General features: G+C 43.4%; 14 protein-coding genes and 2 pseudogenes across 19 annotated transcripts; 10 read left to right on the top strand and 6 right to left on the bottom strand.

Annotated features, from left to right (window-relative positions):
* The first annotated feature begins 1,986 nt into the window (after positions 1 to 1,986).
* tmem178a (transmembrane protein 178a) lies at positions 1,987 to 10,556 on the top strand. Its single transcript, XM_047579702.1, has 4 exons — positions 1,987 to 2,835; positions 6,061 to 6,174; positions 6,630 to 6,767; positions 7,934 to 10,556. Exons 1-4 carry the CDS (start codon positions 2,328 to 2,330, stop codon positions 8,173 to 8,175), a joined length of 1,002 nt encoding a protein of 333 aa, XP_047435658.1. The 5' UTR covers positions 1,987 to 2,327; the 3' UTR covers positions 8,176 to 10,556.
* A 922-nt stretch (positions 10,557 to 11,478) lies between these two features.
* On the top strand, positions 11,479 to 30,126 carry LOC125003676 (son of sevenless homolog 1-like). Its single transcript, XM_047577749.1, is given in 24 exon segments — positions 11,479 to 12,493; positions 14,218 to 14,343; positions 15,028 to 15,159; positions 15,249 to 15,413; positions 15,498 to 15,707; positions 16,319 to 16,462; positions 16,744 to 16,854; positions 17,085 to 17,183; positions 18,835 to 18,962; positions 23,038 to 23,699; positions 24,093 to 24,174; positions 24,637 to 24,753; positions 24,884 to 24,987; positions 25,673 to 25,895; positions 25,974 to 26,093; positions 26,186 to 26,348; positions 26,579 to 26,696; positions 26,795 to 26,967; positions 27,225 to 27,341; positions 27,445 to 27,718; positions 28,625 to 28,669; positions 28,969 to 29,090; positions 29,252 to 29,696; positions 29,699 to 30,126. Coding segments are annotated over 24 exon segments (4,089 nt in total). The 5' UTR covers positions 11,479 to 12,406; the 3' UTR covers positions 29,821 to 30,126.
* Positions 30,127 to 30,437: 311 nt separating this feature from the next.
* Positions 30,438 to 32,290, bottom strand: gemin6 (gem (nuclear organelle) associated protein 6). Its single transcript, XM_047577756.1, has 2 exons — positions 32,107 to 32,290; positions 30,438 to 31,026 (listed from the first exon to the last, which is right to left on the bottom strand). The coding sequence occupies exons 1-2, from the start codon at positions 32,232 to 32,234 to the stop codon at positions 30,636 to 30,638; spliced, it is 519 nt and encodes a 172-aa protein (XP_047433712.1). The 5' UTR covers positions 32,235 to 32,290; the 3' UTR covers positions 30,438 to 30,635.
* Positions 32,291 to 33,114: 824 nt separating this feature from the next.
* Positions 33,115 to 37,758, top strand: LOC125003677 (serine/arginine-rich splicing factor 7-like). 4 transcript variants are annotated; one of them, XM_047577751.1, is made up of 8 exons: positions 33,115 to 33,209; positions 34,031 to 34,211; positions 34,492 to 34,671; positions 35,787 to 35,861; positions 37,137 to 37,208; positions 37,291 to 37,338; positions 37,404 to 37,448; positions 37,541 to 37,758. In XM_047577751.1, exons 1-8 carry the CDS (start codon positions 33,197 to 33,199, stop codon positions 37,575 to 37,577), a joined length of 651 nt encoding a protein of 216 aa, XP_047433707.1. In that variant the 5' UTR covers positions 33,115 to 33,196; the 3' UTR covers positions 37,578 to 37,758. The 4 variants fall into 4 exon arrangements, with proteins under 4 accessions (XP_047433707.1, XP_047433708.1, XP_047433706.1 ...); XM_047577752.1 differs by having other exon boundaries at positions 33,127 to 33,224; positions 37,687 to 37,758; XM_047577750.1 differs by having other exon boundaries at positions 33,127 to 33,224.
* A 94-nt stretch (positions 37,759 to 37,852) lies between these two features.
* Positions 37,853 to 42,416, top strand: LOC125003679 (reticulon-3-B-like). Its single transcript, XM_047577755.1, has 8 exons — positions 37,853 to 38,083; positions 39,724 to 39,874; positions 39,950 to 40,006; positions 40,082 to 40,220; positions 41,341 to 41,410; positions 41,496 to 41,542; positions 41,628 to 41,686; positions 42,286 to 42,416. Exons 1-8 carry the CDS (start codon positions 37,999 to 38,001, stop codon positions 42,332 to 42,334), a joined length of 657 nt encoding a protein of 218 aa, XP_047433711.1. The 5' UTR covers positions 37,853 to 37,998; the 3' UTR covers positions 42,335 to 42,416.
* Positions 42,417 to 43,399: 983 nt separating this feature from the next.
* LOC125000867 (signal-induced proliferation-associated 1-like protein 2) lies at positions 43,400 to 58,199 on the top strand. 2 transcript variants are annotated; one of them, XM_047576613.1, is made up of 19 exons: positions 43,400 to 43,526; positions 45,293 to 46,268; positions 47,475 to 47,602; positions 47,725 to 47,913; positions 49,241 to 49,361; positions 49,588 to 49,682; positions 50,631 to 50,785; positions 52,523 to 53,129; positions 53,347 to 53,621; positions 53,915 to 54,097; positions 54,207 to 54,277; positions 54,368 to 54,414; positions 55,615 to 55,841; positions 55,985 to 56,003; positions 56,675 to 56,816; positions 56,910 to 57,041; positions 57,114 to 57,165; positions 57,691 to 57,772; positions 57,866 to 58,199. In XM_047576613.1, the coding sequence occupies exons 2-19, from the start codon at positions 45,407 to 45,409 to the stop codon at positions 58,019 to 58,021; spliced, it is 3,543 nt and encodes a 1,180-aa protein (XP_047432569.1). In that variant the 5' UTR covers positions 43,400 to 43,526; positions 45,293 to 45,406; the 3' UTR covers positions 58,022 to 58,199. The 2 variants fall into 2 exon arrangements, with proteins under 2 accessions (XP_047432569.1, XP_047432560.1); XM_047576604.1 differs by having other exon boundaries at positions 56,907 to 57,041.
* Positions 58,200 to 58,518: 319 nt separating this feature from the next.
* On the bottom strand, positions 58,519 to 62,917 carry LOC125002504 (acylphosphatase-2-like). Its single transcript, XM_047577301.1, has 5 exons — positions 62,766 to 62,917; positions 62,644 to 62,660; positions 59,451 to 59,560; positions 59,193 to 59,366; positions 58,519 to 58,765 (listed from the first exon to the last, which is right to left on the bottom strand). Exons 1-4 carry the CDS (start codon positions 62,860 to 62,862, stop codon positions 59,252 to 59,254), a joined length of 339 nt encoding a protein of 112 aa, XP_047433257.1. The 5' UTR covers positions 62,863 to 62,917; the 3' UTR covers positions 58,519 to 58,765; positions 59,193 to 59,251.
* Positions 62,918 to 63,610: 693 nt separating this feature from the next.
* LOC125002035 (equilibrative nucleoside transporter 1-like) lies at positions 63,611 to 69,674 on the bottom strand. 2 transcript variants are annotated; one of them, XM_047577275.1, is made up of 13 exons: positions 69,372 to 69,674; positions 68,846 to 69,067; positions 68,376 to 68,457; positions 67,657 to 67,829; positions 67,384 to 67,523; positions 66,600 to 66,734; positions 66,378 to 66,475; positions 66,019 to 66,094; positions 65,827 to 65,894; positions 65,320 to 65,428; positions 64,381 to 64,466; positions 64,106 to 64,305; positions 63,611 to 63,997 (listed from the first exon to the last, which is right to left on the bottom strand). In XM_047577275.1, the coding sequence occupies exons 2-13, from the start codon at positions 68,869 to 68,871 to the stop codon at positions 63,886 to 63,888; spliced, it is 1,305 nt and encodes a 434-aa protein (XP_047433231.1). In that variant the 5' UTR covers positions 68,872 to 69,067; positions 69,372 to 69,674; the 3' UTR covers positions 63,611 to 63,885. The 2 variants fall into 2 exon arrangements, with proteins under 2 accessions (XP_047433231.1, XP_047433233.1); XM_047577277.1 differs by having other exon boundaries at positions 68,846 to 68,960.
* Positions 69,675 to 71,691: 2,017 nt separating this feature from the next.
* Positions 71,692 to 73,829, bottom strand: LOC125002295 (histone H3). The gene has a single exon (XM_047577291.1). It carries the CDS (start codon positions 73,719 to 73,721, stop codon positions 73,311 to 73,313), a length of 411 nt encoding a protein of 136 aa, XP_047433247.1. The 5' UTR covers positions 73,722 to 73,829; the 3' UTR covers positions 71,692 to 73,310.
* A 137-nt stretch (positions 73,830 to 73,966) lies between these two features.
* LOC125002375 (histone H2A-like) lies at positions 73,967 to 74,990 on the top strand. The gene has a single exon (XM_047577293.1). The coding sequence runs from the start codon at positions 74,101 to 74,103 to the stop codon at positions 74,482 to 74,484; it is 384 nt and encodes a 127-aa protein (XP_047433249.1). The 5' UTR covers positions 73,967 to 74,100; the 3' UTR covers positions 74,485 to 74,990.
* Positions 74,991 to 75,444: 454 nt separating this feature from the next.
* LOC125002520 (histone H4) lies at positions 75,445 to 76,089 on the top strand. The gene has a single exon (XM_047577302.1). The coding sequence runs from the start codon at positions 75,512 to 75,514 to the stop codon at positions 75,821 to 75,823; it is 312 nt and encodes a 103-aa protein (XP_047433258.1). The 5' UTR covers positions 75,445 to 75,511; the 3' UTR covers positions 75,824 to 76,089.
* A 3,207-nt stretch (positions 76,090 to 79,296) lies between these two features.
* LOC125003922 (histone H1-like) lies at positions 79,297 to 81,149 on the top strand. The gene is made up of 2 exons (XM_047578190.1): positions 79,297 to 80,160; positions 81,109 to 81,149. Exons 1-2 carry the CDS (start codon positions 79,557 to 79,559, stop codon positions 81,147 to 81,149), a joined length of 645 nt encoding a protein of 214 aa, XP_047434146.1. The 5' UTR covers positions 79,297 to 79,556.
* Positions 81,150 to 81,493: 344 nt separating this feature from the next.
* LOC125002440 (histone H2B 1/2-like) lies at positions 81,494 to 81,990 on the bottom strand. The gene has a single exon (XM_047577296.1). It carries the CDS (start codon positions 81,973 to 81,975, stop codon positions 81,604 to 81,606), a length of 372 nt encoding a protein of 123 aa, XP_047433252.1. The 5' UTR covers positions 81,976 to 81,990; the 3' UTR covers positions 81,494 to 81,603.
* Positions 81,991 to 85,033: 3,043 nt separating this feature from the next.
* LOC125001913 lies at positions 85,034 to 87,710 on the top strand (annotated as a pseudogene).
* A 10,712-nt stretch (positions 87,711 to 98,422) lies between these two features.
* On the bottom strand, positions 98,423 to 99,848 carry LOC125002184 (B-cell receptor CD22-like). The gene is made up of 3 exons (XM_047577285.1): positions 99,619 to 99,848; positions 99,301 to 99,528; positions 98,423 to 98,655 (listed from the first exon to the last, which is right to left on the bottom strand). Exons 1-3 carry the CDS (start codon positions 99,818 to 99,820, stop codon positions 98,438 to 98,440), a joined length of 648 nt encoding a protein of 215 aa, XP_047433241.1. The 5' UTR covers positions 99,821 to 99,848; the 3' UTR covers positions 98,423 to 98,437.
* Positions 99,849 to 105,807: 5,959 nt separating this feature from the next.
* LOC125002567 lies at positions 105,808 to 106,658 on the top strand (annotated as a pseudogene).
* Positions 106,659 to 115,604: the final 8,946 nt, after the last annotated feature.

Here is a 115,604-nt window from a genome sequence, read left to right as displayed (position 1 = left end):
TCAGAGCTGATTATTGATCAGCTGATTTATGACCACATTTACCACTAGTTATTTCCAGCTCTGTCCTCTCAGCCAATCGCAGATGTCAAAGTCAAGGTGGGGGACTCCAGGGGGAGGTGGTGTGGGGGGGTCGTGTTACAGGAAGCAGCAGAGTCCAGCAGGGACGCTGATGAATTATTGATCAACTAATGGACAAGTTTTTTTTTTTTCTCCGTCACGTTGAGTTTGTCTCTGAGAGGACGACAGGAGTCACCTGAGATTTCCCATGAGGCCTCAGTCACCAGGTCGCCACGGAAACACGACAACATCCTGACGAGTCAGCTGAGACCAACAGAGGGCGGGTAAAGTCACCTTCATCATCATCATCACGTTCATCATCATCATCATCATCATCATTTGTCATCACCTTCATCATCGTCACTTTCATCATCATCATCATCTTCATCATGGCCTCCATCACCACCTTCACTTGTTCTTATTAAATCTTCATCCTTGTCTTCATCGGTCAACGGTGACGTCACTAAACTTGGTCATGTGAAAGAGTCCTACATTATTTTTATTATTACTTCTGAGACAGTGACTCAGTCACTGCTGGTGTTTCTATGACAACGCTACCAGCATCCACACCACATGTTCATCATGTGTTCATCATATATTCATGTGTTCATCATGTGTTTATAATATGGTCATCATGTGTACATCATGTGTTCATCATATATTCAGGTGTTCATCATGTGTTCATCATGTGTTTATAATATGGTCATCATGTGTTCATCATGTGTTTATAATATGGTCATCATGTGTTCATCATGTGTTTATAATATGGTCATCATGTGTTCATCATGTGTTCATCATATATTCATGTGTTCATCATGTGTTCATCATGTGTTCATCATATATTCATGTGTTCATCATGTGTTCATCATGTGTTTATAATATGGTCATCATGTGTTCATCATGTGTTCGTCATGTGTACATCATGTGTTCATCATGTGTTTATAATATGGTCATCATGTGTTCATCATGTGTTCATCATGTGTTTATAATATGGTCATCATGTGTTCATCATGTGTTTATAATATGGTCATCATGTGTTTATAATATGGTCATCATGTGTTCATCATGTGTTTATAATATGGTCATCATGAGTTCATGTGTTCACCGTGTGTTCATCGTGTGTCATGTTCGTCATGTGTTGTATTCATCATGTGTTCATCTTGTGTTGTGTTCATTGTGTGTTCATCATGTGTTTTTAATATGTTCATCATGTGTTCACCGTGTGTTCATCGTGTGTCATGTGCGTCATGTGTTGTATTCATCATGTGTTCATTTTGTGTTGTCACTTGTTCATAATGAGTTCATCATGTGTTGTGTTCATTATGTCCTGTGTTCATCATGTGTTAATCATGTGATGAGTTCATTATGTGTTCATCACGTGTTCATCATGTGTTATGGTCATCATGGGTCCATAATGTGTTCATAATGTGTTCATGAGTTAATCATGTGTTCATCATTTGTTCATTGTGTGTTATAGTCATCATGTGTCCATAATGTGTTCATCATTTGTTCATCATGTGTTTATAATATGTTCATCATGTGTTCATGTGTTCATCATGTGTTGTGTTCTTCATGTGTTCATCGTGTCATGTACGTCGTGTGTTTTGTTCATCATGTGTTCATAATGTATTCATCATGTGTTCGTCACATGTTCATCATGTGTTAATCATGTGTTCGTCACGTGTTCATTGTGTGTTCATAAGTTAATCATGTGTTGTGTTCATGTGTGTTGTGTTCATCATCTGACCATAATGTGTTTATCATGTGTTCATCATTTGTTCGTCAAGTGTTCATCGTGTGATGAGTTCATCATGTGTTTATAATGAGCTCACCACGTTCATCGTGTGTTCATCTTGTGTTCATGTGTTCATGTTTATTGACCTCCTGCTGACACAATAGTCAGCTCCGCTCTCTACTTCCTGCCTGGACTTTAACAATAAAAGTGTCCATGTGACTGATACATTTATCTCAATTAGAACCGTGGAGACATTTTAGAGCTATAAAATAAACTCCGAGGTTGAAACTAAAGTAGCAAAAGAAGAACGTTTTATCCACAGAGACATTGCTGCTACTAATAATAATAACTGCCCCTCTGGTTGTGCCCGCTCCCGTTCTTGTGCGGTCCGCAGTTTATTTTGAAGGCGGAGGACCGGTTGCGCCGTGGTACCTGCGGTCACCTTGACGCAGCCTCCGTCAGTCGGCATGACAACGAGCTCTCGAGGGCAGGACGGACGGGGAACGGCTGACGGGCGCGAGGATGGCAGCAGAAGATGCCCAGTAACGGGAACAGCACCGGGACCTGCACCGGGACTTGCACCGGGACCGGCTCGGTCCATGTCCCGGCCATGGAGAGAGCCCGTCCGGCCACGGTGAAGGTGTCCGCGGTGAGCCTGTGCCTCAGCGTCCTGTCCCTGCTGCTGCTGGTCACCGCCATCTCCACCGACCACTGGTACGAGACCGACACCCGCCGACACAAGGACAACTGCGACCGCCACGGATCCGACTCCAACGACCAGAAGAACCGAGAGATGCCCATCTACCACCTGCCGCTGGTGGACACCGGCAGCGGTGCAGCGCGTCAGCGGGACGTGGCGCTGATGAAGCCCGTGCATGTGGGCAGCAGAGAGGAGGAGCTGCTGGAGAACTGGAGGGCCATCCTGGGGATGGGCATCCTGGAGACGGAGTGCGGCAGGCCGCTGTTCTCCACGCACTCCGGCCTGTGGAGGAAGTGTTACTTCAAGGGCCTGGACCCAGACATCGACAAGCTCATCGACCGGGGTCAGACGCACATCAGATATACGCATATACATTTTATGCACATTTATGTACATGTATATACTGTGCATGTTTATATGGACCCATATAACATATCTGAACACATCTGTCTTACGTAAACAGTATGTTCAGCATTATGCATGTGTTATGTAGAGTATACTGTACCTGCTGATGCAATATATATGTGCATCTATCTAACTAATCCTATTCTGTCCTAATAGCATAATTGCGTGCCTAAGTCATATTTAAACGTTTTTAGAAAACAAGAAAAATCACATTTTTTTACCCAGCAAATTGGTATTTTCTATTGATATTGTAACAGTAAACCAAAGATTACTTCTGGACACACCTTCTCCTTCAATTCAGTGAGAAAGTGTGTACAAACTTTTGACTGCTAGTGTATACTGTATTTATATTTATACTGTATCAGCCCGTGTGTAAATCTTATACTGTATACACTAGCTATATACACATGAATAAACAATGAGTGGGCCACACATAGATTCCTATAGATTGATATAGATGTATGTTATGGTAATAAACTACATATACAATCTGCATGTTTCTGTAACGCGTTGACACATCTGTCCTGAAACACCTGAGATTCATGTTGTGACAGGTGACTTATGGATTGCGGGATATGTTCTCCGTCAGCTGTCACTGTGAACACTCTTCACTGTGTGACAATATGAATTCAGGATGATCAGTAATACCGGTTTTACGCTGGGTTGAAGCTGACATGGACATGCTTTTAACAAGTCTGACTGAAGAAGTATGAGAACGAGTCTGAGGCTCAGACTGTGTCTCTAAAGACGGAATTAAACTGGTTTCACACTCCGATTTTAAATTTGTTTCACATTCTGTTTTTAAACCGGTTTCACTCTGGTTTTAAGTTCAGACTCACTTCCTGCAGCAGTGCTTCACATATCTGAGGAAGACAAGGAGAAGATTATTATTTATAGAAACTAGACCCATGTTGTTTTTAGAAACAGTGCTGTTACTACAGAGATAATACAAGATTGGTTTCAGATTGGTTCAGACTAGTTCAGTCCGGCCTAAACTGGTAACAGACTGGTATCTGACTGGACCAGACTGATTTAAGACTGGTATGAGATTTTTTTTTCGGACTAGTATCAGACTGGTCCAGACTGGTTCAGACTGATGTAGACGGGCTCACACTAGTTCAGTGTGGTCCAAACTAGTTCCAGACTGGTTTCACACTGGTATCCAGCTGGTCCAGACTAAATTAAGACTGGTATTGGACTGATTTCAGTAACTATCTGCTGTGGTTCAGATGGTGGCGCTGCAGAGCCTCGTCCAGACTAGTTCAGATCCGCTCAGACTGGTCCCAGACTGGTTCCAAACTGGTTCTGCTGCAGTTGCTGTAGTTAGACTCGTGCAGGATGAGAAGTAGTTGTTAACGGTGACGTCTGCAGTTTTTGTCGCTGCAGTCTCTGGCGAGCTGCCGACCTGAGAGCTGGAGGTCAGAGGGATGGTGAGCGGAGAGGAGCTGGACCCCGACAACACTCAGACCACACATCAGATTACAGCGCTTCAAATCACATTAGCTAACATTATGTTACATATCATTACACTGCATTAGGCTGGACCCTGAGCTCAGATCAGATTAGATCAATCGATCCCAGAGGAGATGATCAGAGGCAGCACAGAGCAAACACAGAGGAAGACTGGTTCTTTGTCTGCTGCTGTCTGAGGTCATATGATCACTGTCACTACTATCACCTGGTCACGTATTCACATAACACGTGAGGCTCCAACACCAGAATCTCTCATATGTGAAACTCAAATATGTGCAGCTCTGGCACATGAAGCTCTAACATATGAAGCACTATTATGTGAAGCTCGAAAATGTGAACCTGTAACACATGGAGCCTTAACATGTGATGCTCCAACATGTGAAGCCTTAACATGTATAGCTCTAACACGTGAAGCTCTATCAGGCTCTAACATGTGTGAGCTTCATGTTCCATGCCAGTTCCATATTGGTTTCCATGTGTACAAACATGGAACCAACATGGAAACCAATATGGAACTGGCATGGAACATGAAGCTCTGAAACATGAAGCTGTATTATCTTAAGCTCTAACATATGAAGCTATAACATTTGAAGGTCTAATATGTGAAGATATAACACATGAAGCTCTGACGCGTGAAACTCTGACACAGGAAGCTTCGACATGTGAAGCTCTTAATATGTGAAGCAAGAATATCTGGACCTTGATCACATGAAGCTCTAACATGTGAAGCTCTAACACCTAGAACTCTAGTATGTGAAGCTCTAACACATGTAGCTCTAACATGTGTAGTTCTAACATGTGAAGCTCTAACATGTGTAGTTCTAACATGTGAAGCTCTAACATGTGTAGTTCTAACATGTGAAACTCTAACACCTAGAACTCTAGTATGTAGAGCTCTAACACATGTAGCTCTAACATGTGTAGTTCTAACATGTGAAGCTCTAACATGTGTAGTTCTAACATGTGTAGTTCTAACATGTGAAGCTCTAACATGTGAAGCTCTAACACCTAGAACTCTAGTATGTAGAGCTCTAACACATGTAGCTCTAACATGTGAAGCTCTAACACATGTAGCTCTAACACATGTAGCTCTAACATGTGAAGCTCTAACACATGTAGCTCTAACATGTGAAGCTTTAACACATGTAGCTCTAACATGTGAAGCTCTAACACATGTAGCTCTAACATGTGTAGTTCTAACATGTGAAGCTTTAACACATGTAGCTCTAACATGTGTAGCTCTAACATGTGAAGCTCTATCACCTAGAACTCTAGTATGTAGAGCTCTAACACATGTAGCTCTAACATGTGAAGCTCTGACACATGTTGCTCTAACATGTGAAGCTCTAACATGTGAAGCTCTAACACATGTAGCTCTAACATGTGAAGCTCTAACACCTAGAACTCTAGTATGTAGAGCACTAACACATGTTGCTCTAACATGTGTAGTTCTAACATGTGTACGTCTAACATGTGAAGCTTTAACACATGTAGCTCTAACATGTGAAGCTCTAACATGTGAAGCTCTATCACTTAAACATCTAGCAGCTTCGGTCCAGAGATGATTTAATCCGAGCGGCAGAATGTTTTTCTCCAAGCGTCCCACATTTCCCATAGCGCACCAGGAGTCTGTCTGCCATGTTGTGTGGTGTATGTGGACGTTAACGCTGTCTACCCTGTGTTCCTGCAGGTATAGCCGACCGCTGCACTGCTGTGAAATATCACTTCTCTCAGCCAATCAGACTGAGGAACATCCCTCTGAACCTGACCCGGACCATCCAACAGGACGAGTGGCACCTGCTGCGTAAGTTCACCACCAGAGGGGACCAGGGACCGTGGACAGGGGCAATGGCCAATGGGACAGGGACATAGAGACAGAGGAAGGTGAACGTCCTGTCTTTGACTGGACGGTGACTAGAGTAAATGGTGTTCACCGAGACTCCATCACATGAATGTCCAATTTGTTGCAATAGGGTTTCCTGGTTGCCATGGAAACATGCCGTGACAGTCCTGTAAGTGTACAGAGGGACAGTGGGGGGGCAGTTACCACGGTTACAACTCTCTCTGTGCTTCTTCACGTACCACTCTCATTACTGGCAGCGCTGTGTGCGTGTCTTTCATTTCAAACATCTATCCACTGGTCGTTCCTTAAGCAGTGAAAACACACTGTCAGATTGTCGTCAATGTTTCTACAGGGGTCACAGCGAGATAACACAGGTCATGTGTGTAACATGTGTCCTCATGATTGTGTGTCCACAGACCTGCGGAGGATCACAGCTGGGTTTCTGGGTATGGCGGCGGCCGTACTTCTCTGTGGAAGCATCGTGGCGTCAGTGGGGTTTTTCTGGGAGGAAAGTCTGACACAGCACGTCTCTGGACTCCTCTTCCTCATGGCAGGTAACTCTTCATCATGCAGGCAACTCTTCATCATGGCATGTAACTCTTCATCATGACAGGTAGCGCTTCGTCATAACACTTCACTGCGGCAGGTAGCGCTTCATTTTAACTCTTCATCATGGCAAGTAGCTCTTCATCATGTAATACTCTTCATGATGGCAGGTAACTCTTCATCAGCATGACTTCATCAGCAGGTAGCGCTTCGTCATAACACTTCACTGCGGCAGGTAGCGCTTCATTTTAACTCTTCATCATGGCAAGTAGCTCTTCATCATGGTAGTTAACTCTTCATCTTGCAGGTAACTCTTCATCATGGCAAATAGCACTTCATTATAGTAGGTAACTGTTGATCTTGTCAGGCAACTCTTCATCATGCAGGTAACTCTTCATCATGGTAGATAACTCTTCATCTTGCAGGTAACTCTTCATCATGGCAGGTAACTCTTCATCATGGCAAGTAGCTCTTCATGATGGCAGGTAACTCTTCATCATGGCAAATAGCACTTCATTATAGTAGGTAACTGTTGATCTTGTCAGGCAACTCTTCATCATGCAGGTAACTCTTCATCATGGTAAGTAGCTCATCATAGTAGGTAACTGTTCATTGTGGCAGGTAACTCTCGATCATGCAGGTAGCTCTTCATCATGGCAGGTAAGTGTTCTCCATGGCAAGTATCTCTTCATCATAACTCGTCATCATAGTAGGTAATTGTTCATCATGTCAGGTAACTGTTCATTGTGACATTTAGCTCTTCATCATAACATGCAGGTAATTCTTCGTTGTGGTAGTTATTCATCTGTAGACCTGTGTCTCCCTCTGCTGGCGACTGCTGGAGCTTACAACAGGAATCCAGAGAGAGACGGGATCAGCACTTGTTTAGTTTTAGTCAGTAATTTGATGATTTACCCTCCAGAGCAGCTCTGAGGACAAACGTGATGAGAATGGACAAACTAGCGATTGTAATTGATTATAGATCGGCTCAGTGTGTTTACAGTCCCTGTTATACGCTAACTCTCAAAAGTTTGGATACATCTTTTCATTGAATTGAATGAGAAGATGTGTCCAAACCTTTGACCGCTGGTGTAAGAATGATCAAATTAGATCAAAGCCTCGGTTCTGATTGGAAGTAAGATTGGCTGATCGGTTTTATCTGGACCATTTCCAGGGATCTTCTGCACCATCTCCCTGTGTACGTATGCAGCCAGTGTGACCTACGACCTCTCCAGGAACCCGCCCTTCATCTACGGCCTGCCGGCAGACGTGGATCACGGCTATGGTTGGTCGATCTGCTGCGCCTGGGCCAGCCTGGGTCTCACTGTGGCATCCGGCTGCGTCGGTACCACCTTCCCCTTCCTGAGCCGGGCTGGAGCCCTGCGATCCAAAACCGCCCGGGAGTCTTCTGTCTGATCAGCTGGCTGAGGAGGAGGAGGAGGAAGAGGAAGAAAAGGAGGAGTAGTGGTTAATGACAGAAGTTTGGAGCAGATCCATTGAAGCCAGTTTTTGGGAGGAACTCCTCCAGTATTAGTCGTTTCTGATGTGGATGTTAATGAACCTTTAAAAACACTCAATCTAAAATCGAGGTGAATGTTTAGTTCATGAAATCTGTAAATCTAGTTGCTGCTGAGCTCCGGCTTGGACTCACCTGGTCCTCGTGTACAGGTGTGATCAGGATTTGTTTTCCGCTGATCATTAATCAGGTCCAGGTGAGTCCAGGTGCGTCAAGGCCACAGATCAGCTGGACTGAATGAGATTTGACTAGAACCAGAATCAGATATAAACAAAAACCACTGAACAGAACTGACAGCACTGAGATCAGTCCTCAGATTTGGTCCTAGTCCTCAGACCTGGTAGAAGTCCTGGTCCAGGTCTTTTGACATGATCCAAATCCTCAGACCTGCTCCATCTGTCCAGATTCTCCAGCTGATCATCTCTGCTGTCTGGTTTATCTCTGTGGTGGTGGTGGATCTGGTTCTGGTTTCAGCTGACTCTAAATCAATCACTGGGTCTAAAGGGTGAAGTGGTTCCTCAGTTCTCAGTTCATCTCTGGTATAACCTTTAATGTTCAGGAGCTGAAGCATCAGGGTGAAGACAATCATTAAGTTCTACTGATGGACAAGCTGTCCATCTCCTGTCCTCTAGTCCAGGTGTCAATAATTGTGTCAATCACAACCCACGGAGTCCGAGTTACTGTAGCTATGACGGAGGCTGAAATGTTGAGAAACCAGAGACAGAGATCAGACTGGACCAGAATCACTTGAATCTTCTGATCGTGATGTTTTATCTTCTGGTCCCAGAGGACGACCCACCTGACCACAGAACCGTGTCCTGGAGTCACTGGAAGTCTGGATCCCAGGGTTCTTCCTCCAGACAATTATATGTATATAAAATATTTATATGACTGAATAAACTCTACCGTCGCCTCCAGCTCCACCACAAACTGAATGAGGAACATCACCGACATACAACCACAGAACTCTTGGTCCAGAACCAGACCTTCACCCCCTTCCCCCTCAGACTCTGGGTCTGTCTCACACAGGAAGTGAGGGGAGGTCCAGGTGGACCAGGTGGTCCAGGTATATGACCCTGATAACAGAATGACTGTTGCTTGGTGCTGTGTTATTTACCATATCAAGGAGTCAGAGTCGGTGTCTATGCCCGCTCATGTAATCCTAATGCACTCCTTGATACCTACTACCCCTTGATACACCCTGATACCCTCTGATACCCGTACTACTCCCTGCTGCCCTCTGATACCCCCGATACTGTGATATCTCCCAAAACCCTTTGAGACTCTTCATGCCTACCTTCTGATACCCTCTGATACCTTCTGATACCCTCTGATACCTTCTCATACCCTCTGATACCTTGTCATACCCTCCGATACCCTCTGATACCCTCTGATACCCTCTCATATCCTCCGATACCCTCTGATACCTTCTGATACCTTCTGCTACCTTCTGCTACCTTCTGATACCCTCTCATTGCCTCTGATACCCTCTGATACCCTCTGCTACCTTCTGCTACCTTCTGATACCCTCTGATACCTTCTCATACCCTCCGGTACCCTCTGATATCTTCTGCTACCTTCTGCTACCTTTTGCTACCTTCTGATACCCTCTGATACCCTCTGATACCCTCTGATACCTTCTCATACCCTCTGATACCCTCTGATACCCTCTGCTACCTTCTGCTACCTTCTGATACCCTCTGATACCTTCTGATACCCTCTGATACCTTCTGCTACCTTCTGCTACCTTTTGCTACCTTCTGATACCCTCTGATACCCTCTGATACCCTCTGATACCTTCTCATACCCTCTGATACCCTCTGATACCCTCTGCTACCTTCTGCTACCTTCTGATACCCTCTGATACCTTCTCATACCCTCCGATACCCTCTGATACCCTCTGATACCTTCTGATACCTTCTGATACCCTCTGATACCCTCTGATACCCTCTGATACCTTCTCATACCCTCTGATACCCTCTGCTACCCTCTGCTACCTTCTGCTACCTTCTGATACCCTCTGATACCTTCTCATACCCTCCGATACCCTCTGATACCCTCTGATACCTTCTCATACCCTCCGATACCTTCTGATACCTTCTGATACCTTCTCATACCCTCCGATACCCTCTGCTACTCTGATACCCTCTGATACTTCTGGACGTTCTGGTGCCCTCTTGCGCCCCCTGCTGTAAATAAACATGAACAGACTGAAGTGTCTCCTGGTTTCTGGTGCAACTGGTTGATTGTATTTATTATGATTAAATATTTGTCCGGTGAACTAAGGCGACTCTGTGGTTCATCCCAGATAAACTCACATCGATCGGCATCATGTGAATTATTGATCAGAGGACGATAAACTTTTGAAGAGATGGTACCAGACAACACATGAAAGGGATTATTGATAAGACGTTATATGTTGACAGATTTCACTTTTATGTGTCCAACCTTCATCTCTAGAAGAAGCCGCTGATGATCAGATCTCACACTAATCAATAATCAGTAATTAATAGCCAGACTCATGGATGACGACGAGGTGTAGAGGTTTGTTGTGAATCTCCTCTGTGTTGGAATAAATTCATAGTTTCTGAGCACATTTGCTCCATTTGGGGTAAACAAAGCAACGCTGGCAATGTGGAGACATCTTGGTCCTCTTCTTCTACTCTAACAATTCAGGACTAGATACAAATACGAAGGAGAAACTACTTCTTTGTCTTTTCATGAAAAAAGAAATAGAAATGACATTTAAAGAATAGTTCAATTTAGTTTAGTCTTTTGATATGAACCTAAAAGTAACTATCATTTTTAAATAAACTCACGAGTGACGCGTTGACACAGTGGAGGAACAAGGGATCTATTTATTTATTTACTTATTTTAAGGATCCCCATTGAATGCTCGGGCAGTCAGCGGGTCTTCCTGGGGTCCCAGGGTAGATGCATGCAAAACGAAAAAAACAAAAAAGAAACCGAATCTCAGAAGATAGAGGAGACAGAGGACAGGAGCTCGGTGCATCATGGGACATCCCCTAGCAACCTAGACCTATGATCATGTATCATGCATACATACATAAAAACAATAACCAAAAAATAGCAATTCTTTATTCAGAAGGAATAAAGAATTACTGTTTTTATTTTTAAAATAAAAATAGCAACATTCTGTATATTGTGGGATGGTTAAAATGACTGAAATTGGTAATGCAAATTAATATAATTGGAAAAATGATTAAATATAGACAGGTAGGTAGTAGGTTGTGCAAGATAAGGCAGTATGAAAAAAGTGTACTTATTGTGTGTGTGTGTCTCTCCATCAGCAAGTCTAAAGTAGCGCATGCGCATCGTCGCGGTTGTGACACGCACCCTCCCACTCTGGAGCCCCGCCCATGTACGTCAGCACCTGTCCACCGCGCATGCGTAACCGCTCCACCGTCTACCGTACCTCACACCGGAGTCACAACAACCGCCCGCCGTTAGCTCGGTGACCGTCTGGGGCCCGGGACCGGAGCCGGTGTCTGTGGGAGTCCGGGGGATAGAGCTGGAAGAGCGGACACATTTCAGAGCATCTTGGGGGGGGGGACAGCGTTAGAGAGTCGCCTCGCCACAGCCGGTGTGTCGGTGTTAGCGGCGGAGCGGTGAGCACAGAGCAGCCGTTGATCCGCAGCAATCAGCCGGTAACCGTCAGACAGCGGCCGTTGATCGGACCGACCGTTGGTGACCTGTCAGCCCCCCCCCTACCCCCCCCACCCCCCCCTCCCCCCGGACCCTCCGCCGATGGAGGCTAGCCGCTGACCTTAGCAGCGGCTACATGCTAACAGGCTAACCACAGCTAACTGTCATCCCGGTCCTGGTGGTCCGGTACCGGCCACCCACCATGCTCTCATCCCGGTGAGCCGAGCTACACCCACCAGTTAGCCGCTAGCCGCGGAGCTAGCCCTTAGCCGATCTCCGCGTAGCGGCCGAGGATGGTCGCATTGACGGCAGCTGTTCCGGAGGATCGTCCTGGATGTTCTGAGGCTGCCCGCTTCACCCGCCCTACCGGACCCGGACAGCCCCTCACGGCGTTCATGTAAACCGCTGACCCGAGCCAGTGAGTCCGGCTGCTTCTTCTCCGACAGCGGAGACCCCGCCGCGGCCATGCAGGCGGCCCAGCAGCAGTACGACTTCTTCAGCGAGGATAACGCTCCGAAATGGAGAGGCCTGCTGGTGCCCTCCCTGGAAAAGGTACGTAGAGACACACAGAGACAGTCTGAGACATGTCAGAGACGGACTGAGACACTGGAAGACACGTTGCACGCATTAGAGGCTCATGGGGACACATTAGAGAACCAGAATGATACACAGAAACAGACAGAGACATTAGAGACGCAATAAAGACAGACTGGGGTCTTGTGAGCTTCAAGTGTCTCTGCAGGGTCAATCAGTATAGCTGTCCAGGTGTCCCTTGTCTCATTGGTGTGTTGTCCAGGTGTCCTCCTGTCTCATCGTTTCAGTGACGTGTAGCTGATGAAGTGTTGTGTTGTGTTGTTTGGAGGTCGGCTCAGTTGGACTGATCATCAGCGCAGGGGACACTGTCCTCCATGTCCTCGTCTAATGGACACACGTCGATCAGACACTATCGCATGTGTCCAGGTTGTTGTTGGTCAAACAGAAACGTTCCAGTCACTGTGTTCACACTAAACTCGACCTGCATACAGGTGACACACGTACACGAGTGTGTGATGTTGTGTCGTAAACAGCGCGAAGGTTGTTATTCTCCTGGTAGTTCGTACCGAGGTAGAGTCGACTCGCTGTGTTATTGTTTCAGTAAGAAACTTCCCCGATGTCCCAGGTTCGTTTCCATCCATTCATTTTTTTCTATAACATCTTGTGTCGATGATGTCAGAGTCTGACCCAAAGATTCTCTGTGGGGTTCAGGTCTGGACTGATCTGAATTGAATGATCTGGTCTCACGCTCCCTGATCATCTTTCACTATTTGAGTCCCGTGAATCCTGGAATATGGCATCAGGGGAGAAAACCTCCACGGATGGAATAACCTGGTCATTCAGTGTATTCAGGTATCAGCTGACCTCAGTCTTTGGGCAGAATGTTGCTGAACCTGGACCTGAGCTACTGCACCAACCCCAGATCATAGCGCTGCCCCCACAGGCTGGTACAGTGGACACTAGACATGATGGGGGGCATCGCTTCATCTGCATCTCTTCTTACCCTGATGCCCCATCACTCTGGAACAGGGTCGATCTGGACACATCAGACCACATGACCTTCTTCCATGTCTCCAGTCCAGTTTTTCTGCTCCCTAGCAAACTGAAGCCTTTTTCCCGGTTAGCCTCACTGACTAGTTCAGTTGCAATCCCTTGAGTTTCACTATTAAACATAGCACTGAGTTCTGCTGGTGGTTTTCTTCCATTTAATTTCACCAAATGTTTAAGTGATCGTTCATCACCATCAGTCAGGATTTTGTTTCCGACCACATTTCTTCCTGGAAGACGATGGTTCCTCACCATCCTTCCAGTTTTTAATAATGCAGCGTTGGACGGTTCTTAACCTAGTTTTAGTAGTTTCTGCTTCAGTCTCCTTAGATGTTTTCTCTGCTTGATGCGGCCAATGATTAGAAACTTCTCAAACAGACAAACATCTTCTCCATCACCACATGATGCGTCTTTCCACGTGGTTGTTTAAGAAATGAGAAGCTGCTCATTGCATCAGTTGAGGTTGAATAACTTGTTTCCAGCTGAAAGATAATCACTATTGGATAATTATCCAATAGGAGGCTCCAACGTATTTTAATTGGTTCCAGGTGGTGACTTCTTTCTGGCCAGTCACTGTAGATATAGGTGTTTTTTTTTTTTTGTCTGTCCACCTGGTGGTGACGCTGTCTCACTGATGGAGCAGTGCATGCTGGGAGCGTCCCGTGAGACGATGAAGGTGATGATTTATGTTTCAGGTACTGAACCAGGTGCATCCCAACCTGGTGTCCCAGCAGGAGGCGCTGCAGTACATCGAGGAGCTGATCCTCCTCCTGCTCAGTCTGCTGTGTCAGGCCCAGCCCCGCAGCGTGCAGGACGTGGAGGTATATACACACACTGTATACACACTATATACACTGTATACACACTATACACACACTATATACACCAGTTAACCACAACATTAAAACCACTGACAGGAGAAGTGACTAATATCAACCAGCATAATTCTCTGTTCTCCTGGCATTCATTCATGTGGATGTTACTTAGACATGTAGCCCCCACCTAGACCGGACCAGACCCACCCCCCACCCCATAGCAATGACACCAGCAGGATGCAGCCTGACACACACACACACACACACACACATAAAAACGCTTTAGGAACAACTCACAAAAACATGAATAACAGCACAAGAGAGACAAGAATCTGTGGGATGAGCCTTAGAGGACGTCCACAGTCGTCCCATGTCCTTTCTGTGATGAGTCACCAAAAGGGAGACCTACACAACATTAGGAAGCTGGTCATAATGTTATGCCTGATCAGTGTATACACACCATATACGCTAAACACAACACACCGATATGACATTTCTGCACAAAATTACCCAGAACATCAGTGGATTTCGGGCTTTTCTTGAAAGCAGACGAAGAGAACCCGGCGTGGTTAGTCCAGATGAGTGGACTCGGTTCAGTCCAGAGCTTTGTAGACTTGGGTCCGTCCAGATAACTGTAGACCCGTTGTGTCCGCGTCTCGTCCTCACCTGTCCTCCCGTCCGCGTTGCTAGGAGCGAGTTCAGAAGAGTTTCCCTCACCCGATCGATAAGTGGGCGATCGCCGACGCTCAGGCCGCCATCGAGAAGAGAAAGAGGAGGAACCCTCTGGCTCTGCCCGTCGATAAGATCCACCCTCTGCTGAAGGTACGTCTTCGTCGCCCTCGTCGACAAATGATTCCCGCGGGGGGGGGGGCCGCGCTCTGACTCCGTCTCCCATCATGCCTTGTGTTTAGGAGGTGCTGGGCTACAAGGTCGACCACCAGGTGTCGGTGTACATGGTGGCCGTGTTGGAGTACATCTCCGCCGACATCCTCAAACTGGCAGGAAACTACGTGAGGAACATCCGACACTATGAGATTTCCCAGCAGGACATCACCGTGGCCATGTGTGCCGACAAGGTCTGAACCCCGACCCCCTCTGTCCCCTGGTTTCCTTAAGTCCAAACCTCGACCACTAACCCACGAGCGCGTCGTTGTGTGCAGGTGTTGATGGACATGTTCCACCAGGACGAGGAGGACATCAGCGGGTTCCCCCTGATGGACGAGGAGCCGTCAGCCAGCGAGGAGCAGAGTTACTATGAGCTGGTGAGGAGCTTCATGGCGGACGGCCGGCAGTACCTGAGGCAACTCAACCTGCTCATCAAGGTGTTCAGAGAACCCTTCACCTCCAGCCACATGCTCTTCTCCCAGCACGTACGTACCTGGCGACTGAAACATACTTTAGGAAATTGTACAATCACCACACATAATCGTTTGAAAGCCTTATGGCTGCAGACAAAAACCACCTCCTTGGAGGGATGAGCCTCTTACTGTGCAAGCTCTTCCTGAAAACCTCCGAGGCTTTTAATGGAGTGAGGGACTTTTATTACTTGTTCATTTTCCTTAGCGTCCTTTCTCATTCAGCCTGTTCCTGTCAGTCACCTGAGAAACAAACACACCTCACCAAAAAACACAGCACCGGTCACAGCAGAGTTAAAAAAAAAAGGAGCACGGTAGTGGTTTACATCTGTTAAAAGAACACAGCCGTCTTAGAAAGTACAGTCTGTCCCTCAGTCCCTTTTTGTAAACAGCCTCCATCTGTTTACTCCAGTTCCAGTTTGTTGTCCAACTGCGGTCCCGGATATTTGTAGCAGGGGACCTGCTCAGTCTCAGTCCTCTGTATAAGAACTGGGTCCAGTTGTGGCCTCTTCCCTCTGGAGTCTCGGTAACGTCGTTTTAGCAGGAGGTGGTTATGTCGACTCCAATTCAGCTGAGTCGTCCAAAAATGGATCCTCTGATCGCTCTCGTTGATTCTCCATGTCCAGGACGTGGACAGCATCTTCAGTCGGATCGTGGATATCCACGAGGTGACCGTGAAGCTGATGGGTCTGATTGAGGACACGGTGGAGATGACTGATGAAGGAAGTCCTCATCCTCTGGTGGGGAGCTGTTTTGAGGACTTGGCTGAGGTCTGTACACCTCATTCATTCATTCATTGATTGTGTCATGTTCTGATAGTTGAAGCTGCAGTTCCTCTATTGTCCACTAGAGGTTCCACCAGCACCAGTCCTGTAGACCTCCATGTTATTAAAGAACAGTTCTGGTTCATGATGATTTTCATGGAACTCGTGTTTAGATAATATTAAGGCTTGAAACAGAATTAATGACATGTCTGCTTTTGATTGACGTTTGGACGTCCTTTCGTGTTGCTAGCTGTCTTAAGCTTCCTAATGTGCCCTTTGATCTGCAGGAGTTGGCCTTTGACCCCTATGAGACGTATGCTCAGGACATCCTACGCTCTGGGTTCCACGAACATTTCCTCAGCCAGGTGTCCAAACCCGGAGCTTCCTTTCACCTCCAGGTAAGACCTCAGAGATCATTCGGCCTTTTGATGGAGCTCCCATATGTGTAGACACAGTTCCTTCGGTTTAGCTCCTAGGCTACTGCTCAAAGATGGAAAAACTACGATACCCAGGGTGCATTTCACTAACAACCAGACATAGACAAGGGTTCCCTATCTTCAGTATGATGATGATGATGATGATGATGATGGTAAAGGCTGGAAGTGACTGTGTGCCTCTGTGTCTTCAGTCCATCTGTGAAGGCTTTAAAGAAGCTGTCCAGTACGTTCTCCCCAGACTGCTGCTCACTCCTGTTTACCACTGTCTCCACCTCTTCGAGATCCTCAAGGTGAGACGCCTCTCCAACCAACACCCACAGTGCTGTTTACAAGTATTTGCATCCTTCTTGATTTTCCATGTTTCTGCGTTAAAAAGACTGAAAACATCAATGGATTTTAACCCACGTCCTAAATGTAGACAACAACAACCCAATCAAACAAGTGAAAAAGCGATATTATCCTCGTGTATTTGTTGATTCAGGCGAATGGGACGATATCACATAACAGTGAGGTGCATTTCTAAAGTTACGAGTTGATTTCCAGGTCAAATCAGAGTCCGTCTGTTCTGAAGTGTTTTATGTTAATGTGATGTGACTCAGTTCTTGGTTATAGTTTAAATAAATCAGAGATTTGTCTCTGACACAAAGGCGCTTTGTGAGGAGCGTAGAAAAAGGGTTGTTGTTGCTCATCAGGCTGGAAAAGGTTCCACAACCGTCTCTGAAGAGTTTGGAAGCCACAAATAATCCACAGAGAATCAGACAGATTTAAGACGACTGTTCCCCTCCACAGCAGTGGTCCACCAACAAACATCACTCCATAATAATCTGAGAGGAACCCAGAGGAACTTCTAAGCAGCTAAAGGCCTCTCTCAATAACTATGGTGTGATGAAGTCACTGCTCTCTGTCCAAAAAGAACATTTCTACAAGACTATTGGGACAATGTTTAGTGGACAAATGAGACCGAAGTAGAATAGGTTGGTTTACAAGTTTCGGCATCGTCCAGTTTGGGAATGAACCGACTCTGCATTCCAGCATCAGTACCTCCATGAAACATGGGGGCGCTAATGTCCTGGTTTGGTCCTGTTCTGCTGCGTCTGCTCGTCATTGATGGACCAATGAAATCTGAATTATATTAGAACATATCATACTAAATTTCCTTCAAGCTGATGTAGACGACTGATCAGCACCTACCAGAAACATTTAGTTGTTGTTGCTTCACACGGAGGTCACGTTGTAGAAAATAAATAAATACGCAAGTATAATATGTCTGATTGGTGAGTCAACTTTGAGGATGTGTGTGAAAACCTGCTGATGTTTTGAATCATTTTTATGTAGAAATACGGAAATTTTTTGCTGCTGACTTCAGAACGATGCTGTATATCACATCTGTCCAACACCTGAATCACACCTGGTGTCTGGCTGATGTGGACAACATGAGAACACGTCAGCTAATCCCTCTTGAGCAGTTTGCTATCACAGCCAATACCAGAACCGTGTGTTCAGACCAGTACCCTACGGGTCTAGTCCTGATCCGGGACTTTCAACAGGGCAGCTCTAAGCTCCTTTGTCCCCACTGAGGTTAAATCTCTGAAATACCTCCAGTCATGTTTTGCAGATTATTTCCCAGCTGAAGGGGGGTTAGGAGGTTTATCCTCCAGTTCCAGATCCTGGACTCTTACAGGATGGCACAGTCCCTGCAGATGTTAAACGTGTCTGGTCCTGGTCCTGGTCCTGGTCCTGGTCCTGGTCCTGGTCCTGGTCCTGGTCCTTTTCTTGATTCAAAACCATAAATGTTTTTATGGTCTCCAGCCTGTCCACCTGTGTGGGACAATACCTCTTCCAGACTGGACCGACTGTTGATGTAGCTGCAGTATATTGGATAGCTACCTGTACAGGTGCCCCCAGTGACCACTCCCCCTCCCCTCCCTCTTGTTTCCGTAGCAACTGGAAGAGAAGAGCGAGGATGAGGAGGATAAAGAGTGTTTGAAACAAGCCATCACAGCTTTGCTGAACCTGCAGAGCAGCATGGAGAGGATCTGCTCCAGGAGTCTGGCCAAGCGGAGGCTCAGGTACATTAACCTGTACACATGTGTACACATCTGTATCTACCTGAACACACCTGTACACGTCTGTGGACTCCTCTAGACATCTGTACACACCTGTACACACATGTTTCTACCTGTACATACCTGTACACACCTGTACACACATGTTTCTACTTGTACATACCTGTACACATCTGTTTCTACCTGTATGTACCTGTTTCTATCTGTACACACTTGTGCACACCTGTACACACCTGTAGACACATGTTTTTACCCGTACACACCTGTACACACTTGTTTCTGTCTGTACACACCTATAAACACATGTTTCTACCTGCACACACCTGTACACACTTGTTTCTGTCTGTACACACCTATAAACACATGCTTCTACCTGCACACACCTGTAAACACTTGTTTCTACCTGTACACACATATACACACCTGTTTCTACCTGTGCACACCTGTAGACACATGTTTCTACCTGTACACACCTGTACACACATGTTTCTACCTGCACACACCTATAAACACATGTTTCTACCTGTACACACCTGTAGACACATGTTTTTACCTGTAGACACATGTTTTTACCTGTTCACACCTGTAGACACATCTTTCTACCTGTACACACCTGTACACACCTGTACACACCTGTTTCTACCTGTGCACACCTGTACACACATCTTTCTACCTGTACACACCTGTTTCTACCTGTGCACACCTGTACACACATTTTTCTACCTGTACACACCTATAAACACATGTTTCTACCTGCACACACCTGTACACACCTGTTTCTACCTGTACACACCTATAAACACATGTTTCTACCTGTACACACCTGTAGACACATGTTTTTACCTGTAGACACATGATTTTACCTGTTCACACCTGTAGACACATCTTTCTACCTGTACACACCTGTACACACCTGTTTCTACCTGTGCACACCTGTAGACACATGTTTTTACCTGTACACACCTGTACACACATGCGCTGACATTAGATTCAGGACCAGTCGATAACTGACAATCTTCCCCATTGGTCCAGACTAGATCACATGATGCACAAAAGAGCTGATAAAACACACAGGGACAAAGACTTTAAACTGAACAGAACCAAGCAGACATGGACCTTCAGAAACTACCGTCACAGACTATCCCGTCACATACAACAATGAGTACTAAACATTCTCAACAACACACACTCTGAACAACACACCCTCGATGGGACTCCTCCCATCCTGCGTTTCCCTTTTGGCCCAAAATAGAGCAGGACGGGAGGGAGGGTTGGCCAGGGTCGCAGGTTGGGGGTTGGAGGGTGATGGAGTTAGAAGGAAGCAGCGTCAGCACGGGGGCGGTGCTGCTCGGCTGCTTATTGTTCTCTGGTAGAAAGAAAAGAGCTCAGAGGAAAACGGCTGCAGGTTAATAAAGACTAAACTTTATTTCTCTGGACGAAGAGACGAGGACGACGAATGGTTGGATGACTGGAGGACATGAGGACGTAGGTGACCTTCTTCTTTGTGTCTCTACAGTAGGTAGAGGTAGACAGAGACTAATGAGGTAGACAGAGACTAATGAGGCAGACACAGACTAATGAGGTAGACAGAGACTAGTGGGGGCAGACACAGACTAATGGAGGTAGACAGAGACTAGTGGAGGTAGACAGAGACTAGTGGTGGTAGACAGAGACTAGTGGTGGCAGACAGAGACTAATGAGGTAGACAGAGACTAGTGGAGGTAGACAGAGACTAGTGGAGGTAGACAGAGACTAGTGGTGGCAGACAGAGACTAGTGGAGGTAGACAGAGACTAGTGGTGGCAGACAGAGACTAGTGGTGGCAGACAGAGACTAATGAGGTAGACAGAGACTAGTGGAGGTAGACAGAGACTAGTGGTGGCAGACAGAGACTAGTGGAGGTAGACAGAGACTAGTGGAGGTAGACAGAGACTAGTGGTGGCAGACAGAGACTAGTGGTGGCAGACAGAGACTAATGAGGTAGACAGAGACTAGTGGAGGTAGACAGAGACTAATGAGGTAGACAGAGACTAGTGGTGGCAGACAGAGACTAGTGGAGGTAGACAGAGACTAGTGGAGGTAGACAGAGACTAATGAGGTAGACAGAGACTAATGAGGTAGACAGACAGAGACTATGAGGTAGGTACAAGGATAAGAGTCATCAACAGATCTGAGGATAGGGTCAGGGTCCGTATCAGATCTAGGATTAGGGTCAGGACTGGGTCAGGCTTCAAACGCATAGCATGAATGTGACTGATCCCATCAGCCCTCAGTCACTGTCCTCGGATACCACTGCTATGGTTACTATGGTTACTACGGTCACTACTGACCCCACATCAGGCCTCAGTGTTCAGACCAGGTTTAACCTACTCCAGGTCACACCGCCTGTCCTCCACTTGTCCTCTTTATCCTCTTCTTGTCCTCTACTTGTCCTCTACTTGTCCTCTTCTTGTCCTCTTCTTGTCCTCTTATTGTTCTCTTCCCGTCCTTGTCCATTGTCCGTGTTGCTCAGCCTATTTGATCGATGACAGTTGGTGTAGCTGGTCAGCTTCCTGGCAGATGTGTCCTTGTCTCTGTTCACTATGAACACCTCAGGTCTCCAGAATAACTCTGATGGGTTGTTTCTCAGAGACTATAATCAGATCAGTCAACTAGTTATCAAAGCCTGAACTGTCTCTGGACAAAACCCCAGAAACATCTGAGTCAGTCAGTGGACAAACCACCTCCTTCATTAAACTCTGCAGAGACGAGGAGGTGGTAGTAAACCTTGTTTGATGTACAAGGTGTTACATGGACTCACTCCACCTCCCAAAAGGTTCTCCCAGCCTCTGGTCTCAGGACCAGGGCCTCCTCTGGAGGGGGCTGTGAAAAACAGGCGTCGGACAAAATGCTCTTTCTGTAAAGTCCAGCGTTCCACATTACAAACGTTCTAAACTCACCTCAACCACAGGCTGAAATCAAACCAGTCCTGTAACTATGGACTTTTAACTTCTTAGTAATGTCCTGTCTGGTGATGTCTCTTATTGGATCTATTGTCCTGTTCAATGTCTTGTCATGGTTTTGTGTTACCTGCCGAGAGACTCGGGATTCAAATTTGCATTGTTGCTCTAATCTGGTATATTTACGTGTATTGCTTTCTGAACAGATGTTCATTAATGTGCACTGCCCCTATCAAATAAATAAATAAATTCATGTCCATTGTGACGTAGGCCTAACACCGTCAGTCTTCAACAGTATCACGCTACAGCCCTATTTTAGTCAATGTTTTCTACACCTGACCTGAAGCGTGCCTGATAAAAAGCTGGTGGGGGCTGGTTGAGTCCTTGACGGAGCGTTGTGAAAACCTCCGTGTGGTGCATACCTCAGGGGTTTATGCTGTAAACTGATTAGTGAGCTGCTCTCTTTAACAACAGATTCAGATCAAGGACCGGTCCACTCACTCTCTGCTGTGTCTCTATGTCACAGTGCAGCTGTTTGTCCGGACTGAGGCTGGAGGTCTTCCTGCTGTGACCTCACTTCCTGTTGGACGTGTAGGTCGTCACAGTAGCCTCTCCGGTTTGTACAGAGCCCAACCAATCAAAACTCACCGACACGAAGAGAGAGTAGGAAATTAACCCAATGATGAAATGGAGGTGCAGTTCACAGATTGATGTCTATTACTGATGCACTAACTTCCAATCACATGTAGCTCAACTGACAGAGACTAGATGATATATTTGTGTTTTTTCAGTATTTCACAGCAGGAGGATATTAATTAATTTTGAATTGTTTTGAATTGACTGAATGATTTCAGTCGAGTTCTAAGAGAAGCTGTAAATACTTTTAACAAACATCGTAAAACAGAGTCGTCTTTCATCGTCGGCTGAGGAGACGCTCGTGAACTCGTGGTGAACTGTTCCTTTAATTAAAGTGAAGGCGCTGTAGATCAAGTTCAGGTCGTAGCACTAACACCCGTCTAAAATCAGACCAGAACCTCAGACCTCTCAGACCGGCCCTGAGACTACTCAGATCCTCCTGACGTACTGGCTAACCCTGTCTTCTTCCCCTCCTTTCCTTCACTCTTCTTCTATGGTGCTTAGCGAGTCAGCGTGTCGTTTCTACAGCCATCAGATGAAGGGGAAACATCTGGCCATCAAGAAGATGAATGAGATCCAAAAGAACATCGACGGTTGGGAGGGGAAGGACATTGGTCAGTGCTGCAACGAGTTCATCATGGAGGGCACGCTGACCCGCGTCGGCGCCAAACACGAGCGCCACATCTTCCTCTTCGACGGCCTGATGATCTGCTGTAAGTCCAACCACGGCCCGCCGCGGCTGCCCGGCGCCGGGTCCACGGCAGAATACCGACTCAAAGAAAAGTTCTTCATGCGTAAAGTCCAGATCAACGACAAGGACGACAAGGAGGGCGAGTACCGGCACGCCTTCGAGATCATCCTGAAGGACGGCAACAGCGTCGTGTTCGCCGCAAAGTCCGCAGAGGAGAAGAACGGATGGATGGCGGCGCTGATCTCGCTGCAGTACCGCAGCACGCTGGAGCGCATGCTTGACTCCGCCATGCTGCAGGAGGAGAAGGAGGAGCAGATGAGGCTGCCGGGGGCTGAGGAGTACCGCTTCGCAGAGCCCGACTCCGAGGAGAACGTGGTGTTTGAGGAGAACGTCCAGTCAAAGTCCGGGATCCCCATCATCAAGGCGGGGACGGTCCTGAAACTCATAGAGAGACTCACCTTCCACATGTATGCAGGTGAGACATGATGTCACACAGGTGATTCAACAGCAGGTGAGGACAGATTCGACGTCTGAAGCCGATTAATGAGGACGTCTTTTGTTTGTTGAGATATAACAGAAACTGTCCATTTGACACCTGGAGGGAGACCTCCACTCATTTATCAACATTTGTGTGAAGTAAAGAGGTTTGTAGTGTCCTTGTCTGATCAGAGGACAGTGTGGGGTTTAGACCAGACCGATGAACAATGTCCGCATCTGTAAAGCCCGGTCCAGGGGAGTCGGAGGGTAAAAAAATGTCTTCTGTCTCCATCTTGAAGTGTAACACATGGGAGTATCTTGTCCACCAGACTCACCGTACACCTCCACCTCCGGTCCTGACCTGATCAGTTGACTCTGTTCTGTCCTTCAGATCCAAACTTCGTCAGGACATTTCTCACCACCTACAGATCGTTCTGTAAACCTCAGGAGCTGCTGGACCTGCTCATAGAGAGGTGAGCTCACCTGGCGACTCTTAGGGACCAGTCAGGACAACTCAGGACCAGGGAAATGTCCAATCACCTCTCATCTAGACACAGAGAGAAAGACTTGCTGCTGCTCATGCAAACGTCCAAACGTCTAAGACATTTTTCATATCTTCTGATTTGAATTGAATCCTGAATATTTGATCTAAAAATTGAATCGGCTCATATTAGTGCAACACGATGTCCACGATTTTAGGAAACACTCAATGCATTGATGGACTAAAATCAGAGACTTGTGTTTGTAGAAAAGTAAAGACCGAAGACGTGGTTCATTTATTCCGTGTATGGGAAATTTCCTCATCACTGTAGCACAGAATTTGATAAGAATATATACAAAAAAAACATAATGAATTTGACAGGAATACTACACAAAATAAAGAAAAACAGAAATATAAAGACATTGGTAAATAAGGAATCTGTCGCCGTGCTCAGGTTTGACATCCCGGAGCCGAGGCCGACCGACTCGGATCAGATGGAGGGAGGAGAGCAGCTGCTCAGCGCTGAACTCAAACGCTTCCGCAAAGAGTTTGTTCAACCGGTTCAGCTCAGGTAAGGGATTATTTATCATCTCCGATCTCCTGTTTTAGACCAGGTACTAAGATCAGCTGAACTATTATCGACTTATTCTAATGAGCAAACATGGAAGAGTCTTCATGCGTGTGAGGTCCTCCTCCTACAGGGTGCTGAACGTCTGTCGTCACTGGGTGGAGCATCACTTCTACGACTTTGAGAGAGACGAACACCTGCTGAGCCGACTCCAGGAGTTCATCACCTCAGTCAGAGGTACGAGCTTCTCTCAACACCTGTCTAAACATCTGTCTGGACACCTGTCTAAACATCTGTTTAAACGTCTGCCTCAACACCTGTCTAAACATCTGTCTAGACATCAGACAGATGTCTCAACACCTGTCTAAACACCTGTCTGGACACCTGTCTGGACACCTGTCTGGACACCTGTCTAAACATCTGTTTAAACGTCTGCCTCAACACTTGTCTAGACATTAGACAGATGTCTCAACACCTGTCTGAACACCCGTCCGTTTAGACAGGTGTTGAGGCAGATGTTTAAACAGATGTTTAGACAGGTGGTCTAAACATCTGTCTAAACACCTTTCTGAACACCTGCACATCTGTCTGGACACCTGTCTAAACATCTGTTTAAACGTCTGCCTCAACACCTGTCTAGACATCAGACAGATGTCTCAACACCTGTCTAAACATCTCTCTGGACACCTGTCTAAACATCTGTTTAAACGTCTGTCTCAACACCTGTCTGAACACCCGTCCGTTTAGACAGGTGGTCTAAACATCTGTCTAAACACCTTTCTGAACACCTGCACATCTGTCTGGCCGTCTGTTTGAGCGCCTGAACATCCGTCTATACACCTGTCTGAAAGTTCTCTGCATCTGACCCGGGGTCTGTCCGCTCTTGCTGTCTCGAGAATCTGATGCCATGTTTTTTTTTCAGGTAAGGCGATGAGAAAGTGGGTGGAGTCCATCACTAAGATCATCCAGAGGAAGATGCAGGTTCAGGTGAGTGTTCCCAGTCACAGCATCACCTTCCAGAACTCGCCTCCCCCCATCGAGTGGCACATCTGTAAGCCAGGAAACACGGAGCCCTTTGACCTCATGACCCTGCACCCCATCGAGATCGCCCGTCAGCTCACGCTGCTCGAGTCCGACTTCTACAGGTAACACACTTGTCACTCACCTGTCTGCCGCGTCTCACCTGTCTGCCGCGTCTCACCTGTCTGTCATGTGACCCGTAGGGCGGTGCAGCCGTCCGAGCTGGTCGGCAGCGTTTGGACCAAAGAGGACAAAGAGATTCACTCCCCCAACCTCCTGAGAATGATCCGACACACCACCAACCTCACGCTGTGGTTCGAGAAGTAAGACCTGCATCACCCCACAGGTGGAGGTGCACCTGTAGCAGCCGCCAGGCGTGAATTTTGTCCTCCTGACCTGCCTTTTGTCTTTCCAGGTGCATCGTAGAGACCGAGAACCTCGAGGAACGAGTTGCTGTTGTTTCTCGGATCATTGAGATCCTGCAGGTTTTTCAGGAGCTCAACAACTTTAACGGAGTTCTGGAGGTCGTCAGCGCCATGAACTCGTCCCCCGTGTACAGACTGGACCACACCTTCGAGGTGACAACATCACAATCATCACCGCTCACAACAGACCAGAAATAAAACCGTCAGGAGCTTGTTTCACATATAAACAAAAAAATGGAAATAAATAAATAATAATAATGTATTGGGGCCTCCAAACACCAGGGGTCGCTGTTGCACACAGTAATTCATTCATTACTCAGCACATTCACATTCTTTCATTCAGATATTTACAAATGATCTTTATTCTTGTTTGTTGTTTGCAGCAAATTCCGAGTCGACAGAGAAAGATCCTGGAGGAGGCTCATGAGCTCAGCGAAGACCACTACAAGAAGTATCTGGCCAAACTGCGCTCCATCAACCCCCCCTGTGTTCCCTTCTTTGGTATGATCTGACTCTCTCTCTCTCTCTCTCTCGCCTGTAAAGCTGAGCCACGAAGGTGAAATGTCAAATAACCACCACCTGTGTTGGTGTGTGCACAGGCATTTACCTGACCAACATCCTGAAGACGGAGGAAGGAAACCCCGACTTCCTGCGCAGACACGGCAAAGACCTGATCAACTTCAGCAAACGGCGGAAAGTGGCCGAGATCACTGGAGAGATCCAACAGTACCAGAACCAGCCGTACTGCCTGAGGGTGGAGAACGACATCCGGGTCAGTCCAGGCTCCCTTCAGGATTACACTCGCACACAAATGCTCTGTCAGATCCCTGAAGCCTGGTTTACCTTGGTAGAGTCTGGTTTTACTAAAACCTGGTTTACATTGCTGGAGGGGAAACATTCCCCGCTACAACAAATAATACACTAAAGAAGCACTTTAATCATAACAAAGCATAGACAGCTGTGCTTCCCTCGCCTCTAAGAACATCATCAAAGATGTCTCAACATCTTGTTTTTCTTTTTGTTGAGCAGAAGTTCTTCGAGAACCTCAATCCCATGGAGGACCTGTCAGAGAAGGACTTTGCTGATCATCTCTTCAACAAATCTCTGGAGATTGAACCTCGCAACGCTCGGTCATTACCTCGGTTTGTAAGTATCCCAAACCCCCCCCCCGTCCTCCTCCTCCTCACGTTTAACGTCGCCATGTAGTTCTGTCTGTAACCTGCCCCCCCCGCCCCCCCTCCTCCTCCAGGTGAAGAAGTACACCTGTCCTCTGAAGTCTCCGGGGATCCGTCCCACCTCGGCGAGGCCCGGCACCATGCGACATCCGACGCCGCTGCAGAATGAGCCCAGGAAAATCAGCTATAGCCGCATCCCCGACAGCGAGGCCGAAGGGGGGGCAGTCTCCGCCCCCAATTCCCCCCGCACCCCTCTGACTCCGCCCCCTGCCTCCGCTGCCTCCAGCTCCACAGACGTCGGCAGCGTGTTCGACTCGCCGCAGGGTCCCAGCAGCCCCTTCCACTCCAGTAAGACCCGCCCACAGCCCGTAGTCCTGCCCACTGATAGTAGCCCCGCCCACGTACTGTAGCCCCACCCACTGACTGCAGCCCTACCCATATATGGTAGTCCTGCCCCATGACAGTAGTCCCACCCACTGGTGGTAGCCCTGCCCAATGACTGTAGACCCTCTCACTGACTGTAGCCCCGCCCACGTACTGTAGCCCCACCCACTGACTGCAGCCCTATCCATATATGGTAGTCCTGCCCCATTACAGTAGCCCCACCCACTAGCCGTAGCCCCTCCCAATGACTGTAGCCCCGCCCAATGACTGTAGCCCCACCCACTGGCTGTAGCCCCTCCCAATGACTGTAGCCCCTCTCACTGACTGTAGCCCCTCCCATTTACTGTAGCCCCGTCCATTGCCCGTAGCCCCTCCCATTACAGTAGTCCCACCCACTGGTCGTAGCCCCACCCACTGACTGTAGCCCCTGTCACTGACTGTAGCCCCACCCACTGACTGTAGCCCCTCTCACTGACTGTAGTCCATCCAACGACTGACCGTAGCTCCGCCCACTGCCTGTAGTCCAACCACTGTGTCTTCACCGGTCCGCTAACCAAGCTAGCACCCAGGAGGAAATTGTTGTCATGTCTGTATAAAAGTAATGAAGTAATAAAGTGTTATCAGTTCAGACACAGCTCACACTAACCTTCATCTCTACATCCTCAGCTGAGACAGAAGAAACTAACTCACAGTGTGAAAACAGCAGAGATCAAACAGTCACTGCTCTCCTTCCTCCTCTCCTTCCTCCTCCTCCTCCTCTCCTTCCTCCTCCTCTCCTTCCTTCTCTTCCTCCTCCTCTCTGTGATTCTCCTCCTCCTTCTTCTCCTCCTCCTCCTCCTCCTCACAGTGTTTCTCCTTTTCACTCTACAGCCTGCGACAGTATCTTTGCTGTGGTCTCTCTGCCTCACGGCCCACGTTAGTATGATTCTCCTGACTGTCCATTCACCTCTCGGAGACATCTGTCTCACCCTCTCTCCCCTGTCTCACACGTCCCACCTGTCTGAAGTGTCTCATCCGTCTCACACTTCTCACCCGTCTCGCCTGTCTGCTGCGGGTTTAATGGGTCATTGATTCAGTCTAATCACAGCTGATGTTGGTGCATCCCATCACCTCCATAGTAACTGTCTCCATGGAAACCGTCAGTGTTGTGTCTGAGTGTCATGTCGGCTGCTGGTTCTGGCTCTGACCGCGGTTCTCCCCCCGGTTCTCCCCAGGGTCGTCGTCCGTCTCCTCCATGGTGAGTTTCACCCGGGGGCCGGAGGACGTGGTGGTCCCGCCCCCGGTTCCCCCCCGCAGGCGACCAGAGTCGGCTCCAGCCGAGTCGTCCCCGTCCAAGGTACTGTTCTCATCTCCCACGAATTTACTTCAGGTCATTTTCGGCCACATTCAGCCCAAATTAATCTCGAAGGGGTTTTCATCTTTTCTCCATGACCTCATGTTACCTTTAACTGATCATGTGATGTCTCTATTTGCCCCCCCCCCCCCCCACCACTCTAGATGATGTCAAAGTTGGACAGCCCCCCCGCCGTCCCCCCTCGTCAGCCCACCTGTAAGCTCCTCCCACCTCGTTACTCCTCGTCGTTGTCGTCGTCGTCTCCCCCGGACAGCCCCCCCTCTCTGCCTCCGCGGGAGCCCCTCAACTCCCCACTGCACCTCCTGCCCCCTCCTCAGGGTCGCCCTCGCTGCGACCTGCTGCCTCAGGCCTTCTTCCCCCCCGCCTCCCCCGCCTCCCCCTCCATGTGCTCCACCCCCACTGCCTTGTCCGCCTCGCCGCCCCTCCCTCTCCCCACCCCCGTCACCACCACACCCACCTCCAGGAAGATGCCCCTCCCCTCCCCACCGCTGCCCCTCCTCCCCTTGGACGGACCCCCGGTGCCCCCGCGTCACAGCGTCCCCAAATTGCCCCCCAAGACCTATAAGAGGGAGTCCATGGGCCATGCCCCCTTGCTGGACACGCCTCCCGCACTTTGATTGGACAGCGTGCGGCGGAGGCGGAGCTAACACTACAGCTGGTCGGACCGGAACCAACCACAGACTGGATCCTGGGCGGTTCTGATCGGATCTGAACTGAGAAACAAAAACAAATCATGTGCTCTTATTCTAAAAGAACGTTCATCCGTGGTCGATTTTTTTCTTTTTCTGGTGTTGAGCAGGGACTTGTGGGTAATGTAGTTCCCCGCAGACTGAAGCGTGTCAGGAACCCTCAGGTACTGGTCCAGAACCAGAGGTACTGTAGAGGTTCTGGTTTGACCTGATCTTATTTGTCTCTGATTGTTAATGAAGATGTAAACAAATGTGATGATCGCCTTCTTTACAAAACAAGGGAATAAACATGTTGTTGCCATGGAGATGGAAGGACAACAGAAACCACGCGTCAGGCTTCACTTTTATTCACTCTCAGGTGAGTCTGTGGTGTTTCCATGGTGACTGTGTGTGTGTGTGTGTGTGTGTGTGTGTGGTGTGTGTGTGTGTGTGTGTGTGTGTGTGTGTGTGTGTGTGTGTGTGTGTGTGTGTGTGTGTGTGTGTGTGTGTGTGTGTGTGTGTGTGTGTGTGTGTGTGTGTGTGTGTGAGTGAGTGAGTGAGTGAGTGAGTGAGTGAGAGAGAGAGAGAGGGTGTAGCTGGCTATGCTAATGCTAATGCTAATGAATAAAAACTGTAACAAAGACATATATCAAACATTCAGTCAGCTGGAAATAAACATATAAATTTATTGGTCTAATGTAAACACTGGTGGAGCTGCACCCCCAGATCCAGAACCAGTTCAGGATGATTCATTTAAGACTGTGCTGGGACCACTCTACGGGTTCTGGCTGGATCTGGATCAGTCTCTGGTGGTTTTTTTGTTTGGTTCTGGGTCAGTCTAGAGGGTCCTGGCTGGATTTTAATCCGTCTCTGGAGGATCTGGATCAGTCTCTAGAGGTAATGGTTGGATCTGGATCAGTTTCTGGATGCGGTCCAGGATGATCTGGTTGGAGCTACAGCAGTCCTCGGGTCTGAACGGGGCCGTGATGGTCAGAACCCCCGCCACCCTCAGCTCGTCTCCGTCCTCCTCCACAGGGACCCGGTTCTGCTGCAGCCACCGGAGGACCGTCCCCCTCTTGGTCCTGACCTCATCCGGGTCCAGACTGGGGGAGTTCTGAGGAAGGAAAGCGGTTCTGAGCCGCTCCGCCGTCTCCTCGTCAGCCTCCTGCAGAACCTCCACCTCCTCCACAGCGTGACCCATCACCACCCGAACCGACGCACCGTCCTCCTTGAACGTCACCAGGACCATGCTGTGTGTGTGTGTGTGGGGGGGGGGGGACAGAACCAGAGACCGGGTCAGACGTTTGACACTGAGCCTCCAAAACCTGTTTCACTCTCCAGAAGAAGACTTGTTCAAAACTCTGTCTAAAAAAAATTAAAAATAAAAACTTCTCATCGACATCATGAAAATAGTAATAATAAATTTGACATTTTTAATAAAATATCAAAAAATCCAGACAACCCTACAAAATAAAAGAACTAGGAAATAAAAACAGTTTCCAAAAACAATGAAGGAGTCCAGCGACTGGAGATTAAGAACAGTTTGGAATTTTTTTTTTTTTTTTTTTTTTTTAAACAAACGTCTACGTTCACTTCACAATAACGATATTAAGACGGTATCAACAGAAATGTACATAATAGGGCTGTCACTGTATTAAAGAATGAAATTTCAACACCGTGTTAAAAATGTACATATGATAATATCGGTTCAGTTAATATCGTAGTTATTTTAGATGTTGCACCTTGTGGATCATCCGTTTATCAATTTTATTTTACTTGTAGTTGTACATAAATATTTTAAGTGTGATTCATCTCCCAAAAGAGACGAAATGACATTAAGACGAAGATACATTTCCCGGATCTTGCCATTATTATTTACATTTTCTTTTTGATGTTGTGATAATGTCATTATCGTGACATCTTTTCGTCCAAGATAATCGTGAAGGGAAAATCCGATATTGTGACAGCCCTATTAAAAATATCAGCAACTCTACTCTGCATACAATAAAACCGATAAACAGAGGATCCACAAGGTGCAACATGTAAAGTAACAACGATATTATCTGAAACGATATTATCATATGCACATTTTTAACGCGATGTTGAAATATACCGGTATACCGCATCCAAGATACTGATAAATAATAATGATCACAGTCAAGTAATAAATTGAAGTTTTACTAGTAAAGCTGCTTCAAACTGACTTTATTAATTTTTCTTTCTTTCTTTGAGGCTTTGACGCTTTAAATCTCAAAACAGCTATGAATATAGACATCACCCGTCCATCCCTCTCTACATGAAAACACCACCGCCACCTGTTCCCCACACACCTGGCGGACACCGGGTCCACGGTGAGTAACCAGCCGCGGAGCTCCTCGTCCAGCCCCGTCTTCACCTTCACCTGTTTGTGGACATACCGGAGCCACTGGAGCGGACCGAGCAGAGTCCAGCCGAGCATCACGTCCACATCAAAACGGAACTCTTCCTGTATGCGGTACGCGTGTTTCAGCCGTCCGGAAGAAACACGGAGACAAAAAGGTTCCGCTTTGTAGATTTAAAGATGGCCACTGCTGCCCTCTGCAGGAAATAGAGTAGAATAGAATAGAATAAAACAGAACAGAACAAAATAGACCAGAGTGGAATAAAAAAAGAATAAAAGAGAACAGAATAAAATAAAATAAAATAAAATTAAATTAAATAAAATTAAATAAAATGGAAACAAGAATAAAAGAGAGCAGAACAAAATATAATAGAAATAGAATAAACATAATAGAATAGAATAAAAAAAACAATCAACAAAATAGAATAAAACAAAACATAAAAAGTAAAACAAAATAAAATGGGAAAAAGGGAATTTCCCCATTGTGTGACGGATAAAATGGATAAATCTTATCTTATCTTATCTTATCTTATCTTATCTTATCTTATCTTATCTGAAAATAAAATAAAATAAAATAAAATAAAATAAAATAAAATAAAGTGGAAACAAGAATAAAAGAAAGCCGAACAAAATATAATAGAAATAGAATAAACATAATAGAATAGAATAAAAAAAATCAACAACATAGAATAAAACAAAACATAAAAAATAAAACAAAATAAAATGGGAAAAGGGGAATTTCCCCATTGTGGGACGGATAAAATGGATAAATCTTATCTTATCTTATCTTATCTTATAATAAAATAAAATAAAATAAAATAAAATAAAATAAAATAAAATAAAACAGAGAGCTCGGCGTATCTAATAGGGTCAATTAATTACAAAATATACAATTAAATAAATTGAATAAAAGATGAAACTCTAACCGGAAATAGTTTCAGTTGACTTCCGGTCCGTTGAGCAGCTAACGGCTAAGCTAGCGGCTAAGCTAACCTCCACACAGAGGTCGGACTGTGTGGAGCCGTGGACCCGGGGTGAGGATGTCCAGACACGGTCGGTATGGAGGAGGTAACCCGCTCTGTGTCCTCATGTGTCCCTCATGTGTCCCTCATGTGTCCCTCATGGGCGGACGGCAGCGGTCATTAGTCACAACACGACTTTAGTGTCATTTAATGTTTAATGAACAAAGACCCGAGTAGTTTAAACCTGATTATATCTTATACTTGTTGACGTCCCTCCTGACTTTTATAATGATACTTTATGACTTTTATAATCAGAATTTATGACTAAATCATATTGATATTTCATGTTATATAAATGCCACCATTATAATATTTGGCTTAATGAGGACTGGTTCAATTTAGTTCAACATTTAGTTAAATTCTGGCTCCTAGTGACATGAATAATTAAATTATGAATAATTATTGATCTGTGACATGTTGGGATTCAGTCCAATCGTCTTCTTCTCCTGTAAGAGATGATAATGATTATTAATTTGATAATAATAATAATAATAATAATAATAGCAATAATGTTAATAATTATTATTATTATTACAGAAAATCAGTTGTCAACACTCACCTGAACACTCAACTATATGATAATAATAATAATAATAATAATAGCAATAATGTTAATTATTATTATTATTATTATTATTATTATTATTATTATTATTGCGGAAAATCAGTTGTCAACACTCACCTGAACACTCAACTTTATGATACTAATAATAATAATCATTTTTCTTGTTCTTCTTCTCATTGCTGTTGTTGTTACTATCCCACTGATCACATGTCTCCATGTCTGTGACATAGCAGGCCTCTCTCTGATTGGCCGTTAACGGCTGGACTGTCCTCCTCTGTGTCCCCCAGAGACCAAAGTGTACGTGGGAAACCTGGGGACGGGGACAGGTAAAGGTGAGCTGGAGCGGGCCTTCGGGTTCTACGGACCCCTCAGAACCGTCTGGATCGCCAGGAACCCTCCGGGCTTCGCCTTCGTGGAGTTCGAAGACCCCCGAGACGCAGACGACGCCGTCAGAGGGTTGGATGGAAAGTCAGTGGTCATCACACACCTGGAAACACTCACGCCCTCTGCTATCACATTAAAATTATTTTAGAGTTAATTTATGGAGATTAAAATGGATTTTAATCACCTTCAATCGTTAAAGGTGAAAACTGATCTGATGGAGGTGTGTCTTTAGTTAATTAAAGTTTATTTTAGTACGTTAATTAAGGGTTAATTGGGGTTAATTGAGGTGAATTATTCTGTTGAATAAAAACTGTGTTGAGATGTAGTTAATTAAGGTTAATTGGGGTGAATCATCTGGTTGCAGGGTGATCTGCGGGAGCCGGGTCCGGGTTGAGAAGTCCACCGGGATGCCCCGGCGCTCTCGGCACGACCGGCCCCCGACACGTCGACCTTTCGACCCCGACGACAAATGCTACGAGTGTGGAGAGAGAGGCCACTACGCCTACGACTGTCACCGCTACAGCCGCCGGGGCCGGAGGAGCAGGTAACCACGACAACCACCGCCGCGACGTCACGTCTGATGAAAGGCCCGGTCGCTTAGCGACGATGATGAAACAGTATCACCAGCTGTTAACAGGACTAACAGAGTCCAGTCTCACATGAAATGTTTAATTAACTTTTATTATTTTAACTTCTGTTTGGTCTCAACTGTTTTTGTCTCTGATGTCTCAGAAATGTTTGTATGAAAGTGAAGCTGTCAGACCTGAGTCCAGCAGGACGTCCTGCAGAGTCCTGCTGGGATCTGCTGGGATCTGCTGGGTCCTGCTAGGTCCTGCTGGGTTCTGCTGGGTCTGCTGCTAGGTCCTCTGGCTTGCTGGGTCTGCTTGCTGGGTCCTGCTGCTGCGGTCCTACTGCTGGGATCTGCTGGTGCATGTCTGCTAGGTCCTGCTGGGTCCTGTGGTCCTGCTGGGATCGCTGGTCTCTACTGCTGGGTCTGCTAGGCTGTGATCTGCTGGGTCCTGCTGGGTCCTGCTGGGATCTACTAGGTCCTGCTAGGTCCTGCAGAGTCCTGCTGGGATCTGCTAGGTCCTGCTGGGTCCTGCTGGGTCCTGCTGGGATCTGCTGGGTCCTGCTGGGTCCTGCTGGGTCCTGCTGGGTCCTGCAGAGTCCTGCTGGGATCTACTGGGTCCTGCTGGGTCCAGGTCTGCTAGTGTCTCTAACGTGTTTCTTTCTGGCTGAATGTGAGGTCTTTAACTCCTGGTCCAAACCTTTCAGATCCAAAGCTCTTTCATGACTAGAGTGTTTTTCTGGCGAGCTGAGGCTGAACTGATCTCAGACCAGCGCCCCGTCCCCCTAATTTGGCCGTCAGTAATGTAACGAGGAAGAGACCCGCTGGACGGCGGTCCCTTCTAGAAAAACCCGCCTTGCTTCCATCAAGTCAAGCGATTTGGGTGTCAGTACGGTCGACGTTAGAAATCTTCTAGATCGTCTAGATCTGCTAGACCCGGTCCAAAGAGGGCCGACCTGGAAAAAGGTTTATCTCATCACCATTAAAGTCCAGTCTTACACCTGTTCTACCTGCATGAGTAACTATTCATCACTTTATTTCCGGCCCGGCTCGCTCCACCCCTCACTGCCGCTCTTTGGGTTCTGGTTCAGGTCCAGGTCTCGGTCCAGGTCCCGTAGGAGGCGGCACTCACGCAGCAGGAGTCGTAGCAGGAGCCGAGGGAGGAGGTGAGTCCCCGGTGGTAGGGCTGGGTATCCTTGAAAAAAGTCGATACCAGTTAACGATACCAACTGAGAACTTCAGTTCTTTCTTTATTTATTTTACTTCATTCAGTTTTAATCATGTGAATAGAAAACAACCAGTTGTTTAAATGAAGTGTTACTGAAGAAGAAGGTATTATCTGGGCTGTGTAACCTCCAGGTCTCAGCGATGAAGTCCATATGGGACTCCCAAAAACTGCAGTTCATCAAGTGGCCACTTGAGGCACCACTAGGGAGCAAATCCCCACAGACAACTTTACAGCATCATTAAACATGTTTAAAGCCTGGTACAAAAAAAACGATTTTAATCGCAATAGTTAATTCCATAATTCAAGAAAACTGTTCGAGGGGTGAATTAGTTTCTGACTAAAATTCAGCATATTTAAGGACATTAATGCTTTGATTGACGGGTGGTAGCCTGAGCTAACAGGTAGTTGGGTGGGCGGGTCTCAACGTCCAGGCTCCGCCCCCAATACGACTTCCATGTCCGTATTTGGAGTGTCTGAGTGTGGGCGGAGTAAAGCTCATCCAACATGGCTCCGCCCACTTCAGGCTTCATTTTCGCGGTTCAGAATCTGTCATGGTGGGTTTGTCCATATAAACGTGTGTAATTCATCAACATCACAACCATGAATCAATATTCTCTAACACGGTGACGCTCCTCATCAAACATTGAGGATCTATTAAGTTAGGTAACAGTTAGCAAGAAAGTTAGCGTTAGCACACACAACTGCTTACAACAAATGATTTACTCAGCAATAAATGTTTTAACTCACAGAGGATGAGTACAGTTAGCATAGTAGCTATTTAAACGCTCCGTGAAGGGATCGATGGTTGTAAACACAGTGCTGCCCTCCACCCTCAGGTGACTCCGTGTCTTTATGACGTTGCTCGTATTCCCAGTCTTCCTCGAAATCATCTTGTTGTATTTTATACATTTCCTGGAAACCAGCAGGTGTGTAGTTCAGCCGTACTTTGGAGCGTTTTGGTGGCTTCTCTGAACGCTGAGCAGCCAAATCCACCACAGAGGCAGCGTGAAAAGCTCCTGGTGTTGTAGTGATGGACCAATCACACGGTGCATCGAATCAAAGAACGCTCGCCGTGATTGGCTGCAGGCAAAACCATAGAAACCGACTGCAGGGATCATTTAGATTCAGTTCTGATGCCCCTCGGTACTGGCCCTGCCCGGTATGAGACTCTTAATCTGCTGGAGGTGTTCTCACCTGTTGATGGTGTCACCAGGTCCAGGTCCAGGTCCAGGTCTTTCTCTCCTCGTCGGTCCAGATCCAGATCCGTCTCCACGAGGAGGTCCAGGTCAGACCCTCTTTCTGTCGCCACGGTTGCAGCGGAGCTAGAACCAGCTTTAATACTGAAGCCTTCTGCTTGTGTTCTCCAGGTCCAGAACCGGGTCCAGAACCAGGTCCAGGTCTCGAGGCCGGAGCAGGTAGGTGTTACCACGGTGATCCGTCTGCCTCACAGGCGAATTATATTTCTGTTGTGTGTCTGCAGGTCCGGGTCGATGGGTCGCTCTCGTTCTGGATCTCCAACTAGAAGGTGAGTCCTGGTCCTGGTCCTGGTCCTGGTCCAGTTTGGTTTCTATCAACATGGAGACTGACGCTCTCTCTCTCTCTCTCTGTTTCTGATAGTCACTCGCCCTCAGGGAGCTCTGTTACAGACGACTGAAGTTTTTTTTTTTTGTTTTTTTGTTTGAAGTTTCTCCTGTGAATATCATTGATTCCTGGTTCTTGTTCTTCTCTGTCTCTTAAATCCGTTTACTTCCTGTTTGTCACAGTATGATCACATGACCAGTCAACACCAGCTTGTATTGCTGTCGACGCCATATGAATAAAGGGTTGAACAAAGACTTCTATCAGAGTCCGACTGTCTACAGGTGTAATGAGTCAGAACCAAGATGGACGCCACAGAAGGGGGGGTTGCTATGACAACAGATCCAGCTTGTGTTTTGAATGTTAATCCTGAACGGAGAACACACACACACACACACACACACACACACACACCCCGGGCCCCCTGAGATGACGCCATCGCCGCCTCCACCTCCAGCTCACTCTCAGACCGACACCTGCAGGAGAAGGAGCAGAAAATGGCCGACTCCACCAGCAGCAGCTTTGACTCTTCGTCGTCCTCCAACAACTCCTCGTCCTCCCTCAGAGACCTCACACACACAAGTAAGTGGACTCACCTGGTCTCCACCGGCTCATGAGCGTAATGGGTCAGCTGATGGCCGTCTGGTTGAAAGCAGCTGATTGTGTCTAAGATGTTTTAAAAATGTTTTTTTTTTTGTTTGTTTTTAATGTGGAAGAAAGAACCTGAAATATTAAAGACGTTTAACTAGTGACATGCTAACAATGCTAACGAATATAGCTTAGAGGTAACGACACAAAGCTCTATTGTCCCGGTCTTAGTAAATGGATCAGCTGATTGTTAATCAGGCCTCAGTGACGAACTCAGCACTGTTATAGGTGCACGCTGATCCAGCATAACATTATGACCACCTTCCTAATATTGTGTAGGTCTCCTTTGTGCCTCCAAAACTGTTGTGACTCATCAGAGAATGGATGGACATGGGTCTTTTGAGGGTGTCCTGTTGTTAGTGGGGGGGGGGGGGTCTTTGAGGGGAGGGGCCTCTGTGGATCATCCCACAGATACTTGATCCGTTTGGGATCTAGTGAATTTGGAGGCCAGATCAACATGCTGTTCTTCATGTTTTGTTTTTAGTTGCTCTTATAGCGTTTTTGTTTGTGTGTCTGTGTCTTCATCACGGAATTGTCATTGCTGTGGTCTGGTCTGGTCTGGTCTGGTCTGGGTGGGTGCATCCATATGAATGAATGCCAGGTCCTTACGTTTCCCAGCAGAACATTGAAGTGTCACAAAATGGTTTAAATGTTGTTTAATTCTCCTGTCAGTGGTCATAATGTTATGGCTGGCTTCAGTCTGTCTGACTCTCTGTGGATTATTTGTGGCTTCCAGACTCTTTAGAGACGGTTGTGGAACCTTTTCCAGCCTGACGAGCAACAACAACTCTTTATATCTGAGCTCCTCACAAAGCTCCTTTCATCTGTTTGTCATCATTCACTTCAACACAAACATGTGAAGATCAGACTGAGACAAATCCCTGATGCATTTAAACTAAACCAGGAACTGAACCTCATCACAGTGATGGACACATGGACTCTGACTGGACCTTGAAGTTAACCTAGAGGTGGACCTCACTGATATGTAACATTGGTTCATTTTCCCTGAATAAACAAATACACGAGCCTCATATTTGCGTTTCCTCTGTTTCACTGGATTCTCTTCGTCAACATTCAGCATTCAGGTCAAAACGTTTTTCTTTTGAACTGTAGAACATTTCTGCAGGAAGCAAATACGTTGAAGGGGCACAGTTGATACAAACATGTTTAGACCGAGTAACAAGGACCTTGTGAGAGGTTTACACTGGTCTCTGAGGAATGCAGGTCCACGTCCTTAATCAGATCCACATGACCTCCTGGATTATAGGAGGGAGGGGGTTGGGGGGGGTGACTCATGTGGTTATCTGAATGTTTACATGTGGTAGCTTCATTGTCTGTTACATATAAAGGAAAATATATTAAAAAAAACAGGATATTTATGTGCGTTTTTGTTTGTTTTTTATTGTTGTCAGGGACCGTTGACCCTCGGACACTTTCTCATTTTTTAAACCGGGCCCCACCCCCTGTCCTAAACTAAAGGTGGACTGTTTCTGTGACGCACCAGACTAGGACCTTTAGTTATTACCCATCATGCCCTGCGGGTAGGCGTGGCCTCAGTCTCTCTGTCTCTGCAGCCTTACAGCTCGTCCACTGGAAAGAACCCAAGAAGTCGGCGGCAGCGTTCGGCCTGTCGCTGCTGGTCCTCGTCTCCGTGGCGACGCTGTCAGTCATCAGCGTGGTGTCCTACCTGCTGCTGGCCTTCCTCTCCGTCACCATCACCTTCAGGTGGGCGGGGCTCCGGGGCAGACAGGTAAACGACTGGGAAGTGATGTCGTCTGAGCGTCTTCTTCCTCTGTGCAGGATTTACAAGTCAGTGATCCAGGCCGTGCAGAAGTCCGATGAAGGTCATCCGTTCAGGTAACACACAGTGAGACGCCCAACAACGACACACAGTGACACGCTGTAACGTCCTCGTCCGTCCTCTGTCCTCAGGTCTCTGCTGGAGAAGGACATCTCTGTGTCCTCGGAGTCTGTGCGGCAGATCGCTGATCAGAGTCTGATCCACCTGAACTGGTTCAGCTGTCAGGCCAGGAGGCTGCTGCTGGTTGAAGACCTGGTCGACTCTCTGAAGGTGCCTCACGAGTGTTAGCACGGTGCTAACGTTAGCACAGGTGTCTGGCAGACATAATAAACAGTCATGGTGGTGGACAGACAGACAGACAGACAGACAGACAGACAGACAGACAGACAGACAACTGTAGAGACGTCTCCACACAGACTGTGATTCAGGGTTCAGGGTCAGGATTAATCCGAGGTTTATACGAACATGAAAACATGTGTCATGTTTCATTTCTTTGTTGTCATGTTTCATTTCTTTGTTGTCATGTGTCATCTCTTTGTTGTCATGTGTCATCTCTTTGTTGTCATGTTTCATCTCTTTGTTGTTGTTTCATCTCTTTGTTGTTATGTTTCATCTCTTTGTTGTTGTTTCATCTCTTTGTTGTCATGTTTCATCTCTTTGTTGTCATTTTTTGTCATGTTTCATCTCTTTGTTGTTGTTTCATCTCTGTGTTGTCATGTTTCATCTCTTTGTTGTCATGTTTCATCTCTCTGTTGTCATGTTTCATCTCTTTGTTGTCATGTTTCATCTCTTTGTTGTTGTTTCATCTCTTTGTTGTCGTGTTTCATCACTGCGTTGTCATGTTTGATCTCTTTGTTGTCATGTTTGATCTCTTTGTTGTTGTTTCATCTCTTTGTTGTCATGTTTCATCTCTCTGTTGTCATGTTTCATCTCTCTGTTGTCATGTTTCATGTCTCTGTTGTCACGTTTCATCTCTTTGATGTCACGTTTCATCTCTTTGTTGTCATGTTTCATCTCTTTGTTGTCATGTTTAATTTCTCTGTTGTCATGTTTCATCTCTTTGTTGTCATGTTTCATCTCTCTGTTGTCATGTTTCAGTTGCTTGTTGTAATGTTTCATGTCTCTGTTGTCGTGTTTCAGTTGCTTGTTGTCATGTTTCATGTCTCTGTTGTCGTGTTTCATCTCTTTGTTGTCATGTTTCAGTTGCTTGTTGTAATGTTTCATCTCTGTTGTCGTGTTTCATCTCTTTGTTGTCATGTTTCAGTTGCTTGTTGTAATGTTTCATCTCTCTGTTGTCATGTTTCATCTCTTTGTTGTCATGTTTCATGTCTCTGTTGTTGTGTTTCAGTTGCTTGTTGTCATGTTTCATGTCTCTGTTGTCGTGTTTCAGCTGGCTGCAGTCATGTGGGTGTTGACCTACGTGGGTGCCGTCTTTAACGGAGTCTCCATCTTGATTCTCGGTGAGTCTGTTTCTTTGTGGCTGTTTCAGAATGAATCGTTTTCATTTTTGTTTGTTTTTTTTCTAACGTTCTCTGTTGTTTCCAGCTGACGTCATTTTCTTCACCACGCCGCTCATCTACCAGAAGAAGAAGGTAACGAACTACAAACAGCTCTCTGTGTCAGAACCAGACAACCATTACAAAACGTGTGTGTGTTTGTGTTTGTTTGTGTGTTTAGACTCAGATTGATCAACACGTCGAGTTGCTTCGAACCAAACTCGAGGATTTTCTACAGAAGTGAGTTCATGTTTGTTTCACATTCATCTGAGTGTGTGTGTGTGTGTGTTAATAATTATTATTATCATTATTATTATTATTATTATTAGCACCAGTATCTACTTTTAATCCCTTTCCTTTCATTTACTTCATTTGAAGTAAATGAAGCTCAAACTCTATTATCGTTACTGTTATTGCTGCCTCATTATAATTACCATTATTACTGCTATTATTGATTGATCGATTGATTGATAGACTTTATTTTAAATGTGCAAATAATGAAAAGAAAATGGATAATAGAGAAAAAATGCGAAAAAGCGGAACAGGTAGACCAGTAAGTAAACAAATAAATAAATCAAAAACAAAAACCACATGCTGAAAACTTTACACAGAAAAGCATCAATAATGGATATAAATATGAATAATAATTAAAGTTAAAGCATAAAACTTAAATAATTTCATATACATTTTATAAATGTAGATACCACATGTATTACAAAACTATATGAAATGTCTTTATGTTCAATACTGTACATAAGTAGATATCGATATTGATGCAGCTAACCAGTTACCGTGGTTACCAGGCAGACGTTGACATTATTTTGTCTCTGTGTCTCCAGGCTGCAGGACAGGTTACCTGGAGCTGTGAAGAGGACCAAAGTGGAGTGACCCCGCCCCCTTCTTCTGATTGGTCCGTTTGTCACTGACTCAGCTGCTGATTGGTCAATAAAGTCCGGCTGATGAAAAGCAACAGTCCACTGTCTTTTTTCTGTCCCTCTGTCCGAGACAGTCAGTGGTAAAACTTTTAATCTTGAGGCACTTTTAAGCCTTTGTAGTAAAATACAGACGAAGAAGAAAACAAAACAATCCACCAGATAATAATAATAATAATAATAAACTCATCTGGATGTGGATATAAATTCCTCAGACCGATCTCTGAGTCTCCTGCAGGTGGCAGCAAACCTCAGGTTATTATTCAGGTTGTTCTAGTAAACTTCACTTCACCACAAGGAATTTATTATTCACTGATTATTGATACAGAACACAGGAACTCCCTTACGCTTACTAGCGGCACCTGAACGCATCAGCAGATGTATTATGGGAGTTGAAGTCTGACTAGAAACAGCAGAGAGAAAGAGAGAGAGAGAGAGACCAGACAAATCAACATTATTATAAACATAATATACACAACATTCTTACATAAGAATAATGTTCATTTAATGAATGAGGTTTTCAGGCCACGTCTCAAAAAAAAAAAAAAGACAATTGGACCATGAAACTTTGTGTTACCTGTGTGTTACATGCTGCAGATGTTCCAGATGTGCTCCAGATGTTGAAGACCTGTGGGTGGATGTGAGTTACTGTGGAACAAGGAGGGTTTTCCTGAAAGGTGGAGCTTTTCCTTTGATTAGAACATGAAATCAGATAAGGATGAGCTGAGGGATGACACACACAGACACACACACACATGTTCCTGTACTTCTATCTTAGTGAGGACACTCATTGGTCCTTAGCCTCTTACCCCAACCCTGCTGACCTTTACAATGACAAAAACAGTCTTAACCCTCAATCAGCCTTGTGAAGACAAAATGTCCCCGATTCCCCAAAAAAGACTTCACTTTGTTGAAAAGTCCCACCGGCCCTCAGTACGTAGGAAGTACAAGAACACGCGCATACACACAGCAGTAATCATGTGATCAGTAAACAGGAAGCAGTGGCCAGACTGATGGTATCCAGCTGGTCTGGTCTGGTCTCTGAAAGACTGGATCCACTTCCTAGAGCTCAGGTTGTCCAAAGGTTTCCTCCAGATGTTGGTGGATCAACGAAGAGAAGGTGAAGTGACGGCGTGTTGTCAGTGTGGGTAGGTTGTCGTCATCACAGGACTGTGAGACGTCTCCAGTCACTGTGTCACATGACGGAGACATTCATGTGTTTCTACTCTGTAAAATATCAACGAGTCTGAGAGCTCTGGGCCAAACTACGGCCTGACAGGCTGCTGCTGCTGCTGTTGTGGTTGTTTTTCTGGATTTTGCTGTTGTGTTGTTACTATTGTGACAGTTGTTGCTGTTGATGTAGCTGTTGTTGTTGTGACTGTTGTTGCTGTTGTTGTGACTGATGTAGCTGTAGTGTTGTTCTGTTGTGACTGTTGTTGCTGTTGATGTGGGTGTTATTGCTGTTGTGATGTGACAGTTGCTGATGTGTTGTTACTGTTGTGACAGTTGCTGTCATTGTTGCTGTTGTTGTTACTGTTGTTGTTGCTGTTGTTGTGACTGTTGTTGCTATTGTTGTGACTGTTGTTGCTGTTGTGTTGTTAGGGTTGTGACAGTTGCTGATGTTTTGTTACTGTTGTTGTTGTTGATGTGACTGATGTGACCGTTGTTGCTGTTGTGACGTTGCTGTTGTGTTGTTAGTTTTGTGACAGTTGCTATTGTGTTGTTACTGTTGTGACCGTTGTTGCTGTTGTTGTGACTGTTGCTGTTGTGTTGTTAGTGTTGTGACAGTTGCTATTGTGTTGTTGCTGTTGTTGCTGTTCATGTTTCTTCTTATTATTATTATTTTTCCTCTTCTTCCCTTTTTTCGTCCCTTAACTCTTCAGCTCTTTGATCGTAGGGCGAGTTATATATCAAAACGTGCCGTTTGATCGGGATCAGTGTGTTATTACTCTTCTCTACAAAATACGAATAACTGCAAAAAAAAAAAAAAAAAAAAATGCATGGAACCGGCCACAATTTACACACATGATTTTTCAAACTTGTTGTGTCTCTCACAATGTGCTCGTCAAAGCAGTGAGACGTACAGAATTTAAAGTGTGAGTCTCTGAGTGCGATCACGTGTCTCTCTGCTCAGCATTGACTGTAACGTAAAGACTTGGTCAGACAAGCAGAAGGGACCTTTGTGTTTAACTCACAAGTGTGTCCAAAATATTTACTCTACAAGGACAAAAAACACATCAACGTCTTCAGGAAGGTCTAACGACGCCCACGGTCTGCTTGTTTGTCTGATAGGAGCTACGGATTTTGTCACAGTAACACCAAGTGTGAGACCAGCGAAAAGGGAGAAAATCGCCCTTCTCTCTGTGTCTCGACCCAGCGCGCTTCTGTCGTCATTGACGACCACCTCAAGTTGCCATGGCAACCCCTGACCCCTCAGGCCAGAGCCACAGCTGAGACTAACTCATGTCTCTGCTGTTAATACAGCTGATACATACATACGTTTATGTTACAACACGTGTGCCGAAATAGTATGACCATGGGGAACCTTATTAATGCAGCATTTGTTGCCCTGGTTTTTATGGCAACAGAATGCTGGGTCTCAGACAACCTGCCAAAAGATTATGACCGCCTGGGCTTGGTGTGAGGCGAATATCCAGCTCCTCAATATCAGTGTTCAGTGATGATCATACGTCTTCGCTCTGGTCGTGGGTTTGATTCCCATGTTGACAGAGATGGTACCCCCGCCACTAGTCCCCTGTGGCCCTTTCAGAAATTCCCCTAGGGAATTCTGTAGTAGTTATTGTTGTTGTTGTTGCTGTTGCTGTAGTTGTGTTTGTGACTGTTGCCGCTGGGCCGGTCTGACAAACTAAACCAGCTAGCATATTACTGAGCTTTTCTTTTTTGTGTCTTCCAGATCTGTTCAGATGTGAGTCGGATGGATCTCAACCATTTGTGATTTTCAGCAGGAACTGGTCCTAGAAACCTGAGGTTCTAGACTAACAAGTCTCTGAGGATCAGGGTCAGGACCATGGGACCGCCCATGGTCCATGGAACTCCTTCGGTTCCTAAGATGGGGGTTCGGGTTCGGATGTGCGACCAGTCTCGTAGGAGGGACATCCAGGACACTCAGCCCAAACAGGTACACGAGAGTCTGACTCCAAGCTTCCTGAACAATGAGAGTCTAGACCTTCAACCTGGATCAGAGACCAGATCACCGCTCTGTGACCTCTGGACTTCTTCCTCCAGGAGAGGTTTGGGGAGGATGAAGAGGAGCAACAGTGAGCAGATGATGAGCATGTCTGGGGGGGAAGATATGGATTCTGGTCCTGTAAACCCGAATACAGGATCCTGTCTGAGAAGGGAGTACAGCAGCACCTGGACTCTGAACCAGCAGACTTCCACGGAGACCAGGACCACCAGTCTGCAGGCTGCTGCCCAGATCGCTCAAGGAGACGTCAGCTTCATCCCAGGACGCGACAGCTTGGGTGAATCAGACAAAAAGTTAATTCAGAACATGGAGGCGGAGGAGACGCAGCGACATGACGGCAGGTCCATGTTGACTTCCAGCAAATGTTTCTCTCATTATGACGTTCAGAGCATCCTCTTCAACATCAGAGACTGCTCCTCCTCCACCCGAGAAGAACCTGACATCTGGTTTAATCTTAGTGAAGACAGACTCTGTTCCTTCTACTGTGATGATGAGACCGAGGGGGGGGCAGAGAGGATGCCGGGTCAGACCTGCAGTAACGCTCTGTTCAGCTCCGGCTGCACCAACGCTGCTGTGACGGTTCCAGAGTTCTGCAGAGGAACCCAAAATTACATGAAGAACTATGACATCGAGCACATTGACCTCGGAGCAAAATACTACCTGCAATTTTTCTACAATCGAGGTACGTCTGGTAGCACCAGGACCTTTCTTCCAAGGTTTGAAGGATGTGTTGAAGGACACAAGGAGTTAAATCTAATCTAGTTAATGGTAACAGAAGAAGGCAGGGCCCGGCGATACATTCAGAACATTAAAAGCAAACAAACAAAAAAATGAGCAGATTTTCATTTTGAAATTCAAAAATTTAAATTTAAATGATCAGGGTCGGGCAGCATAGCGGTGCTTAGCGCTGATGCCTCCAAGTGAGCAACATTACTCTGATATGCATGCAGAGATTTCTACCAATGATGAGCCACATCAGCAAATCAGAGTAAGATTCCAAGTACATTTTAGACTGGACTAGGGAAACCACACATAGACAATAGAAGTCGTGTACTGTATTTGGGCGCGCTTGCCATAAACAGAGTCATTCCTCATATGTGCTCTTACTTTGAAAACAGCACCTTCCGATTGCATTTAATTTAGAAAAAAATGTGCCCTTTTCTGTGTGTGTTTTTTTTTTAATAAATGAATGAAAATAGACCAGGTTTCTACAGGTTGAGAGAAGAATTGATGCAGAAGATTAAGACTAAGGCACTATTTTCGGGTCATGATGAGTAAATATTGTAAAATAATTCCACACTAGTAGTAAAACTGTTTGCATGACCCCGTGTTAGCGCCACCTTGTGTTGTGGAGGGCTCTGTCCTTAACTTCAAACATTCCTGGTATACCAAGACATGCTTGTGGCTAAGGTGGTGGAACTTCCCGTTCTGCCGCTTCATTCTGGGACCTTTCCATCTTCACCACGCCTCACTGTGACGCTGCCGTTACATGCGTGATCAGACATTGAAAATGGTTCGGCCTCATGGCCCAAAACAATATCATAACAAAACACTGACGGATGACAAAGCAGCACAAAGACAAGAACGTGGCAGGAAGGCATGGTGACGAGATGACCAAATGTTTTTGGATTTCCTGCTGGTTTCTTCTGTTACCATTAAATATATTTGATTGAACTTCTGCCTCGTCTCCTGCCGTCCTGAACTTGTCTTGTCCTACAACACAACCTTCAAACCTTGATAGAACAATGTGACAGCTCAACACAGAGTAACACAAAACAGGAAACCAAGGAACTCAAAACAGCATGGAAAAAGACACAGAATCATGACACCTTCTTGCAGGATTTCTGATGTGTCTGTGACGCCTAACTCCTCTGTGGTTCCCCCTCAGATCACCAGAATTATTTTGGCATCGATAGGAACTTTGGTCCGGTGTCTCTGAGCATCCGGCGAGAGAAACTGGAGGACGGTCAGGACAGGACACAGTACAATTACAGAATAATACTAAGGACCACTCAGGTAACTTGTCCACTTCAGTCATGTCCTTCTACACCTCTGTCCCTTTACCTGATTTACTATGTTTGATAAAATTATTTTGGTGGACTCTCTCTAACTGTCCACGTCCCTGTCATCTCTCTCAGCTGTTCACCCTGAGAGGGTCCATCCTGGAGGACTCGGTCCCATCTTCGTCCAAACACAGGACTTCTCGAGGTCTTCCTCTCAGGGACGTCTTGGAGTTTGTGGTTCCTGATCTCGACATCCAGTGTCTACGACTGGCCACTGATTCACCCAGAGTCTCTGAAATGTTGCTGCAACTCGACCAGCAGGAGGTTAGTGTGGCGGACAATCCTGTTTCATTCAGCATCTACAGATTGACTCACAACACAGACAAAGCTCCAAATGATGAGCAAAGAATACACAGAGTAGATCTGTTTTCTACTTCTTTTCTACTGGAGGTAACATGGTTCACTCCTTTCAGCTCTCTACGTGGCTCCCAGACACAGTAAACACGGGCTATACTTCAATAGACTAAAAGGTTAAAGCAGCTTCTAAACCACGTGAATCAATTTGCGTAGACATTTCTATTACATGAGTCAGTCACAATGCTCCAGCCACAAGTCACTCAGAGAACCCATGTTTATCACTGTAACCACTTAGGCCAGAGCCTCCACCATGTGAGCTGCTCACTTCCTGTTAAAGGGAGTTTTTTTATTTCCACTTTTTTTTCTGTTTGTTCGTTTGTTTTAATTGGGATCGGTGTCACTCATGACCTGCTGATGAGTCAGACCTTTGTCGCCTGAGTTTCCTCCCTGTGTCTGGCGAGTCACTCAGGGCCAGATGCTGGAGCTCAATTTCAGAGGTAGAATTGGTTGGTTTTCTGATATCACGCTGAAAAACAACCATGGGGTCTTCAGACTGACTGAATTCACAGCTGCAAGATAATAATGATCCTTGGAGTCGGTGATGTTTGATACCACCGATTTCTTTTCTAATCTGATACTGAGTAAAATTCAGGCCGATATCGATACTTTGTGCAAATACTCCTGATGTTTCTAGTAGGTCGTATAGAAGTAGTGTATTTCAAGTCATAGCTCCATAAAGAATATTCAGAGTAATTTATTTATTTTAAATTTATATAATTATATTACTACATAGCCAAGTTAACACAACAACAGAAAAAACAAATAAACGACACAGTTATACAAAATATGTGAAAATGGTGAAAATTCAAACACTAAAAAAAAGAAATCAATGAAATAAACTATAAGAAATTAAATCTTGCGTCTTAATTCTGACTGTTCTGTTCTCCTCGTCATAAATGCCTCGTATTCTGCCTCATATGTGATTTAACCTGAGGTGTTTCACATCTCAATAGTTTAGTTACTTTCCACTGTGTTCCTGATAGTGATATACATTACCTCGAATGACTGAAGTATCAAAGGTATCGATATTTTGATTTGAGAACTGATTTTAGATCTTAAGGATCTGGTATCACCGGTATCGACATTTCCATATCAATCAACACATCACTACTTGGAGCTCAACTGGTGTCAGTTAGTTTTATTAATGTTCTCTGTACTCAAACTGTAACAAATATGTGATCTGAGGCTCATAGGAGGTATGAAATACTACAGAATGTGTGGGTTTTATCTCCAGGTGAACTTCCAGCGCAAAGTGGATGTATTGTTTCACCGTCCTGGTCGGACCGCCGATGAGGAGCTCGGCAGTCCTGCTCTGGACCAGTTTCTGGACCTTCTGGGCAACAAGTTCCCACACGGTCTGAATGAATGAATGAATGTTCTTTATTGTCATTGTTGCATGAAAAAAAAAGAAGTAGCTATAAAAATAAGTAAGACAAAGTTGAATAAATACAACACCCTCTCATCCTACATACGTTCATGTATCCATGTCGGGTAGAAATTCCACGCGTCCCATTATTGCACCTGGTGATCGACCATCATCTGTTGTGACTGGTGCTGATGTTTCTTTGTGTTTCCTGTCAGGCCACTCAACAGGAAGTCACTCAGTGTCCACGACGTTCAGGGAATTTGAGCTGATGTTCCGAGTATCAACACTGCAGCCAAACAATAGTCATCAGGTACTAGAGTTATTGTAGTACTACAGTAGTACTTGTACTGTTAATGCCGAAACACGTCAGTTTAACAGATCACCACTCCACCCCAAGCAACAACCAGAAACAGAGGCTACTACTGTACATGTAGTATCATAAACAGTACTACGGACAGTTCTGCTGGTTAGTTTTCATTGGCTGTGATTGTATTAGATTGGATTAAACTGTACTGCTGTTACACAGATGAAGTACCGGTAGAGTAAAAATATATTTTTGTACCGTATATATACCAAACAGTAACAAAGGCAAGAAAAATGTATTAAGAAGAATGCGTAACATAAATGTAGAGCATCAATACAAGTACTACAGTAAATGGAAGTGTGTAAGCTTTAAACCATAGAGTGTATATAAATATGGACGACACGTCTCCACTTCCTCTCATTTGGATTTAAAACTGACGCTGCTTTCTCGAGGATACAGGCGCCGCCATATTGAGCCATAGTCAGATGAGTCCGGTCTGAGGGCGGAGTCACGATATCGATGCCCTGCCCACACTTCCTCCAGACTCACTCGTGTTTTTGTTTAATTAATACTACACTCTGCTCTACCGCCACTAGTTACAAGGAAAGGTTAGATTATACATTATATACATATTAATTTTTTTACAACTTATCCAAACAAAAAAATTTAAAGGTGAATATCGACATTATGTTAACTACCTACGATGACAGAAACAATGCTTGAAACTTTTTTGTATTTGAGGTGTATTTTAGTGTTTTAGTTTGGCCCAAGTCCCGCCCACTAACAGGAAGGGGGTGGAGTTTATTTACTACTGGAGCCAGCCACCAGGGGGAGCTCCATCTTTATACAATCCTTTAAGTACAGCATAGTTAAAAATAGCACAGGTATGAAGCTGGTGGTGGTCATGTCGTTACTCTAATAACTCTCTTCTTTTTCTTCTACACTGGTTTCCAGGTCCGTCACATCCAGAACAACAACAACCACGTCACGGTGATCTTCCAGGAGCCCGATTGTCCACCTTTCATCCCCCAAAACACCTGCTCACATTTACAGAATGTCTTCATAGTTGTCAGAGTGCACGAACCCTGCAGCCAGCACACCCGGTACAGGTGAGACTGATTAAACAGGAAACAGATACAGGTACAGGTGGAACCGCCGTGGGTCTAGAGTGACCTCTCAAAGTAGATGCAGACTTTAGTGAGGAGCTGTTACACAACAACACTCCTATGTATGTACGTGAGCACTGCGTATAATAAATCATATACCACATAAATCATTAACCCTTCATAGGGTTTACTTTTTAAAAATTCTACATTTCAAGCCTAGAGTGTTATTGTAGAGAATTACAGAGAAAGTCAAGGCCATATCCGGTCCCTTGCTCTTCAGTGGTAAACTAATGTAAACATGTGTTTAGAGCATTAGAACATCAGAGCTGATTCAGACACTTGTCAACATTATCACATTAGGCAACATTAGGACACTTATCTTCTTCATGGTTCCTAATAAATCTGCTCAGAGTTCATTCTGAGGTGAACCTTGTAGACTCTGATTAGACCTGCGAATGTTTCCTTGATCTTCTCTGATTGGCTGAATGAAAACCACATGACAATAAACCTCACTGAGAGGAACAATAAGATGAAGATACCACATCCTGTAGGAGCCAAATTCATCTTTTTTATTTTATTTAGTTTTTGTTTTGTAAAAACCCAGGTTAATTCTCTGTTAATTAACTGTGGGATAATTGGTGACCTGTCTTCCTGCCTGACTATACGCCCTCTTTTCTCTCTTCCTGCATCTTTATCTTGTTTGGTAATTTAGAGCAGTTTTTTGACCGCATTTTAATTTGTCTTGTTTATTTTTCCTACTAAGTCAATTGGAGCTATTGTAACAATATCTTTATTTTGTTAAATAAATAAACAAGTTTAGTTTTTATTTCTCACTAAGTGTGTTTACATGCAGAACTTAATCCAGCTATGCTCAAAATTCAACTTTCTCACTACAGTCCTTGTCCCAGTTTACATGCAGCGCAAGAAAATCAAATAACTGTTCTCCTCTTCCACACTAGGTGGCGATACGTGTCTTTTCAGCGGGTTAATACCACGTTAATACGGCCCGATTTCCGGTTGTCCTATTACGTGATATAATAAACAAGTCGTTCATGCGGCAGACCGGCATTTTAAATAACAACCAGATGGATAATAGCACATTTTTAAATCTCGTACGTAACGTTCACGCTACTTCTGGTGCAGGTAAGATCCGCTCTATCCCTCAGACGGTTCTTCTAGCGGTTCCGTTTCTCTTCTTCTTCTTCTTCTGCGATCGGCTTTGTTGGATGTTTTTGTTCCGGGGTTACACGCCAGCGCAGCGGTTGTGGAGCATGCGCACACGCATTATCCGATTAAAATCTCAGATTCCAATCATATTATCTGGGCGTCTCAATCGGACGATGAGAACTCCGATTTTATTGGAGTAATGTGTTTACATGCACTTAAGTTCTCCTGTCATAATCCGATTGAGGCAATAATTCGTTTTTTTTTCTTTTTTTTTCAAGTGCATGTAAACGCACTGACAAGATCCTTCCCTCTTTGTTATTATTGTTATAGTTTTTCGTTTGTCTTTGGTTAAATAAAGCGTGTCTGACTGCAAGCGACGTACCTGAGGCCAGTATCCAGAAAGATCGTCCAGGGTTAAAGTCCTGTAAATTACACAAATCTAACACGGAGACAAACAACCATTCACATTCACATCCACACTCACACCTAGGGTCAATTTAGAGTCACCCATCAGCCCAATTAGCATGTCTTTGGCCGCTGTTGACACAAATGTCCTCTTCCCTTGTCCTTTAGCGTTTCGGTGTCCAGGCTCAGAGACGTGCCGCCCTTCGGTCCAACGATCCCATCGGGTTTGAAGTCCCCCCCCTCTCCTGTCTTCAGAGACTTTCTGCTGACGAAGATCATTAACGCTGAACACGCCGTACGGAGGTCCAATACATTTGTTGCCATGGCGACGCGCAGGAGACAGGAGCACCTGAGGGAGATGGTGGAGAACTTCGCCACGTCGACCCCGGTGGACTCGTCCTCCTCCTCCTCCTCCCCCAGGTTCAGTTTCCTCCCCCTGGGCAGGAAGAAGAAGAAGAAGAAGAAGGAGGTCTGCAGCCCGCTGAGGCCTCGCTCTCACCTGCTGAGCACCGGCGCTCTCACCTGGACGGTGACGGCTCCAGGCCTCGGACGCTCCGCCTCCGCCTGCTGCCGACTCGTCATCTCCCGTGAGCTGGTGGCTCTCATTGAGGAGGCCAGCCGACGGGTGGTGTTCAGCTGCTGCTGCAGAGATGTGATCGGATGGAGCAACGTACCGGGAGGCGTCAAGCTCTTCTACCTGGACGGACGCTACCTGGTGTTTTTTACCCTGGAGGGAAACTGGGAGGACGGAGGAGAGATCACTCAGAGGCTGCAGGTGAGGAGCTCAGAGATTTATCTTTATGGTTTAGTTTAAGTGTAAGAAAAAGAGAAAGGTTAGAAGCCACTTCAAAAATAAAAAAGAAAAAGTTTGGAGACCACGTGACAAATCGTGAGTTAAATTGATAAATTTGTTCATAAACACACCAACAAGCAACATGTACTTTTTCACACGTTGTCCACATGTCCTCTGTCTGTCCTCTGTCCGTCCTCAGCTGGTGACTCGTGGCAGTCCAGCCCTGAACATGTCTCTGAGGAGGAACCGTCTGGGTCAGCTGGGCTTCCTCGTCAGCGTTGAGGCCGTGGTGGGGGACGTCGAGGCCCTGGGTCCTGCCTGGCTGGCTGGTCTCCGTCCAGGCTGCCGTCTGATGGAGATCTGTGCTGTTGCCACGGTAACGCTGTCCCACAAACAAAGACTGGAGCTCCTGAGGACGTCGGAGACCGTCGACCTGCTCGTCCTCCCCCCGCACGGAGATGGGACGCCACGCAGGTCAATAAGTCCTTCAGTCCTCACGGCCGTCTAGTAGTTTATTACGTGGACAGAGTGTCCTCACAGTCGTATCTGGGTTTATTATGTGGACAGAGCGTCCTCGCTGTCGTCTCTGGGTTTATTATGTGGACAGAGCGTCCTCACAGTCGTCTCTGGGTTTACTATGTGGACAGAGTGTCCTCTCAGCTTTCTCCACGTTTATTCCGTGGACAGAGTGTCCTCACAGTCGTCTCTGGGTTTATTACGTGGACAGACAGAGTGTCTTCATCGTCGTCCTTTTCTCCTGTTTTCAGGAGTTTCTCAGAAACTAGTCGCGTCTCAGCGTTTGAGTCTAAATTCTCCGACATCATGACTCCACCCCCCTGGCAGCAGGCGTCTAAAGCCCCGCCCCCATGCAGTCCTCCGTCCAATCAGAATGAGACGCTTGAACGTAAACAGAGGCTGAGTTCCTCCTCTGACCAGCAGAACGGATCCAGGTAACAGGACTCAGATCTAAATCAAATCTGTTTGTTAATATGAATAAATCTGAATATTATTCCTACAGCGTCTTCACTGATTGGCTGATGACGTTAACTCTGTTTCCAGAGCTCCCTCTGATTGGTCGGACGTCTCTGATGAGTCTCCCAAAGAAAGCACGTGGACGACCAGCTATGACGGTGAGTTTGACTGGACACTGAGCAGAGCTCTGTCCTCTGAGGGACATGTCCATCAAGACTTTAACCTCTGACGTTCATCTTCGTCTCCAGACGTCTCTCATCATCCTCACCCTGTGATGAAAGAGTTCCAGCAGAGAGTGAGTTCATCCCCACGTCCATTATTAGTTATTAATCAGTAATTATACGTTAATAACGATTATTTAATAGTTAATAATTAGTAGTTATACGTTAACAGTGATTAATAGTTATTAATCAGTATTTATATGTTAATAGTGATTAATTAATAGTTAATAATTAATAGTTATACGTTAATAATGATTCATTAATAGTTAATAATTAATAGTTATACGTTAATAGTAATTAATCAGTAGTTATACGTTAATAGTGATTAATTAATAGTTAATAATTAATAGTTATACGTTAATAGTGATTAATTAATAGTTATTAATCAGTAGTTATACGTTAATAGTAATTAATTCATGTTATTAATCAGTTGTTATACGTTAATAGTGATTAATTAATAGTTAATAATTAATAGTTAATAATTAATAGCTATACGTTAATAGTGATTAATTAATAGTTATTCATCAGTAGTTATACGTTAATAGTGATTAATTAATAGTTAATAATCAGTATTTATACGTTAATAATGATTAATTAAGATTTATTAATCAGTAGTTATACGTTAATAGGGATTAATTAATAGTTAATAATTAATAGTTAATAATTAGTAGTTATAGTTAATAGTAATTCATTAATAGTTATTAATCAGTAGTTATACGTTAATAGTGATTAATTAATATTATTAATCAGTAGTTATACGTTAATAATCATTAATTAATAGTTAATAATCAGTATTTATACGTTAATAATGATTAATAAATAGTTATTAACCAGTATTTATATGTTAATAGTGATTAATTAATAGTTATTCATCAGTAGTTATACGTTAATAGTGATTAATTAATAGTTAATAATCAGTATTTATACGTTAATAATGATTAATTAAGATTTATTAATCAGTAGTTATACGTTAATAGGGATTAATTAATAGTTAATAATTAATAGTTAATAATTAGTAGTTATAGTTAATAGTAATTCATTAATAGTTATTAATCAGTAGTTATACGTTAATAGTGATTAATTAATATTATTAATCAGTAGTTATACGTTAATAATCATTAATTAATAGTTAATAATCAGTATTTATACGTTAATAATGATTAATAAATAGTTATTAACCAGTATTTATATGTTAATAGTGATTAATTAATAGTTATTAATCACTAGTTACACGTTAATAATAATTAATAAACAGTTATTATTGCCTGTCTCAGCGTTGGCAGTTGACTGAGAAAAGCAGAGAGGACAGACGCTACGTTTCCATGGACACAGATGGGGTTTCCATCGACACAGGTACAGACTCCAGCATCCCATCAGCCCCGTCCACCGTTGCTGCGGCGACGCTGGTCCTGCGAGACATTTGGAGGGAAACACCGACCTCGGGAATCACCGTGGCAACGGCAGCTGGTCATGTGACGAACCTGAGCGCTTCAGATTTAAGGTGGTTTGAATTTAATTTCCTTTTTTTTTTTGTTTGTTTTACTCATTGAGTTTCACTTCACTCACGTCATGACTGAACGCAGATCTGGAAAGAACCACATCTCTGATTAGTGTCTTGTTGGTTCTTGTCCTCGTCTCCTTCAGGCTCAGCTGCTGTGAGAAGGTGAGTACATAAAAACTGAGTCCATGGTACAAGTGAGTTCTGCAAACAGCAGCAGCAGTAAAGGGCAGGAAGAGCGATAATACGTATGAATTCAGAAAAGTCTAGAGCAGTAATGTCCTGAGGGAAGAAACTGTTTCTAAATCATGTGAGACTTGATGATCCAATACTGTCTGATTTAGTGCAAATCTAAATATTAATACAGGGTAACGCAAAATCCACTTTTCAAATAAAGGTTTTTATTATTAAGAGAAAAAAATCCAAACCGGTTCTCAATCCAGAAATCACTTCAGTAGTGGACCTGACTGACAAGGTGAAATAGACCAAGAGATCCTCAAAAGCTACACATCATGCTGAGATCCAAAGAAATTCAGAAACAAATGAGACTCATTAGCATAGACTCATAGCAGGATAGCGAACTAACCATCAGCTAGAGAACCTCTAGGAACCAACAGGACGATGATATGGTCCTGTGAGGTCTCTCAGGCCAGATGGGGATAGACCTTCAAGGGCCTTGGATGGAAGGAAGGTGGATTTAAAGTCTGGATTTTACAGGGAGTCAGTGAAGAGAAGACGAAACTGCAGTAATATGACTCCTCCGATAATTAACTCCATCTACTGGATCAGTTTCCATCCGAATGGTGTCTCTTCAGTTTCTTCTTCTCTTCTTTCAGTCCGTCAGCGCCTTTACTCCGTCTCCATGGAGACCCCTGCCCCGCACATTGTCACTTGACAATCTGTGCCGGACTTTGTCCCTGTCCAGCTCGGACCAGCTGCTGACCAGGGCCGGGAGAGACTCGTCGAAGCTCCAGAGGAGTGAGTGACCGTTCTGTGTCTTTCAAACAATAAAACTTGTTGCTGTAAACACAATATTTCACCTTCAGTCATTGCCCACACTCCTCCCAGAAGGTGAGCTCCACTACTCTGACAGCTCATTGGCTGAAGGGTCCACCCTGGCTGAACGTGGGCCTTTGCCCCTCCTGGAGGCGCCGTCACATCTGGACTGGGCTCAGCCGATGGACGCTGCCCCGGTCTTTGAAGGTAAAGCTTCTTCTTTTTCGTTGGTGTTTGTCTCCACGGCTGCAGAGTGATTTCACTGCTGTCTCTTCTCAGAGGACGACCCTCGCCACCACACTCAGGACGGGACTCCAGCTCTGCAGGACAGGTGAGGAACTACACCATCTGGAATACTGCGGTGTATTTATACTGTAGAGCAGGCGTGTCAAACTCATTTTAGTTGCCCAATTTGATCTCAATGGGGCCAGACCAGTAGCACAATAGCTTTTTAACTGCTAAATAACGACAACTTCAAATGTTTCCATTTGCTTTAGTGCAAAAAGAAGTACAGCTACATGTAATGAACAACTATGAATTTCTTAAGAAGTGCAAGGTGCAAGTGCAATTTCTTATTTTATCAAATATTTTCAGCTGATATCTTCATTGTAATCTTTGCAAATTTATCCGACGGGCCAGATTGGACCCTCTGGCGGGCGAGTTTTGGCCCCCGGGCCTTATGCTTGACACCTCTGCTGTAGAGGATCATGTATCAGTACATGTTTTCTCTGAGCGTCACTGCCATCTTGCTTCAATTTAAAAAAGAAAAGATAACAGCAGGGGAAACGAGATAAACATACATCTGTCATAGATACATCTGTCTGACTAAAGCAAACATGGTGATGTCCTCCCTCAGGGACGTCCCAGACGCCTCCCTCTCAGGGAAAGTCCTAAAGTTGGAGGAGATTCTTCATCGGCTGCAGCTCAACCTGATGAAGGTAAAACTCAAGGCGCTGATGTCACAGAGTGGTGAGAGTGTGACGTTGTCAGGCCCACCACCCGTTCTTGTTTTGTGTGTGTGATGCGTTCAGGAGCAGCAGGACAAAGCAGCGCTGCAGGAGCAGGTCCTGAGTCTCCATCAAGTCAACCGGCGTCTGGAGGAGGCGAGACAGAGCGCCGCAGGGCAGACGAGGAGGCTGCACAGAGGGACGGCCGCTGCCATGGCAACACGCAAGTCTTCAATCTGACCAATCAGTGAACGCGTTGGTGGTGGGTGGGCCTGTCACCTACTACCCAGAATTCTTTGTGTTATGTGGCTTTCCGACGTTTACCAACATGCACAGATTATTCAGTTGTATCAGAGAAACCATCTTAAATTATTAATAATCGTCATGTTTATTTATTATTATAACTATATTATAATAGCGTCATCTTGAATTTGGTGACTAACGGGTGCAATCATTCCTCTGATTTTTTTTTTTTGGATATACTATGACCTGGATGACTGAGAACCTCCACAGAAATAACACAACATTTATTATTATTATTGAACATATTGTCGTTGATGATGATTTTTTGTTTGTTTTTATTACATCGATATGTGTTTACACCACAACTGCTGTGTCCTGTTACAAAAATGATTCTATTTTTATTTATTAAAAACTTAAAAACTACCTTATGATAAAGTTATAATCTTTCTATACATTATATGTGATGTACACAAAGCGGGCTCAGAAGGAAGCAATAAGACGAACATCATTATTTATTTATAGCATAGCCGTAACAGTCATCAACCTCCATCTGGTTCCACCTGTATAGACTGTATATAAATATGGACAACACTTCCTTTCACTGGCCAAACTGACGCTGTTTTCCCCGGGATATGGACGTCGCCATCTTGCAACTTTGGAGCCACAGTCTGATCAGTACAGTCCAAGGGTGGAGCCACGATATCGATGCCCCGCCCACACTTCCTCCAGACTATTTACTACCTGAAATGACAGAAACAATCCTTAAAATGTTTTATTTGTTGTGTATTTTAGTGTTGTAGTTTGGCCCAAGTCCCGCCCACTAACATGGAGACCTACACTGCAGCCTGCAGCCACCAGGGGGAGCTCTACTTCATCTGACTTCACTTTAGAGGACTGTTCCTCTGTCCAGATTTATACCGTTTACGTTCCTTCCTCAGATCTGAACCCAGACTCACTGCTGATCAAAACTCAGATTTCAGGATCTTTCAAGATCTTAACTCTGAGATTTCACCTCATTAATAATCGAACATCTTCTAAAAGACTTTTTGTTTTTTTCTTGTTCTCCATCATCATTGTGATAATAATTCTTTAACAATCAGCTTCTTGTGTTCACATTTATTTACTGATAAACTGATGACTACAACAGTCAATCATCAGCATATTTTACCGTTGTTCTGTCCATTGCTCAACTACAGTTATAAGCAGTAACGTCACCACTGAGCATGCTCAGTAGCGAGTAGAGAAACCGTGGATCTCCAGCTTGGAAATGTCTCTCTCGTTGGAGAAAACAGCGCGGTCGATTCGAGAGCTCGGGCTGCCAACGCTTTTCAGCCACTGCTTCCTGAAAAAAAAAAACAAGAAGAAGAAGAAGAAGAAGAAGATTGAACTGATCCATGCATATTCTGATTGGTCTGTTTGGACTCACATGTCGCTGACTTTATCCGGTGGTCCCTGGATTTGACCAATCACAGTTCCTTGTCTGGTGTTCTTCACCCAGCCGCTCAGTCCCAGACTACGACCCTGATCCTCTGTGTACTGACAAATATATATATATATAAAAAAAACCCTCAAATTATCTCAAGACAGAACCTGAACCTGAAGGAAACGTGGATACAAAGAGAAGGAGCATGAATTCACACATGCAGCGTCTGAACAGCACTAGATAAAACTTGCCGTGCAGTCATAGGTCATGAAGAGGAGGCGGGTGGAGCTAGAGGAGGGTTCAGGGTCACGTGACTAAAGGCTGTTACAAACTCCATGAGGAACGAGATGTTTGTTCTTGCTACATGGGCTGTTCTCAGCATCAACCGGGCAGAACTTTCTTTTCATGCGTGTGTCCAGTTACTGTTCTGCGATTGGCCAGAAATTGGACGTGGGTGTGGTTAATGCGGAAAAGCGTAAATGTTCTGTGAGCTCCCAGATGTTAATATTCTCAGAGTGGCTGCTAATCTCATCAAAATGACACATCTCGAAACAATAAGAAAAGTGCCTGTTGTCGTTGTAAATCTCCCACAATGCTTAGCGTGCGTGACGAATGCTGCAGTGGGAGGAGCCTATGAGGACTTCCCTAGAGTTCAGCACATGAGTTTATTGTGAAGTATAAATTACCTGGCGAGAACAAACTTTTTTCAAGTTCTCGCAGCCCAACGAGTAGGGATGGAAATTGTTAAGGTTTTATCTGATACTGGTGCCAAAACTTTTGATGCCGGTGCAGAATGAAAACAAATAAACTTGTCTACAAACTGTGTCTTTTTTTTTTTTTTTTTAAGGCAGTTTGTGACGTGCAAGTTGAAGAGAATATTGATTTAAATCATGTAATTACAACTAAGACTAAGAAATAAGTAAACCAATATAAAATGAAATTCACAACAAACTGTCCATTACATAATAAAAACAGCAGTGTATGAAAACTAGCAGCAATACAGGACACAGAGAGCATGTTAAAACATTTTTACAGAACTTTCAATCAACTTTCAATTTAAAGTGTTTCAAAAACACTTAGTAACTTTAAATTTTAAGCAGTTTTTCTTCAAAAAGATGACTGTGTTAGACTTTTCTGGCTAACATGGGGCTAATGGACTTATGGACACGGGGCTAGGACTCTCCTCTCCGGGGGTGATGCTAACTCAAGCTGCAGGCTATCAAAGACTGTACATTTCTCGACTTTTAAAAAAATGCTATGCGTAGTCAGATGTTTAATCAAATTCCAGGTGTTACCTCTCTTGTTGCAGGTTGCCCAGTCTGCATCTTCTGAGGTGAAGTCCAGACAAACTTTTGACCATTTGGCCTCAGGCATTTTGAAGGTTCACTTCCACCCACGCAGGTGAAAAACTGATGTGACATCACATGTGGCGTCAGCACAGCAATAGAGCTAAGGGGGCGCTAATTAAAAATTCAGTGGAGCCGAAACGAAGCACCGAAATCTATGTTCCTTTACGGTGTGGTTACTACTGTTAGAGTCAGCGCCGGTGCTGTTATGGTACGAGTATCGGTACCCATCCCTACCTAGGAGCGAAATCAAAATTCTCACTTCTTGCGGAGAATGTAACAAGTTTAAATCAGACTACGTTACTCCCTTTTGCACCCCCTCCAGTGGCCATGCAGTGCTTGTGCTTATTTACCTTAACCAGACACACCTGAGTAGCTGTGAATAAAGGACATTGTTACAGAGGCCTAAGATGAACACAGCTGTGGAAGCTCACCATGTTTCACCTCATGCTAGTTTGTTTTATTTTTAAGGAAATAAACCCTAATTTTTGTAACATAAATCAAACATAAAGTCCCCCGGAACTCAAATCAACCCTCTGGTTCGTAACTTAACCTAGTGAGTAGAGATTCATACAGTGTTTCCTGGTAATATTTCCCAAGGGAAGCATGTATAATGTGAAGAGTATTGGTCCCAACACAGAACCTTGAGGAACTCCAGGACTAACATTAGTTAAAGTGAAGGAATCATTGCTGGAATCTGAGGTTCCTTTAATCCAGAGATGGTTCTTCCTCTGCACCTCATCCTTGTGGAGTCCCACAGGGATCCGTTCTTGGACTAATCTTATTTTCCTTCCATGTTCCCGTTAGGCCACATCATCAGGAAGTATGACATCTGACTTAATTGAACTGCTTGTCTTCAAATCACTGGATGGTTCACCACATCTTTCTGATCTCCTACAACCACATGTCCCATTAATGTCCTTCAGCTCAGTTTACCTCTTCACATCAGGCAGGCTGAGACACTGACTGTTTTTAAATCGCTTCTTAAAGCTTATTTTCATTCTTTGGCAGTCACACAGATCAGGCATAACATGGATATGTCTCCCTTTGTGCCTCCAAAACAGTTGTGAGTCATCAGAGAATAAACATGGGCCTACTGAGGGTGTCCTGTGGGAGGGGCCCACTATGAGGGGAGGGGCCTCTGTGGATCATCCCACAGATACTTGTTTGGTATCAGTTTGGGACGTAGTGAATTTGGAGGCCAGGTCAACACCTTGTGCTGTTCTTCATGTTTTGTGTGTGTGTCTGTGTCAGGCTGCATCCTGCTGCCATCAAGGAGTGTCATTGCTATGGGGTGGGGGTGTCTGGTCTGGTCTAGGTTGGTGTCACATGTCTAACTAACATTCACACAATTGAATGCCAGATGGTTGAAATGATTTACTTCTCTTGACAGTGGTCATAATGTTGTGGCTGATCTGTGTGATTCAGTTTGAGAGCTGCTCTTTTTTCATTGTATTTTAATTTGGCACTTTTAATTAAGCTTTTAATAGTTTATTATTATTATTATTATTTTTTTATCTCATACCGGTTGGGTGGGGGCGACTGTAGTGAGCTCAGAAGGACTTACTTGGAGAGAAGCATGTTTTTAAAGCAGCTTATCGATGCATCTGTGGCACATGAGTCTTGAATTCTCCTTAGTAAAGAATCTCACAGAGCAAAGTTTAGGTGTTAAAGGTGGAGGTGGTTGTAGCAGCGGCACAAGCATTAGCAGCAGAGTTAGAAGTTGGAGGGTTTTAACATTTGTATCATGCATCCACATGTTAAAATCCCAACTATCTGTGGTCACTAGTGCAGATAATTCAAGATCATAACTCCATCGGTGTCACGTGTCAGGGGAAGATGAAGCTCACCATCCTGAAGCAAACACCTGAACACGGCAGAACAAACGCAGCATTAATCAACACTCTGCTCAGATCCACGGCAGATCGGGATCAGTTCATTCACTCAACACATCACGTGAGCCGCGACGTACCCTGGACATTCCCAAAAATCTCAAAGTCCACCGAAGTCAGCTGTTTGTCGGACATGACGACGTTAAAGAGACAAAATAAAAGCGCAGACACAAACATGTCGGTGAATATGACTCTGCTGTGGCTGTGATATTTTTATCTGTGACATTTAAAGCTCTTCACAGCGCTGTCAGAATAAGAGCCGCTTCCTGTGACGTGTCTGAATGAAGGACTGATCATTTTAACAGACTGGACGTCACTTTTATTTGAGCGGTTTCGCTAAAAGACTAAAAAAAAAGGAATCAGTTTTTATTCAGCAATGAAGATGTTCCCGTTTCAGTCATGTTATGTCACTCTTTTGACCTCAGTTCCCTTTTCTGGGAAGAAACTCTGCCTGATATACCGTACATAGCCTGATCAGCCATAACATTAGGACCACTGACAGGAGAAGTTAATAACATTTAAACCATCTTGTAACAATTCTACGTTCTGCTGGGAAACGTTTGGACCTAGCATTCATTAATGTGGATGTTGCAGAAGCGCCTTTCACATCGGCTCAGCTCGACTTCGATGTGAACGGGAATGTCGCGTCTATCTGCAAATTTATGATTTATGATGTTGATGTACGTGCGTGTCACATTCTGATTTTGTCACTGGACGCCCTGTCAGACTGTGTCATTGTAGAAGCTCCAGGGCTGCGAGCAGCTCAAAAACACAGCAAAGTTTTGGTCTACTCCCATAAGAGACTGATCTTTGAAAGGCAGAGATTTTTGACCCTCTGTGACCTCTCCTCACAGTTCGGATCTAGAATAGCGTCAGTGCTCAGGGTTCATTTATTCGACAGCTGGGAATGAATCTCAGACAGATCGGTTGTTTTTATCTTTAATCACTTCAACAAACAAACAAACTTAGAGGCTAACTGAATATTTCCCTTTTATAAACTCTGTAAACTAATTGCATTGACGCAACCAATATTCACTAGATAAATAGACACAAATAGACACAGCACATTTAGACGACTCCGAACTGAACTCTGTCGCATCTAAGACTGGTAGCTAGAGTTTCTGGATGGAGTCCAGTCAGGCACATGGGAAGTGTTTGTCTTCGCGTCCGTTCATTAATATAAAATATGAATGGGCCCAATTAGACCAATGCTCTGAAGACAAAAGACACAGCAGCTCCCAGAGCCAAACCCAGGGACAGGAAGAACGCCATGATGGCTCCAGCGGTTTCTGCTTCATGAGGAAGGACGTTCCTGTTGAAGTTGATCAAAGTTTAAACCATTAGTTCAGAGTATGTCTCCATAAAATAGAATACACCCAACTCATCCAAGAGATCAGTGTGGTGTGGGTGCAGTTCTTACTTGGGTCCGTAGCACATGCAGAGACTCGCCAGGTATCCGTTGCTGAAGGCGAAGATGATCATGAAGGCGATGAAGAAGCCGTCGTGGTGGAAGAAGACGGGAAGGCTGAGCCGAGGCTGAACGTTACACAACATGAAGAGAGGGACAAAGACCACGCGACACATGATGGACACAGGAAGAATGAGGCTGTCCTTCCCCGGCTGGAAGCGGAAACGAGGACCAATCAGATTCATCAAAACCTTCACAGATAACATCACAGTTCTTATTGAACTCACCCACATACAGACAGCAGTTAAGCTCCGCCCGCCCCAGTCACACAGGTTAAATAGCAGGAAACAGCAGACTGGGATGAAGTACAGGTCTTTAAATCAAACAGACACAAAGATCTCAATGAACCAACTGAACTTCATTGTGAAGAAGGCGACAAGTCGGACACACAAGGCAACTCAAGGTTTATCGGAGGTGTCAAAAATAAGGCCCTGGGGCCAAAACTGGGCCCTGCAGAGGACATTAACTGCAACTTTTCAGTAAAAGTAAATGCTATTCTTAATTTGTCCTCTATTGGTCAGACTTGTGGATGTAACACCAGAACAGTATATTAGAGAGAGTCTGGTCAACCAGGGAATGGGGCGTCTGAGCTGTCCCTCTATGCTGATTGGTTCTGAGCTGGTCACGTGTTTCATGGGCGCCATGTTAGACACATCTAACCAATATTTACCTTTGGAGAAGTGACAACAACAGAGAATAAAGTTGGATTAAAAGTTAAAATATGCCACAGTGCTCAGCCTACGACTCCAGCACGGGATCAGGAAAACGTGGAGGAAACTCCGTTTCCCCAGTGAACAAAAACAGAGAATGTTATGGAGCAGAAGATTAAAAGGAAGAACTGGATGTAAACTGGTTTCTCTCTATTATGTGATGAGGTAAATGTCAATGTCTCTCTTTAACGTTTGTTAAGATTTTATATAGAAAAATAAAGTCATACCATCATTAATTTGACCCTTGATCTCAAATACACCGTTTTATAAATGAATAAAGTTTGAAGTTAACCTAGCCTTATGCTAGCCTTATGCTTAAGGGCTTAATATACAACTAATATACAACTCTGCGTAACATGACACTGAACTTTCAGTGAAAGAACTTTCAGGTTACTTCTTTGCTTTAAAACAATGGGTAATTTTTTGAGAAATTCAGACAGGAAGAGAAGGACTGACCCCACGAGCCTCCGTCAGCAAGGGTGGATTTGGTGTCGGCGGTGATGGAGGGAAACGTGCCGATGGTGACAGTGAATGTGAAACACACCGACAGGGCCAGGATCCAGATCTGAGGGTCAAAGGTCACAACACACACAGCGTTATGAGACGTTCAGTGGAAGCATAGATCCTCGGGGATTTATTAATCACGTTTTATTTTATTAATTCACATTTCACTTTTTATTTTGCCATTTCCAATAATTACAAGAAAACACAACACATAATTAAAACCATAATATACTGGAATGATTGGGGTCTACATGTCTGCACCTTCTCCAACATTTCTGTTATAACTGTAATTGTTTAGCTTTCATGTGTGGGGTGATAAAAATAAAAAATAAAAAGCGCATGAGATTTTAAGATCTGAATTCTCGCCATCTTCTTGAGTTAGCTGAAGATTGTGAAGATTGTTGTGTGTTGGAGCACATGGAAAACCAACCATTTGATTTGTCTCAGTTTGTCTCTGACCTTCTTAAAGATTGTGATCATGGACACGTTCTGTTGTCTCTTCGGAACATCGCCCGTGTCTTTACTCTCTGGAAGAGAGCAATAGTAGTTACAGTGAATATACCACTTTGGTCCTTCAGCACGTTCAGTTTGAAGAGAACGAGTTGTGATGATCAGTGATAAATCAAAGGGGAAAGAATCAGCTTGTTGTACCTTGGTCCATCAGATTCACTGAATGTTGCCCCTCTGCTGACCTCTGGTTTCTCTCCTGATGAAACTGGTAAAACTCCTGCAAACACAAACACACCGACGCCACGGGTTGTCGTCACATGATCTATCAATCTATCTATGTCTAAATGAACCAATCAAAGGTATGAATCAATTAACAAACTAAGGTTTAACTCTTAATCAGCTTTATGTTCTCATTAGACTCAACAGTTTGTTTTCTTAGTATCAACTGTTACTGAGATAGAAACTAAACATGTCAGAATAGTTCTTCATAACTCTTACTGAGTTTTGAATCAGTAATTTAATTATCAAACACTCTTTAGATTTGGAACTTTTTGAGTTACCAGTTTAGGCAGCATGATGTAGGAGAGGACGGACAGAAAAATAACAACGCAGGCTGTGATGAAGTAACCAAACGCTGCATCCTGAAGTGCAGAACCACCTGCAGCAGAGACGAGACAGGAAAAGAGAAAATATATATGTGTGTATAAGTATATATATATATATATATATATGGGAGATAGTAATGAGATATTAATGAGATAATGGCGAGAGAGAGATCAGACTTGCGATGGCGCAGATCATGGCGAGGGCAGCGAAGGTTCCAGCCAGTCCTTGACCGCTCATGATGGGAGTCGTATACGAAGCTGGCAGCAAACCAGCCATCCCAAACAGACTGCCCTGTAGGATCGCCCCGAAGGCTGAGACAACACAACGTCATCAACAAACAGACACACAGATAGACAGACAAACTGCCCCTTAAATCAATAATCCTACCAAATAACCAAAACAAATAAAACAACCAATAAACAACCTGACCAATAACCCAATTAATAACAACTGATAAACAAACCAATGTACAAACAAACCAGTAAAGAAACCAATACACAAACCAACCAATAAGCAAACAAATATACGAACCAACCAATATACAAACAATACACAAACCAATTGAAAAACCAAGAAACAAACGATACACAAACCAACCAATAAATAAATCAGTACACAAACAAACCAATAAACAAACAATACACAAACCAACCAATTAACCAACCAACCAATAAACGAAATAATAGACAAGCCAATAAACCAACCTATAAACAAACCAACCACTACACAAACTAACCAATCAACCAACCACTTAACAACCCAATAAACAAGTCAATACACAAACCAACCAATAAACAAACCAACAGATAAGCCAATTAATAAACCAACCACTACACAAACCCATTAACCAGCCAACCAATAAGCAATAAACAGACCAACCAGTAAACAAACTGACCAATCAATAAACCAATAGATTAAATCAACTAGTGAACAAACCCATGAACCAATCAACAGACTCACAGTTGATGATGACAATCTTCACCATGGTGACTGAAAAGAAAGGCAGCGGCTCCATGGGAATCTTGACGAGGGCAGCGGTGACCATGAAGACGAACATGATGACGAGCAGACTGCCCATGACACGGAGGCGCTGAGGAATCCTAAAAGAAAATGAAGATGATCAGTGATATAAGAACTAGCCTGGGCCCCCACATGTGTCGTAAATATCGAACTAATTAACATCAGTCGTTCCAGTGAGCGACAGGTTTCTTCTTCGCTGGTTGTAGTTCTTACTTTGAGTGCAAGAAGGAGTTGAGGCAGGTGCAGATCAGCAGCGGTAGCATCGCACACATCGTCATCACATTGTTGAATTTGGCCTCCAGGACGCTGCGACTCTCAGCTGCTCCCTTTGTCTGATTGGTTGAAGAATCTGCCGATGAGGAGTCCCTGACACGGCTGGTGAAGTACTGGAGAGACACAACAGAGAGCAGAGAGTCATCCAGTCAGTTTAACAAAATCAAAGAATGAAATGATGACTCATTTAGACTTATTAAAATGTATTTAAAAAGAATGTTATTTGATTTAATAAGATGTTATTTGAGTATGTGACGCCTCAAAATGTTCTTTCCAGTCATGTGACTGGATTAATGTTTGTTCATCTGATCTAAGCTGTGGCCACAGCATGTGTAATGTTGTGTTGTTAGATGGTTGGATCATGGTTGTTGTGTTGCTGGAGGTTTGGATGTTGCTGTTTTTGTGTTGTTAGATGGTTGGATGATGTCTTGTTGTGTTGTTGGAGGGTTGGGTGATCTTGTTTTTGTGTTGTTAGATGGTTGGATGATGTCTTGTTGTGTTGTTGGAGGGTTGGGTGATCTTGTTTTTGTGTAGTTAGATGGTTGAATGTTGTATTGTTGGAGGTTTGGAAGATGTTGTGATGTTAGATGGTTGGATGACGTTGTTTTTGTTGAGTGTTGTATGTTGTGTGAATGTGGTCAGACTAGATCAGCTGTTACCATGGTAGCGGTCATGAAGAAGTTCCATGGAAGCAGCGTCCCCAAACCGAGCATGAAGAAGATCAGCCACACGCCACTGTACCTGCAGGAAGACATTTCGTTTTTCACAATAAGACGATAATATTCTAAGTTTAACCTGTTTTTTTTTTTTTCTTTTTCTTTTTTTTTCCATTGATGGTGTTTGTGGGCATGTTTGTTGCGTTCCTCACAGATAAAATCATTTATCGTTGTGTTGCAGATGTCTGCTTATCTCCACACAGTTTCAACTCAACGATTTCACTTTGTCAGTTACTCATCACACATTTAACACATTCAACTATTGATTATTTAATCTGGAACATTATTTATTATTATTTGACTATTTTTAACATGTCTGTAACCAGTATCAATCATTCTAATCTAATTATTATGACGTGTCCATAAATGAGAGCCCCCCCCAACATTAAAAGCATCCCATAGTTTTGACTCACTTGTCTCTTGGAGGACTCGCAGCCATTTTTTCTTATTTATTTGTATATAAATAACTCCTTTTTGTAGTACTGGTGCGTAGGAGGATCAGCCGTGGATCAGGTGCTCGGAGTGGAACTGAAACACAGATAAGGAGCCGAGTGTTGACAGGAGTCCCTATCAAGAACCAGCCGGACACACTCTGACGTAAGAAAAACTTTTCATCTTAGTGGAACATGATGCTGCTGTAAATGAGAACAGATGGAAAACAATGTCACAAGTAAGACTATTTTTTAGCCGATACTGCAATGTCTGAGTGTCCCTGAATGCATCATCTGCTGTTAAATCACCAAAAAATATCTCAACCAAGCTTTGATGTTATTTTTTTTCTTTATTATTAATATTTGTGAAACTCAGACATGATGAAACCACAGAGAATATGTTCTAACTTACAGCCGTCAGACTGATAAGACGAAGCAACCAGAACACAGAAGGGTTAAAGACACACACACACTAGGTAATAGAAAATAAATGAGCTGTGGAGCTTACCTCCAGTTTTTGTGCAGCAGACTTTGTCGTCTCTGACTTTTCACCTACAGTCTCTTTGTGAAATCCTCAGTTTGATGAGTAAACGCTTTAAATCTGGAGAATGTGTTTCCCTTCCTCAGCAAATCTCTCCAGACTCTTGTGAAATCTTTCTTCCTTTTTTTGTCACGTTTTTATAAATTCCCCTTTCCTGTCCAAGAAACCTTCAGTCACTTGTCAGTCGTTTTGTTTTTTATAGCATCAGCAAAATTCTTCTCTTCAGCATGTAGTGACTTTTAACCTTTAACCTGTGATATCAGCCAGTACAGTGGACTTTGTTTCTGTAAATGGACTGATAACAGAACTGAACCACCCCAAACAGTGTCTGCACAACAAATACGCCTCATTTCATTCATGTCTAGGTTTAGTCTAAAATTAAAATGAAATACGTAAACAAATCTGCAAAGACTAAAACTTCAAACCTAAAAATTTAACTCTTGAAGGACATAAAGTGTTGACAGACTCGCACCATTATCTTACAACAACAGAATGGCTGGATTTACGACTTTATTTATCATGAATCATTCTTGGCAATGAAATGGAATCAATAATTAACAGTCTGATCAAAACCAGGAGTCCTTATCAGAGGCAGTCATTAATTTGGGAGTGTTTACCTCAGACAGTCAGAAATGTATTTATTTATTATTGACTCTGTATTTATATATTGATAATGTACACAGGTGAAAAGAGTCCTGCAGGTTTCATTCATTAATGAACACCTCTATATTAAACCAGATTGGTGTCTTTATTAACAGGATATATACTCAAGTCTTTTACGATTGCTGTAATTGAACCTTTACTTTAAAAAATAAACTAACTCTACACACAGATAACTATTTCTTTTGTGGCCATTTAAACAGTAAATGGTTTGTTTGAAGAGTTTCGGGTTTTAGAGTTCACCATAGAACACAAACAGCTCTGGTTTAAGTTACAAACGATCTCCTCATGGCTTCAGACAATGGACTTGTCTCCATCCTCGCTCTGTTAGGTCTTAGTGCTGTATTTGATTCTGAAATGGGCTGTCCAGACTGAGGTCGGACCAAAAGGCAAAAGGCTTCACTACAACATGTGAGGTCATTAAAAACTCAGCAGATCCAAAAGGTAAATCCAAAAGCATGTCCAGGATCAGTCCAGCGGGTCTGATGGCACCGCCACTTCAGCCTCTTGGCTCAGGAACAACAGGGGGCTGGAACCACGAGTAACCATGAAGGTCCAGGGAGTTGACCAGGGAGTTGTAGGCGTATTCCTCCCATGTCAGGTGAGTGGACCAGGAAGTCAGGAGATGTGATGCCACTTAGTGCAGTGAGGCCTCCACGTCCTGGTTCACCCGTTCCACCTGGCCGTTTGACTGGGGATGATATCCAGAGGTGAGACTGCAAGTGCTACCCAATGGACAGTCTGCCAAACCTGGGAGGAGAATTGTAGAAAATATATAATAAAATTGCAGTGCACTTATATTAAGAATAAGGATTAAGGATTAAATATGAGATATAATTAATTTAATGCCTAAAAATGATTCTATGTCCACTGTCAGTGTGTGTGCGGCGCATTCTACGCAAAAACTGTTCTGGATCATTATGTTGATTTAATTGTTTGACTGTTGTATTTGCACTTCTAAAGATGTTGCTAATAAAAGTTGTTAATATTGTGAAAATTGTGTTATTATTGTTTCATTATTAGTGTTTGTTATTCAGTTTCTGAACCGTGTAGGCACAAGCCAACAGTTTGATGATGCTTTCGGGCCCGTCTGCGGCGCGTTGCGTGAGCGTCGTGTATTTGGTCTGTCCTGCACGTAACTTCAAAACCTACGGGGAGCGTTTCAGAAGCGAGCGTTTAGCCCGCCAGACTTTGCTTACTTGCTCAGATTTTGGCCATTTTCGCGGTGTATGTTCTTCTAAACATGCTTCTACGTGTGTAAATATGCTGCGTAGTTAATAAGTTTAGCTTTTATCTGTTTTTACGACTGGCAGTTTGCACGGGGTATTTTATTTTGAAAATCCACCGGATTCTCTTTGTTTTTTTTCTGTGTCTGGCTTCCGCCCACTCGAGGTGGTCTGTGTAAATTGACGCTGCTTCGTAATTTTTAATGAGTCATGGTAATACCGTATACGGTAATACCGTATACCGCGGTAAAATGGTATGAAGGTATCAAAATTTGGATACCGCCAAACCCTAGTTGCAGGAGTCCAGTGGGGGGGGGGGGGGGGGGGGGCTTTATGTGGGCACAGATGAGACAACTCTCAGATATCTGCAGATATGGTGGGCCACTGTTGTACTGTTGTTGGATCAGGGAGATTGACTGATTAGCACCGAGGTGCCAGGCGATGTTTGAAGAATGTCCCCAAAATTTTTATTTTTTTTTAAAAGCAAATGAAACACGCTGGAAAATCCAGGAATGAACAAAAATGGCTTCAATGTCTATCCATGAAACCACATGGAACTAATGAGCTGGTTAAGGCTTTTTAAGCGTCTTTAGATGATTTATATTGTTGGGTTCAGGTTCAAATGACTGCTTTACACATAAAGCCAGTCATAACACAAGTCATAAAACTAGTTTTATAATCCAGATTGTTTCCAATACTTTTTTATTCCACCAATAAAACACAATAAACTGTCTTTTAAAGAAAACGAAAAACTGCAACAAATGTTTTAATAATTCCTGACAAATTTGTTCCTTATAAAGCAGTAAATCTACACCAACACCAACCAAGTCCACCAATTTTACAAGAGAGAGAGAGAACAGTGTCACCTATGTTTTTTGTTCCATAAGTGCAGTCTTATACAGGTGGATTCTAAAAGTACAATTTTTTTACCTCCTCTATCAATCAAAAGAGGATTGTTGAGCAAAAGGGAAAAGTGAATGCAGGATTGTTGCATGTCATTTAATTGATATTTAGTTTTTAAATGCGAGGAGGGCAATTCACTAACATGGTGCAATGGAACATGAGTACAGCTGTGGGTACGGGAGGGGCAGTAGAGTAGCTTGATTTCTACTCTGACCAGCAAAGACAGAACATCACTGCTATTTAAGACATCAAACTTCCAGTCATATCTCCTAAACACTGATGTTGATATATAACTTACTTCACAGCGAAAATAATTGATATTTAAATCAAGTTTCAAGTGATAAGTCTATGAACGGGAAGAAGCCCCAGAAACTTCACAAGCCTTCATCCATCCATCTCTAGTTTATATCTGAAAAGGCCTTAGGGTTAAAGGAGCACTGAGCTTCAGAGCTCCTGGCCCGGGTACCCTATACTACCGCCCAGATGGAAGAGGATTGAACTCCTGATACAAGGGGTGCGAAGATTCAGCAAAGATTGAAGAGAACTTTCTGACTAAATGTCTGTTATATACAGCGGACTGACTCAACTGGGCCCCTGCTGTGATTTTAGAACAGCTTTTCGCCACTGGGTGGTCCACATGAGTGGATGTTTAAAAGTGGCCTTTAATCGCACAGGACCTGAACGCACCAGCTCATTTGACAGCTTCTAAATGTGATTTGATCTCCCTGATAACATGTGATGAAGTCAGACTGTCGACAAAGTGAGTTGAGGAGCTTTAACCTCCACTACATCCCTGGTGAGCAGGATGAAGGCGCCCTCTCGTGGTCTTCATCATACATAGCAGATCACTGAGGAAGCATTCATTCATGTAAACTACGGTGATAGTTTAAAACACCGTAGGTAATTATTTTGCAGCCTACGGTTCATGGTAAGAGTGAGACGACTTTAATTAAAATAGTATAAATAGTTAAATTAATGCAATTCCCTGAAAGGCAGGATATAAAAAACGCCATGTGAGCAGACGTAGACACATGTACACAAAGAGGAATAATCTCGTAAGTAGAGTGATGTGGCTCTGAAAAGAGCCGTTGTGGTTCGTGGATGAGTAACAAGTAGTTTAAGCTCTCTCTCCACGGATGCGGCGGGCCAGCTGAATGTCTTTGGGCATGATGGTGACTCTCTTGGCGTGGATGGCGCACAGGTTGGTGTCCTCGAAGAGACCGACCAGGTAAGCCTCGCTGGCCTCCTGCAGAGCCATGACAGCGGAGCTCTGGAAGCGCAGGTCGGTCTTGAAGTCCTGAGCGATTTCACGGACCAGGCGCTGGAAGGGCAGCTTGCGGATGAGCAGCTCGGTGGATTTCTGGTAGCGACGGATCTCTCTGAGAGCCACGGTACCGGGCCTGTAACGGTGAGGCTTCTTGACGCCGCCGGTGGCCGGGGCGCTCTTACGGGCAGCCTTGGTGGCGAGCTGCTTCCTGGGGGCTTTGCCTCCGGTGGACTTACGGGCGGTCTGCTTGGTTCTTGCCATTGTTTCTTCTTTCTCTGTGAACAGGAGAAAAGTGCAATAATCAGGGCAGACTCGCTCCTCTTAAACTGTGGGACCGGCTTCGAAACAGTGACGCTGCTTCGGACCTGTGGCTCCTGATTGGTGAGCGGCTCTTCCTGGAGCTCAGCACCGCCTACAGAGGAGCAACCCCGCCACAGCGTGCGCTGTTGATTGGAGAAAAGTCGGTTCAAAAAGTCCGCTAAAACTGAGGGAGGGCCGCCCTCTGCTGCTCTGTCGGAAGCTTTTCTGGTTGGTCTGTCAGGAACCGTCACCGCTGAGGGTGGTGGACATATAAAGGAGGGGTTCTGCTGCTGGAGACACATTTTCTTTGAGTCTCGATTCAAGAACAGAAATCAGCAAAATGAGTGGCCGCGGAAAAACCGGAGGAAAAGCCAGAGCTAAGGCCAAGACCCGCTCTTCCCGTGCAGGACTCCAGTTCCCTGTGGGCCGTGTTCACAGGCTGCTGCGTAAAGGCAACTATGCGGAGCGTGTTGGTGCCGGCGCCCCCGTCTACCTGGCGGCTGTGCTGGAGTACCTGACCGCTGAGATCCTGGAGTTGGCTGGAAACGCTGCCCGCGACAACAAGAAGACCCGTATCATCCCCCGTCACCTGCAGCTGGCTGTCCGCAACGACGAGGAGCTCAACAAGCTGCTTGGAGGAGTCACCATCGCTCAGGGCGGCGTGCTGCCCAACATCCAGGCCGTTCTTCTGCCCAAGAAGACCGAGAAGCCCGCCAAGAAGTAAAACACTGCTGCACCATTTACAGCAAAACCAAACGGCTCTTTTAAGAGCCACACACTACTTCAACAAAGAGCTTTTATCACTACTTCACTTAAACTATATTCATAAAAGCCACTTTACAGTTTGATATAAGCATTTATTCTCCATCTGTACAATCATAAATAATTGATCATAAGTCACCGGACATCAAATATACCAATGCACACACAAACCATATGCAAACTGTGTCTATTGAAATGCAACAGTATAGTGCGCTCGTGTCAAAATAGCACAGCAGTGGTTGTACTTTATGAGGTTGTTGAGGATAGTCAAGCTGCCTCAGAAACTGATAATTGACAGTTGTTCTATTCAGAGCATCATAACACATGACACACTGGTATGGTTCAACATCATTACCAAGGCCGACAGAAAAGCTCTGGACAGCGTCAGGACATTGGCACAGGATTTAATACAATCACAACCTCCTCACTGTCTGACATATATCAGGATAGATGCCGTCAGCGTTTCATTGCACTGAGTGCAATAACAATAAAGGCATTTAATTCAATTCAATTCTTTACTCTCGTTAGTGGTCATAATGTTGTGGCTGATCAGTAAAAATAAGCACTTCTGTGGTTTCACTTGATGATTTTATCCGAGATATTTTCTTTCTGTGGTTTGCAGGTTTGAAACGGGACACGTTGATGGCCATCATCATTATTTTGAACAGAATCAAAAGGAAGAAAAAAAAATCCAACCACTACTGCAAAAAGGAAATAACAACTTAAACAAAAAGATTCTAGCCACTGATCTTGCTTCAGCAGTGTTAAAAAAAGAAGCAGGTAGAAAAAATGACTCCTACTCTCTGTGTGCGAATTTTTTGAATTTTTTGAATTAGGGACGCGGTCTCTTTAAGAGCGTCACCGTTGCCATGGTTCCTGAAGACGCTTAGTCCCGCCTCCTGTCTTCTTTCACGTCCTCAGTTAGACTGTAAAACCAAGTGTGAGTCCAGCAGAGACATTATTGGACAGAAAACATCTGAACAGTAAAAATGAGCGGAAGAGGAAAAGGCGGCAAAGGTCTCGGTAAAGGAGGCGCCAAGCGTCACCGTAAAGTTCTCCGTGATAACATCCAGGGAATCACGAAGCCCGCTATCCGCCGTCTGGCTCGCCGTGGCGGAGTCAAGCGTATCTCCGGTCTGATCTACGAGGAGACCCGCGGCGTGTTGAAGGTTTTCCTGGAGAACGTCATCCGTGATGCCGTCACCTACACCGAGCACGCTAAGAGGAAGACCGTCACCGCCATGGATGTGGTCTATGCGCTCAAGAGGCAGGGACGCACTCTCTATGGCTTCGGAGGTTAAACTACACAATCCTTCATCCAACAAAAAACACAAAGGTCCTTTTAAGGGCCACACATCTCTTCAAGATAAAGACACGTTCCTTGTTTTCTTGTGTCAACTATTATAAAACACCGAAGCCTCAAATGCATCACTCATTTTCTTAACAGTGTAAACGTAAAAGGTGAATGTTAAGACAAAGCTGGATGAAGACCCTATCGATTCTACACTGGGATGGCCGATAGGGGCTTTGATATCGATCAGACATCCAATAAGTGCAGGACTAGGATCTATAGGAAATGTGATCATTCAACAACTTTGTAATATTCCCACTTAGTTTGGTGATTATTAGAGATGGGACGTTCAGCACTGAGGCTCGGACACTTTGCCGCCCTGTTCAGTAAAATGAGCTGTTTAATAGCGTTACGAGAGGAAACGATGGAGAATTATACCAATGAGCAGATCTTGTTCATAAATAAAAACTTGTTGCACAAGCACAATTCTCTCATGCACACCCCATTTTGCCATAAGGAAGTCCTTCAGAATCATTCCCCCTAAAAGTGTCTCCACAATGTTTCACACCATGTGTTAAAAACGAATATCATCCAAATCCAGGAATGTCCTTATTATCGTCACCACCGTAAGTTGTTTCACTGGAAACTACTTCCAGTCATATCTCTAAAACACTGATGCTGAAATACATCTTACTTCACAGCGAAAATAATTGATATCTAAATCAAGTTTCAAGTAATTAGTCACATTTCAGAAACGTTGACACAGCTGCTTGTCCTGTAATTGCTAGAGATGGAGGCAGTTACTTACAAGTTACAATAACTTAAGTCTTCTTGTTCAATGCTCTAGTGCAATTTTACATGTCCTGATGTGCAATATTACGATATTACTTTGTCACTTCAACTACAATGTCACTTTAATCACATTGTCACATTTTATCCACGCCTCACTTTATTTATCTGCCATACTTTATCTGCTGTCATCTCACTCTTCTGTTACTGGCAGCAGGCCTGTCATTGTACATAATACTCTGTTTTTTGCCCACCCACTTTTGGGATTTTATTCTCTTGCTCTTATTTTAATGTACCGCTCTTCCCCCTTCTAATTTCCCTTCGGGGATAAATCTTTTTTTCCTGATTCTACCCAAAAAAGATTTGAAGCTTCCAGTGACATCTAGTGGCCAGCTGCGTTTATAGCAGCCACCAACTTCCATATTCACACATCAGTCAAGTCACTCTTAAGCAGCTGTGTTAACATTTTGAAATGTGACTTATTACTTGAAACTTGATTTAGATATGAATTATTTTTAAGTATTTCAACATCAGTGTTTTGGAGTCATGACTGGAAATTTCATTAGAAACCAGTTACAACGGTAATGACAATACAGACATCCCTGGATTTTATTGATTTATTTATTTTTTTTTGTGATTCAAACTTTTATTGAAAATTTAGAATATGTAAACAAGTACAGATTCGAACTAGACATGTCACAAAAGAGAACATCCAAACACATGTATTCTATAAAACGAATCCAAAAAAGGTACGAGATGCCGCATTTAGTCCACGGTTCGCTTTGTGTAACTCCAAAAAGGTTCCCAAGCGCTCCTCCCATCTTCCATTTCGCCTTTTAATCTGTAGAGCATAGCCTCATATGACGCTGTCTCCACCACTGCATCCAACCACTCCCTCAGATTCGGAGATACAGCTGCTTTCCACTGTCTTAGAATTACTCTGGAAGCTGTAATCAGGCCCACCATGATGACACAAAATGTCCTTTTAGCTACAGACGTGTCCCCTAGTAGACACGTAACAGGAGTCAGGGCCAGACCGTTGAGCCAGACCGTTCACTCAGAAGGTCAACAACTTTCATCCAGGATGGAGCCACTAATGTACACTCCCACATACAGTGCAATAAAGTTCCCAGCTCTGTTTTACATTTCCAACACTTGTGCAATATTTGTTTTCAGGTCCCTCTCCCACAACAGCTTCACATCGGTGGACTCCCCACTTCCAGAGAAATTAGTTGGTTTGTAGTATTGTGAAGCTGTGCAGCACTCCAGTGGCATATTTATATAGTCCATTATACGATTCTCTGAGAAGTTACCTATTCGAGATTTCACACAATCCCTGATTTGTAAATATTTCCAAAAATGTTGTTTCTCTTCAAGTTAGAATTAACAAATTAGTTCTTCATAGGATACAAATCTCCTATGTTACATACCTCCAGAGTGCCACCGCTTCTAGTACGCCGACACTTTTCCAACATGAATGGCAGGGTTAAACCATAATGAAGCACATGGCTGTACATAGCGTGACACCTTGATGTATTTTGGCCCTAGAGTGGACTATTTCTTGTGTCGCTCTGGTGAAAAAGTTTCTCCTTTGCACTAAATGGTGAACACAGCTCATTCTCAATATACATCCGATCTAACTTGTTATCTGTTAGTTTCCAATATTTCGTAAGATATGGCATACAGCCTTGGGTCTGGTAAACCCAATTCCCTTTTTTCCATAGGAGAATGAAAATGGTATTAATTTAACACATGGTGTGAAAAGATTCAAATTAAATACTGAAAAAGATACTTTTTATTTTATGTATTTATTTTTTGATGATGATTCTGACATCCTTAGTGGAAACAAGGTGCTTCATCCACCGCTCTGTTTGTCACTGATTTTTTTTTTTTTTTCCTGAAAGAAAAGTGTTGTATTCAGTTTTGTGGGAACGTTCTGACCATGGATGCACAGAGAGCAGCCACTAACTCTGAGACTTTCCCTGTGGTTACTGTGGCCTGGCGCTCAGCCGTCACTCTTTGCAGACCCTTGCAGAGGATTAAACACTTTGGAGACTCAATCTGTTTTATTATACGGAAGGTGCAACACAATTCAGATGTTTAAAAGACAACCGATCAGAGGACTGTTTGTCTTTCAGTCAGTGGTCATCTTCCTCCTGAGATCTGATGAAATATTGTTGAATACAGTGTCACTGCTGATCATTGACTGCTTCAAAGTTTCTCCTTGGCAGGAGTCATTGTTTCTGTGTAAAGAGATTGTTCATTATAGAGACAAATACGGTCAACTCTTCTTCAGATTCTGTGGATTCATGAGAAATATTTACAGTTAAAAGGGATTCAGACATTACAACAACATTAAAAGCGTTGATGGGGAGAAACGTTGAGAGAGAGCAGCTCTGATCTAAGTCAGTCTGCTCCATCAGCCTCCACCACCATCACCTGTGTGTTTGCTGTCGACACAACGTCTTCACTTTGTTTCAGACTGATGGACAAGACACGGTGGACTTAACTCGGATTGTACAAACAAACACGTGTCGCAGCTGGAAAACATCTTTGGACGGAGCTCTGATGGATGTGAAATCATTTTAGGAGAGAAAAGTGGGATAAAACCCCGACGAGCAGCGCCGAGCTCCGCGGTGAGTCGGTGACGTTTGGAGGCTCCACGAACCAAATAAAAACGCCACCAGAGCTCAGTATGAGCTGGACACGAAGAGACACCAGTCAACTGTGTGCCCATTCAGTTTCAGCCTGTTTCTCTGCTCCAACAAACGTTTATTTTCCTTGAATGTGTCCAGAGAAAACACAAGCAGCGACATTCAGCCTGTACACAGGAGAGCCGGGCTGGGCTGAGTCTCTACGGTTCTCATGGTGTGTTTAAGTGCCGCCTCCTGCTCCGAGTTTTTCATCACTGCAGTCTGACTCTGGTTGACTAGCGACAAACGACAGGAAGGAAAATGGCTGAAGTAGCTCCAGCTCCGGCTCCCGCTCCGGCTAAAGCCGCCAAGAAGAAGGCGTCCAAACCGAAGAAAGCCGGTCCCACCGTCAGCGAGCTGATCGTTAAATCTGTGGCCGCTTCCAAGGAGCGGAGCGGCGTCTCTGCAGCCGCCCTCAAGAAGGCTCTGGCTGCCGGCGGCTACGACGTGGACAAGAACAAGGCCCGCGTCAAGACCGCCATCAAGAGCCTGGTGACCAAGGGGACTCTGGTTCAGATCAAGGGAACCGGGGCCTCCGGATCCTTCAAGATCAACAAGAAGGCTGAAAGCAAGGTCAAGAAACCCGTCAAGAAAGTTGCCACTAAAGCCAAGAAGCCCGCAGCGGCCGCTAAAAAGTCTCCTAAGAAAGTCAAGAAGCCCGCAGCAGCTGCTAAGAAATCTCCCAAGAAAGTCAAGAAACCGGCAGCAGTAAAGAAAGCTGGCAAGAGCCCCAAGAAGGCCACAAAGAGTCCTAAGAAGGCTGCCAAGAGCCCCAAGAAGGTGGTCAAGAAGGCCCCTGCAGCCAAGAAAGCCCCCGCTAAGAAGGTAGCCAAGCCTAAAGTCAAGAAGGCAGCACCCAAGAGAAGTGAGCTCCTGAAACATCCAGCTCCTCAAAGGCTCTTTTCAGAGCCACCCACAACAATCTTAAGAGAAATCATTCCTCACATCAACAATATCACTTCTATATTTATTTAAAGGAAAGTGTAGAATCAACTTTGTTTCTGATCGACCTTATTGCAATTCATTGTATCCTGTAAGGATATTATTTTAATGTCAAAAATAACAGCTAAAACTGTAAGGAAACGTTTCAGTTGGTTATAGGATTATAACTAGCAGAGAATGTAAGAGATGCATTTTTATATTATGTTAAACAACAAATAGTAAAGTTAGATGGGATTTTTTAGGGATTTGCTACTTTATGTATTTATGAAAGTGATGTTAAATACATGATCATAAGTAATTCATATTACGTTTTTTAAGAGCTACCATATCCTTGAATAGTTGAATATTTTTATAAAATGTTTTAATGAATCACATGAATATTTTTATAAAATGTTTGAATGAATGGATCTCCTTCATACTCTAATTTGTATATAATTTTCCATTATATTAAAACAAAAGCTACAAATTCTACAAGTGTTGAACCTGAAGTTACCTCCATAACACAACTGTAGGGGTGTAACGATTCATCCACTACATCGATGAATCGAATTATTTTCTTACGATCCAATTACGTCGATCTGTGCTGGGCAAGTTGGCCTTCCGCATATCGATCTAATATCGATTTAAAAGGCAATTAATCGATACTAGGAAATAACACGTTGGATTAAGCTCGCCAGACCATCCGCTTCGATTATTTATTTGAGAAACACTGTAAAACTGGACAGACAAAACGTACAAATTAGTTTTATATACCAAAAACACCGTTATACAATGCGCTAGCTTCCGGCTAACATCAGTGGCAAAATTAATGTATATGCTAATGCTAACATTCACTTTCACGTCTCCTTGCCTCCCTGTCTCGTCCCACCAGAGACACACAGTGACCTGAGCAAAAAGAAAACAACTCGATGAAACGTCAGATAATTAAACGTCGGTCACCACCAATAAACATAATAACCTCGTTCTTTATTGATAAACCGAGCACCGGCCAGCGGATCGAGACACACAGGAAGTCGACATAAAAAAAATTCATAAAAAGAACCCCAAAGAGTAGATACTGAGCAAGATTATCTGTTGGCCGCCTGCAACTCCTAAATGAATGTAGAGGAAACACTGAGTAGGTTTTTTCAGACACAGAGTTTAATTATTGGCTAAAAAGTCACTGAATCGTTTCGGATCGTATCGTTCTAAATTAACGAAAATCGTATCGATAACACGACTCGTCCCCCCCCCCCTTTAAATAAAACCAGGACACAGCCACTGTAAAAACACCCTAAACAAAAGTATTTGAAGGAGTTGAGCTTTTAGTTGTGTGTGCGTGGTCCTGAAAAGGACCGTTTTGCGTTTCCAGTAAACAGCTGCTAGTTTACTTGGAGCTGGTGTACTTGGTGACGGCCTTGGTGCCCTCAGACACGGCGTGCTTGGCCAGCTCACCGGGCAGCAGAAGGCGGACGGCGGTCTGGATCTCCCTGGAGGTGATGGTGGAGCGCTTGTTGTAGTGAGCAAGGCGAGAGGACTCACCGGCGATCCGCTCAAAGATGTCGCTGACGAACGAGTTCATGATGCCCATGGCTTTGGAGGAGATACCGGTGTCAGGGTGGACCTGCTTCAACACCTTATACACGTAGATGGCGTAGCTCTCCTTCCTGGTCTTCCTCTTCTTCTTGCCGGTCTTAGACACGCTCTTAGAGACGGCTTTCTTTGAGCCCTTCTTGGGCGCTTTTACTGGCTCAGGCATGATTCAACGTTTACGTTCCCCGAACAATAACCCTGACACACGCAGAGCAGCCATTTAATATCCGCTTCATGCAAATATCACTGAGCTGTTGCTCCTAAACGATTGGTCGGTTTCACAGAGTGACTGAGCATGCGCAGTATGAACGTGGGCGATGCCTCAGGTTTGAAGTGTGGAGCTCAGCCACAGTAAAGTTATTAATATATTTATAAAACCGGAGTTATCCAACATGTGTCCAGCTGTCTTAAATGTTGATTAATGTTCTTATCAATTATAGTAAAAGTGTTGAAATGATTCATAACTGGCGTGGTGGTTAGCACTGATGCCTCACTGAACTGAACTGTCTCTCTGAACTGTTTTTAAGTCTTTCATCTCTTCATCCTTTCATCCCAGTGAGGACAACTTCAATCAGTCCAATTTATGAAACTAGTCTAAACCTATAATGTCAATTTCACATTTAATATAACCTTTAACTTACACAAAGTTATTTTCTTAAAAAGACAAATAACTTAAAAAAATGCCTCTAATTCTCAATGAAATCGTCAGTATTACGTTGCCCAACAAAATCATTTCACTGGTTTTAGCCTAGTATTCTGTAAAAATAAAACCACAGATGAATGTAAAAACAATGAGAAAATAAAATGTATCCCTATTAATGACCTTTTACTTTTAACCTGTGATATCAGCCAGTGCAGTGGAGTTTGTTTCTGTAAATAGACTGAGAGCAGAACTGAACCACCCCAACCAAAGTCTACACAACAACAAAGTCTGATTGATTTACAGTCTCCTTTGATGAGGACAGGCTCGGGGTGCACCCTCGTTCTCCTAAAGTCCATCCACCATCTCCTTGGTCTTGGTGGTGTTGAGGAGCAGGTTGGTTGGAGTCGCACCATGTCACAAAGTCTCGATCAGTTCTCTGTACTCCTCCTGTTCACCCTTGATACAACTGATGATAGCCGTGTCGTCTGCAAAACGTTGTACATGGCAGAGCTCTGAGATGTACCTAAAGTCTGATGTGTACAGGGTGAACAGGACCGGAGAAAGCACAGATTGTTGTGGTGCTCCTGTGCTGCCGACCATAGTGTCAGATCTGCAGTCCCCCAGTCGCACAATACTGAGGTCTGTCTGTCAGGTAGTCTGTGATCCAAGTCACCAGGTGTGATTCCACTCCCATCTCTGTCAGTTTGTCCTTGAGGACCAGAGGCTGGATGGTGTTGAAGGCACTGAAGGAAATCCAAAAATGGAATCTTCACAGCACCAATTCCTCTGTCCAGGTGAGAGAGGGACCGGTGAGTTTTTCTTGAAAGTTTTAGTCACTGAAATTTATTTTAAATCAATGAAAAAGTTTACATTTAATGCACAAAATAAAAGTTTAAACTTACAAATGAGACTCTTGAAGAATTTAAAGAGTTGACAGACTGACACCGTCGTCTTATAAAAACAGAATGGCTGGATTTACGACTTCATCATAAATCGTTCTCTGCAATAAAATGGAATCAATAATTAACAGTGGGATCAAAAACAAGTCCTGATCAGTGTCAATCATTAATTTGTGTTTACCTCAGACAATCACAAATGTATTTATTTGCACACAGTGTCCACTTCATTAGGTACACCAGAACCATTTTTTTCCATTCATGAACACCTCTGCATTAAACCAGATTGGTGTGTCTTTATTAACAGGTTATGTACCTCAGTCTTTAAAAATTGCTGTTATTGAAAATGAACTGAAGACCAATATCGGACCTTCCTTTTGTGACCATTTAAGCAGTAAATGGTTTGAAGAGTTTCAGGTTTTAGAGTTGACCATGGAACACAAACAGATCCAGTTAAATGCACTAACAATCTCCTCATGGCTTTAGACAATGGACTTGTCTCTGTCCTCGTCCTGTGAGATGCTGCATTTGACTCTGTTGATCACGATGTTTTACTACAGAGACTTGACCTTGGCAGGGTGGTTTGGCTCAGCCTTAGAGATAGGGCAAAGCGCTCGGTCACACGGGAGGAGCTCAGAGTAGAACCGCTGCTCCTCCACGTCGACAGGAGTCAGTTGAGGTGGTTTGGGCATCTGGTGAGGATGCCTCCCAGACGCCTCCATTAGAGGGGTTCTGGGCAGGTCCCCCCTGGAAGGAGGCCAGGACATGATAGAAGGATTATATCTCCTGTCTGACCTGGGAGTTCCTCCAGAGGTTCATTTATGGTTCGCAGATTTAGAGTTATGAAGGTAGGTTGGGTTCAGGTTCAAAGTTTAGCAACGAGCTGCTTTATACTATGATAACAAGTCATAAAACTGGTTTAATGATCCAGATTGGTTACATTACTTTATTATTCGACCACCAAAACAAGATAAACTGTCTTTAGAAGAAAATGAAATGCAACCTATGGTTTTAGTTCCATAGTTACAGCCTCATACAGGTGGATTCTAAAAATACCCTGTATTTACACCCAAACAATCAAAAAGGATGTTGAGCAAAAAAAGAGAAAAGAATAATGGATGATGTACAGTTCAATTCGATGGTTTACGAAACCACAACTGCATTATTAGAAAACACATTTATTTTGTTTGTTTACTTTTTATTTTTGTGAATTTTGTGAGCCTGGGCCGGAGAAAGACCCCAAAGTGTTTCATATCTGTTGCGGTCCAGGCCAGGTAAGAATGAAGCCCAAGAGTGACGGGGGAGCTGGATTTAAATGAGAAGGCGTTAGAAAAGGAGAAGAACTGAGTGAAAACTGGACGTCCGAGCTGAGGCATCTGGTATTAATTCAAACCTGCACTAAAGACTTTAATTTAAAGTGTCATGATGTTCAGACTTTGGCCTAAATTGATTTGATTTGTTTGCTGTGGCTCAGTTGTTCATTTAAAGCTTTGGTTAAAATGTTAAACAATAGAAATGAAAATAAACAATGAAGGATAAAATCACATTTCAACACACAAATCATTCATAATTGTTGAATTAGAACAAAATAAAAGACTTCCCTTCACTACTGCCGACCAGGAAATAAACACAGTCCCTCCTTCTTTGTCACGTGTTTAGTTTTATGATGCAACTGTTGATCCAGGTTCAAACCTGCAGCTACTTCCTGCTCTGAAACATTTTTTCTTTTCCTGCTGTGAAGTGAAGCAGTTCCTCCGTGCAGCTACAAACAAGTAAGTAGGCTCTGACCGTTTGTATTCACTGTAGATTATTTACCTGACTGATGGTAGGTCATTCATTCAGATCAGGAAATCAGATCAAATCAAGAGTTTTAAACATTGGCTCCTTTAAACGTTCAACGTTTAACGTGGAAAATCTCTTCCAGGACTCTTGGTTGTTCAGCACTAGTTAATAAATGTCAGGATAATAAGAGCAATGTGTGTGTAACTGTAACAGTCTGTGGCGTCTACGACCATGAATGATGTGGATTTTATTGTGATTAGTTTTGTCGTCTGACTCCTCTTCCTGGAACAAGTCAGAGTCTGATAACTCCTCCCTCTTCCTGGAGCAGCTCCACTCATATTTCCTCATGTCTCCTTGTTCCCTCCCCTTTAGATCTCTACATTGAAGATGGGTGTAAGCAGCATGTGGTGAAGTGTGAGAGCTGACAGGCTCCATTCACTGTACAATCACATGTTGTTCAGATCAGAGCTCAGACTAGTTTCACTTCTAGCAAACAGAAACTCACACAGTCGTCGACACTGAGAGGTGAAATGGAGCAGAAAGGAGTTCAGTTGGACAGAGAAACCTTCTCTTGTTCCATCTGTCTGGATCCACTGAAGGATCCTGTGGCTACTTCCTGTGGACACAGCTACTGCATGAACTGTATTAAAAGCCACTGGGATGAAGAAGACCAGAAGGGAATCTACAGCTGCCCTCAGTGCAGGAAGACTTTCATACCGAGGCCTGTCCTGGAGAAAAACACCATGTTAGCAGAGTTAGTGGAGCAGCTAAGAAGACTGGACTCCAAGCTGCTCCAGCTGATCACTGCTATGCTGGACCTGAAGATGTGGCCTGTGATTTCTGCACTGGGAGGAAGCTGAAAGCCTTCAAGTCCTGTATAAACTGTTTAGCCTCTTACTGTGAGAAACACCTCCAACCTCACTATGATGTAGCTCCATTAAAGAAACACAAGCTGGTGGAGCCCTCCAAGAAGCTCCAGGAGAACATCTGCTCTCGTCATGATGAGGTGATGAAGATGTTCTGTCGTACTGATCAGCAGAGTATCTGTTACCTCTGCTCTGTGGATGAACATAAAGGCCACGACACAGTCTCAGCTGCAGCAGAAAGGACTGAGAAGCAGAAGGAGGTGGAGGTGATGCTAGAAAACATCCAGCAGACCATCCAGGAGAGACGCAAAGACGTGGAGCTGCTTAGACAGGAGCTGAAGGCCATGGCTCACTCTGCTGATAAAACGTGGAGGACAGTCGGGAGATCTTCACTGAGATGATCCGTCTCCTCCAGAAAAGAAGCTCTGATGTGGAGCAGCTGGTCAGATCCCAGCAGGAAAACTGAAGAGAGTCGAGTCAAAGATGTTGAGGAGAAGCTGGAGCAGCAGATCACTGAGCTGGAGAGGAAAGGCTCGAGCTGAAGCAGCTCTTAAACACAGAGGATCACAACCAGTTTCTACACAACTACCCTCACTGCCACCACCCAGTGAGTCTACACACTCATCCAGCATCAAGATTCGTCCTCTGAGGAACTTGATGGCGTGAAAGCAGCTGTGACAGAGACCAGAGAGAAACTACAGGACATTCTGAGAGAGACATGGACAAACATCTCAGTGACAGTGACTGAAGTGGATGTTTTACTGCCACAACCAGAGCCAAAGACCAGAGATGAATTCTGGAAATATTCATGTGAAATCACACTGGATCCAAACACAGCAAACACAGAACTGTTATTATCTGAGGGGAACAGAAAAGTAACATTAATGGATCAACCTCAGTCTTATTCTCATCATCCAGACAGATTCACTGATTTGTTTCAGGTCCTGAGTAGAGAGAGTCTGACTGGACGTTGTTACTGGGAGGTGGAGTGGAGAGGAGGAGAAGTTTATGTAGCAGTCGCATACAAGAATATCAGCAGAGCAGGGATTGAATGTTTGTTTGGATACAATGACAAATCTTGGTCATTATGTTGTTACACAAACGGTTACACATTTTTCCACAACAACGTCCAAACTCCCGTCTCAGGTCCTGGTTCCTCCAGAGTAGGAGTGTACCTGGATCACAGAGCAGGTCTTCTGTCTTTCTACAGCGTCTCTGAAACCATGACTCTCCTCCACAGAGTCCAGACCACATTCACTCAGCCTCTCTATGCTGGACTCAGGTTATTTAATAATGTTGGAGACACTGCTGAGTTGATTAAAGTGAAATAGACAGAAGTCTCTTCAGGGACAGTTGGTTAAAATGTGTCTTCTAGTCTCCAGGTGATTTGGTCTCCATGGTTGTAGCTGAGAGCTCATTGTTGTGTCATGTCTTCACTGCTCAGAGATCAGCTGTCAGTCACACTTTGTGGGCGGTACTTTGTGGTCTCCTGGTTTGTTGTTTGCTTGATGTTGGACTTTGTGTGGGTGGCGCTCCTTCCTGTGTCTGTTTAGCCACGGAGGCTCTCACTGCTCATCATGACTTTGATTCACATAAACTGACATTTGTCCACATGAGAATCTGAACTTGTCTGTGCTCTGACGTCTCATCAACATTTGTGTTGATGTGTTTGTATGTTGTTGTTCCTCTTCCGCTGCATGGGCCTCAACAGAGAAACCAGCAGACCTTCCTTTATCACAGAGATTTTAGTTCTGACTTTGGAAAGAAAGAAATCTACAATTACATTTCCACTGAGTGGTTTGGAGACCACATGTTGTTGTTGTTGTTGTTGTTGTTGTTGAAATGGATGAAGAGACGAGCTCATGTCAACTGTAGTGATCATGATCATCATCAATCAGGACATCAGTCATTATCTGATTGTACATAGCTGATATTCTGAGTCCAACTAACTGATTGTGTGGATGAAGTGAATCTGTGCATGAAATCACTGAACAAGAGTCATTGATCAGACTTTACTGATTTAATGGGAGAACAAACTGAAGCTTCACATGATGAATAAAGCTGCTGTTTGTCACACATGAACAAATGACCGTCTCCTGTCTTTATTCCAGGATCTCAGCATTTTGCATTTGGTTCTTTTTTATTGAATTTGTTTTTTCTTTTTCTTTTCGAATCAAATAGTCCCTTAAGTTGACAGCCTTGTGTTTTCTGTTCAACTTTCTGCCATCTCTGTCTGTCTGTGTTCTCTGAGCCCTGTTTACATGGAGGAAGATGAAGCTCTTGATGAGACAATCCAGCAGAAGAGTCTGACACAGGCCTTGTAGTGTTCAAACTTTAACGTTACATTTTCTAGTCCTTTTAAATTGTGGTAATATTATATTTGCATACAACAATGTTGCAACATTTTTCAGAATTAACCAGGTAATAATTTTAAGATTTTGTTGTGAACCCAAATGTAGGAGCCATTTAATCTCACGTTCAGTGTTTATTTTATGTTAATAAGTGATATAAGTATTTATGTTTTCACTATTTAGCTGAATGGTATTTGTAGTGGTGGCCCCTAGATGGCGATAACATTTCTACCTGCACAGGAAATAAGAGGTCAGAGGTCACAGGTGAGGGGGGGTGGAGTTAAATGCCACAGGTGTGCATTGATTGAGGGAGAAGACACATGGATGATGTTAGCAATCGACTGTTAGCTTTAATCTGATAGCATTCGTGAATAAGCATCTGTGTTAACATCCATATTAACATAGATCCGTGTTAGCATCCGCCTGTTAGCATCCGTGTTAGCATTCAACTGATTTGTATGTTTATTAATTCATTTGTTAGCATTCGTCTGTTAGTCTTCATCTGATAGAATTCTTCTGTTAGCATCCGTGTTAGCATTCGTCTGTGAACAGTCTGTGTTAGTATTCGTCTTTCAGCATTGCACTGTTAGCCTTCATCTGATAGCATTCGTGTATTAGCGTCCGTGTTAGCATCCGTATTAGCAATGATTTGTGATAGCATCTGTATTAGCATGGACCCATGTTAGCATCCGTATTTGCATTCATCTGTTAGCATCCGTATTAGCATTCGTCTGTTAGCACCTGGGTTGGAATCCGCCTGTTAGCATCCGTGTTAGCATTCAACTGATTAGTATGTTCATTCATTCATCTGTTAGCATTCGTCTGTTAGCCTTCATCTGATAGCATTCGTGTATTAGCGCCCATGTTAGCATCCGTATTAGCATCGATCCGTGTTAGCATCCATATTGGCATTCATCTGTTAGCATCCGTATTAGCATTCGTCTGTTAGTATCTGGGTTGGAATCCGCCTATTAGCTTCTGTGTTAGCATTCAACTGATTTGTATGTTCATTAATTTATCTGTTAGCATTGATAGTATTCTTGTGTTAGCAACCGTGTTAGCAGTTGTCTGTGAGCATTCATCTGATTTGTATGTTAGCATGTTAGCAACCGTGTTAGCATCCCTCTGTTAGCATCCGTCTGTTAGCATCCGTGTTAGCATCCGTAGGTTAACCTTCATCTGTTAGCATTCATCTGTTAGCATCCATATGCTAGCGTCCATCTGCTAGCATTAATCTGATTTGTATGTTAACACTAAACTGTAAATTCAATGATTTATGGCTCCAGAAGGAAGAATTTAAAGCACGTTTTAAAGCGCGTGGATGGAAAAACACTGTGTTCCAAATTATTATGCAAATTGTATTTAAGTGTCATAACGATTACATTTTTTGTTTTTCAATCAAACTCATGGATGGTATTGTGTCGCATGGCTCTTTAGATCACTGAAATCAATCTCAGACACCTGTGATAATTAGTTTGCTGGATGAGTCCAATTAAGTAAAAACTACTTAAGAAGGGCGTTCCACATTATTAAGCAGATGACCATTTCCAAGCAATATAGGAAAGAAGAAGGATCTCTCTGCTGCCGAAAAGCGTGAAAAAGTTCAGTCCCTTGGACAAGGTATGAAAAACCTTAGATCTTTCAGGAAAACTTAAGTGTGATCATCGTACTGTTAAGAGATTTGTGGCTGATTCAGAGCACACACGAGGTTCGTGCAGATAAAGGCACGATGAGGAAGGTTTCTGCCAGACAGATGCATGGTGATCAAGAGAGCAGCTGCTAAAATGCCGTACAAAGTAGCAAACAGATATTTTGAAGCTGCTGGTGCCTCTGGAGTCCCACCAACATCAAGGTGGAGGATCCTCCAGAGGCTTGCAGTTATGCGTAAACCTTTCTATCCGGCGCCCTAAAACAATGCTCACAAGCAGAAACCGGCTTTGCAGTGGGCCCAGAAATACAACAAGACTCTTTTCAAACAGTTTTCTTGTTCACTGAGAGTGCCGTTGCAACCCTGGATGGACCAGATGGATGGAGTAGTGGATGGTATGGTGGCGGCACACCACGTCCCAACAAGGCTGCGACGTCAGCAGAGGAGGTGGTGGAGTCATGTTTTGGGCCCGAATCATGGGGAGAGAGCTGGTCGGACTCTTATAGTGGTCCCTGAAGGTGTAAAATGACGTCTGTAAAGTATGTGGAGTTTCTGACTGACCACTTTCTTTCATGCTACAAAAACAAGAACCGTACTTTCCGTAACAAAATCACCTTCATGCACGACAACGCACCATCTCACGCTGCATCATCGGCTGCTATGGGCATAAAAGCAGAGAAACTCATGGCGTGGCCCCGTCCTCCCCTGACCTCAACCCTATTGAGAACCTTTGGAGCATCTCAAGCAAAACATCTATGAGAGATGGAGCAGTTCACATCCAAACAGCAGCTCTGGAGGCTATTCTGACATTCCTGCAAAGACATTCAAGCAGAAAAACCCTCCAAAAACTCACAAGGTCAACGGATGCAAGAATGTGAAGCTGCTATAAAATAAAGTGGTCCTATGTTAAAATGTAACTCCACATGTTTGAGATGTTTTTGATTGAAATAGCTTTTGCTTTCAGTAAATATGACCCTAATGCTGCAGATTCAAAGATGAGCATTTTCAGTTCTAACAACCTGTAAAAATGTGATAAAACTCTGCTGTGCGTGTAATTTGGAACAGTGCATTTTAAATTTTTCATGTTTGAAAAATACTGTTGTCATTGGGAGGTTTGTTCAGTAACATTAGAATTCATTAAACTAACGGTTGATGACGTGAAAATTATGCCGACTGTCATTTGCATTGACTATTTAGGAAAATCTGAGACAAATATCATTTGCAAAATAATTTGGAACACAGTGTATTTATGAAGCACACTGCACCTTGTGCAAAAAAATAAAGTTTGAATGTTGGAACATTGGGCATCAAGGCGCTGGAATCCCACGGCTAATCAGAAAAACATGAAGATGCCATAAAATGCCAGCAGCAGACGCTTTCAATCAGCCAGTATTATTCCACATCAGGATCTGGAGCATCGAGTGTCTCCAGTCGCGACCAGTCTGCTACAACTCCAGTTGACCTTGGACAGCGTTTGGGTCTACGCCCACACTAAAAGAGGAGGTGCCCTCGGACTCTTCACACGGTGTTAAGCACCAGTCATATACTGGCAATGAGAACATTAATGAGCTGTTCTAGACCATGTTCCCGGATTCTGACATGGAGAAAAAAGTGCGGAAAAGACGAGACGGACAGACGTTGGGATGCAAGCGATTTGGATCACCCATTTCACCAAGAGAGACACTCATCTCCAAAGTTTAAGGCCCGTCGTGCTGACGTATGACCCAAATCTGGTTCAAAGGAACAAGACCAAGCAGTTGGACCTGCACGTACGTTTTTGGGAAGGCAGCGGGTCCAGTCAAGGTACCTGGTGTCCCAGTTTATGGACATGTGACAGCTCAGGACGTACTGAAACATGTCAAAGTAAGTAAAGTGTTTTAGTAGCGAGTGTCTGCATGAGTCCTTCTTCTTATCAGCAGCACAGTTACTAGATATGATACCAGAAGTAACAGAATAATACTCAGGACAGTAACTTGAACTATAAAACTGCAAAGATTTTATATTTCATATCTCAGGAGTGTGGACCTAACTTAACTCAGGAGCCTAGTGTCCTTCAATGATTGGGACCATGAAACTTAAAACAGTTGTGAACTTTTCCAACAAGAGGAGCAGAACTGTATGGAGGTGCTCAGCTAGTTTCTGTGCGTAGCTGTGGACTGCCACACGTCGCGTAGTTCTTTGAAAAGTGGCTTACATGTGGCAGCTGGACAAACTTGTGATGAGCCGTGCACACACTGTTCCACAACGTACCAGCAAGGAGAGAAGACCACAGCGCACAAGACTACAGCGCCGTCACAACATCCACCATCTTGCCCTCACCGTTTTGTGGTCATCGTGTGATTGAGAACCTGCCTGTGGTAGTAGAGGGATGTTTGCAGTCTGGCCATCCACTTCTAGCATATATGGACAGCAGTGAGAAGAAAGAAAGTCCCAACCCGGGACAGCGTCCTTTGACACTGTCCAAACTGCCCTGAAAGATCCACTCATCTTGGCAAAGCTACAATTCTACACGACTATTGCCAGGACGTCTGATGCCTTTTTGAAGAGCTATCAAACAGACGAGCCAGTGACGCCTTTCTTCATTAAAGACTTGGCTGAGCTGATTAAGGTAATGATTTCTATGGGTAGCACACCACATCATCACCACCAACATTCCTGTCACTACAGATTAGACTATAATTGATGTGACACTGTTGTCATATGAAGAACAGCTAACATCCGTCATTATCTGTTCATGCATTAGGATTTGATGACGACACATTGTGGTGTAACAGTTGAGGTACATTAACTATGTGTTTACTTTTGAGGTTTGTCTTTTGACGGGTCTACTCAGGTGCTTCCATCAGAGAGACGTCCTGCAGGACATCAGCACACTGCAGCTAACCAACTGGATGTAGCTGATGAGAAGAACTGGCACCAGCTAAAGGGACATGACATTGGCTTGGGATGCTGAGTCAGCCCCTCAAGGTAGTGTGACATTTCTAAAGATCGTTTCATGAATTGTAGTCAGGATGCAAGTAGCACACATCATTTTATTTCTACGTACCATTTCCAGCTTATTCCCCTTTTCAGAGCAGCTAGCAGCTCAGAGCTCAGAGTCCTTGAGTTTAGAATGGACAGCATTGATGGTCCAGCTTGTTCAGGTGTTGTTGCAGAGTATTTTTCCTGGTGACTTTTTAAAGTTGTCGTCACTTAGATGAGCTCTGAAACAGTCACTGGTTGATATGGAAAATGTTTTCTGTTTACATGTCCCTTATACACTGGTGATAAGTCAGAGTGGTAATAACTTGGATCAGAAGAGTATGTCTCTGGTTTCACAGCATCAACATATGTGCAACATCCCTCCTAAACACGGTGCCACATACATGTATTTATTCTACTGCTGTTTTGCACTGTCTGCATCCTCACCAGCAGAGATGTGTGAATATAATCATATATTATATACATGAGCAAACTCCTCTCCCATATTTTCTTACTTGAACGTTGCTTGTTTGTTTGTAACATGTTGTTTTGTATATCTTCTATATTCTTCTATTTTTATCCTTTTAGTCCACCCATATAGGTGCACTGTCTGTGGATGCTGAATGTCTACTGCTTGCTGTTAACTCAGAAGTTCCCACTGCAGGATGGAGAAAGAGAACATCTTATCTTATCTTAATCTTGTCCTTATTCTTATCTTATCATACTAGTAAAATGAACGTCCTGCTTTTATTATTATTATTTGTAATGAGACTGACCGGACATTTACCTTTTGTAGTTTAAATGAATAGAATATTTTGACCACTGATAAAATGACTTCCTGGATTTGTTCTGTGGTTCACATCTACAGTTCAGCACATGGTTAATAACATTGTGTGTGCACATGCTCTGATCTCTTTCACCTCTACATGCCTCCACAGGTTCATTGTGGTTTCAGTCCCACAGATGAAGTAGTTTCTTCTTCTGGAGGAATCCAAGAAATATACGACGGATGAAAACAATTTCAAAATAAATGGAATGGTAAAGTTAAATAACAAACACACTACACCTCATACAAGAATCAAAAGAAGCAGATGGAACCAGCCCATAAAGTTAACCTTGATGACATTATTTTACTGGTAATCTTTCCTACAAATGAAATAACACTGATATGGGTCTTTGTGTCACTAACAGAGTTGATTGTTCAGATTAAGCAAAGAAACAATGAACCGTGTAAAAATTCCTGACAGCTAGATGTTTTGTTTTAGAATCACTGGAAGTATTTCTCTGCAGTGACTTGTTGATAATCTCTGATGTTCAGTTGATGACATGATATTTGTAATCTTTATTTACTGTGGCGCCAACCATGTTGTAGGTGGATTGTTATGACGTCCTCTTCTGTTCAGGGTTCACAGTAATAACTCCTCTGTGTTCAGGTCTGATCAGTGATGGTGAAGATCTGTCCTAAGCTTTTGGTGAAGTCTTCATTCTCCTTGTACCAGGTTTGTAGTTAGCTGCTGGGTTAGCATCACTGCTACAGTGTTCAGAGTCCCTGGAACTACCCTCACTTATCTCACCAGATGGACTCACTGACACAGAGGGAAGCTTTGGAGGATCTGGAGGAGAATTAAACAAGTCTGTATTTTAGCTAAAATGGAGATCTGTTCTTCAGGTAGCAGAAACAACACAACTATAACAGATATGTTGCACAAAACATCCAGCAGATTCAGAACGTTTCTTTTTGATAAGTAATATTTTTTCTTAGTTTTCATGTCTGGAACAGTCAAACTTGACAACACACAGCACTTTCAAAAGAGGAAAGTAACCACAGCCAGGCTACTGAATCATGAGGGGGATCAGCAATACAATCTTTGCTCTACTCAGTTCAAACAGTTTGGTTCCTTGAAAGCACTGGTGGTTATATGCCCCATCAAAACAGAGCATCAGCAAGACATAAAAGTCAAAGTAGAAAGGAGGTGGAGGTCATGATGACCCTCCTCATCGTTCAAAACGCCATCCATTTTTCCCATCTGCGTGATACAGATCCCTTTTCAGTCTGAGCAGGAACGTATAGCTCTCCATTGGTGAGTTTCTTCATTAACCTCTGACCAGTCAGAGTTTGTGGGTGGGTCTGACTGCAGCCACTTACAGGTGATAGCTTTTTTTTTTTTGCTGCTACATGACATATTTTTAAGAGGATTTGTCTTTTTTCTGCCCATCCCGTCAGGTAAATGACTTAGAAATAAGAGTTGTAAAATGGTGGAGGACTCTGCTGTCCAGTAACCGTTAGTGTGGTATTTCACAGCATCGTCCCAAACGGGGCCGTCTCCTGTGCAACTCCAAAAGATGTGTGCGTGGTTGCGCTCATCACGTCCACATTTCCTCCAGCAGTGGTAAACACGCTTGTTATTGAATATGTTTTACATTTGGGTGTTAGAAAAACAGAACAAGGTTCTTCCAACTGTAATCGCGACCACTAAATAGAACAAGAAGAGGAAAAAAGCATCACGCACACTATTATCCCAATGTTTACAAGTTTACATTCCTTCCCATCTCTCTCTGATTAATGTTGTGGTATCACTCTGCTCTTTGCAATGCTCTGGAAAACGCGTTGAACATATTTACAGGTACCATTTATATGTGTAATTATTAATTGTGTTATTTCGTTGTGATTCTGCAGTTTCCTTTACCCGACATCTTTCATAAAATATTGTAGATATCGAAAAAAAAATCTAGATTTCTAAAGTTTATATTTTATCTTCTCAGTGCTTGAAAACTTTGTAGCGTATTTTTTTTTCCATGTATTACAATAAGCATAAACCCTTATTTGTCCAGTACTTAACCTGGAGTCCATAACATACTTACAGTTCAAGTCTGTGTCATGTCCACCCATCAGATTGTTTTTTCAGTTGGTTCCACAAATTGAATTGCTTTCACAATCCCAAACCAGATGTGTAATGTAAAGGAGACAAATGGGTTGAAATGGCTCTTGAAATGTTGTCAATAATTTGTTTCCACCAATCTAACGCTTCTATAGAGGATGCCCCTGCTTTCCCTGCCACGTCCTGCACTTTGCTCATATTCCCCATTCACACCAGAGAACCACAATTTTAACTGGGCAGCAAGATAATAAACATTCCTGAGATCAGGCAGGATCATACCAGCCTTCTTTCTTACATTACGTCAATGTGCTGTATTTAATCCTTGTTTTTTTTCATTCTCCGAATTAAAACGCAAATTTGTTTGTCCATTCATGAAACTTGTACTTGTTGGAATTTAAACAGGCAGTGACATATATAGTACTATAATAGTTTAGGTAAATAGACATTTTTATAAGGTCGATTCTGCACTAAGCTTAAAAAAAAAAAAAAAAACTGTCCATGTTACCAGATCTTCTTTATTTTTTGTTTTCGTAGCAGGTTTTTTACAAATCATTAGGACAGTGAGTCAACCAAATTCCAAATATTTAATGCGTTTTGAGACCAGTCCGACTGGCTATTTGTGTTGGCTCCCGTTGAGGGGATATAATTGAACGTTGTACTTGATTTTCTGAATGTTCAGTTTATAACCTGAATATGTTGCAAATACATCAAGGGGATCTAAAATGATAGGAAGGCATTTTTCCTGGGTTTCTGGTAATTCTCTGCATCTAGTCCTTTCCACACTGCACTTATTTTATTTTTCCTGCTGTTCTGTATCATATGGAGAGAGCGTCTGATATCATCATGGTTTGACGCCCCCTGATGAACCCAGTTTGGTCGCTACAATTCATTCATGGCATGAAGAGTCTAATCTTGGGCCATTATTGATGCATATAGTTTATAGTGGTTGGTTTATAGAACCGAGATTCGGCCCAATGAAACACATAGCAATTTATTCTTTCCTCCTTGGGGATAACAGAATATGATCGCTTCGTTCCATGAAGTGGGGATGACTTGTTTTCTAATGTCCAGTTAAAAGAGTTAAGAAGTGTTGGATTCAGCTCTTTCTATAAATATATTTGTACCATTCAGGCCGGTAGTCCATCGCTTCTGGTGTCTGATTATTTTTAAGTTTTATTCAGTGCTGTTTCCAGTTCTTTTCTCTAATACTGTGATATAAACGTTTTATTTGGATGATCTCCGATTGTAGGTAGATCTAATGAGTCTAAGTAAAAGGTTATTTTTATCTTATTTTAGTTTCTAGCACTGCTCGCGAAATAATAGGTTGCTCTATAACATGATTGAAAAAGCAAGCATTGATTATCCTCTGAGTTATAGTATATTTGTGCCTGTTTTAACAGTCAAATATTTTATCTATTGATCTGGGCAAATATTGCTTTATGCGTATTCTTTCTTTGCCAGTAGTTTCGCATTTTTCCTTAATTTCCTTCATTTTTAACAGGGTTTGGGGGTCTTGGTTTCTGCAGTGTTGCTTTTCCAGTTCTTTTAAACTGTCCTCAAGCTGCTAGTTTATTTTCTTTTGCCTTCTTGATTGCTGTACTGAGGGATATCAGTTTACCCCTGCACACTGCCTTTAATGTATCCCATAATACATTTGGGTTCACTTCTCCATTGTCGTTATGGTCAAGAAAGGTCTTAATTTCAGAACTCACATCTTGTATGACTGATTTGTCATCAAGCAGACTTGTATTCAGGCAGATTCAGACCTTTCATGAACATCTGTCCTGGATAATCCAAACACTAGTGTCCAGCTTAAAGTACTTGTCTCCACATGTGTCCCCAGCCAACACTTGGTATCTGATCTCATAATAATAATCAATGATGGGTTTATTATTTCCTGTCATTTGATCATTTGGGTCAAATGTTATAATTTTATAACAGCTGTTAGTTACAGTGGATCTCTATTGTTGTATCAGAACCACAAACACTGGTTTGTTTATCATGACTTTGATATTTTAGAACAAGTAGTTAAGTCTCTCTCTCACCAAAGGAAAACACCCTGATGTATCATTTATTTATTTATCTGTAGCTGACTTGCAAAAACTAATTAAATCTAATAAGCACATTTGTGATTATTGAGGAAATACACAACTTAACTCCACATGTCTGCTTATACATCAACATAACACTTCTTTTTTAAAGATATAATCACTTCTTTCTTAGTTGTTTTTTTATTATTTAGTTTGGTAACAGCTCTAATTACTAATGAACAAACACCACTTGAGGCTATCATCATCTATAATAGCAGTCGTGTGTTATTTCCTGAATGAGGCAACATTCTGCTCATGGACCAGCTCCACTGCTGAGTAGTGACACTAAATGTGGACTCAGGTCAAATTACTCTGATGTGTCCTCAGTGTTGTGGTGAGTTCACACGTGTACTTTAAGCTGGTCACTGGAGATCAGTCTGAACGGAGCCATAGTTTAGAAAGTTAGCAGGCTAAGATTTACAATATTTGGGAATGTTTCCAACAAAGTCATTAATTAATTAATACTCACACTGGACATCTATGAACAGAGATGAAGACTTTGAATATCCGTATTAATTCTCAGACTTGCAGTAGTAGTTTCCGCTGTTGTTAAAGCTGATAGAAATGAAAGCAAGCACACCATCTGATCCTTGACTCAGTGTTTGGTTCTCCTTGTACCAGGTGTAGTTAGCTGCTGGGTTAGCATCACTGCTACAGGTCAGAGTCCCTGAACTACCCTCCACTATCTCACCAGATGGACTCACTGACACAGAGGGAAGCTTTGGAGGATCTGGAGAACATAGAGAACATTATGAAATTAGTTTTTTGATTTTTTTTGATCATTTTTTTAAACTTGTTATCCTCCACATAGTTGAGATGCTACAGTATTAGACCCTCTGAATTTTCTGCATAGTGGTCCACCAACAAAGATCACTCCATAATAATCTGAGAGGAACCAGAGGAACCCAGGGGAACTTCTAAGCAGCTAAAGGCCTCTCTCACATTGGTTAATGTTAATGTTGATGAATCCACTGGACAACCATGAGGACAAGGACCAAGACACTGCTCTGTCTCCAAAAAAGAACATTTCTCCCATCACTTTGCTAAACCTCATGAAGACGACTGTTGGGATTTTTTCAGTGGACAGATGAGACCAAAGTAGAATAGTTTGGTTTAAATGTTTGGGCATCGTCATGTTTGGAGATGAACCAACTCTGCATTCCAGCACCAGAACCTCATCCCTCCATGACACATGGGGGCGCTAATGTCCTGGTCTGGACCTGTTCTGCTGCATCTTCTCTTCTTCTAATTTCAGGACACAAACTTTCGCTGATGATTGAAGTAGTTTTTATTAAAAAATGTAGAAAATTATGAAGTTGTGAAGTTGCATGTCTTCAGGGATATTAGACAAAACTTCAAAGCAAAGTAAACTCACAGACTGAAGGAGAGCGGTAATCCTCATGTCCACTGAAAGCACAGGAGACGGTGTCTCCAGGAGAAAAGTTGTCTGTCAAAGTAGAAGTTTGCTGTGTCCTGATTCTCTGTTGGTTCTTGAACCAGACGTAAAGACGACCAGCTGGACTGCAGCTGCTGAGACACTTGAGCTCTGCCTCAGTTTGAGACTGATGGACTGATATTATTCTGGTCACCTGCACCTGCAGAGCTGCACATGACAACACAACAGTAATGTCACATCTGTTTAAATACTCAATGCACAGATACATCCACCTACACAGTTAGAGTTCATCAGTACCTGTGACAGTCAGAGTTGTTCCAGGTAAAACACTTCTCCATTCAAACCGTCGTGTCTTGAATTTGAAGTGATACTCAGATGAATCACTCTCTCTCAGGTTAGTGATTCTCAGAGTAGATCTTCCTGTCTCTGGTTCAAGGACCTGAACACGACCTGAATACTGGGAGTCTTTACTCAGGTCCTCAGGCTGTGAGGGATTCATCCACTGACGACTATGATCAGGACTGAACCAGAACTTTGACTCAACATCATAATAATAATAATAATGACTGTATGTGGAGGAAATGTCCACTGATGAACCTTTGATGGCTCAGATGCTTCTGTCAGTGTAAGTCATATTGTTACAGGTTTGATGAAGGACACCTGAAAGAAGAAGAAGAAAATGTTTTAAAGAACACAACTACAAGACGATTTATTCTGCAACACTACAGAGGAGGTGGTGGTGGTGTTAGACCATACATGTCCTGAAACTTGCTTGACCAGAAACTGGGGTCACTAATTACCATAATGGCTGATACTTACCTGTCCTTGAATGAGGGGAACTGTGTGTCTGGGCTACTTACCCTATGAATGGAGCTCTAATGAGGCTATTGTCAGTTGGAGCCTGGGGGCTCAAAGTGTGAATGTTGTTGAAACTTCTTGGGGACAGAAGTCAAAACTGAATTATAAATAGTTGGTAAATTAAATCACAGTCCACCTCCTCTGTTTAGAGAAGGTTTCTCCACTTTGACATAGATGGCTTCCTTTACTCCTCTTTTAAACCATCTGTCCTCTCTGGCCAGGACTTTGACGTTGGTATCTTCTAAGGAGTGTCCTTTGTCCTTCAGGTGGAGGTGGACTGCTGAGTCGTTCCCCGATGAACTGGCTCTCCTGTTTTGGGCCATGCGTTTGTGGATGGGTTGTTTTGTTTCCCCAGTGTACAAGTCTGTACATTCTTCACTACACTGAACAGCATACACTACATTACTCTGTTTCTGTCTAGGTGTTTTGTCTTTGGGGGGGACCAGTTTTTGCCTTAGTGTGTTGCCAGGTTTGAAATAAACTGGGATGCGGTGTTTTCCAAAGATTCTCCTCAGTTTCTCTGATACACCAGCTACGTAGGGGATGGTGATGTTCTTCCTTCTGCTGTGCTCCTCTTCCCTGTCCTTCCTGGGATATCTTTTTGAGCCTTTGACAAAGGCCCAGTTGGGATGTCCACATGTTTTGAGGGTTTGTTTGATGTGTTGTCCCTCCTTGTCCTTGCCCTCCTGTCTTCTGGGTACAGTTTGTGCTCGGTGCTGGAGGTTTCTGATGACTCCTAGTTTGTGTTCCAGAGGGTGGTGTGAACAAATAACAAGTGTTGATCTGTGTGCGTGGGTTTTCTATATACTTCTATGTTGAGGCATCGGTCTTCTTCAACACGCACCATGAGGCCTCGTGAAGCGTTGCGGCACATTACTCAAACTGTGTTTGATACTGTATCGGTGCTGTGTCACTGTGTTGCTCAATACTGACACCTGCTGGATTTTAATCATCATTACAGAGACTCAACTGGTTTACTGATTCAATGACCGAGTATATACAATAACATTGTTTAAGTTATTGTATTTTATTTCGTGTACTATATTATTTTATATCTTCATCTAAGCTTAAAATATGTATATTTTTTAAATGTACAGGGAATGTTGCTTTCTCTGCCAGCCAGGTATCTCTGGACCTCAAGAATTGAATCGGCTGTGGCGTTGGTTATTTAAAAAACAACAAATTGGCATTTTGGGTTTAGTCATCAATTACAAATCAGTACAAGATTTGTAAGAACGTAAATGCACAAATAAGCTGGTAAAAACTGAATAATTAGGAGGGCGAAGAGCGGTACATAAAAGAAGAGCAGGAGAATAAATAACAAAAAGAATAAAAATTGCAAAAGTGAGTAAAAAAACTGCATATTATATTACAATGGCAGGTCTGCTACCAGTTACAGGAGAGAGATGGATTGTGGAAAATAATATCAAGACCAATATGTAAAGAAAAAAAAACTGTAAAACAGCAGATAAAGTATGACAAATAAATAAATAAAGTGAGACGTGGTTAAAAAATTAAAATTAAAAGTGACGTTGTAAGAGGTCATGTGATGTTGCACTTGAGTGTAACACAGGGGGCTTAAGTTATTGTAACCGTCGTATAGTTCTTAGAGTTCAGGAGGAGAATAACATTGGGAACAAAGGTTGCTCTCCTCCTCTGGGTCTTACAGGCCGGACATCGGAACCTGCGACCAGACGGCAGCAGCTCAAATGCCGGAAACAGAGCATGAGTGGAGTCCTTGAGAATTCGACGAGCCAGGCCGCTCGCCTGCTGCTCGTACACAGTGCTCAGGTGGTGAGCAGGGAGTCCAATAGTCTTACAACGCACCTTGACAATGTTATGCAGGCGGTTCCTGTCCTGAACAGTTACGGAGTGATACCAGCAGCACATGGAGAAAGTTAAAACACTTTCAACGAATGTGTAATAGAATGTCAGCAAGATGTTCTTACTGACAGAAAAAGAGCTCAGTTTCCTTAGTAGGTTCATCCTCTGGTGGCACTTCCTCAGGATCCCTTCGGTGTTGGAAGAGAACCTCAGTTGGCAGTGCAGGATGGTTCCCAGGTATCTGCATTCCCCAACTGTCTCGACCGGAGAACCGTGGACCATAGTGGTGACAGCTGCCGCCAGTTCCCTTTGTCTGCTGGAGAAGGTCACCACCATCTCCTTCGTTTTGCTGACATTCAGCTCCAGGCAGGAAGAGTCACACCACTCTGCGAACTGCTGCAGAGCGGGTCCATGATGGAGGGAGGGACCGGACAGGAGGGACAGGAGAACTGTGTCGTCAGCAAACTTCACCAGGTCACAGTTGGGGTGCGTTGATCTGCACTTCGTCGGTGTACAGGATGAAGAGCAGCGGAGAAAGCACACAGCCTTGTGGGGAGCCAGTGGAGGTGGTGAGGAGATCAGACAGGTTATTGATCTCTGACCAAAGTGTAAAGTTGTAAGTTGTTCACACGGAGGCGAGACACGATGAGGAGGAGGAGGAGGAGGAGGAGGAGGGTTGAGTTGTTCACTGATGTGAAATAAACTGATTAATGCACTTTTTCAACATGTCGACTCAAGTCAGGACACATAAAGGTAATAAAAAACTTGTCAAATATGAGCCGGTGTTAGAAGCAAAGTGTTTATAATCAAGGTTTGAAAAGGTTTGGCTTTTTATTTGCCGGTAATGTCGAGTAAATCCAAGTCAGTCTTCATGCTAACGTTTTCATTCATTCACCGCTGGTTGCTAATGCTAGCAGCCATGCCTGCCGTCCCTGAATATCTTTGCATTAGTTTTTATGTCTGGTAACTTAATGTGTGCACGGCAGAGTTTGTTTGGGGAAATTCATAGATCATAGGCCTAGGTTGTATTCTCTTTTAAAATTGTCATGAAAAAAAACTTTTCCGTGACTTTTCACGGACCATACTTTTCATAAATGTGTGTCTTTGATTTGGGAAGCCGACAACTTAGTTAAACGAAACACACTCGATTTTTGAGTATTTCTTCTTCTTCTTCTTCTTTTTTTTTTTTTTGGTAGGACATGCTTGTTCTTTCCATGGAGCTGCATCTCTCGCAGCAACATGCTACCCGACTCTCACTCTTCTTTCCGATGTTGGGACGTTGCCTCCGAGATGTAGAATGTGTGTTATAGATGAGAAACAAGACATTTTGGGATCACTGACTTGTATCAGAGCAGAGATGGCTTGTGATTTTATTTATTTTATTTTTTATAAGGAAGTCAATACCAATAATACTGTCAGCTGTCGTTGTTGCTAGGCTTTCAGTGTTTTCCCATTAATGAACTCGTATGGGTCCGTCACAGTCTGTGACTAAAAATATATTATTGCGTGTGTTGTTTTTAAACAGCATGTCTGTAATGGTGATAAACGTAAAATACACCGTACTCATTAAGGTTTTAATGATCGTTTTTTTGTTGAAACTATTGTGTGTTTCTCATCAGTCTCTCAGGATAACACAAAATAATTTAATGGCACCACAAACTACACCTTCAAAAATGGCTGTGATTATAATTTTTTGTCATTTTTTCAACAATAAGTTAAGGTAATAAGGTAAGTGTTACTTAGGTTTAGTATGTTGAGATGTTCTCTTTCATATTTTGTATCAGCTTTAAAACATCTACCCATTGTCATTACTTTACAGTCAGCTAACATGTAAGATAATATGGTAGTGATCTTCATAAATGACTCAATACAGATGTGCAGTATTCCCTATATGGACGTTGCATGTAGTGTGATCACACTTTGATTCTTTTTGTGCATTGTACAGGCAGCAGATGAATCCCTCCTCCAGGAATCCATTGAGGATACCACTATGGGTATATATGTCTGCAAACACAGAGATGCCAATGAAAAACCAGAGGACGTTGGCATTGTCCTCGAGTCCCACATTGTGATGCAGGATTTGGACAGTGTTCCCCGAGCTGCTGCCATGTTGTTTGGCCTGATATATTCTTTGAACTTAAACCACCCTGCTGAACTGAAGTATACCTTTGAAGTGCTGCAGAAGGTGGTCATGGAACTTGAAGGCAATGCACTGTCCAAACAAAACCCAAGTCCTGAAGAACAGACTTGATGAATGAACTGGCTATCCAGGCTCTCCAGCTTCATTTCCTGTTAATTCCAGTTGTTGGACTTTTCTTTTGAGCGGGTGGGAGCCTTTTTTTTGTGCTGTGAACCTCTTTAATCACTTGCATTGTAAGTTGAAGCAGTACACCAAAAAGTGTCACATAGAAGCTTAAAGAGATGCCTCACATTTAGTTTGTTCTGTTTAATATTATGGACAGATTTTTCATTTCCTCAGACACAAACACTCTGGATGTGTGTCTATGCAAAACGTAAGTTAGGGATAAAGTGCTGTAGATTGTTTTTCCCCAGTTCCTTTGCTGGTTTGGGCGCTTTAGATGTATTCCTTAGTTTTTCTTACCACTGCAGCACATGTTATTCCTGCAATCCCTACAATGTTCCTCTATTGCAGTAGTTACGCACGTCCTTCTATTATTTACTGTGGGTCATTTCAAGAGTTGTAGCTGTGTTCAGCTTCAGATTAAAAACATTTACAATTTTTTATTTATTTTTTTTAAATGGTATCATACTTTTAAGTACAACAAAGGTTGATTACAGCTTCAATCCTCAGATATTCAAATATATCAGTAAGAAAACAAAGAAAATCAATTCAGTTTTTATTTATCTAAAGTGTCATGATGTTCAGACTTTGGTCTGAGTTGATTTGATTTGTTTGCTGTGGCTCAGTTGTTCATTTAAAGCTTTGATTAAAATGTTAAACAATAGAAATGAAATAAACAGTGAAGGATAAAATCACATTTCAACACACAAATCATTCATAATTGTTGAATTAGAACAAAATAAAAGACTTCCCTTCACTACTGCCGACCAGGAAATAAACACAGTCCCTCCTTCTTTGTCACGTGTTTAGTTTTATGATGCAACTGTTGATCCAGGTTCAAATCTGCAGCTACTTCCTGCTCTGAAACATTTGTTCTTTTCCTGCTGTGAAGTGAAGCAGTTCCTCCGTGCAGCTACAAACAAGTAAGTAGGCTCTGACCGTTTGTATTCACTGTAGATTATTTACCTGACTGATGGTAGGTCATTCATTCAGATCAGGAAATCAGATCAAATCAAGAGTTTTAACATTGGCTCCTTTAAACGTTCAACGTTAACGTGGAAAATCTCTTCCAGGACTCTTGGTTGTTCAGCACTAGTTAATAAATGTCAGGATAATAAGAGCAATGTGTGTGTAACTGTAACACGTCTGTGGCGTCTATGACCATGAATGATGTGGATTTTATTGTGATTTGTTTTGTCGTCTGCTCCTCTTCCTGGAACAAGTCAGAGTCTGATAACTCCTCCCTCTTCCTGGAGCAGCTCCACTCATATTTCCTCATGTCTCCTTGTTCCCTCCCCTTTAGATCTCTACATTGAAGATGGGTGTAAGCAGCATGTGGTGAAGTGTGAGAGCTGACAGGCTCCATTCACTGTACAATCACATGTTGTTCAGATCAGAGCTCAGACTAGTTTCACTTCTAGCAAACAGAAACTCACACAGTCGTCGACACTGAGAGGTGAAATGGAGCAGAAAGGAGTTCAGCTGGACAGAGAACCTTCTCTTGTTCCATCTGTCTGGATCTACTGAAGGATCCTGAAATCTATTCACTGTGGACACAGCTACTGCATGAACTGCATTAAAAGCCACTGGGATGAAGAAGACCAGAAGGGAATCTACAGCTGCCCTCAGTGCAGGAAGACTTTCATACCGAGGCCTGTCCTGGAGAAAAACACCATGTTAGCAGAGTTAGTGGAGCAGCTGAAGAAGACTGGACTCCAAGCTGCTCCAGCTGATCACTGCTATGCTGGACCTGAAGATGTGGCCTGTGATGTCTGCACTGGGAGGAAGCTGAAAGCCTTCAAGTCCTGTCGGGTCTGTTTAGCCTCTTACTGTGAGAAACACCTCCAACCTCACTATGATGTAGCTCCATTAAAGAAACACAAGCTGGTGGAGCCCTCCAAGAAGCTCCAGGAGAACATCTGCTCTCGTCATGATAAGATGATGGAGATTTTCTGTCGTACTGATCAGCAGAGTATCTGTTATCTCTGCTCTGTGGATGAACATAAAGGCCACGACACAGTCTCAGCTGCAGCAGAAAGGACTGAGAAGCAGAAGGAGGTGGAGGTGATGCTAGAAAACATCCAGCAGACGATCCAGGAGAGACGCAAAGACGTGGAGCTGCTTAGACAGGAGCTGAAGGCCATGGCTCACTCTGCTGATAAAACAGTGGAGGACAGTCGGGAGATCTTCACTGAGATGATCCGTCTCCTCCAGAAAAGAAGCTCTGATGTGGAGCAGCTGGTCAGATCCCAGCAGGAAACTGAAGAGAGTCGAGTCAAAGATGTTGAGGAGAAGCTGGAGCAGCAGAATCACTGAGCTGGAGAGGAAAGGCTCCGAGCTGAAGCAGCTCTTAAACACAGAGGATCACAACCAGTTTCTACACAACAAACCCCTCACTGCCACCACCCAGTGAGTCTACACACTCATCCAGCATCAAGATTCGTCCTCTGAGGAACTTTGATGGCGTGAAAGCAGCTGTGACAGAGACCAGAGAGAAACTACAGGACATTCTGAGAGAGACATGGACAAACATCTCAGTGACAGTGACTGAAGTGGATGTTTTAACTGCCACAACCAGAGCCAAAGACCAGAGATGAATTCTGGAAATACTCATGTGAAATCACACTGGATCCAAACACAGCAAACAAATATCTGTTATTATCTGAGGGGAACAGAAAAGTAACAGTAATGAAACAACCTCGGTCTTATTCTCATCATCCAGACAGATTCACTTATTCTGATCAGGTCCTGAGTAGAGAGAGTCTGACTGGACGTTGTTACTGGGAGGTGGAGTGGAGAGGAAGAGGAGTTTATGTAGCAGTCGCATACAAGAATATCAGCAGAGCAGGGGAGTCACATGAATGTAGATTTGGATTCAATGACAAATCTTGGTCATTATTTTGTGAAACAAACAGATACACATTTCACCACAACAAAGTCCAAACTCCCGTCTCAGGTCCTGGTTCCTCCAGAGTAGGAGTGTACCTGGATCACAGAGCAGGTCTTCTGTCTTTCTACAGCGTCTCTGAAACCATGACTCTCCTCCACAGAGTCCAGACCACATTCACTCAGCCTCTCTATGCCGGACTTGGACTCTGGTTATTTGATTCTCGATTCTGGTTATTTTATGATGTTGGATCCACTGCTGAGTTGATGAAAGTGAAATAGACAGAAATCTCTTCAGGGACAGTTGGTTTAAAATGTGTCTTTAGTCTCCAGGTGATTTGGTCTCCATGGTTGTAGCTAAAGAGCTCATTGTTGTGTCATGTCTTCACTGCTCAGAGATCAGCTGTCAGTCACACTTTGTGGGCGGTACTTTGTCGTCTCCTGGTTTGTTGTTTGCTTGATGTTGGACTTTGTATGGGTGGCGCTCTTTCCTGTGTCTGTTTAGCCACGGAGGCTCTCACTGCTCACCATGACTTTGATTCACATAAACTGACATTTGTCCACATGAGAATCTGAACTTGTCTGTGCTCTGAACGTCTCATCAACATTTGTGTTGATGTGTTTGTATGTTGTTGTTCCTCTTCCGCTGCATTGGCCTCAACAGAGAAACCAGCAGACCTTCCTTTATCACAGAGATTTAGTTCTGACTTTGGAAAGAAAGAAATCTACAATTACATTTCCACTGAGTGGTTTGGAGACCACATGTTGTTGTTGTTGTTGTTGTTGTTTTTTGTTGTTGAAATGGATGAAGAGACGAGCTCATGTCAACTGTAGTGATCATGATCATCATCAATCAGGACATCAGTCATTATCTGATTGTACATAGCTGATATTCTGAGTCCAACTAACTGATTGTGTGGATGAAGTGAATCTGTGCATGAAATGACTGAAAAAAGAGTCATTGATCAGACTTTACTGATTTAATGGGAGAACAAACTGAAGCTTCACATGATGAATAAAGCTGCTGTTTGTCACACATGAACAAATGACCGTCTCCTGTCTTTATTCCAGGATCTCAGCATTTTGCATTTGGTTCTTTTTTGTTGCATATTTGTTTTTTCTTTTTCTTTTGGAATCAAATAGTCCCTTAAGTTGACAGCCTTGTGTTTTCTGTTCAACTTTCTGCCATCTCTGTCTGTCTGTGTTCTCTGAGCCCTGTTTACATGGAGGAAGATGAAGCTCTTGATGAGACAATCCAGCAGAAGAGTCTGACACAGGCCTTGTAGTGTTCAAAGTTTAACGTTACATTTTCTAGTCCTTTTAAATTGTGGTAATATTATATTTGCATACAACAATGTTGGAACATTGTTCAGAATAAACCAGGTAATAATTTTACAGGTAATATGATTTGTTGTGAACCCAAATGTAGGAAACCATTTAATCTCACATCCAGTGTTTATTTTATGTTAATAAGTGATATAAGTATTTATGTTTCACTATTTAGTTGAATGGTATTTGTAGTGGTGGCCCCTAGATGGCGATAACATTTCTACCTGCACAGGAAATAAGAGGTCAGAGGTCACAGGTGAGGGGGGGTGGAGTTAAATGCCACAGGTGTGCATTGATTGAGGGAGAAGACACATGGATGATGTTAGCAATCGACTGTTAGCTTTAATCTGATAGCATTCGTGAATAAGCATCCGTGTTAGCATCCATATTAACATAGATCCGTGTTAGCATCCGCCTGTTAGCATCTGGATTGGAATCCACCTGTTAGCATCCGTGTTAGCATTCAACTGATTTGTTTGTTTATTAATTTATTTGTTAGCATTCGTCTGTTAGTCTTCATCTGTTAGAATTCTTCTGTTAGCATCCGTGTTAGCATTCATCTGATAGCATTCGTGTATTAGCGCCCATGTTCGCATCCGTATTAGCATTGATTTGTGATAGCATCCGTATTAGCATGGACTCATGTTAGCATCCGTATTGGCATTCATCTGTTAGCATCCGTATTAGCATTCGTCTGTTAGCATCTGGGTTGGAATCCACCTGTTAGCATACGTGTTAGCATTCAACTGATTTGTATGTTCATTAATTCATCTGTTAGCATTCGTCTGTTAGCCTTCATCTGATAGCATTCGTGTATTAGCGCCCATGTTAGCATCCGTATTAGCATCGATCCGTGTTAGCATCCATATTGGCAGTCATCTGTTAGCATCCGTATTAGCATTCGTCTGTTAGCATCTGGGTTGGAATCCGCCTGTTAGCTTCTGTGTTAGCATTCAACTGATTTGTATGTTCATTAATTCATCTGTTAGCATTGATAGCATTCTTGTGTTAGCAACCGTGTTAGCAGTTGTCTGTTAGCATTCATCTGTTAGCATCCGTGATAGCAACTGATCTGTTAGCATTCATCTCTGAGCATTAGTCTGTTAGCATCCGTCTTAGCATTCAACTGATTTGTATGTTCAGTCATTCATGTGTTAGCATTGGTCTGTTAGCCTTCATCTGATAGCATTCTTCTGTTAGCATTCGACTGTTACCTTTAATCTGATAGCATTCGTGAATAAGCATCTCCGTTAGCATTCGTGTATTAGTGTCCGTGTTAGCATCCATATTAACATAGATCCGTGTTAGCATCCGCCTGTTAGCATTCGTCTGTTAGCATCTGGATTGGAATCCGCCTGTTAGCATCCGTGTTAGCATTCAACTGATTTGTATGTTTATTAATTCATTTGTTAGCATTCGTTTGTTAGTCTTCATCTGATAGAATTCTTCTGTTAGCATCCGTGTTATGCATTCGTCTGTGAACAGTCTGTGTTAGTATTCGTCTTTCAGCATTGCACTGTTAGCCTTCATATGATAGCATTCGTGTATTAGCGTTCGTATTAGCATTGATTTGTGTAAGCATCCGTATTAGCATGGATCCATGTTAGCATTGGCCCTATTGGCATTCATCTGTTAGCATCCGTATCAGCATTCGTCTGTTAGCACCTGGGTTGGAATCCGCCTGTTAGCATACGTGTTAGCATTCAACTGATTTGTATGTTCATTAATTCATGTGTTAGCATTGATAGCATTCTTGTGTTAGCAACCGTGTTAGCAGTTGTCTGTTAGCATTCATCTGATTTGTATGTTAGCATCCGTGTAAGCATGCATCTGTTACCATGCGCGTTAGCATTTAACTGATTTATATTCGATACTCTGTTAGCATCTGCCTGTTAGCATCCATATGTCAGCATTCTTGTGTTAGCATTCATATGATTTATATGTTAGCATCAGTGTGTTAGCATTCTTCCGTTAGAATTAGTCTGTTAACATTCATATGATTTATATGTTAGCATCTGTTTAGCATCTGTATGTTAGCATTCATCTGATTTGTATGTTGGCATGTTAGCAACCGTGTTAGCATCCGTCTGTTAGCATCCGTGTTAGCATTCGTATGTTAGCATTCATCTCATTTTAACGTTAGTTTCTGTGTGTTAGCATTCATCTTTAGCATTCGTATGAGTTGTATGCTAGCATGCGTCTGTCAGCATCCGGGTTAGCACTGCCTCTTAGCATCCATGTTAGCATCCGTAGGGTTTAAACCCTTTATCTGTTAGCATTCATCTGTTAGCATCCATATGCTAGCGTCCATCTACTAGCATTAATCTGATTTGTATGTTAACACTACAATGTAAATTCAATGATTTATGGCTCCAGAAGGAAGAATTTAAAGCACGTTTTAAGCCGGTGGATGGGAAAAACACTGTGTTCCAAATTATTATGCAAATTGTATTTAAGTGTCATAACGATTACATGTTTTGTTTTTCAATCAAACTCATGGATGGTATTGTGTCGCATGGCTCTTTGGATCACTGAGATCAATCTCAGACACCTGTGATAATTAGTTTGCTGGATGAGTCCAGTTAATCCAATCAATAAAATTACTTAAAATTAATTAATTACAAAGTGTCTTAAATTAAAATAATCCAGGAAAATTCAAGTACTTCAATAAAAAATAAAATCAATAAAATAACAAAAAATAAATTAAGCACATGTAACATTATTTCCAAACCTTTGTACTTTCCACCAGGCTCTGCGTGTCTTTGAAAGCTGAAATGTCCGTTTGTTTTGGTGGACACAGAAGACACTGCATGATGTAGCTGCTGCACTTTTTGTAACACAGACATGCTTCCAACATGAGGCCAAGGATGTTCCTCCTCGTCTGTGTCTGCATTGCCAACAGTTGATTTTGACATTTTTTTTTTCCGTTTCTCTGTTTCGTTTGCGAACACTGTGAACTGTAAAACTAACCCGTGACCCGTCCCCCCGCTGAGGTTGAGCATGGTCACGTGACGAGACTGCACGGCTACGTTTGATTGGTGAAACACAGTCACGTGGTAGAGCCTTTGGCGGAAGTCTCGCTCTCTGTCAAAATAAAACGTTAAAATGAGGCGTACGCGGGGGAACAGTAACGAGCTCATTGTAGCCTCATGTAGCGGAGTAAGAGTAGTTTCTTCTTCACAAAATCTACTCGAGTAAAAGTAAAAAGTATAGTGATTTAAAACTACTCCTAGAAGTACAATGTTTTCACAAACATACTCAAGTAAATGTAACGGAGTAAATGTAACTCGTTACTACCCATCTCTGTGGTTTACTCCAGTGTTTCCCACTGCCCTGCATGTTTCCATGTTTTCCCCCCTCCAACACACCTGATTGAAATGAACGGCTCCTTATCAGGCCACTGCAGAGCTTGATGACGAGCTGATCATCTGAATCAGGTGTGTTGGAGGAGGGAAACATCAAAAACATGCAGGGCAGTGGGCCCCGAGGACCCGGGGTTGAGAAACACTGGTTTACTCTTCCTCAAAGCCCATGTGAAGGCAAAATAAAAAAAGTTTAAAAGCTCAGAATGAAGGCACACAGGTATGAGTTCAGAATACTCTAAAGGAGGACACTAAAAAATGAACTATGCCTCAGCTCTGCCCAGCTGAAGACTGATGACAGACTTTGAGAAATTTGAGCCGTCGAGTCACTTGTGAAGCTCCTCACCGTGAGTTGTGTGACCCGGCAGGTCGACAGTTTCCTGGATGCTTCCTTACAGAGCTCATCCAACTTCAACACCTGCCTCAGGGCCTTCTCTGCCTCACTGTACTGCTGTGATTAACACACAGATGACACCAGCTACAAAATGTTAACACACATGACGTCATGACGTCACTTCAGTGAAGATCGATAGAGAATAAATAAATAAATCCACTTGCTCTCACAGAATCTGACGTTATTGTTCAGTCACAGGTAATTGTTGAATCCAAACCACGTGGTAGTAGTTTTAACTCAAAGACGTTTTGCTGTTCGTGTGCTCAGATCTCTTAAATCAAGTTAAATAAATACCAGGAGGTGTGGGTGGTTTCTGCAATAAGACAATCAGACAAAGCACCACCAAAGGCAGAATTTTATTTCATTTTTCTACCACATTCAGCCCTTTTAGATGGTTTCAACGTAGCTTTCACCACACAACGTCTTGGCTGGGACAGCTAGCGATGGGAAGTAGTCAGTAACCTGCCTGATTCACATGGACACGTCAGAAAACAGACTCGATACCAACACGAAGCGATGGCTGTGTAATGGCACTGTCATTTCTAGAGGAGGCTGACACCTGAAGTTAGAAGGTTCATCTTCTTCTCAAAGTAAGGTGTGCTCATACAGGACCAAGCATGTTTGGAGCAGGTTAGTCAAACTCTGCTGTGTCCAGCTCTCTCTGCTAACAAAGTAAAAGCACCAAGAATCCTTAAATTAGAGGTCTGTGTGTTATTCCAAGTCAAGTGTTGTGTTCTTCATTCATGCTGTTAACTGGTGCACTGGTAAACAAGAGATGATAAATGATGGTAGATCATAGACGAGTCTGTTGAGGATCATTTGAAGTTACACGGCCCAACATTCTGCTCCGAATGGACTTTTCTAACGTTTCTTCCTCCACATCAGGTGATCAGAGTTTACAGTACATCTAACTCTGCAGTGGACCTGAGGAAAGGACGCAACATGTTGACAACAAGACTCTCTGCTGCTTTGATGTATTTAAAATACATGGTGCCCACATATTTTATATCTAAGTATTTTTCACTGAAGTGATTCTGAGCGAGTATCTTGAGTCCAGTAGTGATAGTACATCTCAGAGTCCTTCAGCATCTTCAGACTTGTGTGTGTGTGTTGCAGTGAAATCTGTCTCATGTTACTCCATGGTTGCTCCAATAAAGCACTAATTGTGATGAACGCAGTATTTCCTCACCCAGTCAGCTCAGCACGTCCGTCCAAACATGGACAACTCACCCCTGATTCCCTCCTCCCACACCCACAACCTTGGATTCATCCTTGACACTGGCCTCACCCTCGAATCAAACAGGTCACTACAACAGCCTTCCTCCCCTCAGAAACATCCCCCGTCTCCGTCCATCTCTCTCCTCCCACCGCAGCTCAAACACTCATCCACTCTTTCATGGCCTCCAGACCGGACTACTCCACGTGTTGTGCATTCAGAGATGGTGTTGTGCGTTCCTTGGTTCTAAACAGTTTACCATGTTGGCCCTTGGAATACACAACATCTTTCATTGCATTGATGACGCTTTGAGCACTTATGGAACTCACTTTCACTGCCTTTGCTGTTTGCTGCTCATATTTAGTTTAAATATGGAGAGCCTTGTGGGAGCATCGCTTCAAGACTTCTGAACCCAGTCGACCATGTTGGCCCCGGGAATATGGACTGTCATTCACTAGTACTGGACTGAAATAATGCAGCTCACATGCATCGCCTTCATCTATGTTTTTGGCATTTTATTTTTTTTTTAATAACAAGTGTTCGTACATGTTGCAGGTCAGAAGTGTTTTTGCTCCACACTCTTTGATAACAAGTGTTGTCCTTGTAAAGGGAACATGTTTGGTTTCACTAGGAAGCTGGTTTAAGGTCAGACAGTACTTTGTTCTAATGACTGAATTGTGTTTATTTATGCGTGTTTGTACATGTGTACGTACCTACATGATACTGACAAGTGGATTTTCCATTGTATTTTCTACTTTTATAGAACTAGTTTTTATTCTTCAACAAAATACAGTTTTTCTTGTTGCTGAAAGTAGAGATGGGACGTTCCACACTGAGGCTCTGGAGCCTGTTTCACTCTATTGAAGCAGATTGGTTGGAAACACTGTGTCGAGGCTTGTGTCACATCTCTGTGATCACGTGACCGATGACGTTTGAAGCTTCGTACGTCACAAAGAAACACCGGAAACTTTGGAGCCCCTTCATTCATTAAAAGGAGACGCAAAATGCTCAGTGTTCCCTCTCTGCTTCATAGTGTTATGAGAGAAATAGTGGAGGATTATACCATTGAGGAGATCTTGTTCATAAATAACAAGTGTTGCACAACCACAAACATACATCAAACAAGCACAATTCTCTCATGCACATATTCACTTTATTTCCACACTGCCATAAGGAAGTCCTTCAGAAACATTCATAGAAATAAAAGTATCTCTACAGTGTTTCATTTGAATCTTTTTACACCATGTGTTACATTAAAACCACTTTCTCTTAATAACAACCAGGAAATGTATATCATCCAAATCCAGAGATGTCCTTATTATCATCACCATTGAAAGTTGTTTCCAGTGAAACTTCCAGTCATGTCTCCAAAACACTGATGCTGAAAAACTTGTCATCTCACTTCACAGCAGAAATAATTAATATTTAAATTAAGTTTCAAGTAATAAGTCACATTTCAAGCTGTTGACACAGCTGCTTAAGAGCGACTTGACTGATGTGTGAATGGTTTGGAAGTTGGTGGCTGCTATAAACGCAGCTGGCCACTAGATGTCACTGGAAGCTTCAAATCTTTTTTGGTAGAATCAGGAAGAAGCACCAGAAGCTTCATGAGGCTTCATCCACCCATCTCTAGTTGAAAATAATGTTGTTCTCCATGGCCTCATTTATTTAGAGAACTTCATGTTAGTAATTGTGGTCGTTGGTTTGGCTGCATTCATTTATTTTAGTAGATTCATGTACAGAAATAGTTAAATATTATGTAGGATGGACACACAAAGTATGCAGGAGTTTTATATCTTAACAGTGTGAGACGCACTTTAACAATTTAAGTTGATGTAAAAAAATACTGCAAATACTTTATATCAAAAACACATGTTAACTGAATAAATAACTAAATAAATAAAATAGTCATGTTGATTTGCATAGGGTAACTGAACATACTATACATGAAGACGTCATGTTGGTTTAACATTGGTTAGTTTCATGAACATTAATGAAGGAAACAGTTTAAATCTATTTTATGTTATTTGGACAAATAAGAAGTGAGTAAACTAAACACAAATAATTCATGGTCAACATAACTTTAATATGTGCAACTGATGTACAAATTTT

The sequence above is a fragment of the Mugil cephalus genome, chromosome 2, assembly GCF_022458985.1.
Source record: "Mugil cephalus isolate CIBA_MC_2020 chromosome 2, CIBA_Mcephalus_1.1, whole genome shotgun sequence".
In the NCBI taxonomy this organism is placed as follows: domain Eukaryota; kingdom Metazoa; phylum Chordata; class Actinopteri; order Mugiliformes; family Mugilidae; genus Mugil; species Mugil cephalus.
The sequence above is the reverse complement of the archived record's forward strand: the minus strand, read 5'-3'. Positions and strand labels throughout refer to the sequence as shown.

What these genes read in the sequence shown, in the direction of transcription:
- tmem178a (XM_047579702.1), top strand. Translation starts at nt 2,328, where the DNA reads ATGCCCAGTAACGGGAACAGCACCGGGACCTGCACCGGGACTTGCACC. An exon ending in GGACGAGTGGCACCTGCTGC is followed by an intron (nt 6,175 to 6,629) that starts GTAAGTTCACCA and finishes GTGTGTCCACAG; the next exon opens with ACCTGCGGAGGATCACAGCT. An exon ending in ACTCCTCTTCCTCATGGCAG is followed by an intron (nt 6,768 to 7,933) that starts GTAACTCTTCAT and finishes GACCATTTCCAG; the next exon opens with GGATCTTCTGCACCATCTCC.
- gemin6 (XM_047577756.1), bottom strand. Translation starts at nt 32,234, where the DNA reads ATGCTCGGCTGGACTCTGCTCGGTCCGCTCCAGTGGCTCCGGTATGTC. An exon ending in GTGGACCCGGTGTCCGCCAG is followed by an intron (nt 31,027 to 32,106) that starts GTGTGTGGGGAA and finishes ACACACACACAG; the next exon opens with CATGGTCCTGGTGACGTTCA.
- LOC125003677 (XM_047577750.1), top strand. Translation starts at nt 33,197, where the DNA reads ATGTCCAGACACGGTCGGTATGGAGGAG. An exon ending in CGCCGGGGCCGGAGGAGCAG is followed by an intron (nt 34,672 to 35,786) that starts GTAACCACGACA and finishes GTTCTGGTTCAG; the next exon opens with GTCCAGGTCTCGGTCCAGGT. An exon ending in AGCAGGAGCCGAGGGAGGAG is followed by an intron (nt 35,862 to 37,136) that starts GTGAGTCCCCGG and finishes TGGTGTCACCAG; the next exon opens with GTCCAGGTCCAGGTCCAGGT.
- LOC125003679 (XM_047577755.1), top strand. Translation starts at nt 37,999, where the DNA reads ATGGCCGACTCCACCAGCAGCAGCTTTGACTCTTCGTCGTCCTCCAAC. An exon ending in GATGAAGGTCATCCGTTCAG is followed by an intron (nt 40,007 to 40,081) that starts GTAACACACAGT and finishes CTCTGTCCTCAG; the next exon opens with GTCTCTGCTGGAGAAGGACA. An exon ending in CTCGAGGATTTTCTACAGAA is followed by an intron (nt 41,687 to 42,285) that starts GTGAGTTCATGT and finishes CTGTGTCTCCAG; the next exon opens with GCTGCAGGACAGGTTACCTG.
- LOC125000867 (XM_047576604.1), top strand. Translation starts at nt 45,407, where the DNA reads ATGGGACCGCCCATGGTCCATGGAACTCCTTCGGTTCCTAAGATGGGG. An exon ending in TAATACTAAGGACCACTCAG is followed by an intron (nt 47,603 to 47,724) that starts GTAACTTGTCCA and finishes CATCTCTCTCAG; the next exon opens with CTGTTCACCCTGAGAGGGTC. An exon ending in GGAGATGGGACGCCACGCAG is followed by an intron (nt 53,622 to 53,914) that starts GTCAATAAGTCC and finishes TCCTGTTTTCAG; the next exon opens with GAGTTTCTCAGAAACTAGTC.
- LOC125002504 (XM_047577301.1), bottom strand. Translation starts at nt 62,862, where the DNA reads ATGTTTGTGTCTGCGCTTTTATTTTGTCTCTTTAACGTCGTCATGTCC. An exon ending in CCGGATAAAGTCAGCGACAT is followed by an intron (nt 59,367 to 59,450) that starts GTGAGTCCAAAC and finishes TTTTTTTTTCAG; the next exon opens with GAAGCAGTGGCTGAAAAGCG.
- LOC125002035 (XM_047577275.1), bottom strand. Translation starts at nt 68,871, where the DNA reads ATGGCTGCGAGTCCTCCAAGAGACAA. An exon ending in TCTTCATGACCGCTACCATG is followed by an intron (nt 67,830 to 68,375) that starts GTAACAGCTGAT and finishes GTGTCTCTCCAG; the next exon opens with TACTTCACCAGCCGTGTCAG. An exon ending in AACTCCTTCTTGCACTCAAA is followed by an intron (nt 67,524 to 67,656) that starts GTAAGAACTACA and finishes ATTTTCTTTTAG; the next exon opens with GATTCCTCAGCGCCTCCGTG.
- LOC125002295 (XM_047577291.1), bottom strand. Translation starts at nt 73,721, where the DNA reads ATGGCAAGAACCAAGCAGACCGCCCGTAAGTCCACCGGAGGCAAAGCC.
- LOC125002375 (XM_047577293.1), top strand. Translation starts at nt 74,101, where the DNA reads ATGAGTGGCCGCGGAAAAACCGGAGGAAAAGCCAGAGCTAAGGCCAAG.
- LOC125002520 (XM_047577302.1), top strand. Translation starts at nt 75,512, where the DNA reads ATGAGCGGAAGAGGAAAAGGCGGCAAAGGTCTCGGTAAAGGAGGCGCC.
- LOC125003922 (XM_047578190.1), top strand. Translation starts at nt 79,557, where the DNA reads ATGGCTGAAGTAGCTCCAGCTCCGGCTCCCGCTCCGGCTAAAGCCGCC. An exon ending in GAAGGCAGCACCCAAGAGAA is followed by an intron (nt 80,161 to 81,108) that starts GTGAGCTCCTGA and finishes TCGTCCCACCAG; the next exon opens with AGACACACAGTGACCTGAGC.
- LOC125002440 (XM_047577296.1), bottom strand. Translation starts at nt 81,975, where the DNA reads ATGCCTGAGCCAGTAAAAGCGCCCAAGAAGGGCTCAAAGAAAGCCGTC.
- LOC125002184 (XM_047577285.1), bottom strand. Translation starts at nt 99,820, where the DNA reads ATGAATCCCTCACAGCCTGAGGACCTGAGTAAAGACTCCCAGTATTCA. An exon ending in AACAACTCTGACTGTCACAG is followed by an intron (nt 99,529 to 99,618) that starts GTACTGATGAAC and finishes TGTCATGTGCAG; the next exon opens with CTCTGCAGGTGCAGGTGACC. An exon ending in TTACCGCTCTCCTTCAGTCT is followed by an intron (nt 98,656 to 99,300) that starts GTGAGTTTACTT and finishes TATGTTCTCCAG; the next exon opens with ATCCTCCAAAGCTTCCCTCT.